A 144,179-nucleotide genomic window follows, 5' to 3' on the forward strand; every position below is an offset into this window, starting at 1 on the left:
ATTTTAGCACAAATGTCAAAGGACAGCACCCACCTGTCCTTTTGTGCAGCCTGGATGTTCCACCCAATGCCTGTTCTTGGAGGCTGTTGGTCCTCATTCAGGTCTCTGTCCAGCCTCACCCTTGGACTAAGGTAGGATGTTCTCTGGGCACATCACTCACCACTCTCTGACACATCCTTGGTGATTCATTCAATCATTGCCCATCTCCTCACAAGATGACAGCAGGGAAGATGTCTGCAGTGCTCACTGCTGCACCCCCATGCCTGAAATAGTGACCAGCACATAAAAATCATGGTTGTATGAACAGCTCTGAAGGTATAGATTTTTCTCTTTATATTATAACTGAAATTAGAATTAGCAGGATGAAGGAAGGCACTGTGCTCCCTGTATCTTTCCAGAATCCAGACTCAGGGGTCTTATGGCAACATTTCCTAAAACTCGAAGCAGTGTACACAGTTCCCCTGGGTATCTATTTAGACAGAGTTCTGAGTCTATGTTTCCACATGGGGGTTTCTGTATTTACTTGCAAACTCTCAGGTGATACGGTGGGATGGCAGTTTGAGGACCACACTTTCGGCAGCCTAGCCTTAGAACTGCCCGATGCAAACCTTTCTCTCTTCCCCAGTTTTATAATGAGCATTATTATGTGTCAGGCTTTGCTGTCATCTGTACAGTCTTACCTAATTTGCTGGGGAGCTGGAGCAAGTTGCTTCACCTCTCTGAATCTCCAGCTCTTCTTCTGTAAAACTTGGCTCATGCACTTGATCTTCCAAGGCTGCTGGAAGATTACATCAATAACAACGGCAACAACAAAGAGTGACTCGCATTTACTGACCCCTTCCTCTGTCTTATGTGTTCTACAAGCATTGTCTCTTTTAGTGATCCCTTCCATTTTCCATGAGAGGTGATGCTAATGAAATGCCCATTTACACAGAGGGAAGAAGGAGAGCTTCGTGGTTCAGGCTACCCAGCGTGAGGCCTGGGTCACAGCCTGTTTCCATCACATGTGTGACTTTGGGTGAGTCACTCACATAGTTTTCAGTGTCGAATGAAAGCAAACAAAAAAGTTCACACATGAGAAGGCTTCAGACAGCTTCAGTGGCCCCTGTTGGCAAATGCTGGGTGGTGGGTGCCATTTCTGCTCTAGGCTTCCTGCTTATTCCTGGCCCATAGTTGGTCTGCAGTGAATTGAACCCCTCTAGGCACTGGGGCTCCTTCTATGTGTATGATGTCATTGCATGGTGGCCTTGCCACTTTAACCCTGATGTGAATGGACCTGCCAGGAGGCAGAGTCTACCTCTGTGGAGCAGAAGGTCATTCTTGGGGGAAGATGCACCCCACACCCCTGAGAACATTAGGATCCTCCACCTGAATCCCCCAGCTAGTGCTGAGGGGAAGGATGTTTGGAGTCTCCCTAGCATTCCACCAGTTTCAGGACAGTCCTTCTTCCCACTCTCCTGCTCAGTTTCTTTGCCAGGAGCCCCATCCTTCAAGTTCTCTGTCATCTGAGACCACACCACAGGACAATTCTGGACTGGATCAAGGAAGGACCAGGAGGGGACACCAGATCCACTGGGTGGTTCATCCTGGATGTGGGAAGATGATCCACGTGATGATACAAGGACCTCAAGATATCTCCCCACTGGGCCACTGAAGCTGTCTGAAGCGTTCTCGTGTGTGAACTTTTTTGTTTGCTTTCATTCGACACTGAAAACTATGTGAGTGACTCACCCAAAGTCACACATGTGATGGAAACAGCCTGTGACCCAGGCCTCACGCTGGGTAGCCTGAACCACGAAGCTCTCCTTCTTCCCTCTGTGTAAATGGGCATTTCATTAGCATCACCTCTCATGGAAAATGGGAGGGATCACTAAAAGAGACAATGCTTGTAGAACACATAAGACAGAGGAAGGGGTCAGTAAATGCGAGTCACTCTTTGTTGTTGTCGTTGTTATTGATGTAATTGGCTGGGAATCCACCATTATAAATGCCCCCAGATTAGTAGGGTGTCATCCCTTATGAATGGGAGTGGAACAATATAGCAGAGGAGAAGGGCTTAGGCTTGGTGGTATGACAGACCTGGCTTCTTTCGAGCTCTGCAAGTTAGGTTAGAGCTTTACCTCTATGAACTTCAGTTACTCGTTTGTTAAATAGGTATCTTCCCCTCTGCCATCACTTGGGCCCCTCTGCCTGACCTCAGGGTGCTGGCCCAGAGCCCTGAGGGGAAGGTGATGTATTATCTTGCTGTAAGAACATCCCGCACACAGTGGGACCACTATATGTAGCGCACTGGACATACAGTAGGCATTCTATACAGAGTACTCAGCACACAATAGCTGTGTTTTACATAGATTATCAAACACACAGTAGGTTTTCTTTACATACCACACCTAACACATAGTAGGTGTGCCTTGTGTAGGGACTCAGCACTTAGTAGGCATGCCTTGTGGAGAATCTTCAGTACACCGTAGGCATGTAGAACACCCGGCATACAGTAGACAGGATTTATGCAGAGTCCTTGGCACACAGTAGGTGCTCTTTCAATAGCTCATCTAGAACATAACAGGCACGCTTTAGGTAGAGCTCCTGACACACTGTAGGCATGCTTTTTGAAGGACCCAGCACACAGTACACACTCCTCATATACCGTTGTCGCACAGAGTTGTTTCCTTTATGCAAGCCTTATCTCAGGGTCTCATCCAACATCCCATTTCCCAGATAGGAAGGTTGAGACCAGAGAGGGTCTTCAAAGCCCACAGTATGAATGAGGGTGGGTCAGAACTCCACTCTGAGCTCTGCCTCTTCTGTGTGCATACTGGTCTCTCTAGGTCCCTTGCAGCCTTACCCTTCATGTCTCAAGATGCTGTCTTCCGACTGAGTCCTTTATCCCCTTGTAATTCTCAGCTGGGTATGTTTCTCTGCTCCTGCTCCCAGCTGTCATGTCTCAACCTGGGCCCTGGGGTGCTGAGAGGCAGGACTTGAATTCTTGCCAGGCTGTATCACCAGGAGGTCAGAGAGTTCAGGTCTCCGAGCTCCCTGTTTCTGTCCCAAGAAGTGTTATATGACACCCTCCTGGCCCAGGTGTGGAAAGGAGCCCTGGAAATGACTTCAGACAAGGCTGAGCTAGGCCCTTCTTGTGTGATACCTGAATGTTCATGCTTTTATCTGCTACACTGTGCTTAGAGCCGCAGGTGTGGCTGCACACCTGGGAGCCCAGAGTCATCTTTACATGCCCCACAGTTTTCCCATTCGGGATGTGATGAGTCCTGAGCATCCAGTGTACAAACTATGACCCTGAACTTGTTCACAGGCCTCACCCTTTATTTGGACAGCCTCCAGGTGAGGAGGTAAGCAGGCAGCAAGGATTGGCTGGCTTAGTGTGGACACTGGCAGGTTTTTTCCTGGGTCAAGGTCAGAACAAGCCTTCCCAGGAGGAGCAGGGGAGTTGTGCAGGACAAGCTGCTCTTGGCAGAAGGTGACAGGCTGGGGGTAATGGGGCTGGGCGGCCTGGCCTGGGGTGGGAAAGGTCACTGTTCTAGGCAGGGTGGCTCCAGGGAACAAGCTGGTCTGGGAGATGAGTGGATGTCAGTAGGTAACTAACACGCAAACATTCTGTGTCATACAGAATGTCCTTCTGTCTCTCTCTGCCTATGATTCCCTCTTAGAGCCCATGTCTGCCCATTTCTGAGCCTGTCTTGCCCCGTCCCCAGCTCTCACCCTGCCCTTCACGCCATTGCTCCTCTCACTCTATTCATCTCTGCCTCACAGCTCACCATCACTGCCTCTTCTTTCATGCTCAGGAGCTCATCCTTCACCCTGTTTACCTCATAGGATGCTGGAGCTGAGCCTATCCAGGCTGGGACTCGGGCCTGTGGCAGCCTCCCCGTGGCTGCTGCTGCTGTTGGTTGGGGCCTCCTGGATCCTGGCCCGCGTCCTGGCCTGGACCTACACCCTCTACAACAACTCTCGCCGCCTCCGATGTTTCCTGCAGCCCCCAAAACACAACTGGTTCTTGGGTCACATGGACCTGGTGAGTGTGGGCAGTAGGATGGGTCTGGGGGATCAGGGTGGATGGACTTCCTGCGGTCAGGAATGGGGCTCAGGTTGGGGGTCGGGTCTAGGACAGCAAAGAAGCAAGGGAAGCCAGGGAGCCCCGTCTTCCTCACTCACTCATTCTTCTGCTCTGCCATCGAGACCTTCCCCACATCCAGTCCTTCCAGCCCTAGTCTGTTTTGAGGTCCATTTCCTGCCTGACTTCCACACATTAGTGCATCTCTGAGGTCCGGCTTCACAGAGCCTGGTCTCCTGACCTCTCTAGTCTCCATGGTGACCTTGAGGTCTCCTCAAGGGTGCTGTCCAGGGTCTGGTCTGGTTGTGATCCATTTCCTGTGTCTTTTCATTCTGGGTTACAGCTGTCCCACAAGAATTGGCTATCCACTCCCCACCCCGACCTACAGGACCACAGCTTCCCATACCCTCTCTCTCCCAGGATCCCTTCTTCTAATCTTACCTTCTCTCCTCCCAAGATATCCCAATGGGCTCATTGCCCAACCGGGATAAAGTTCACTTCTTCTTTAAGAAGCCCTCTTAGACCTCCCCATCCTCTGTGCTTGCCAACTTTGTGCCCCAGACTTTGATCTTTGAATTGGTTCTGCTTACGATTGATTACACTGTCAACTGTCCAATTATATATTAATCACCTTCCAGTCTGATACTAGTTCTAGGGAGCAGACACTAGAGTGCATACTCCAGGGCTGGCATACTGTAACCATGCAAAATAAATGTTTGGTTATCTAGGTGACAAACTTGCCATTACCCTCTTCTGTCAAGGTCAAAGGAATGAGTACCCAGCTATCCCCATCTAACAGCCTGGCTGAGAGATGAGAACATTTTTTCCTTCCTGTCTGGGATGAGAACTACAACTTGAGGGAGGACTTGACTGCAGTTTTCCTGTTTATTATGGCAAAGTTCAGAAGCCCAGAATAGGGGGCACTCCAAAGCTTGCTGTGTAGATTTCCTGAGAGTCTGGGTCTAGAAATGGTCTCTGCAAGCCCTGGAGGTAACAGGAATGTTATAAAATTATTGCAGTTCTGCTCTTCCCTCCAAGGGCTTGGCTGTGTGGTCTGGTCTTAATCACTTTTCTTTCCTGCGGCCCCTCTTGCTGTGTGACCCTGGCCGAGTCACTCTCTCTCTCTGGACGAGTTCTCACCAAGTGCACTGAACCCTCACTTGAGGTCCTTGGGGAGAGGGGAACAAAGCCCCAAAGTAAAAGTGACTTATGTTCACCTGCCTAGAGCACCCGGAGCACCTTTGTCAAGCTTGAATGGAGCATCCTGATGGAGGTGACGCTTCTCTAGGAGCATCATCCTCTTCCCGTTGGGTTGCATATGGTGTCAGTTTCTTCATCTATAAGTGGCACGATTGAAAGTTGTATCCCGAGGTCACAGAGGAAAAGACAGACAGGATGCACTCTGCACAGAGCCTAGCCAATAGAGAAGGTTTGTAGGTCTGAGTTGCTTTCTTGATTAATGTCTGTCCCTTGGGATCTGCCAGGGCTGGAAGGTCCCAGGTCTGCAGACCCTTTACCATGTAAGGAACTGGAGGCCACTTGGATCATCCAGATTATGAAAGGATGTGGGACCCAAACCTAGGGAGAAGTCCTGAGGCCACCCTGCATCCACAAACCTCCCCCATAGGTATCTCCTCCTGTAGGCACTCCTGGAACTGGGACCACTCCCAGGACATGAAAAATCTGACTTCTCAAGTCAAGGTCAACCTCCCTATGGGTGGAGAGCCTGTCTTTTGCCTGTGTCCTGTGGTACATCCTTGGGACTTGGAGATGCTCCATGTCCCTTCTGCTCCCAGAGAAGGAGGAAGCAGAGGTTCTCTCCATCTGTACAGAATCTGACACACTGTCCACTGCGTGGCTCCATCTGGGAAGTGATTGCTCTTCCCTTGCTTGCAGGTGCCCCCCACGGAGCAGGGCCTGATCTACTTCAGTCAGATGGCGGCCAGCTACCCCCGTGGATATTTGATCTGGTTTGGCCCCATTGTCCCAATGGTCATCTTCTGCCACCCTGACATGCTCCGGAGCATCACCAACGCCTCAGGTACCCAGGCAGAGCTTGTGGTGGTGGATGTTATGACACATTTGAGGGATTCCAACCCCTCCTTGCCTGCATTTGATGTGGCCCCTACAGAACCATGGCCCCTTTTTCCCTCTCTGGCTCAGCCATTTCCTCCTTTCTTTCATATGTTCATCAGCCCCCATTTCACTGTCTCCTTCCTCACTCTGTTAACTATACGCCACTCTGGTGCCCTGCTGAAAGATGTCCAAATCTCAGGACTCAGATCTGGAACAGGATATCCCTGACCTGGTGTGGTTGGTCAGGAATTGGCTGGAGGGAGATGGGCTGTGGCAACCCAAGAAGAAGCAAGGTCCTCTGTTAGGGCATGCTGGAAGGCTTTCTGGAAGAGGAGGTGCTGGAACTGGGTCTGGAACAATGAACAGATATATTTGAAAACAGAGCGTAGAGTGATGCAGTGGGCTTCCATAGCATCCCAGGCCCCCTGGCATGTCTGCTCTCAGTCTCACTCATCCCCAGATCCCCAGCAATGAAAGTTTATGTCTGGTGCATGATCTGAGCTGTATTTTTGTGACATCCACCTCTCCAATGGGTCGGTTTCTTGACCGTATCCTGTGGCTCAGCCACTTCTTATTCGGGGCCTTCCTTCTCCAGTGCCCAGGAATCTCCCTGAGGAGACTCTATCTCATCCCACCCTGGCTCCCTAACTTTGTCCCCTGCCCCTCCCATCCACAGACAGACCACGCAAACAGGGGAATGGGCAGCTTCTGACAGAGACCTGGTTTCTGACACCAGAACACTGAGTGACTCTGGGCAGGGCCCTAGCTCTCTGGCTGCTGCAGTTTCTTTCAGCTGTAGTGCTGGAAACTCAACCTTGTATGATCTATACAAAGAAAGAGTATCAGTTGACTGTAAACTCCAAGGAAGATGTCTTCAGGACAGCTGGATCTGGATCTTAAAATGTCATCAGAAATCTGTTTCCATCGTTTAGTTCTGTGTTCATCTGTGATGGCTTCCCTCTTATCCTGGTAAGATTGAATCCTCCAAGCTCAACCCCCATAGAAAAGTGAACTCATTAAAAACAGTTTCAGAAAAAGTTGAAGGTTCCCTTTAATTTGCGTGTCTTGGGTCATAGGACCAATTCTCATGTTCCTGAGAGTCTGATTGCGTGTCTTGGCAGGCACAGGGTTACCTGAGCTATTGTTTTAAGGGCTTAGAGCAGTTCAGTGGTTAAGAACTCAGACCCTGGATTCAGACACACCTGGCTTCATGTGTCAAGCATGATATCTGCGCGACTGTGGGCAAGTCATTTCAATATTCAGAGCCTCAGTTTCCTTATCTGGAATATGGGGGTGGAAGAGAAGTGAGTTGAACATGGTGTTTGGGATCCACACAGGGAAAGACCCTTCCTATCCCTGCACCTGAAGGGGCATCCAACTGTCCTTTACGGAGGGTGTGGGGAAGGAGCCTGAGAAAGCGTGAGGACAGAGGAGCAGCTGCTGAAATTGATGCATAGCTTCAGGTGTGGCTCTCTGCCCTGCAGATCCTTCCCTCTGGCAGCCTAGAAGAGCTTGAATTAGGTCCTATTTGTTTCTCTCCAGATTCAGAGCTGGGAGGAAGGCCTCCTGTGCACACAGGGCCTGGCTGGCACCTATGGGGATGCAGCCTGCTGGTGGGTGGGGCCCTGGCATGCAATCATCTACATCTTCCACCCCACCTGTATCAAGCCTGTGCTCTTGGCTCCAGGTAGATCCTTGGCCACAGCTTGTCCCCTGTCATGGTCTGTGTTGCCTCTAATTGGGCGGCTGACCGTGATGCAGACAGTGGGGGTGTGTGGCCAGGGTACCACTGTCTCTCACTGCAGACTCCCACCTGCCTGACCTCCAGTCATGTCTGTGCAGTGTCTGCTGCATGGCCACATCTGGTCACATTTATGTATCCACGTGGATTCTGGTTACAACTGGTGTGTTATACCTGGTGCCACCTAGTATATTTTATGCCTGAGCTAAAAGATGTTCTCAGTCATGTCTGGAGCTCACCTGTGGCCAAGGACACTTGAGGCATCTAGGAGTCTCTCTGGTTCTTATCTGAAATGTCTTAAGGTATGCCTGGCTCACACTTGGTTCATGTCTGTGAGATCACTGTATTCAAGTCCTGTCTGGAGCCTTCCTGGGGCACCCTGGGAACAGGTCAGGTGGTCTTCAGGTCCATGGCAGAGCTGTGCATCATTTCAGGTTGTGTCATGCATGTTGGGGCCATGTCAGGGCATGGTAACACATGGGGCCATGTCAGATGTCTCAGGAGAGGTCCTCGTGCTGGGGCAGGTGTGGTGTCCTTGGTCCCTGTAAAGGTGTTTCGTAGAGGGCTGGGTTTTGCTTCCATGTCAGAATGTATTGGACTCTGTAGGCTATGTTGAGGAATGCTGGGGCATGTTGTGTCATTCTGGGGTGTGTCTAAGCACACTGAGTTGTGTCTATGGGTTCTGCCTTTGCTCTTCTCTGTGCTGCGGCCTGGCCTGGTCCCTTCTCCCCTCCCAGCTTCCTGTGCTCTTAGTCTCATTCTGCTATGTTGGGCTTGGAGAGGGAATGCAGATTCCTGGCTGGAAGCCTCCACCCCTCATCAGAAGTCCTTCTCCTCTCCATCTACCGGGCCCCTGATTGTGTTTATTCATTTCAGCTGCCATTGCACCCAAGGACATGCTATTCTATGGCACTCTAAAACCCTGGCTTGGTGAGTAACTGTGAGTGAAGGGGATTGGGGATGACTTTGGGGACCCAGGGGAAGGTCTTCCTTTGCTCACTCCCTGTGGCTGTCTCTGCTAGGGGATGGGCTCCTGGTGAGTGCTGGTGACAAGTGGAGCAGCCACCGTCGCATGCTGACACCCGCCTTCCACTTCAACATCCTGAAGCCCTATATGAAGATTTTCACTAAAAGCGCAGAGATCATGCACGTGAGTCTCTTGAACCCAGCATTCCAGCTGGAATCTTGAGGATAACGGGGACTCAGGAACATCTCGTCTGGAATTCTGGATCTTCCAGTTGACTTTGAGGCCATTGTTCTCTCTTCTGAACCTTAGTTTCCTTGGCTGATAAATAAGTATAACATGAGCCTTGTTTTGCAAAGTGGTCAACATAATGTAATGGAGCCATGTTCCTGGCACATAGTAAGTGCTCAGAATGTGTTAGTTTCTCTTTTTCTTCACAGAAGCCTTGGAATCTTGAGACATATTTTAGGGAAATAATGAATGTTGTTTAGTAGTCATTCTGGAGTAACAAATCACTTACAAACAATAACACAAAAGTGAAAGTCACTCAGTTGCGTCTGACTCTTTGTGACTCCGTGGACTATAAAGTCCATGGAGTTCTCCAGGCTCGAATACTGGAGTAGGTAGCCTTTCCCTTCTCCAGGGGATCTTCCCAACCCAGGGATTGAACCCAGGTCTCCCACATTGCAGGCGGATTCTTTACCAGCTGAGCCACCAGGGAAGCCCAAGAATACTGGAGTGGGTAGCCTATCCCTTCTTAGCTGATCTCGGATCATTTCACCCAGGTCAAATGGATTTCCTTTTATGTGATTCTCTCCCTTGAAGACATTTCATGTTTGTTCACTGGCAGAAGCAATGTTCCAACAGACTGAGAAGAAACTGCAATGCCCTTTTATTTTTATTTTAGTTTTTAATTGGCGTTTAATTGCCTTACACAGTTGTGTCAGTTTCTGCCATACAGCAATGCTAATCAGTCATATATAGCAGCTTCCCCCTAGCTATCTATTTTACACATAACAGTAATATATACATCAATGCTACTTTCTCAATTTGTTCCACCCCCTCTTCTCCCTGCTGTGTTCCAGAGTCTGTTCTCTATATCTGAATCTTCATTCTTGCCCTGCAATTAGGTTCATCAGTACCATTTTTCTAGATCCCATGAAAAGTGAAAGTGTTAGTCTCTCAGTTGTGTCCAATTCTTTATGACCCCATGGACTGTAGCCCACAGGGTCCTCTGTCCATGGAACTCTCCAGGCAAGAACACTGGAGTGGGTTGCCATTCCCTTCTCCAGGGGTCTCCCTGATCCAGGGATTGAACCTGGGTCTCCTTGCATTGCAAGCAGATTCTTTAATGTTTGAGCCACCAGAGAAGCAAATTATATATATATATATATATATATATATATATATATATATATATATATAAAATTGTTTTTCTCTTGGCCAATATAAGGCTTACTTCACTTGGTATAACAGGCTCTAGATTTATCCACCTCAGTACAACTGATTCACATTTGTTCCTTTTGATGACTAAGTGCATTGTACCTATGTACCACAACTTCTTTATCCATTCATCTGTCAATGGGCATCTAGGTCGTTTCCATATCCTGGCTACCGTAAATAGTGCAGCAATGAACAGTATATGTGACTTTTTGAACTATGATTTTCTCAAGATATTTGCTTAGTATTCCTGGTTTTCCTTTTGATGACTAAGTGCATTGTACCTGTGTACCACAACTTCTTTATCCATTCATCTGTCAATGGGCATCTAGATTGTTTCCATATCCTGGCTATTGTAAATAGTGCAGCAATGAACATTAGGGTATATGTGACTTTTTGAACTATGATTTTCTCAAGATATTTGCTTAGTATTCCTGGTTTTTATTTATTTATTTATTTTTGTTTTCATTTTCTTTATTTTCAGTTTTCTTTTTTTTTTAATTTTAAAATCTTTAATTGTTACATGCGTTCCCAAACATGAACCCCCCTCCCACCTCCCTCCCCATAACATCTCTCTGGGTCATCCCCATGCACCTGCCCCAAGCATGCTGAATCCTGCGTCAGACATAGACTGGCGATTCGATTCTTACATGATAGTATACATGTTAGAATGCCATTCTCCCAAATCATCCCACCCTCTCCCTCTCCCTCTGAGTCCAAAAGTCCGTTATACACATCTGTGTCTTTTTTGCTGTCTTGCATACAGGGTCGTCATTGCCATCTTTCTAAATTCCATATATATGTGTTAGTATACTGTATTGGTGTTTTTCTTTCTGGCTTACTTCACTCTGTATAATCAGCTCCAGTTTCATCCATCTCATCAGAACTGATTCAAATGAATTCTTTTTAATGGCTGAGTAATACTCCATCGTGTATATGTACCACAGCTTTCTTATCCATTCATCTGCTGATGGACATCTAGGTTGTTTCCATGTCCTGGCTATTATAAACAGTGCTGCGATGAACATTGGGGTACATGTGTCTCTTTCAATTCTGGTTTCCTCGGTGTGTATGCCCAGAAGTGGGATTCCTGGGTCACAAGGTAGTTCTATTTGCAATTTTTTTTAAGGAATCTCCACACTGTTCTCCATAGTGGCTGTACTAGTTTGCATTCCCACCAACAGTGTAGGAGGGTTCCCTTTTCTCCACACCCTCTCCAGCATTTATTGCTTGCAGATTTTTGGATCGCAGCCATTCTGACTGGTGTGAAGTGGTACCTCACTGTGGTTTTGATTTGCATTTCTCTAATAATGAGTGATGTTGAGCATCTTTTCATGTTTTTGTTAGCCATCCGTATGTCTTCTTTGGAGAAATGTCTATTTAGTTCTTTGGCCCATTTTTTGATTGGGTTGTTTATTTTTCTGGAATTGAGCTAGATAAGTTGCTTGTATATTTTTGAGATTAGTTGTTTGTCAGTTGCTTCATTTGCTATTATTTTCTCCCATTCAGAAGGCTGTCTTTTCACCTTGCTTATAGTTTCCTTTGTTGTGCAGAAGCTTTCAATTTTAATTAGATCCCATTTGTTTATTTTTACTTTTATTTCCAGAATTGTGGGAGGTGGATCATAGAGGATCCTGCTGTGATTTATGTGGGAGAGTGTTTTGCCTATGTTCTCCTCTAGGAGTTTTATAGTTTCTAGTCTTACATTTAGATCTTTAATCCATTTTGAGTTTATTTTTCTGTGCGGTGTTAGAAAGTGATCTAGTTTCATTCTTTTACAAGTGGTTAACCAGTTTTCCCAGCACCACTTGTTAAAGAGATTGTCTTTACTCCATTGTATATTCTTGCCTCCTTTGTCAAAGATAAGGTGTCCGTATGTGTGTGGATTTATCTCTGGGCTTTCTATTTTGTTCCATTGATCTATATGTCTGTCTTTGTGCCAGTACCATACTGTCTTGATGACTGTGGCTTTGTAGTAGAGCCTGAAGTCAGGCAAGTTGATTCCTCCAGTTCCATTCTTCTTTCTCAAGACTGCTTTGGCTATTCGAGGTTTTTTGTATTTCCATACAAATCTTGAAATTATTTGTTCTAGTTCTGTGAAAAATATTGCTGGTAGCTTGATAGGGATTGCATTGAATTTGTAAATTGCTTTGGGTAGTATACTCATTTTCACTATATTGATTCTTCCGATCCATGAACATGGTATATTTCCCCATTTATTAGTGTCCTCTTTGATTTCTTTCATCAGTGTTTTATAGTTTTCTATATATAGGCCTTTAGTTTCTTTAGGTAGATATATTCCTAAGTATTTTATTCTTTTCGTTGCAATGGTGAATGGAATTGTTTCCTTAATTTCTTTTTCTGCTTTCTCATATTAGTGTATAGGAATACAAGGGATTTCTGTGTGTTGATTTTATATCCTGCAACTTTACTATATTCATTGATTAGCTCTTGTAATTTTCTGGTGGAGTCTTTAGGGTTTTCTATGTAGAGGATCATGTCATCTGCAAACAGTGAAAGTTTTACTTCTTCTTTTCCAATTTGGATTCCTTTTATTTCTTTTTCTGCTCTGATTGCTGTGGCCAAAACTTCCAGAACTATGTTGAATAGTAGCGGTAAAAGTGGGCACCCTTGTCTTGTTCCTGACTTTAGGGGAAATGCTTTCAATTTTTCACCATTGAGGATAATGTTTGCTGTGGGTTTGTCATATATAGCTTTGATTATGTTGAGGTATGTTCCTTCTATTCCTGCTTTCTGGAGAGTTTTTATCATAAATGGATGTTGAATTTTGTCAAAGGTCTTCTCTGCATCTATTGAGATAATCATATGGTTTTTATTTTTCAATTTGTTAATGTGGTGAATTACATTGATTGATTTGCGGATACTGAAGAATCCTTGCATCTCTGGGATAAAGCCCACTTGGTCATGGTGTATGATCTTTTTAACGTGTTGTTGGATTCTGATTGCTAGAATTTTGTTGAGGATTTTTGCATCTATGTTCATCAGTGATATTGGCCTGTAGTTTTCTTTTTTTGTGACATCTTTGTCAGGTTTTGGTATTAGGGTGATGGTGGCCTCATAGAATGAGTTTGGAAGTTTACCTTCCTCTGCAATTTTCTGGAAGAGTTTGAGGAGGATAGGTGTTAGCTCGTCTCGAAATTTTTGGTAGAATTTAGCTGTGAAGCCGTCTGGACCTGGGCTTTTGTTTGCTGGAAGATTTCTGATTACAGTTTCAATTTCCGTGCTTGTGATGAGTCTGTTAAGATTTTCTGTTTCTTCCTGGTTAAGTTTTGGAAAATTGTACTTTTCTAAGAATTGGTTCATTTCTTCCACGTTGTCCATTTTATTGGCATACAACTGCTGATAGTAGTCTCTTATGATCCTTTGTATTTCTGTGTTGTCTGTTGTGATCTCTCCATTTTCATTTCTAATTTTATTGATTTGATTTTTCTCTCTTTGCTTCTTGATGAGTCTGGCTAATGGTTTGTCAATTTTATTTATCCTTTCAAAGAACCAGCTTTTGGCTTTGTTGATTTTTGCTATGGTCTCTTTTGTTTCTTTTGCATTTATTTCTGCCGTAATTTTTAAGATTTCTTTCCTTCTACTAATTCTGGGGTTCTCCAATTCTTCCTTTTCTAGTTGCTTTAGTTGTAGAGTTAGATTATTTATTTGACTTTTTTCTTGTTTCTTGAGGTATGGCTGTATTGCTATGAACTTTCCTCTTAGCACTGCTTTTATAGTGTCCCACAGGTTTTGGGTTGTTGTGTTTTCATTTTCATTCATTTCTATGCATATTTTGATTTCTTTTTTGATTTCTTCTGTGATTTGTTGGTTATTCAGAAGTGTGTTGTTCAACCTCCATATGTTGGAATTTTTAATAGTTTTTCTCCTGTAATTGAGATCTAATCTTAATGCATTATGGTCAGAAAAGATGCTTGGAATGATTTCGATTTTTTTGAATTTATCAAGTTTAGATTTATGACCCAGGATGTGATCTATCCTGGAGAAGGTTCCATGAGCACTTGAAAAAAAGGTGAAATTCATTGTTTTGGGGTGAAATGTCCTATAGATGTCAATTAGGTCTAACTGATCTAATGTATCATTTAAAGTTTGTGTTTCTTTGTTAATTTTCTGTTTAGTTGATCTGTCCATAGTTGTGAGTGGGGTATTAAAGTCTCCCACTATTATTGTGTTATTGTTGATTTCCCCTTTCATACTTGTTAGCATTTGTCTTACACATTGCGGTGCTCCTATATTGGGTGCATATATATTTATAATTGTTATATCTTCTTCTTGGATTGATCCTTTGATCATTATGTAGTGGCCTTCTTTGTCTCTTTTCACAGCCTTTGTTTTAAAGTCTATTTTATCGGATATGAGTATTGCCACTCCTGCTTTCTTTTGGTCTATATTTGCGTGGTATATCTTTTTCCAGCCCTTCACTTTCAGTCTGTATGTGTCCCTTGTTTTGAGGTGGGTCTCTTGTAAGCAGCATATAGAGGGGTCTTGTTTTTGTATCCATTTGGCCAGTCTTTGCCTTTTGGTTGGGGTGTACAACCCATTTATGTTTAAGGTAATTATTGATAAGTATGATCCTGTTACCATTTACTTTATTGTTTTGGGTTCGGGTTTATACACCCTTTTTGTGTTTCCTGTCTAGAGAATATCCTTTAGAATTTGTTGGAGAGCTGGTTTAGTGGTGCTGAATTCTCTCAGCTTTTGCTTGTCTGTAAAGCTTTTGATTTCTCCTTCATATTTCAATGAGATCCTTGCTGGGTACAGTAATCTGGGCTGTAGGTTATTGTCTTTCATCACTTTAAGTATGTCTTGCCATTTCCTCCTGGCCTGAAGAGTTTCTATTGAAAGATCAGCTGTTATCCTTATGGGAATCCCCTTGTGTGTTATTTGTTGTTTTTCCCTTGCTGCTTTTAATATTTGTTCTTCGTGTTTGATATTTGTTAATTTGATTAATATGTGTCTTGGGGTGTTTCGCCTTGGGTTTATCCTATTTGGAACTCTCTGTGTTTCTTGGACTTGGGTGATTATTTCCTTCCCCATTTTAGGGAACTTTTCAACTATTATCTCCTCAAGGATTTTCTCATGATCTTTCTTTCTGTCTTCTTCTTCTGGGACTCCTATAATTCGAATGTTGGAGCGTTTCATATTGTCCTGGAGGTCTCTGAGATTGTCCTCCTTTCTTTTAATTCGTTTTTCTTGTTTCCTCTCTGATTCATTTATTTCTACCATTCTATCTTCTATTTCACTAATCCTATCTTCTGCCTCCGTTATTCTACTATTTGTTGCCTCCAGAGTGTTTCTGATCTCATTTATTGCATTATTCATTATATATTGACTGTCTTTTATTTCTTCTAGGTCCTTGTTAAACCTTTCTTGCATCTTCTCAATCCTTGTCTCTAGGCTGTTTATCTGTGATTCCATTTTGATTTCAAGATTTTGGATCATTTTCACTATCAATATTCAGAATTCCTTCTCAGGTAGATTCCCGACTTCTTCCTCTTTTGTTTGGTGTCGTGGGCAACTCTCCTGTTCCTTTACCTGCTGAGTATTCCTCTGTCTCTTCATCTTGGTTATATTGCTGCGCTTGGGGTGGCCTTTTTATATTCTGGTAATTTGTGGAGTTCTCTTTATTATGGAGCTTCCTCACTGTGGGTGGGGGTCTATCAGTGGCTTGTCAAGGTTTCCTGGTTAGGGAGGCTTGTGTTGGAGTTCTGGTGGGTGGAGCTGGGTTTCTTCTCTCTGCAGTGCAGTGGAGTGACCAGTAATGGGTTATGAGACATCAAAGGTTTTGGAATAATTTTGAGCTGCCTGTATATTGAAGCTCAAGGGAGTGTTCCTGTGTTGGTGGAGAATTTGCGTGGTATGTCTTGTTTTGGAACTTGTTGGCCCTTGGGTGGAGCTTGGTTTCGGTGTAGGTATGAAGGCATTTGATGAGCTCCTATTGCTTAATGTTCCCTGAATTCAAGAGTTCTCTAGTGTTTTCAGGCTTTGGATTTAAGCCTCCTGCTTCTGGTTTTCAGTTTTATTTTTACAGTAGCTTCTAGACTTCTCCATCTACAGCACCAATGATAAAACATCTAGGTTAAAGATGAAAAGTTTCTCCACATTGAGGGACACTCAGAGAGGTTCACTGAGTTACAAGGAGAAGAGAAGATGGAGGGGGTAGTTAGAGGTAACTGGAATGAGATGTGGTGAGATCAAAAGAGGAGAGAGCAAGCTAGCCAGTAGTCACTTCCTTATGTGCGCTCTATAGTCTGGACCACTCAGAGGTATTTACAGAGTTATACGGGGAAGAGGAGAGGGAGGAAGTAGACAGAGGTGACCAGGAGGATAAGAGAGAGGAATGAGAAGGAGAGAGACAAATCCTGCCAGTAACCAGTTCCTATGTGTTCTCCACCGTCTGGAACACACAAAGATTCACAGAGCTGGATAGAGAAGAGATGGGGGAGAAAAGAGACAGAAGCCACCTGGTGGAGAAAAAGGAGAGTCCAAAGGAGGAGAGAGTGCTCAAGCCAGTAATCTCGCTCTCAGGTAAACTTGGGTTTTTAAATGTACAAAATTGACACCAAAAACCTAAGAGCAAAGATTAAAAATCTAGAGTAGAGTTTGGATTTTCAAAAATACAATATTAAAGAAAAGAAGCAGAAGGAAAAAGGAAGAAAGAAATAAAAAAAGAGAAAAAAAAACAACAACAAGAATTATTAAAAAATAAAAAACCACCAACAACCATCTAAAGACTATATATGGTGTTTGCCTTAAAAAAAAAGTTTTTTTTTTAAAATAGTAATAGTAGGTTATAGAAATAAAAATTAGAGGAGAAATAGAAGACTTAACAATTAAAAAAAAGTTAGGAAAAAAAAAGAAAAAAAAAGGAATGATTTTAAAAATAGAAAAAATATATCTAGCCCTTCTCTGATGTTGTGGGCTGTGTGGGATCACTTCCAAGGTGGTTCCCTCTGTTTAACTTCTTCTGTTTGCTGGTTTTTTAGGCTCACTAGTTCAGTCGCGCTGTGGGGAGGGGGGATGCTGCAAACAAATAGCACTGTCGTGCGCACACAGTGTCTCAGCCCTGCTTGACCTGTCCCTTCTCGTGGTGCACAAACCGCTCCGGCTCTAGGATGCTCAGCTGGGAACCGTCTGGGGCCAGCCCTAGGCTGCGTGCACTTCCCCGGTCCAAGCCACTCAGGTTCGGCGCTCAGGCAGCCCTCAGAGGCACAGATTCGGCTGGGACTGCGCTTTGTGCCCTTCCCAGGTCCGAGTAGCCCAGGAGTTTGGCGAGCGCAATCGCCACGACTTGTCACCTTTTCTGCCGCTGCTGCTCAGCTTTCTGGGTGGATCACTGGCGCCCCCAGTGAGGCAGATGGTGACTGTCCAGCACCCCCAGAAGTCTTAGCAAAGAAGCCTGCTTGGAGTTAGGTAAGTAAATTCTCTCCGGGTCTGCAATTGCCCCTTTCCAGTCTTTACGGCTCTGGCTGCCTGTCCCTGGCGGGGGATGGTCTGCAGCCGGCTTATTCCGTTCTCTCCTTTGTTCTGTGCTCGGTCCTGGCGGTGTCTTATGTTCGAGCTTTTCGCGTGGTAGCTATCCCACAGTCTGGTTTGCTAGCCCAAGTTAGGTCGTTCTGGTTGCGCATGGGGCGTTCCTGCCCGATTCTTACAAAGCACTGCAGCCCGCGCCTCCCGCGCGTCCCTGCCCTGCCCCCACTTCCCAATGGCGGATGCAGGCGTCTGTGCTGCTTTTCCGCTGGGGGAGTTACTGTTGGGCTTGTAATCTCTTGGTTTGAATTATTTATTTATTTTTCCCTTCCTGTTATGTTGCCCTCTGTGTTTCCAAGGCTCGCCACAGACTCAGCAGGGAGAGTGTTTCCTGGTGTTTGGAAACCTCTCTTCTTAAAATTCCCTTCCCGGGACGGGCTTCCCTTCCCGGGACGGAGCTCCCTCCCCACCTCCTTTGTCTCCTTTTTCATCTTTTATATTTTTTCCTACCTGTTTTTGAAGACAATGGTCTGCTTTTCTGGTTGCCTGATGTCCTCTGCCAGCCTACAGAAGTTGTTTTGTGGAGTTTGCTCAGCGTTGAAATGTTCTTTTGAGGAATTTGTGAGGGAGAAAGTGGTCTTCCTGTCCTATTCCTCCGCCATCTTTACAGTTCTATTCCTGGTTTTTAAAGAAACCTCTATACTGCTCTCCACAGTGGCTTGTATCAATTTATAGTCACACCAATAGCGCAAGAGGGTTTCCTTTTCTCCATATCCTCTCCAGCATTTATTGCTTGAGAATTTTTGATGATGGAAGTTCTAACTAGGGTGAGGTGATACTTCATTTTAGTTTTGATTTGCATTTCCCTAACAATGAGCAAGACTGATCACCTTCTTCATGTGTTGATCGGCCACCTGTATGTCTTTGGAGAAATTTCTTTTGAGGGTCTCTGCCCATTTTATGATTGTGTTGTTTGTTTTTCTGATATTGAGCTGCATGGGCTGCTTGTATATTTTGGAGATTAATCCTCTGTCAGTTTCTTTATTTGCAATTATTTTCTGCCATTCTGAGGGTTGTGTTTTCACATTATACCAAATGGACCTAATTGATATCTACAGGAAAACCCTTCCAAAAGCAACAGAATACATTTTTTTTTCCCTCAAGTGCACATGTGGCCCAGGATAGATCACATCTTGGGTCACAAATCAAGCCTTGGTAATTTAAGAAAATTAAAATTGTATCAAGCATTTTTTCTGACCCTTATGCTATGTGGTTAGATATCAATTATAGGAAAAAACCATAAAAAAACACAAACACAATAAAAAAAAAAACACCTAGAAACCAATGACACTGAAAACACAACTCAAAATCTATGGGATGCAGGAAGAACAGTTCTAAGAACTGCTTTTCAAGTCTACCTCAAGAAACAAGAAAAATATCAAATAAACAACCTAACATCACATCTAAAGCAAATAGAAAGGAAGAACAACAAACCCCCAAGTTAGTGGAAGGAAAGAAGTCAGAGAGATTGGAGCTGAAATAAAAAATAAATGAAGAAGAAAGTACCACAGAGCAACAAAACTAAAGGTGTTTCTTTGAGAAGATAAATAAAATTGATAAACCCTGATAGACTTCTCAGGAAAGAAGAGGGAAGACTCAAATTGATAAAATTAGAATAAAAAAAGAAGTTACAACAGACAATGCAGAAATGCGATGCCTTTTGGGGTCTTGGTTTGGGGTACCCTGAAAGTGAAAGTCACTCAGTTGTGCCCAACTCTTTGTGACCCCATGGACTATACCGTCCGTGGAATTCTCTAGGCCAGAATACTGGAGTAGGTAGCCTTTTCCTTCTCCAGGGGATCTTCCTAACCTGGGTCTCCCACACTTCAGGCAGATTCTTTACCAGCTGAGCCACAAGGACAGCCCAAGAATACAGGAGTTTGTAGCCTATCCCTTGTCCAGTTGATTTTCCTGACCCAGGAATCGAACCAGGGTCTCCTGCATTGCAGGTGGATTCTTTACCAAGTGAACTATCAGGGAAGCCTATGAGGCACCCTAGTCATCATTTTTCTCAGGTTACTGGCCAAAGCAGGTCCAAGGCCAACTCAGAATCAAAGGATGGTGAAATAAGCCCCATGCCCTATTATAATCTACTTAAAAATCACATTGCAAAGGGTATGTGTATATATATATATATATATATATATATATATATATATATATATATATATATGGAATTGAAGAACTAAAGGAAGGTATTTTGTGAAGTGCTTGGGACTTTTCTATACTTGCAAATGGACAAGTAAGCTTGTTACTGTTTCATGGATTCTGCCATTAGACACAAGAGTCCTGAGTCACAGACAAAGGATAATTTATTACTCTTGGCTCAGTAAATGCTATGTGCTTCCTGTTGGTTTGTATTCTTCCTCCAAGTAATCAAATTCCATGAGGATGACACAGGTGGGCTTCAGCTGGTGCCTGCTCATGTAGTATGTTGTATTACAGTGGGGAGAACTACTAGGTTTAGGGACTCTATGACTTTTAGAACTAGAAGCAAGCCTGATATTTTTCCAGGAGGACACATTACCTCACTTCTCAAGGTTTTTTACTACAAACACAACTCTGAGAAATGGCCCAGGTAAAGAACATCAGGGTCTTCCAATTTTTTTAGTATACCAAGTAAGAATATGCTTGGTATACTAAAGGGGTACTTGGGATACTTGGGATACTCACGGCCCATGGAAGAACTTGGCCTTTCTCAACATAGGGGACAGTTTCCTAATCAGCTTTTAACAATGAAGATGATGAAAGCAAGGTTTATTGAGCATTGGATTCATGTCATAAATTGATCAAGAATATATAGAGAGCAGGAGGCTGAGTGAGGATTTAAATTCAGGTCTCTTGACTTCCAGCAATGAGAACTTCACGTTCTATAAGTAACAGTTTGCACTTCCACTCAAGCCTGATGCTCCCTGGGGATGGTCCTGGAACCAAGAGCCAGGGTCTTAGGGTAGTCCACCCAGGTGGTTGTGAAGGGGCCCCAGCTCTGTCTCCTTCTCTGACTAGGCCAAGTGGGAGCGCCTGGTCACAGAGGGCCACACCCATCTGGACATGTTTGAACACATCAGCCTTCTGACCCTGGACAGTCTGCAGAAATGTGTCTTCAGTTTTGACAGCAATTGCCAAGAGTGAGTTTCATTGCTGGGCCTGGGAATATGAGTCATAGACTCAAGGTAGTAGATGGGGAGGGAGGACTGACCAGGGCAATTGGAAGGGCCTTCCTGGAGGAGGTGGCTCAGAGCTGGACAACCCAGGACAGGAAATGGAAAGAGAAGGAGCTCTCCTTCCAGGTAGGTAGAACCCTTTAATAAAGGCCAGGAGGGTAGGATGAGAAAAGTATGTGCAACAGTGAGGAGACACCATGAAAAAAAAAAGGTTGGAGGAATGAGAAGGTAATATCTTAAGGGAATTCTGAAGTCAGTCTAAGAAGATATGAACTTTATCTGAGGTTTCCTGGGAGCTATGGAAGGTGTTTGAGCACTTGAAGGTCTCAGTTAAAGTTGAGCTTAGACATCTGACTCAAGAGAATCCAATAGTCATGTAGACCCTGGATGGTATTGACACTGGATGTAAGGAGACTAAGGAAGGGGCTGGGCCATTGACCAGCTGGGAAAGGATAAGGGCTGAGACAAGTGGACAGTATGGGGAAGAAGAAGGGGCAGATACTGAGAAAGAGAGAAAGGAGAAAGGCATGGTATCTAAGATGTGCTCTGGGTGCCTGGGGCATGGAGGCAGCTCACTGAGATAGGATGTGGGTTGAGAAGAGTCTGAAGAGTCACATCTTCTGGCTCATCCCACACTGTATCTGTGGGTTATTTGTTCTAGGAGCCTCAGTTCCTGAAGGGAGGTAGACCCTGGCTTCTGGGCTTCAGGTTTTAAGTTGTTGCCTCCCTTATGCTCTCTTCCTCAGGAAGCCCAGCGAATATATCGCCGCCATCTTGGAGCTTAGTGCACTTGTGTCAAAAAGAAACCAACAGATCTCCCTGTACATGGACTTCCTGTACTACCTCACCTCAGACGGGCAGCGCTTCCGCAAGGCCTGCCGCCTAGTGCACGACTTCACAGATGCTGTCATTCAGGAGCGGCGCCGCACTCTCCCCAAGGAGAATGTTGATGACTTCCTCAAGGCCAAGGCAAAGACCAAGACTTTGGACTTCATTGATGTGCTTCTGCTGACCAAGGTGGGTTCCTCTGGGATCTGAGTTCAAGAGGTAGAAGGGACTTTGATCTGATCAAGGAATTTGAATGGGATGCAGAGGGTCCTGGGGAGCCGTGGAAGGTGCTTGTAGAAGGGAGGGATGGGTCAGGGATGTTTTAGAGATGATCATGTGCAGTATAGCCTGTAGGGGACTGCTAAGTCTGAAACTGTGAAGGGCCTGTGATTTGACTCTAATGCAAACTGATAAGTCAGTCTACCACCGAGGAAGGCTCTACATGTATGTACAGAATCTACATATATATACGGAAGCCTGGAGCAAAGCAGCACATTTATTTCTCATGGCCATACTAGTAGCTTGAGTAGAATTGTAGCTCTGGCTCCCGATTCCCAAATGCTTATGAGGGCACCATGCTTGGATCACAGTACAAGTACCTCTAGATTTTGACATTTGGAACTTATACAGGGCAATTGATACATCAGCCCCTTTATCCCTATGGAGAGAGGCAGAGGGACTGGAAGAAAGATTATTCTGGAGCTTAAACAAATACTCTGGTGAGAAGGCAAATTCTACAGGTTCTATAGTTTTATAACCCAGGTTGTAACCCAGGTTGCCAGAAACTTTTGCAGAAATCCCCTGTCATGTATAAACATGAAAATATTTTCAGATTACTGATTCCTTTCACCAGGGACAACACAGTAGAGAAAGATATTAAGGAGGAGGCCTATGGAATATGGCCTCTAGTTACAGGCTGAGCAAAGGATTTCTAGGGCTTCAGGTTGGGATTGGGTTCCTATATACAGTTTAAGAGACTGTTTCACATTAGACTGAGGGGTCCTCAGAACTAATGAGATTCTGGGGATCTTGCTTTCTCTCTAGGATGAAGATGGGAAGGGATTGTCAGATGAAGATATCCGGGCTGAAGCTGACACTTTCATGTTTGAGGGTGAGGGTCCCAGTTTGGGGCTAGAGAAAGGGAGGGAACTTGCTGAATTGACCCTGGACTACCCCATCCCTCCCCATCCTCCCCATAGGCCTTAGTGCAAGAGAGCTGTCTACTGGGGTCCAGCCCCAGTTGGATCCAGGGTATCCAAAGAGTGGATGGCGAGGAGAGGGAGATATGTAGATTTAGAGAGAGATAAGGAAAGAATCTGCAGTTAAGGGAATAGAGGAAAAAAAGAGGCTTATATTCCTTGGTTTACACAGAAAGTCAATAAAAGTCTCGAGACAAGAGACTTGTACAGTTTACGTAGGCCGCAGGTGCCCTCTCAGTCTCCCGAGGGAGTGAAGACGCAGGGTGCCTTCCCATTCAGGTCTTAGAAGCCCAGGCAAATAATAAGTAAACATGGCTGACCTCTGTGGTCCAGATGGGAATTAGCCTGAAAAGGAGAGTAAGAAAGAAAAGACGACACGGGGAAACCAGGCTTTTGTGGAACTGGTCCTGGTCCGTCTCTTTATTTTTCAGGGAAGCTTTTATACTTTAAGTTGTACATAGAGATAAATGTAAGAAGCAGAGTCATGCAGGGTCAGCTGCTCTGACCCTTATCTAAAGACAGAGTGTTCTTTGCATATCTTTGTTCTTTGTCTTACATTTGTTTACAATATCTTCTGGTCTGGAGACCAATTAACATTTTATGGCCCCATCTTTCTTTCTATTGATAAAGGTTAGTCAATCAGAAAACTTGTCTTCCCTTAAGATCTACTTAGTCTTAAGATAGTGATAAAGTTACATTCTTACATAGCAAGGATACAACGATTTATAACAAAGAAAGGGAAGTACAGTGATTTATAACAAAGAGAAAATTCATTAACTCAAAAGTCTAGTATTGTTAACATCAAAACTACTATATTTCTTTTTCTACATTCCAATTACTTTGATTAACATACTCCCAGGTGCCTAAGGATATGGAGGCCTGGTGGCAATCATTAACTCAGCAATGAAACCCTTCACCAACATGATTTTTATCTTTAGAAAAACCCTATGCTAACTAAGACTTTCAAAATACTCCAAACTCTCTGTGCTGTTTATGGTTGAGAGGTTGTAAACAATCATGTGCATAGTAGCAGGAGTGTGGATAAACCTGTCACACAAGCTAGACTGCCAGCAGAGAGGTTTGAGCTGAGACACTTCTTTTATATGCGGGAGACTATTAACTGGAGCTCTAAGTTAATTTTCCAGAGAAAGGTGGTTGGGGATAGCCCCTGTTAATGTCAGAAGAGTGTAGTATAACAGACAGATTTTGGTTTCAGGGGTAGATGCTCGAGCAGATCTAGGGGACCCCTTGAGTCTTGATCTGCCTTGCCCGTCAGGCCTCTTCCGCATAACCTTGTCATGGGTGGGGTCGGGGAGTCCCTCGAGTCCTGACCTGCCTTTGCCCATCAGGCCTCTTCCTCATGACCTTTGCCATGGGTGGGATCTCCCGTGCTGGCTCCCAGCAGCTGTCCATGCTCTAGTACTGAAGTAACCCAGAGACTCAAGCAGTTCTGGATGCCCCTCAGGCCATGATGCCACAGCCAGTGGCCTCTCCTGAGTCCTACACAATCTTGCAAAACACTCAGAATACAAGGAAAGGGCAGAGTCTCTCTATCCCAGGGACTTGGTGTGTGGACCCTGGGCTACCTCATCCCTACCAATTTCCCCATGGTCCTTACTGTGAGGGTGCTGTTCACTTTTGGTGCTGAAGTATCCCAGAGATGAAGTCTTTCTGGATGCTATTCAGGCCATGACACCACAGCCAGTGGTCTCTCCTGGATCCTGTACAACCTTGCAAAGCACCCAGAATACCAGGAGCGCTGCCGGCAAGAAGTGCAAGACCTTCTGAGGGACCGTGAGTCTAAAGAGATTGAATGGTGAGTTCAAGACCTCATGGCCTTTTTTTGAACCCCTCTCCTTGTCTCTGCTCCCTGGTTGGGGAAGAGACAAAATCTTTTTGTTGATTCTTTCACTTAGTGGGAATAGGAACAGAGCCAGAGGCAAGATCTAGTACTCAGCATGTATAGCAGGGCAAACTGGCTCTTGGGACAAACATTTGGAATCTGAGATAATTTGCAACAATGTGTGAGGACAGATGATGACACTTGGCACAAATTCAGTAAGTGAACTTCCCCTCCACTCCCTTAATTTTCTCTCTGAAATCACATGTTTTCAAACATCTTTCCTCTGTGTTTCCTCATCTCCTTCCCCCTCTAGTTCCTCATATTATTTAGTCCAGGATTCAGAAGGATCATCAAGGGAATAAAGTATTCAACTCTTGTCCAGGGACACCTGCATCTTTCTCCACCCAGTCCCCATTTAGTAAACACTGCCACCCTGTTTCCCTATCCCCAGTTCTATGCCATCTCCAGTTCTTTCCAGCTTCTTTGTTGTCCTGGAGATTCAGGAAGGTCCCAGAAGCCCCCCAGTCTTTGCCTTCCAGGAGCGCCTAGCCTGGTGGAGACAAGTTTCAAGTCAGGACACTTCCAGTGTACATGGGCAGGCCTGGAGTTTAGACTAAGAGGGACAAAATCGAGGGTGGGAAAAGTGCCTCAGCTGAGACCCTGAATATTGGTGAGTAGATATTTGGGTGCATTTGAGATATAATTAGGTCAGGAAGACAGCAGGGAGTAAATTAAGAACTAGGAGGAAGGGAGAAGAGAGAGAGAAAGGAAGGATGGAGAGAGGTGGTTGTTGTGAATATACAATTGACCTGTGGGAAGCATAATATTAATACACAGTATCCCAGAGCATGAAGCGGATATCCATTTTTGGAAATCCAAGTAATCTCCAGGCTTTTAATGGAGCCTACAATTTTAGTATAAAGATAATACTCACATGTTGTTAAATTAACCCTTAGATACCCTTGTTGTTATGGTAAACCATATGCCTATCTGGATTGAAAAATATTTATGTTTATTTGGATAAAACACATTCACATTTCTTGATAAGTTGAATTCAGATGCTTTATATCATGGAGATGGGAATGGCAACCCACTTCAATATTCTTGCCCGAGAATTCCATGGACAGAGGAAGCTGGCAAACTGCAGTCCATGGAGTCTCACAGTCGGACACAACCGAGATACCAACACACACACACTTTGTATCATCATCATCTTTTCTTTTATTATCTCTTCTGACTGCTATTTCCAATAGAAAAACTAATAATTTATGGATAAAGCTTTCTTGTCCATAGCAAACAACAGCAAATGCTAAATATTTAGTCTCTTATCATTAGGAAAAATAAAGGTTGTTTAATAAAACCTCTGGGTCAACTAGGGATGTATATGGAGAAAAGTTAATTCATCCTGCTTCTTGGGCCTTATAAGAAAATAACATCCACAAAAATCAAAGATTTAAATGAAAAATAAAGAAGTCTTAAAGTCTGTAGGATAAACCATGAAAAATTATTTTCTAGCTCCAGAGTGTGGAAGGCCCTGTTTTTGACACAAATTCCAAGAGATGTATAAGACATTCGTTTACATTACTTGAAATGAACAGTAGTGTGTATGGTATTCAGTATGCTACTATATAATTTATTTTTTAATGCAAAAAGTTACCTCTGAAAGGATACATAAAAAATAATCACTAGGAAAACTGTGGAGGGAAGTGAGTGCTGTTGGACCATATGGAGTTTGTCTTGAAGTTTTCCAGTTTTAAGCTAGTTAATTGTATCAGCTATGAAGAATTTAAATAACCACACAGAAAGGGGGAGATTAAAAAAAAAAGAATTTAGCCCCCACTTACCGGATCTTGTCTTCAATGTTTATAAAAGTTTTCCAGTGAATTCACTTGTTTTCTAAATATAAAATCACTATCTGCAAAAAATGACACATTTACCCCACATTTCAAATGGCATTACTCTCCTCTCCCACCTCATAAGTGTATTAGCTAGAATCTCTTGTCCTGTAGTTACATGAGTAAACATTGAATCTTTTTCTTACTCATTTGTCTTCTGATTTTGTGGTCTTGCCATAAAAATGTTTTATATTTACAAAAATGTAAAAGTTTTAATGATTGTCTTTTAGGTGAATTGTTCAGAAAATCTAAAAATATCTGGCTAAGTTTCTTCTAGTACTTTTTTGATCCTGCATTTCTTCCTTCCTTCCTTCTTTCTTTCTTAAAACTTATACTGAGTCATGATGGTCAAAGGAAGAGCTGTCTATATTTATGTATATGACTTAATCAATTTGGAGATAGTTTATCCACCTGTGATTTTGTTTTAGGAAGAAGGATCTTAAGGAACAGTCAAAGGGCTGAGGAGTGTCTGTTTTTGTTCCTTGGATAATTGTCATGAGGTTTCCATAGGGATGACCTGGCCCAGTTGCCCTTCCTGACCATGTGCATCAAGGAGAGTCTGCGGTTGCACCCCCCGGTTACCAGCATCTCCCGCCGCTGTACCCAGGACATTGTGCTCCCAGATGGCCGGGTCGTCCCCAAAGGTGCCCACAATGACTAGGGGAGGAGGTTCCTGGTCAGAAAGGGGGCCAGTAAGGCAGGGAGGAACTAGTCCTGACTGGTCCCTCCTGTTCCACAGGTGTTGTCTGCCTCATTGATATTTTCGGGACCCACCACAACCCATCTGTGTGGCCAGACCCTGAGGTGATGCCTCCCCCACACCCTACCTCCATCATCTTTGTTCATTCCCCTTTGGAGACCCAAGGAGGGCACAGGGTTCTGGCAAATCAGACATCACTCCCTCCCCATTATAAACACATCTGCCTTTCCAAGGATGGACGTCCTGGGAGATACCACCCAGCAACCCTGTCTTGTCTTGCCCCCAGGTCTATGACCCCTTCCGCTTCGACCCAGAAAACATCAAAGGGAGGTCACCTCTGGCTTTTATTCCCTTCTCAGCAGGTCCCAGGTGAGGACATTGGGCATTTGAGGTGGGAATGCGGTGGTGGGGGTGGCAGCATCTGGGACTGAGATTCCAGGCATGACTGTCAGGCAGTGGGGTGGGAAAAATAAAGATAGTCAGAGTTCTGGCTTTCCTTCCCTCCCCTGCCCTGGAGGTGACAGATAAACGTTTGGGGAATGGAGGTGGGCCCAAGGAGGGGCCTGAAGTGTGCTGAGAGCCCTTTCCTTCCTGCGTCTGCGTTCAGAACTGGAATCTGGACCAGGCCCAGGGGATATGCAAACCCATGTCAGGGGTCCCAGGCATTGTTCGACTTCTCTGTCTCTACAGATGGGGATGGGGGTTGTGGGACAGATTTCCGGCTTGATGAGGCTGGGATGAAGGTCCAGGGAGTAGTCAGAGCCATCACTCCTGCCTGCAGGAACTGCATTGGGCAGACCTTCGCCATGACTGAGATGAAAGTGATCTTGGCGCTCACCTTGCTGCGCTTCCGCGTTCTGCCGGATAAGGAGCCGTGCCGGAAGCCAGAGCTTATCCTGCGCACTGAGGGCGGACTCTGGCTGCGGGTGGAGCCGCTGAGCGCAGGCCAGCAATGACCCAGCACCTTCTCTCCTGGGATCCTCCCTGACGCTAGACACCTCAAGTGGCAGATTGGAAATCAAAATTCGTGGTCACCTCTGTCCTAGTCTCATCAAGAAGACAGCAAGGAGCACATAGGGTCTGCTAAGTTCCAGGCAGGTGGGGGTTGCTGTAAACCTGTTGGCCTTTAGCAGGGCGGCCCAGAGGGGAACTTGGATCCCAAGTATAAGACTACTCATTAAGGAAGTCCAACTGCTTGATGCAGAGAGGGTCAGATGACCTTGGACTTGCTCCCTGCCATAGTAATGTAAAGGTCACCGTCCCAGTCTGCCATTTACTAGTTGTTTGGCTTAAGAAAATTGTTTACCTCTCAGTTCCTTTATTACATAATTGTAGCCACTTTACTGGGCTGTTGGGGAGACTGAATAAACAAGCATATGCAAAATGACTGACTCAGTATGTAGTAAGCATTAGTAATCAATAAGGGCTCATTTCCTCACTTCTTTCTGCATCGCTTTCATAAATTTGAAACATGTATCAGTTCAGTTCAGTTCAGTGGCTCAGTCGTGTCCGACTCTTTGTGACCTCATGAATGGCAGCATGCCAGGCCTCCCTGTCCATCACCATCTCCCGGAGTTCACTGAGACTCATGTTCATCGAGTCCGTGATGGCATCCAGCAATCTCATCCTCTGTCATCCCCTTCTCCTCCTGCCCCCAATCCTTCCCAGCACCAGAGTCTTTTCCAATGAGTCAACTCTTCGCATGAGGTGGCCAAAGAACTGGAGTTTCAGCTTTAGCATCATTCCTTCCAAAGAAATCCCAGGGCTGATCTCCTTCAGAACGGACTGGTTGGATCTCCTTGCAGTCCAAGGGACTCTTAAGAGTCTTCTCCAACACCACAGTTCAAACGCATCAATTCTTCGGTGCTCAGCCTTCTTCACAGTCTAACTCTCACATCCATACATGACCGCAGGAAAAACCATAGTATACTATCATGTAAGAAACGAATTGCCAGACTAGATTCAATACAGGATACAGGATGCTTGGGGCTGGTGCACTGAGATGACCCAGAGAGATGATATGGGGAAGGAGGTGGGAGGGGGGTTCAGGATTGGGAACTCATGTACACCCGTGGTGGATTCATGTCAATGTATAGCAAAACCAATACAGTATTATAAAGTAAAATAAAAAAAATTTAATTAAAAAAAGCCTTAAAAAATAAAATATTTTAAAGTCATCATAGGTATACTTAAATTTGGGGACATGTGGAAACCTGCTGCTTCAGAAGACTGTCATTAGAAGGTTCAGCAACTTCAAAATTCCCATAGTTACATCTATTGCAATTTCAAAGGGCCTTGCTATGACATTGACCTGAAGTTGGGAACTGAAAAAAAAATTTTTTCCTATCACAGAGTCATGACCCAGGACTTCATTTTATCTGGGTGTTTTAGGGAGTGGAGGCCAAGTAGGTGAAGTGGATGGGGCAGGAGTGGGGCCACTTCCTTCAGCACTCAGGACAGTAGCTGCCCCAGGACTAACCCCACTCAGGTTGCAGGGATAGAGTCTTAGTCTCAGACTATTTCAGGAGCCAGAGGACTTAATGGTTGCAAAATAAGAAAGAAACCCTATATTGCAAAATGAATAAATGTTTAACATATTCTAAGCTGGAATTAAGATTGCCAGGAGAAATATCAATAACCTCATATATGCAGATGACACCACCCTTATGGCAGAAAGCGAAGAACTAAAGAGCCTCTTGATGAAAGTGAAAGAGGAGAGTGAAAAAGTTGGCTTAAAACTCAACATTCAGAAAACTAAGATCGTGGCATTGGTCCCATCACTTCATGACAAATAGATGGGGAAACAGTGGAAACAGTGGCTGACTTTATTTTTGGGGGGCTCCAAAATCCCTGCAGATGGTGACTGCAGCCATGAAATTAAAAGACACTTACTCCTTGGAAGGAAAGTTATGACCAACCTAGACAGCATATTAAAAGGCAGAGACATTAATTTACCAACAAAGGTCCATCTTGTCAAGGCTATGGTTTTTCCAGTAGTCATGTATGGATGTGAGAGTTGGACTATAAAGAAAGCTGAGTGCAGAAGAATTGATGCTTTTGAACTGTGGTGTTGGAGAAGACCCTTGAGAGTCCCTTGGACTGCAGGGAGATCCAACCAGTCCATCCTAAAGGAGATCAGTCCTGAATATTCATTGGGAGGACTGATGTTGAAGCTGAAATTTCAGTATTTTTGCCACCTGATGCAAAGAACTGACTCATTTGAAAAGACCCTGATGCTGGGAAAGATTGAAGGCAGGAGGAGAAGGGGACAACTGAGGATGAGATGGTTGGATGGCATCACTGACTCAGTGGAGATGAGTTTGAGTAGACTCTGGGAGTTGATGATGGACAGAGAGGCCTGGTGTGCTGCAGTCCATGGGGTTGCAAAGAGTTGGACACAACTGAGCAACTGAACCGAAGCTGAAAATCACAGTTGTTTTTCTTTCCCTTCAGAGTTGTTATTGAAGATGCCTATCTTTTACCTTAAATGATACCTTGTCATAGAAGCAAATACAAATAAGAAAAAAAGAAATAAAAGTAATATCGTTAATCCAAACATGTTAAAGTAATCACCATTCATATTCTCTCACACATACTGCCAAGTTTTCATTATACTGATATTTGAAATTATACCAGTAAAAATTTGACTTTTCATGTGAATGTATTACATTTACATCATGTAATCTCTTTTTAAAAAAGTGTTGTTTCACTGACTACCAAGCACATTGAAGCTGAAACTCCAATACTTTGGCCACCTGATGCAAAGAATGACTCATTTGAAAAGACCCTGATGCTGGGAAAGATTGAAGGCGGGAGGAGAAGGGGACAACAGAGGATGAGATGGTTGGATGACATCACCAACTCAATGGATATGAGTTTGAGTAAACTGCAGGAGTTGGTGATGGACAGGGAGGCCTGACGTGCTGCAGTCCATGGGGTTGCAAACAGTCCGACACGACTGAGCGACTGAACTGAACTGAACCAAACACGTGGAAAGATGCTCTACACCATTAGTCATTAGGGAAATACAAGTCAATGCCACCATGTGATACGACTTCACACTCACCAGGATGGCAAGAATATAAAACAGTGGAAAATAGCAAGTGTTGGTGAAGATGCAGGATAGTTGGAACAATTGTTGTATAATCCTATTGTATAATAGTTGCATAATTCTCAAACATTGCTGTTGGGAATATAAAATAGTGCAACCATTGTAGAAAATAATCTGATATTTTTCAGTAAAAAACCCTAGAATTATTACATGATCCAGCCGTTCCATGCCTAGGTATCTACCCAAAAGAATTGGAAACAGGTGCTTGTATGTAACTCTTTGTAGAGGCACTATCCACAATTGCCAGAAGTTAGATATTTGGGAAACAATCCAGGTATCCATTAATAGATGAATGGATACATAAAATGAGATATATCCATAATAAAGAATATTATTGGGTCATAGAAAGGAATGAAGCACCGATACATGCTGCAACATGAATGAACTTTGAAAACATCATGCTAAGTGAAAGGAGCAAGACAAAAAAAGGTCATATATTGTATGATTTCATTTATATGCAATGTCCAAAATAGGCAAATCCATAGAGATAGATCCAGTAGCTGGAGGGTAGAGGAGGAAATAGACAGTGACTGCTAGTGGTACAGATCTTCTTTCAAGTGATGAAAATATCTTGAAACCAGAGGAGAGGTGGTGGTTTCACAAAACTGTGAATGTACTAGATGCATGAAGTTGAACATGAACACTTCATAATGGTCAAATGGTGAATTTTATCTTATGTGAATTTTGCCTCAAGAAAAAAATTCTTTTACCATACATGTTTTCCTTGTTCATCTGAGTTTTTCATATAATAATATATGTTGTGAACATCCTTCCACAGCATACAATCAACATCTTATGGATCTTTAAAATCTTTTGTGTCAACTATTCAAGTCACTTTATTTTTGTGAATGGCATTATGCTAGGAAATAATTTAGCTTGGCTCACTTTGTAAGAATTCTCTTTATGCACTTTGATAGCTTGAGATATCACAACAAATTTCAAACTGAGTTACTCTTAATCACATTCTCTGGATGTAGAAAATTCATTTCTGTAGCAATAGATACCTTCCCCTTGGTATATCTTAAACTCTTAGAGATGGGAGTACCAGACCATATTACCTGTCTCCCAAGAAACCTGTATGCCAATGAAGAAGCAACATAACCGTTGCTTCTAAGGAATCTTTTATGGAACAACTGACTGGTTCAGGATTGAGAAAAGAGTATGACAAGGATGTTTATTGTCACCTTGTTTATTTAACTTATATGTAGAGCACATCATGAGAAATGCTGTGCTAGATGAGTTACAAGCTGGAATCAATTTTGCCAGCAGAAATATCAACGGCCTCAGATATGAGGATGATACCACTCTAATGGCAGAAAGCAAAGAGGAACTAAAGAACCTCTTGATGAAGGTGAAAGAGGAGAGTGAAAAATATGGCTTAAAACTAAATATTAAAAAAGCTAAGATCATGGCACCCAGCCCCATCACTTCCTGGTAAATAGATGGGGAAAATGTGGGAGCAGTGACACATCTCCTCTTCTTGGGTTCTTAAATCCCTGTGGATGGTGACTGCAGGCATGATATTGCAACATGATTGCTTCTTGGCAGGAAAGCTATGACAAACCTAGACAGCATGTTGAGTTGAAAAGCAAAGACATTACTCTGCTGACAAAGGTATGTATAGTCAAGGATATGGTCTTTCCAGTAGTCATGTACAGTTGTGATAATTGGACGATAACGAAGGCAAAGTGCTGAAGAATTGATGCTTTCCAACTGTGCTGCTGGAGAAGACTCTTGAGAGTCTCTCATACAGCAAGGAGATCAAACTAGTCAATCCTAAAGGAAATAACCCTAAATACTCACTGAAAGGATTCATGCTGAAGCTGAAGCTCCAATACTTTAACTATCTGAGGCAAAGAGCTGATTCATTGGAAAAGACACTGATGCTGGGGATGATTGAATGAGAAAAGGGCAACAGAGAATGAGATGACTGGATGGCATCACTGATGCAATGGATATGAACTTTGGCAAACTCAGGGAGATGATGAGGGGCAGGGAAGTCTGGCATGCTTGTAGTCCATGGGGTTGCAAAGAATTGGACACAGCTTGTGACTAAACAACAGCAAACAATAGATACACATGCATTCATGTAAGATGTGGGTGTAGTTAGACGCTTTTTATACAGCATAAGGCTTGGTGACTCCACAGACACTGATGCTTTTGGTCCTATTAACAGAGGTAGACCACTGGAAGCAAGAAGATGATGACACTTCAGCTCCCCAAGGTAAAGATCAATTTCATCCTCACACCAGTTCTTATGGATTGGGAAGATTAACTCCCCTGCTCAAGGTCACTCAGTTGATGAGTGGTTGGAGTGGGGATAAATTTGCTCAGCTTGTCTTCAAAAGTCATGCTGCGTCTTCCAAGGGATTGATTTTTTCAAGGTCTGTCTCAGCCCCAGCTGAGATCACCTGGAGAATCCTTGCAGGCTTACTAGTTGAGAATCTTTGATGAGTGATGCCTAAATCTTTAAATGTAATATTTTGACATGAAATACATCCACTCATGTTAAAAAATGTACAGGGAAAAAATTGGTTCTCCATATGTCCTTGGTTTTCCTAGTTTTTTCATCTTTTAAAATATTTTTTATTTATCACTTCATAGTATATTTATGCAAATAATATATATGCTTAGCTACCCTCTGCTTCATCTTAAAATGGTATGTAAACTTATAAAATACAAATAGCAAAGTTTTCTGTACTTGGTGTACAGCCTTGAGTTTTGACAAATGCCTAGAGTAGTGTAACAATCACTGCTGTTGGTAAACAAAAGCCTTTCACCTCACCCCCTGAGAAACACTGATCTATTCTCTATCCCTAGAGTCTGGCTTCTTTCACTTAGCAATGTATTTATGATTCACCTATGTGCCTGGAAATTCCCATGGACGGAGGACCCTGGTAGGCTGCAGTCCATGCGGTCGCTAGGAGTCGGACAGGACTTCACTTTCACTTTTCACTTTCATGCATTGGAGAAGGAAATGGCAACCCACTCCAGTGTTCTTGCCAGGAGAATCCCAGGGACAGGGGAGCCTGGTGGGCTGCCGTCTATGGGGTCACGCAGAGTCAGACACGACTGAAGTGACTTAGCAGCAGCAGCAGCATGTGGCATGTATCAATGCTTTATTTCTTTTTATTGCAAGGTAACATTCCCTCGTAAGGATGGGCCATGTTTTCTTCACCAGTTGGAGGACATGTGCATTGTTTTCAGCTTTCTGCTGTTATGAATAAAGCTATTATGAGCATTTTCATACAAGTGTTCATTGGACTTGGAGTGGGATACTAGGTCTTAACATATGTGCATGTGTAACATTAGAAGAAACAATGAAACTATTTACAAAGTGTGCCATTTACAATTTTTAAATAAATAAAAAATTCTCAGGACTTCCCTGGTTAAGTCCTGTGGTTAACTGGTTAAGACTTCATGTTCTAATGCAGGAGATGTGGGTTCGATCCCAGGTTGGGTAGAAAAGACCCCACATGCCTTACAGCCAAAAAACCAAAACATTAAAAGTAAAAAGAAAATTGTAAGAAATTCAATAAAGGCTTTAAAATAAATAAGATCCCCAGCTTTATTGAGATATGATTAACACATAATACCACATCAGTTTGAGGTATACAACATAGTTGACTTGATACACTCATAACTTAGGAAACCATGATCACTATAGTATTAGGTTACCACCCCCACCTCATCTCATAGTTGCCATTTCTTTTTCTATGGTGAGAACATTTAAGATCTACTCTCTAGGCAGCATTCAAGTGTGTGATACAGTACTGTTAGCTCTAATCACCATACTGTATATTAGATCCTCAACTTGTTAATTTTATAACTACCATTTGACCAACATCTCCCATGTCTCCCACTGTTATATCTCATGATAACCACCACTCTGTTACTTTTCCTTTGATTTTGTCATTTTTTATCACATATCCACATATAAGTGATATCATACAGTAGAGTTTTCATCAATGTCTCTGTAAGGCATTGGTTCTAGGACTCCCTACAGACACCAAAATCTTGAGATGCTCAAATCCCTCATTGAAAATGGTGTCCTATTTGCATGTAACCTATTCATCTTCTCCTGTTTGCTTTAAATCATCTCTAAATTACTATAAAGCAGTATAATGTAAATGCTACATAAATAGTTGCTGGTGAGCAGCAAACTTAAGATTTGTTTCTTCGATTTTTCTGTTGTGAGTATTTTTTATTACAATTGATTGAATTTGAGGATACAGAACCCAGAAACAGGGCGACCTATATATTTCTTTCTCTAACTAATTTCACTTAGCATAATGCCTTCAAGGTCCATGCTCCTTTTCACAAATGGGCAGGTTTTTCTTCTGAATAATGCTCCATTGTATATATACACACATCTTCTTTATCTACTGGTAGACAGTTAGATTGTCTCCATATCTTAGCAATTGCAAATAATGCTACAGTGAACATGAGAGTGTAGATCAGATTTCAATTTTGCTGGAGCGTATGTCAGTTTTAGGGTTTCCTGAGTGGTTCAGGGGTAAAGATTCTGCCTGCAATGCAGGAGACCTGGGTTCAATGCCTGGGTCAGGAAGATACCCTAGAGGAAGGCATGGCAATGCAGTCTAGTACTAGACTGAATAATTCCATGGACAGAAGAGCCTGGAAGGTTGCAGCCAATAGGGTTACACAGAACTGGACACTACTGACACAACTAAGCAGCAGCAGCAGCATGTTAGTTTTAAAAATTTGAGAACTTTCCATACTGTTTTCCATAGATGTCCATATCATTTAAAATTTCTGTCTTTGATGGGGGGAGCAGTCCTAAGATGGCAGAGGAATAGGACAGGGAGACCACTTTCTCCCACACAAATTCATTGAAAGAACATTTGAGCACAGAGCAAATTCTACAAAACAACTTCTGAATGCTGGCAGAGGATATCAGGCACCCAGAAAGGCAGCCCATTGTCTTCGAAAGGAGATGGAGAAGTCTTGAGGCTACTTTAAGAATAAGACTGAAAACCAGAGGCAGGAGGCTTAAGTCCAGAAACCTGAGAACATCAGAGAACTCCTGACTCCAGGGAACATTAATCAATAACAGATCATCAAAAGCCTCCATACCTACACTGAAACCAAGCACAACCCAAGAGCCAACAAGTTCCAAAGCAAGACATACCACACAAACTCTCTAGCAACACAGGAAAAAGGCCCTGAGCTTCAATATACTGGCTGCCCAAAGTCACACCAAACCCACTGACATCTCAAAACTCACTACTGGACACTTCATTGCACTCCAGAGAGAAGCAATTCAGCTCCACCCACCAGAACACCAACACAAGCTTCCCTAACGAGGAAATCTTGACAAGCCATCCGTCCAACCCTACCCACACACAGCGAGGAACCTCCACAATAAAGAGGAACCACATACTGCCAGAATACAGAAAGGCCACCCCAAACAGAGCAATCTAAACAAGATGAAAAGGCAGAGAAATGCTCAGCAGGTAAAGGAACAGGATAAATGCCCACCAAACCAAACAAAAGAGGAAGAGATAGGGAATCTACCTGGTAAAGAATTCAGAATAATGATAGTGAAAATGATTCAAAATCTTGAAAATAAAATGTAGTTACAAATAAATAGCCTGGAGAAAAGGATTGAAGAGATGCAAGAAATGTTTAACAAGGATCTAGGAGAAAAAAAAGGTCAATATATAATGAATAATGCAATAAATGAGATAAAAAACACTCTGGAGGAAACCAACAGTAAAATAATGGAGCCAAAATGTAGGATAAGTGAGGTAGAAGATAGAACGGTAGAAATAAATGAAGCAGAGAGGAAAAAACAATTTAAAGAAATGAGGACAACCTCAGAGACCTCTGGGACAATGTTAAAAGCCCCAACATTCGAATCATAGGAGTCCCAGAAGAGGAAGACAAAAAGAAAGACCATGAGAAAATACTTGACTAGATAATAGTTGAAAACTTCCTTAAAGTGGGGAAGGAAATAGTTACCCAAGTCCAAGAAACCCAGGGAGTCCCAGACAGGATAAACCCAAGGCAAAACACCCCAAGACACATATTAATCAAATTAACAAAAATCAAACACAAAGAACAAATATTAAAAGCAGCAAGGGAAAAGCAACGAATAACACACAAGGGGATTCCCATAAGGATAACAGCTGATCTTTCAATAGAAACTCTTCAGGACAGAAGGGAATGGCAGGGCATACTTAAAGTGACGAAAGAGAAAAATGTACAACCCAGATTACTGCACCCAGCAAGGATCTCATTCAAATATGAAGGAGAAATCAAAAGCTTTACAGGCAAGCAAAAGCTGAGAGAATTCAGCACCACCAAACCAGCTCCCCAACAAATGCTAAAGAATCTTCTCTAGACAGGAAACACAAAAAAGGTGTATAAACTCAAACCCAAAACAATAAAGTAAATGGCAACGGGATCATACTTATCAATAATTACCTTAAATGTAAATGGGTTGAATGCCCCAACCAAAAGACAAAGCCTGGCAGAATGGATACAAAAACAAGACCCCTATATATGTTGTCTACAAGAGACCCACCTCAAAACAAGGGACACATGCAGACTGAAAGTGAAGGGCTGGAAAAAGATATCCCACGCAAAGAGAGACCAAAACAAAGCAGGAGTAGCAATATTCATATCAGATAAAAAAGACTTTAAAATAAAGGCTGTGAAAAGAGACAAAGAAGGCCACTCCATAATGATCAAAGGATCAATCCAAGAAGAAGATATCACAATTATAAATATATATGCACCCAACATAGGAAAGTGAAGTGAAAGTGAAAGTGAAGTCGCTCAGTCATGTCCGACTCTTTGTGACCCTGTGGACTGTAGCCCACCAGGTTCCTCCATCCATGGGATTCTCCAGGCAAGAATACTGGAGTGGGTTGCCAGGAGCACTGCAGTAGGTAAGGAAAATGCTAACAAGTATGAAAGGGTAAATTAACAATAACACAATTATACTGGGAGACTCTAATACTCATTCACACCTATAGATAGATCAACTAAACAAAAAATTAACAAGGCAACACAAACTTTAAGTGATACAATGGGCCAGTTAGACCTAATTGATACCTATAGGACATTTCACCCCAAAACAATGAAGTTCACCTTTTTCTCAAGTGTACAAGGAACCTTCTCCAGGATAGGTCACAGCCTGGTCCATAAATCTAACCTTGGTAAATTCAAAAAAATTGAAATCATTCCAAGCATCTTTTCTGACCACAATGCAGTAAGATTAGATGTCAATTACATGAGAAAAACTATTAAAAATTCCAGCATATGGTGGCTGAAAAACACACTGCTGAATAACCAACAAATCGCAGAAGAAATCAAAAAAGAAATCAAAATATGCATAGAAATGAATGAAAATGAAACCACAACAACCCCAAACCTATGGGACACTGTAAAAGCAGTGCTAAGGGGAAAGTTCATAGGAATACAGGATTACCTCAAGAAGCAAGAAAAAAGTCAAATAAATAAACTAACTCTACACCTAAAGCAACTAGAAAAAGAAGAAATGAAGAACCCCTGGGTTAGTAGAAGGAAAGAAATCTTAAAAATTAGGGCAGAAATAAATGAAAAAGAAACAAAAGAGACCATAGCAAAAATCAACAAAGCTAAAAGCTGGGTCTTTGAAAAGATAAATAAAATTGACAAACCATTAGCCAGACTCATCAAGAAAGAAAGGGAGAAGAATCAAATCAACAATATTAGAAATGAAAATGGAGAAATCACAACAGATGACACAGAAATACAAAGAACTATCAAAGACTACTATAAGCAACTATATGCCAATAAAATGGACAAATTTGGAAGAAATGAACGAATTCTTAGAACAGTACAACTTTCCAAAACTGAACCAGGAAGAAATAGAAAATCTTAACAGACCCATCACAAGCACAGAAATTGAAACTGTAATCAGAAATCTTCCAGCAAACAAAAGCCCAGGACCAGACGGCTTCACAGCTGAATTCTACCAAAAATTTAGAGGAGAGCTAACACCTATCCTACTCAAACTCTTCCAGAAAATTTCAGAGGAAGGTGGGCTGCCAAACTCATTCTATGAGGCCACCATCACCCTAATACCAAAACCACACAAAGATGCCACAAAAAAAGAGAAAACTACAGGCCAGTATTACTGATGAACATATATGTAAAAATCTTTAACCAACTTCTAGCAAACAGAATCCAACAACAGATTAAAAAGATCATACATCATGACCAAATGAGCTTTATCCAAGAGGTTCAAGGATTCTTCAATATCTGCAAATCAATCAATGTGATACGCCACATTAACAAATTGAAAGATAAAAAGGCAAAACCAATGCAATATTGTAAAGTAATTAACCTCCAATTAAAATAAATACATTTATATTTAAAAATATGATTATCTCAATAGATGCAGAGAAAGCCTTTGACAAACTTCAATGTCCATTTATGATAAAAACCCTCCAGAAAGCAGGAATAGAATGAACATACCTCAACATAATAAAAGCTATATATGACAAACCCACAGCAAACATTATCCTCAATGGTGACAAATTGAAAGCATTTCCCCTAAAGTCAGGAACACAACAAGGGTGCCCACTCTCACCACTACTATTCAACCTAGTTTTGGAAGTTTTGGCCACAGCAATCAGAGCAGAAAAAGAAATGAAAGGATCCAGATTGGAAAAAAACTAAAACTCTCACTGTTTGCAGATAACATGATCCTCTTCATAGAAAACCCTATAGACTCCACCAGAAAATTACTAGAGCTAATCAATGAATAGTAAAGTTGCAGGATATAAAATTAACACAGAGAAATTCCTTGCATTCCTATACATCAACAATGAGAAAACAGAAAGAGAAATTAAGGAAACAATTCCATTCACCATTGCAATGAAAAGAATAAAGTACTTGAAATAAATCTACCTAAAACTATGGTTTTCCTGTGGTCATGTATGGATGTGAGAGTTGGACTGTGAAGAAGGCTGAGCGCTGAAGAATTGATCCTTTTGAACTGTGGTGTTGGAGAAGACTCTTAAGAGTCCCTTGGAATGCAAGGAGATCCAATGAGTCCATTCTGAAGATCAGCCCTGGGATTTCTTTGGAAGGAATGATGCTAAAGCTGAAACTCCAGTATTTTGGCCACCTCATGTGAAGAGTTGGCTCATTGGAAAAGACTCTGATGCTGGAAGGGATTGGGAACAGGAGGAGAAGGGGACGACAGAGGATGAGATGGCTGGATGGCATCACTGACTTGATGGATGTGAGTCTGAGTGAACTCCAGGAGTGATGGATAGGGAGGCCTAGCGTGCTGCGATTCATGGGGTCACAGAGTCAGACACGACTGAGCAACTGAACTGAACTGAACTGAAAGAAAGACCTATATATAGAAAACTATATAACACTGATGAAATCAAAGATGACACAGTAGATGGAGAAATATACCATGTTCATGGATTGGAAGAATCAATATAGTGAAAACGAGTATACTACCCAAAGCAATCTATAGATTCAATGCAATCCCTATCAAGCTACCAACGATATTTTTCACAGAACTAGAACAAATAATTTCACCATTTGTATGGAAATACAAAAAACCTCAAATAGCCAAAGCAATCTTGAGAAAGAAGAATGGAACTGGAGAAATCAACCTGCCTGACTTCAGGCTCTACTACAAAGCCACAGTCATCAAGACAGTATGGCACTGACACAAAGACAGAAATATACATCAATGGAACAAAATAGAAAGCCCAGAGATAAATCCACACACCTATGGACACCTTATCTTCAACAAAGGGGGCAAGAATATACAAAGGAGAAAAGACAATCTCTTTAACAAGTGGTGCTGTGAAAAGTGGCCAACCCCTTGTAAAAGAATGAAACTAGAACATTTTCTAACACCATATACAAAAATAAACTCAAAATGGATTAAAGATCTAAACATAAGACCAGAAACTATAAAACTCCTTTAGGAAAACATAAGCAAAACACTCTCCGACATAAATCACAGAAGGACCTTCTATGACTCACCTCCCAGAGTATTGGAAATAAAAGCAAAAATAAACAAGTGGAACCTAACTAAACTTAAAAGCTTTTGCACAATAAAAGAGACTATAAGTAAGGTGAAAAGACAGCCTTCTGAATGAGAGAAAATAATAGCAAATGAAGCAACTGACAAAGAATTAATCTCAAAAATATACAAGCAACTCCTACAGCTCAATTCCAGAAAAATAAACGACCCAATCAAAAAATGGGTCAAAGAACTAAACAGACATTTCTCCAAAGAAGACATATAGATGGGTAACAAACACATGAAAAGATGCTCAACATCACTCTTTATCAGAGAAATGCAAATCAAAACCACAATGAGGTACCATTTCACGCCAGTCAGAATGGCTGCTATTAAAAGTCTACAAGCAATAAATGCTGGAGAGGGTGTGGAGGAAATGGAACCCTCTTACACTGTTGGTGGGAATGCAAACTAGTACAGCCACTATGGAGAACAGGGTGGAGATTCCTTAGAAAACTGGAAATAGGACTGCCTTATGACCCAGCAATCCCACTGCTGGGCATACACACTGAGGAAACCAGAATTGAAAGAGACACGTGTACCCCAGTGTTCATCGAAGCATTATTTATAATAGCCAGGACATGGAAGCAACCTAGATGTCCATCAACAGACAAATGGATAAGAAAGCTGTGGTACATATACACAATGGAATATTACTCAGCTATTAAAAAGAATACATTTGAATCAGTTCTAATGAGGTGGATGAAAATGGAGCCTATTATACAGAGTGAAGTAATCCAGAAAGAAAAACACCAATACAGTATACTAATGCATATATATAGAATTTAGAAAGATGGTAATGTGGAAAATTCTGAAAGAGATGGGAATACCAGACCACCTGACCTGCCTCTTGAGAAATCTGTATGCAGGTCAGGAAGCAACAGTTAGAGCTGGACATGGAACAACAGACTGGTTCCAAATAGGAAAAGGAGTACGTCGAGGCTGTATATTGTCACCCTGCTTATTTAAATTCTATGCAGAGTACATCATGAGAAACGCTGGACTGGAAGAAGCACAAACTGGAATCAAGATTGCCGGGAGAAATATCAAAAACCTCAGATATGCAGATGACACCACCCTTATGGCAGAAAGTGAAGAGGAACTAAAAAGCCTCTTGATGAAAGTGAAAGAGGAGAGTGAAAGAGTTGGCTTAAAGCTCAACATTCAGAAAATGAAGATCATGGCATCCGGTCCCATCACTTCATGGGAAATAGATTGGGGTAACAGTGGAAACAGTGTCAGACTTTATTTTTTTGGGTTCCAAAATCCCTGCAGATGGTGACTGCAGGCATGAAATTAAAAGATGCTTACTCCTTGGAAGAAAAGTTATGACCAAGCTAGATAGCATATTGAAAAGCAGAGACATTACTTTGCCAACAAAGGTCCCTCTAGTCAAAGCTATGGTTTTTCCAGGAGTCATGTATAGATGTGAAAGTTGGACTGTGAAGAAAGCTGAGCACTGAAGAATTGATGCTTTTGAACTGTGGTGTTGGAGAAGACTCCTGAGAATCCCTTGGACTGCAAGATTCAATCAGTCCATTCTAAAGGAGATCAGCCCTGGGATTTCTTTGGAAGGAATGATACTGAAGCTGAAACTCCAGTACTTGGCCACCTCATGTGAAGAGTTGACTCATTGGAAAAGACTGTGATGCTGGGAGGGATTGGGGGCCAGAGGAAAAGGGGACGAGTGCCAGGGTCCAGTCCCAGTGGATCATGGGTGATTCGATGGTGGGGACGGAGTCGGTGTCTTTGGAAATAACTTATTTAATTACAGATAGAGAGGGATTAGAAAATTAGCAGAGAAAAAGAGGCTGAATAACTTGGTTTTCGTGGAATACCAATCACCACCTACAAAGGCCACAGGCATCTTTCTGTTTTCCCGAAGGAGAGGAGGCACTGAGGCCTCCCCAAACCGATCTTAGAAGCCCAGGCAAAATTAGCACGCTTGGTGGGTACGCACATTCCAGATGGGAATTCAGCCAGAAAAACGGGGAGCAAGAAAGAAATGACACGGGGGAATCAGTCTTTCCAGAAACTGATCCCATTTCTTTATTTTTTAGGTTTGCTTATATACCTTTTGTTACATATAGGGATGAATACAGAGTCACGCGGGGGTCAGCAGTCCTGACCTTGATCAAAATCAGATGCTTTACATAAGAAAAAGTTCTTAGGGGTTTTACATCATCTGGCCATGAGGCCGGCTGACATTTACAACCCTTTCTTTCTGATAACCAAAAAACTTATTTTTTCCAAGGGTGTTTTTCTTAAACCAGGCACCACCCTCCAAATAAAGTTGCATTCCTATAGGGTGAGGGTGTAGTGAGTTACAACCCAAGGTTAACATGATGAGTCTTAAAAGTTAATACTTATTTCTCCTAATGCTAGTTATATTCATTATAAGGGCAGGGAATATGGAGATTTAGCAGCAAGCATCAGCCCAACAAATGAAAACCCTTCACCAATGTTCCCCTTAAGATCTATTTAGTCTTAAGATAGTGATAAAGTTACATTTTTACATAGCAAGGACACAGTGATTTATAACAAAGTACAGTGATCTATAACAAAAGAGAAAATTCGTTAACTCAAAAAGTCTAGTATTGCTAACCTTAAAAACTACTATATTTCCTTTTCTATAGTCCAAATACATTGATTAATATATTCCCAGGTGCCTAAGGATATGGAGGCCTGGTGGCAATAATTGACTCAACAATGAGAAAAGCCCTATGCTAATTAAGACTCTCAAAATACTCCAAACTCTCTGTGCTGTTTATGGTTGAGAGGTTGTCACACAAGCTAGTCTGTCAGCAGAGAGGTTTGACCTGAGACACCCTTGTCACACCCAGGGCAGGGAATTAGCAGCAATTATTGGCACAACAAATTAAAAAACCCTTCACCAATATAATTCCTAACCAACCCACTATACTATTAATTTCTAACTTCCCCAAAGAATTTGCCTTTAGTAAATCTAAAACATCTTGTGCCTCTCATGGTTGGGAGGCTGTAAACAATCACATGTGGCCAGACGAGCCTGTACAGGCAGGCTAGCTAACCTTCAGAGGAGTTCGTAAGTTGAAACACTCTTGTCACGCCCAGGAATTTTTATTGCCTTGGAGCTGCACTATTACTCCTTCTCCGAGAGAAATGGTGATGGGGGAGAATCCCCTGTAAAGTCAGAGGTGTAGGTGAGAGCATAAAACAGACTCTGGTTTTGAGGGTAGATCCTCGGCAACAGGGGGGTTCCTGAGGCTTGATCACGCCTTTGCGTATGCCAAGCCTCCTTCCTCATGACCTTTGCCATGGGCGGAGTTCCTCACGCTGGCTCCCGGCAGATGACAGAGGATGAGATGGCTTGATGGCATCACTGACTCGATGGACGTAAGTTTGAGTAAACTCCGGGAGTTGGTGATGGATAGGGAGGCCTGGTGTGCTGTGATTCATGAGGTCGCAGAGTTGGACACGACTGAGTGACTAAACTGAACTGAGAACCCTAAACGAATGAGAACCCTACGTGCAAGACAGGAAAAGAGACACAGAGGTACAGAACAGTCTTTTGGGCTCTGTGAGAGGGGGCGAGGGTGGGATGATTTGGGAGAATGGCATTGAAACGTGTATTATCATATGTGAAACGGATCACCTGTCAGGTTTGATGAATGAGACAGGGTGCTTGGGGCTGGTGCACTAGGATGATCCAGAGGGGTGGGTTGGGAGGTGAGAGGGGGGTTCAGCATGGGGAACACATGTACACCCGTGGTGGATTCATGTCAATGTATGGCAAAACCACTACCATATTGTAAAGTAATTAGCTTCCAATTAAAATAAATAAATTTCTATTAAAAAAAATTCTGTCTTTGAAGTATAAGATATCTAATTGCTCCCATACTCATTGAAACCACTTGGCAGTGTCAGTTTTTTGTAGTCATTCCAATGGGTGTGCAATGATAGATACCTGTGATTTTTGTTTGCATTTCCTAATGACTAATGATGTTGAACATTTTTTATGTGCCTATTTTCTATTCATACGTCATCTTTTGTAAATCACCTGTTCAAATCTTTTGCCCATTAATTTTTCTTGGATTATATACTTCCTGATTGTTGAATTTTTGCATATAAGTCATTTGTCCGATATGTGATTTGCAAGTCTTTTTCCCTAGTGTGTGTTTTGTCTTTATGTTATCCTAAATTTCTTTCACAGGGGAAAAAAAAATTTAAGTCCAGTTTATCAATTTTTTCTTTTTATGATTATGCTTATGTTGTTATGTGTAAGAACTCTACCTAAACTAAGATCACAGAGATTCTCTTCTATTTTTTCCTCTAAAAGTTTCACGGTTTATATTTGTTCTATGATTCATATTGTTAAATCTTGTATAAGGTATGATATGGGTTGAACATATTTTTACACATGGATGTCCTGTTTTTCAAGTACCACTTTTCAAAAACACTATCCTTTGTTTATTGACTTGCCTGGCATGTCTTTTTTTAAATTTTTTCTGTTCTGGATTCTATTCTGGTCCTTTGATTTATGTGTCTATTCTTTGGCTAATATCACACTGTCACGATTATCCTTGTTTTATTGTATATCATGAAAATGGTATTATAAACCTTTCAACTATTTTTTTTTTCTTTCCAGAAAATTTTGACTCTGATAAATACTCTACATTTTATGATTAGCTTATCTATTTCAACAAAAGTCCTCCTAGGTTTCTGATTGCTTAGAATTTGTAGACCAACTAGAAGTAGCTGAGCATTTTAACAATACTGGGTCTTCTACTCCATTAACATTGTTTATCTCTTCATTAATTTCAGTCTTCTTTCATTTCTTCATCAATGTCTTGAAGTTTTCATCCTAGAAATCATACACATACTTTATTAGATTTTTACCTGAGTATTTCACTTTTTCCCCTTCATGGATCACTGCCTGTCATGGCAGAGGGGCCTGCATAACTCAGTGAAGCTAGGAGCCATGCTGTGCAGGGCCACCCAAGATGAAGAGGTCATAGCAGAGAGTGCTGAGAAATTTTGATCCATTCTAGCAGGGAATGGCAAACCAACCCAGTAAATTGCTGTGAGAACATCATGAACTGTATAAAAAACACACACAAAAAATGACACCAAAAGATGAGTACCCCAGGCCTAAAGTTATTTAATATGCTACTGGGGAAGAGGGGAGGAAAATTACCAAGAGTCCTAAAATGAATGAAGTGGCTGGGCCAAAGGGGATACAACGCTCAGTTGTGGATGTGTCTGATGATCAAAGTAAAATCCAATGTGGCAAAAAATGGTATTGTATTGGAACCTGGCACGTTAGGTCCATGAATCAAGGAAAATTGAACATGGTCAAGCAGGAGACGGTAAGAATAAATATGGACATCCTAAGAATCAGCGAAATGAAATGGATGGGAATGGGTGAATTTAATTCAGATGACCATTCTATCTACTACTGTGGGCAAGAATCCCATAGAAGCAATGGAGGAGCCCTCAAAATCAACAAAAGGGTCTGAAATACAGTACTTGGGTGCAACCTCAAAAACAACAGAATGATCTTGGTTCATTTGTTTCCAAGGCAAGCCATTCAGTGTCACAGTAATCCAAGTCTATGCCACTACCACTGATGCTGAAGAAGCTGAAGTTGATAAGCTCTAAGAAAATCGAGGGGCGGTCCTAAGATGGCAGAGGAATAGGATGGGGAGACCACTTTCTCCCCAACAAATTCACCAAAAGATCATTTGAATGCTGAGCAACTTCCACAAAATAACTTCTGAACGCTGGCAGAGGACACCAGGCACCCAGAAAGGCAGCCCATTCTCTTTGAAAGGAGGTAGGACAAAATATAAGACAAAAAGAGAGGCAAAAGAATTTGGGACAGAGACCTGTTGCGGGGAGGGAGTCATGAAGGAGAAGAACTTTCCAAACACCAGGAAATGCTCTCACCAGCAGGTCTGTGGGGAGTTTTGGAATCTCAGAGGGCAACATAACTGGGAGGGGGAAAACAAAACAAAACCCCACAGAATACATGCCTTAACCACAACTCCCAGAGGAGAAATAGCCCAGATGCTCACATCTGCCAACAGCAAGCAGGGGAGGCAAGGGTTGCATGGTTAGGGTAAGGACCGGACCTGAATGCCCTGAGGACAATCTGAAGGAGTTAACTTGAGCTTGCAACCCAAACTGTGGGGTAGCCAGAGAGAGAGAGAAGAAAAGAGAGAGAGAGAGAGAGAGAGAGAGAGAGAGAGAGAGAGAGAGAGAGAGAGAGAGAGAGAGAACTTTCCCCTGAAAAGCTCTAACCTAAGGCATAGCCTGGCCGGCGGCTCACAAAACAAAGGACTGAGCAAACACCAGAGGAGAGCTAGCCAACTGTGTACCGGCCCATCTCCTGCTGGAGGCAGAGAGGCAGATGGGCGAGAGCCAGAGCCAGAAGCTGAGAGGCAATCTCGGCCTCAGAGATGGCATCCTCCACCAAACAGTGAGCAGGCTCCTGGTTGCTAACCAAGTCTTCCTGTGATCCTGGACAGTTGCCATCTGCCAGGAGGGTCACAGCCTGAGATCAGCCCCCCAGAGGAGACACACAGCACACCTGAGATGGCACTTTTGTGGCACACCTAGGATACCGAGTGGCTGGGACCAGGGAGGTGATAAGACGCACCGCGCACCTGGGATAGTGCACTCGCCAAGCACCTGGTCGCCTGAGCTCCTCGGACCTGGGAAAGGCACAAAATGCAGGCCCAACAGAGTCTGTGTCTTTGTGGAGTACCCAAGAACCTGAACCTGAGCAGCTTAGATCTGGGAAATGCACTCAATCCAGGGCTCACTTAGGACAGTTCCTCTTCAGAGCAACCTGGACCCTGAGCAGTGTAGACCGGGAAGGCACAGGGGCTGTGAGCTGGGGCAAACCTAGTGTGGTCTATACACTGCAAGCACTCCCCACACACGCCAGTGATACTTGTTTGCAGTGTTCCTCCCTCCCCACAGCACAACAGAACAAGTGAGCTTAAGTAGGTGACCACCTTCATCCCCTTGCGTCAAGGCAAAAATTAGATACTGAAGAGATTTGCAAACAGAGGAAGCCAAAAGAAACAAACAAGAGAGAGCTGATCTGGAAGTGATAGGTGCAACAGATTAAAACCCTGTAGTTAGCATTGACTAAGCATTGGAAGGGGCCTATAGACCTTGAGAATTATAAGCTGGAACAAGGAACTATCTGAAACTGAACTGGCCCCACACTGCCTCAACAGCTCCAGAGAAATTCCTAGATATATCTTACTATTATCATTAAAAAAAATTATGTTCTTTATTACTATTTTAATTTTCATTTGTATAACCTACTATCATCTTGCAAGAAAGACCCTATTTTTAAAGCAAATTTCACATATATATTTTTTATAATTTTTGTGGTTGATTTCGTTTTGTATTTTTAATATTGTATTTTTGAGAGTCTAACCTCTACTCAAGATTTTTAATCTTTGCTTTTTGGTATTTGTTATAAATTTTTTTACCTTTAAGAATCTAATCTTCAGCACCCACTTTTACTCAGGGGTGTGATTACTGGCTTGATTGCTCTCTCCCCTTTTGACTGTCCCTTTTCTCCCCCAGGTCACATATATCTCCTCCCTCCCCCTTTTCTTCTCTACTTAACTCTGTGAATCTCTCTGGGCGTTCGAAACACTTAAGGAACTGATTACTGGCCATACTGGTCTCTCCCCTTTTGACTGCCTCTCTTCTCCTCCTGGCCACTTCTATTTCCCTTCTCCCTTTTCTCTTCTCTATGTAATTCCATGAATCTCTCTGGGTGTCCCAGACTGTGGAGAGCACATGGGAAACTGATCACTGGCTAGATTGCTCTCTCCCCTTTTGGTTCCCCCTTCTTCTCCTCCTGGTCACCTCTCTCTCCCTCCTCCCTCTTCTCTTTCTATATAACTCTGTGAACCACTCTGGGTGTCCCTCATTGTGGAGAATCTTTTCTCCATTAACCTAGATGTTTTATCATTGGTGCTGTATGGATGGAGAAGCCTTGAGGCTACTGTAAGAATAAAACTGAAAGCCAAAGGCAGGAGGCTTAAGTCCAGAACTTGAGAACACCAGAGAACTCCTGACTCCAGGGAACATTAATCAATAAGAGCTCATTCAAAAGACTCCATACCTGCCCTGAAACCAAGCTCCATCCAAGAGCCAGAAAGTTCCAGAGCAAGACATACTACAGTAATTCTCCAGCAATGCAGGAACTTAGCCCTGAGCATTAAAATACAGACTACCCAAAGTCACACCAAGCCCAGAGACACCTCAAAACTCACTACTGGACACTTCATTGCACGCCAGAGAGGAGATCCAGATCCACCCACCAGAACACCGACGTAAGCTCCCCTAACCAAGAAACCTTGACAAGCCACTAGTCAAACTCACAGAAACCTCCACAATAAAGAGGAACCACAAACTTCCAGCATACAGAAAGGCCACCCCAAACACAGCAATCTAAACAAAATGAAAGGGCAGAGAAATATTCAACAAGTAAAGGAACATGACAAATGCCCACCAAACCAAACCAAAGAGGAGGAGATATGGAGTCTACCTGAAAAAGAATTCAGAATAATGATAGTAAAAATGACCCCAAATCTTGAAAACAAAATGGAGTTACAGATAAATAGACCAGAGACAAGGATTGAGAAGATGCAAGAAATGTTTAACAAGGACCTAGAAGAAATTAAAAACAGTCAATCAATAATGAATAATGCAATGCAATGCTGCTGCTAAGTCACTTCAGTCATGTCTGACTCTGTGCGACCCCATAGACGGCAGCCCAGCAGGCTCCGCTGTCCCTGGGATTCTCCAGGCAAGAACACTGGAGCGGGTTGCCATTCCCTTCTCCAATGCATGAAAGTGAAAAGTGAAAGTGAAGTCGCTCAGTCATGTCCAACTCGTCAAGACCCCGTGGACTGCAGCCTACCAGGCTCCTCTGCCCATGGGATTTTCCAGGCAAGTGTACTGGAGTGGGGTGCCATTGCCTTCTCCCGAATAATGCAATAACTGAGATCAAAAACACTCTGGAGGGAACCAACAGTAGAATAACTGAGGCAGAAGACAGGATAAGTGAAGTGGAAGATAGTATGGTGGAAATAAATGAAACAGAGAAGAAAAAACAATTTAAAGAAATGAGGACAACCTCAGAGACCTCTGGGACAATGCCAAATGCCCCAACATTCGAATCATAGGAGTCCCAGAAGATGAAGATGAAAAGAAAGGCCATGAAAAAATACTTGACTAGATAATAGTTGAAAACTTCCCTAAAATGGGGAAGGAAATAGTCACCCAAGTCCAAGAATCCCAGAGAGTCCCAAACAGGATAAACCCAAAGCAAAACACCCCAAGACACATATTAATCAAATTAACAAAGATCAAACACAAAGAACAATTATTAAAAGCAGCAAGGGAAAAGCAACAAATAACACACAAGGGGATTCCCATAAGGATAACAGCTGATCTTTCAATAGAAACTCTTCAGGCCAGAAGGGAATGGCAGGGCATACTTAAAGTGACAAAAGAGAAAGACCTACAACCCAGATTACTGCACCCAGCAAGGATCTCATTCAAATATGAAGGAGAAATCAAAAGCTTTACAGGCAAGCAAAAGCTGAGAGAATTCAGCACCACCAAACCAGCTCTCCAACAAATGCTAAAAGATCTTCTCTAGACAGGAGACACAGAAAGGGTGTATAAACTCGAGCCCAAAACAACAAAGTAAATGGCAACGGGATCATACTTATCAATAATTACCTTAAATGTAAATGGGTTGAATGCCCCAACCAAAAGACAAAGCCTGGCAGAATGAATATGAAAACAAGACCCCTATATATGTTGTCTACAAGAGACCCACCTCAAAACAAGGGACACATGCAGACTGAAAGGGAAGGGCTAGAAAAAGATGTTTCATGCAAATGGAGAACAAAAGAAAGCAGGAGTAGCAATACTCATTTCAGATAGAATAGACATTTAAATAAAGGCTGTGAAAAGAGACAAAGAAGGACACTACACAATGATCAAAGGATCAATTCAAGAAGAAGATATAACAATTATAAATATATATGCACCAAACATAAGAGCACTGCAATATGTAAGGTAAATGATAACAAGTATGAAAGGGGAAATTAACAGTAACACAATAATAGTGGGAGACTTTAATACTCATTCACACCTATGGATAGATCAACTAAACAGAAAATTAGCAAGGAAACACAAACTTTAAATGATACAATAGACCAGTTAGACCTAATTGATATTTAAGAGCATTTCACCCCAAAACAATGAATTTCACCTTTTTCTCAAGTGTACATGGAAACGTCTTTAGGATAGATCCCATTCTGACCTATAAAACTAGCCTTGGCAAATTCAAAAAATTGAAATCATTTCAAGCATCTTTTCTGATCACAATGTGGTAAGATTACATATCAACTGCAGGGAAAAAAAAGCTATTAAAAATAAAACATATGGAGGCTAAATATCACGCTCTGGATAACCAACAAATCACAGAAGAAATAAAAAAGGAAATCAAAAGATGCATAGAAATGAATGAAAATGAAAACACAATGCCCCCAAACCTATGAGATTCAGTAAAAGCAGTGCTAAGGGGAAAGTTCATAGCAATACAAGCTTACCTCAAGAAACATGAGAAAATCAAATATATAACCTAACTTTACATCTAAAGCAACTGGAAAAAGAAGAATGAAAACCCCAGGGTATATACAAGGAAAGAAATCATAAAAATTAGGGCAGAAATGAATGAAAAAGAGACAAAGGAGACTATAGCAAAAATCAACAAAACTAAAAGCTGGTTCTTTGAGAAGATAAATAAAATTGACAAACCATTAACCAGACTCATCAAGAAACAAAGGGAGAAGAATCAAATCAACAAAATTAGAAATGAAAATGGAGAAATCACAACAGATGACACAGAAATACAAAGGATAATAAGAGACTACTATTAGCAACTATATGCCAATAAAATGGACAACTTGGAAATTCTTAAAAAAGTATAACTTTCCAAACTGAACCAGGGAGAAATAGAAAATCTTAACAGACCCATCACAAGCATGGAAATCGAAACTGTAATCAGAAATCTTCCAACAAACAAAAGTCCAGGACCAGATGGCTTCACAGGTGAATTCTATCAAAAATTTAGAGAAAAGCTAACACCTACCCTACTCAAACTCTTCTAGAAAATTGCAGAGGAAGGTGGGCTGCCAAACTCATTCTATGAGGCCATCACCACCCTAATACCAAAGGCAGATAAAGATGCCCCCTGAAAAAGAAATCTACAGGCCAATATCACTGGTGAACATAGATGCAAATATCCTTAACAAAATCCTAGCAAACAGAATCCAACAACATATTGAAAAAATTATACATCATGACCAAGTGGGGTTTATCCAAGGGATGCAAACATTCTTTAATACTCACAAATCAATCAATGTAATACACCACATTAACAAATTGAGATAAAAACCACATGATTATAGATGCAGAGAAAGTCTTTGACAAAATTCAACATCCATTTATGATAAAAAACCCTCCAGAAAGCAGGCATAAAAGGAATATACCTCAATGTAATAAAAGCCATATATGATAAACCCACAGCAAACATTATCCTCAATGGTGAAAAATTGAAAGCATTTCCCCTAAAGTCAGGAACAAGACAAGGGTTCCCACTCTTACCAGTCCTATTCAACATAGTTTTGGAAGTTTTGCCACGGAAATCAGGAAGGAAAAAGAAATAAAAAGAATCCAGATTGGAAAAGAAGTAAAACTCTCACTGTTTGCAGATGACATGATCCTCTTTATAGAAAACCCTAAAGACACCACCAGAAAATTGCTAGAGCTAATCAATGAATATAGTAAAGTTGCAGGATATAAAATTAGCACACAGAAATCCCTTGCATTCCTATACATTAACAAAGAGAAAACAAAAAGAAATTAAGGAAACAATTCCATTCACCATTGCAACAAAAAGAATAAAATGTCAGACTTTATCTTTTTGGGGCTCCAAAATTACTGCAGTTGGTGACTGCAGCCATGAAATTAAAAGACGCTTACTCCTTGGAAGAAAAGTTATGACCAACCTAGATAGTATATTTAAAAGCAGAGACATTACTTTGCCGACTAAGGTCCGTCTAGTCAAGGCTATGGTTTTTCCTATGGTCATGTATGGATGTGAGAGTTGGACTGTGAAGAAGGCTGAGCGCCGAAGAATTGATGCTTTTGAATTGTGGTGTTGGAGAAGACTCTTGAGAGTCCCTTGGACTGCAAGGAGATCCAACCTGTCCATTCTGAAGGAGATCAACCCTAGGATTTCTTTGGAAGGAATGATGGTAAAGCTGAAGCTCCAGTACTTTGGCCACCTCATGCGAACAGTTGACTCATTGGAAAAGACTCTGATACTGGAAGGGATTGGGGGCAGGAGGAGAAGGGGACGACCGAGGATGAGATGGCTGGATGGCATCACGGACTCGATGGACATGAGTCTGAGTGAACTCCGGGAGATGGTGATGGACAGGGAGGCCTGGTGTGCTGCAATTCATGGGGTTGAAAAGAGTCGGACACGACTGAGTGACTGAACTGAACTGAACTTAGGAATAAATCTACCTAAAGAAATAAAAGACCTATATATAGAAAACTATAAAACACTGATGAAAGAAATCAAAAAGGACAAAAATAAATAGAGAAATATAATATGTTCATGGATAAGAAGAATCAATTTAGTGAAACTGAGTATACTACCCAAAGCAATCTATAGATTCAATGCAATCCCTATCAAGATACCAATGGTATTTTTCACAGAACTAGAACAAATAATTTCACCAATACAAAAAACCTCTAATAGCCAAAGCAATCTTGAGAAAGAAGAATGGAACTGGAGGAATCAACCTGCCTGACATCAGGCTCTACTACAAAGCCACAGTCATCAAGACAGTATGGTACTGGCACAAAGACAGAAATATAGATCAATGGAACAAAATAGAAAGCCCAGAGATAAATCCACGCACCTATGGACACCTTGTCTTTGACAAAGGAGGCAAGAATTACAATGGAGAAAAGACAATCTCTAACAAGTGGTGCTGGGAAAAATGGTCAACCCCTTGTAAAAGAATGAAACTAGAGCACTTTCTAACACCACATACAAAAATAAACTCAAAATGCATTAAATATCTAAATGTAAGACCAGAAACTATAAAACTTCTAGAGGAAAACATAGGCAAAATACTCTCCGACATAAATCGCAGCAGGATCCTCTATGACCCACCTCCCAGAGTAATGGAAATAAAAGCAAACAAAACAAAACAAAACAAATCAAATGAGACCTAATTAAACTTAAAAGCTTTTGCCCAATGAAAAAGGTTAAAAAAAGATGAAAAGATAGCCTTCAGAATGGGAGAAAATAATAGCAAATGAAGCAACTGACAAAGAATTAATCTCAAAAATATACAAGCAACTCCTACAGCTCAATTCCAGAAACATAAACGACCCAATTAAAAAAACGGGCCAAAGAACTAAACAGACATTTCTCCAAGGAAGACATACAGATGGCTAACAGACACATGAAAAGATGCTCAACGTCACTCATTATCAGAGAAATGAAAATTAAAACCGCAATGACATACTGTCTCATGCCAGTCAGAATGGCTGCCATCAAAGAGTCTACAAACATTAAATGCTGGACAGGGTTTGGAGAAAAGGGAACCCTCTTACACTGTTGGTGGGAATGCAAACTAGTACAGCCACTAAGGAGACCAGCGTGGAGATTCCTTAAAAAATCTGGAAATAGAAAGGCCATAACCCAGCAATCCCACTGCTGGGCATACACACCGAGGAAACCAGAAATGAAAGAGACACGTGTACCCCAATGTTCATTGCAGCTGTTTACAATAGGTAGGACACAGAAGCAACCTAGATGTCCATTGGCAGATGAATGGATAAGAAAGCTGTGGTACATATACACAATGGAATATTACTCAGCTATTAAAAAGAATACATTTGAATCAGTTCTAATGAGGTGGATGAAACTGGAGCCTATTATACAGAGTGAAGTAAGTCAGAAATAAAAACATAAATACAGTATATTAACACATATATATGGAATTTAGAAAGATGGTAATGATAACCCTATATGTGAGACAGCAAAAGAGACACAGATGTAAAGAACAGACTTTGGACTCTGTGGGAGCAGGTGAGGATGGGATGGTTTGAGAGAATTGCATTAAAACATGTATATACCATATGTGAAATAGATTGCCAGTCCAGATTCGATGCATGAGACAGGGTGCTCAAGGCTGGTGCACTGGGATGACCCTGAGGGATGGGATGGGGACGGAGGGGTGGAGGGGTTCAGGATGGGGGACACATGTACACCCATGACTGATTCGTGTCAATGTATGGTAAAAACTACTACAATATTGTAAAGTAATTCATTTCAGTTCAGCTGCTCAGTTATGTCTGACTCTTTGCAACCCCATGAACTGCAGCACACCAGGCCTCCCTGTCTGTCACCAACTGCCAGAGTTTACCCAAACCCATATCCATTGAATCAGTGATGCCATCCAACCATCTCATCCTCTGTTGTCCCCTTTCCCTACTACCCTCAATCTTTCCCAGCATCAGGGTCTTTTCAAATGAGTCAGCTCTTCACAGCAGGTGGCCAAAGTATTGGAGTTTCAGCTTCAACATCAGTCCTTCCAATGGACATTCAGGACTGATTTCCTTTAGGATGGACTGGTTGGATCTCCCTGCAGTCCAAGGGACTCTCAAGAGTGTTCTCCAACACCACAGTTCAAAAGCATCAATTCTTCTGCACTCAGCTTTCTTTATAGTCCATCTCTTACATCCATACATGACTACTGGAAAAACCATAGCCTTGATGAGATGGACCTTTGTTGGTAAATTAATGTCTCTGCCTTTTAATATGCTGTCTAAGTTGGTCATAATTTTCCTTCCAAGGAGTAAGTATCTTTTAATTTCATGGCTGCAATCACCATCTGCAGTGATTTTGGAGCCCCCAAAAATAAAGTCAGCCATTGTTTCCCCATCTATTTGTCATGAAGTGATGGGACCAGATGCCATGATCTTTGTTTTCTGAATGTTGAGTTTTAAGCCAACTTTTTTCACTCTCCTCTTTCACTTTCATCAAGAGGCTCTTTAGTTCTTCTTCACTTTCTGCCATAAGGGTTGTGTCATCTGCTATCTGAGGCTACTGATATTTCTCCCAGCAATCTTGATTCCAGCTTGTGCTTCATCCAGCCCAGCATTTCTCATGCTTATATACTCTGCATATAAGTTAAATAAGCAGGGTGACAATATACAGCCTTGACGTACTCCTTTCCCTATTTGGAACTAGTCTGTTGTTCCATGTCCAGTTCTATCTGTTACTTCCTTATCTGCATACAGGTTTCTCAAGAGGCAGGTCACGTGGTCTAGTATTCCCATATCTTAAAGAATTTTCCGCAGTTTATTGTGATCCACACAGTCAAAGGCTTTGGCATAGTCAATATAGTAGAAATAGATATTTTTCTTTTTTGATGATCCAACAGATGTCGGCAATTTGATCTCTGGTTCCTCTGCCTCAGCATCCAATTAAAATAAATAAATTAATTAAAAAAAAGAAAACCTAGAAGACCTCCTAGTAGTAAGACCTATAAAAGATGTTCTATTCACATTGAGAATTGGAATGCAAAAGCAGAAAGTCAAGATATACCTGTAGTAACAGGCAAGTTTGGCTTTGGAGAACAAAATGAAGCAGGGCAAAGATTAACTGAATTCTACTAGGAAAATCCATGTGTCATAGCAAATAACCCTTTTCAACAACACAAAAGATGACTTTACACATGGATATCACCAAAATTGTCAATATTGAAATTAAATTGATTGCTTTCTTTGTAGCTGAAGATGGAGAAGCTTTTTACAGTCAGTGAAAACAAAACCTGGAGCTGACCGTGGCTAAGATCATCAGCTTCTCATGGCAAAATTCAAGTTTAAACTAAAGAAAATCAGGAAAAACACTAGGCCAGCCAAGTATGACTCAAATTAAATTCCATATGAATTTGTGGTAGAAGTAATGAATAGATTCAAGGGACTAGATCTAGCTAACAGTGTGCCTGAAGAATGATGGACAGAGGTTCATAATGTTGTATAAGAGGTGGCAAACAAAACCATCCCAAAGAAACAGCAAAGCAAGAAGGTAAAGTGGTCATTGAAGAAGGCTTTACAAATAGCAGAACGAACAGAATTGAAAAGCAAGGGATGAAAGGGTATGTCCAATAAAACGCAGAGTTTCAAAGAATAGCTAGGAGAGACAAGAAGGCCTTCTTCAATGAATCATGCTTAATAATAGAAGAAAAGTACAAAAGGAGAAAGACTAGAGATCTGGTCAGGAAAATTGGAAACATCAAGAAAGTGTTCTGCCCAAAGATAAGCACAATAAAGGATAAAAATGGTAGCGACCTAGTAGACACTGAATAGATCAAGAAGAGATAGAAAGAATACATGGAAGAGCTGTATAAAAAAGATCTTAATGATCTGGATTACCACGATGGTGTGGTTAGTTACCCAGTGCCAGACATTTTGGAGTGTGAAGTCAAGTGGGTCTTGAGAAGCACTGCTGTTAATAAAGCTAATGGATGTGATGAAATTCCAGCAGAAAGATTCAAATCCCTAAAGAATGATGACATCAATGTTTTGCATTCAGTATGTCAGCAAATCTGGAAGATCCCACAGTGGCCACAGAACTGGAAAAGGTCAATTCTCATCACAGTTTCCAAGAAGGGTGGTTTCAAAGAATGTGCTAACCATTGGACAACTTCACTCATCTCTCATGCTAGTAAGGTCATGCTTAAAATCTTGCATGCTAGGCTTCAGCATTATGTGAACCAAGAACTACCAGATGTCCAAGCTGGGTTTAGGAAAGGAAGAGGAACTACAGAAAAAGTTGCCAACATCTGCTAGATTATAGAGAAAGCAAGGGAATTCAGAAAAACACCTATCTGTTTCATCGACTATGCTAAGCCTTTGACTGTGTGGATCATGACAAACTGTGGAAAGCTCTTAGAGAGATGGGAATACAAGAGCACCTTACCTGTCTCCTGAGAAACCTGCATGCAGGTCAAGAAGCAACAGTTCGAACCCCGAATGGACCAACTGATTGGTTCAAGATTGAGAAAGGAGTGCAACGGGGCTGTCTGCTGTCACCCTGTTTGTTTAACCTATACACTGAGCACGTCATGAGAAATGCTGGGTTGGATGAGTTACAAGCTGGAATCAAGATAGGCAGGAGAAAAATCAACAACCTCAGATATGCAGATGATACCACTCTAACGACAGAAACTGAAGAGGAACTAAAGAGCCTCTTGATGAGGGTGAATGAGGAGAGTGAAAAAGCAGGCTTAGAATTGATGCCTTCAAACTGTGCTGCTGGAAAAGACTTCTGAAAGTCCCTTGGCCAGCAAGGAGATCAAACAAGTTGATCCTAAAGGAAATCAACATTGAATAATCACTGGAAGGACTGATGCTGAAACTGAAGCTCCAGTATTTTGGTCATCTGATGCGAACAGATGATTCATTAGAAAACTTCCTGAGGCTGGGAAAGATTGAGGGCAGAAGGAGAAGAGAACCTCAGAGGCTGAGATGACTGGAAGGCATCACTGATGCAATGAACATGAACTTGGGCAAACTTTGGGAGATGGTAAGGGACAGGGAGGCCTGGTGTGCTGCAGTCCACGGGGTCACAAAGAGTTGGACACTGCTGGGTGACTGAACAACAACAAATTCCACTTTTTATGATGCATGATAGTTGAAAATGGCATTTGAAGACATTTTCCAATTGTTTATTACTAGTGTACAGCAGGGTTGGCATACCTTTTCTATAAAGACTCATGTAGTAAATATTTTAGGCTTTAATACAGTCCATATTTAAAAATTTCTCCTCTTCCCCTCCACTCCTCTACAATCCTTTTAAAATATAAAACAACTTTTTTGCATATTTATCTTAGAAAGATAGGCCATAGCACATATTTGGTCCATAGACTATGGTTTGCTGACACGTAGAATATAGAAATAGTGAAAGTGAAAGTCACTCAGTCATGTCCGACTCTTTGTGATTCCATGGGCTGTACAGTCCATGGAATTCTCTAGGCCAGAATACTGGAGTGGGTAGCCTTTCCCTTCTCCAGGGGATCTTTCCAACCCAGGGATTGAACCCAGGTCTCCCATATTACAGGCAGATTGTTTACTAGCTGAGCCACAAGGGAAACCCAAGAATATTGGAGTGGGTAGCCTATCCCTTCTTCAGCGAATCTTCCTGACCCAGTAATCTAACCAGGGTCTCCTGCATTGCAGGCAGATTCTTTACCAACTGAGCTATCAAGGAAGCCTAAGAAATAGACTTATTTTTTTTTGGTACACAGACTATGAATCATTCCAAGGATATTCCAGATATATTGACAATGGCTCATTCCTGTTGGAATGCAAATAATGTTGCTATTACCTAAACTTTAAAGAAAAAAATCCCTTTCCTTGATGCAGTTTTCCCACCAGTTAATGCATTATTTCTTTCCACCACCATGGAGCTAACCCCTTCAAAGAGTTATCTATACTTGAGGGGTCAAATGTTTCCTTCCCACTTAAAAGCTCTTTTCACTAAGGGCTGTATGAATGAATGAGAGGAGAAGGAGAGAGGTCTGGAGGCCACAGAGTTGCAGATGGTGCTGCACCTGTGAGTTTAATTGTTCATACACTTCCAGCCCTGGTCCAGCCACTGGCTGCTGTGGGAGTGGGGGGAAGTATCCTTTCTTCTTCTGAGTGTGTTGGAGGCTCCCTCTGCTGGTGGATATGGAAATAACAAGTTCTAAGACATCTGGTCTTCATTCATTGAACGTGTGTGAGTGGCTGTGTGACTCTGTATGTAACTGTGAGTAAGTGCATGTGTGGCTCTGCGCACACATATGTTATGGTATGTGTATATGAGTGTATGCATTTAATTGTCTTCATGGGTAGATGCATATGTCTATGTGTACATATGAACATGTGTGTTGTTGCACATAGCTTTTTGGTGTGCCTAAGACTGTGTATGCAACTGTAAGGGCACGTGGGTGTATGTAGCCCTGGTTTTGTGTGTCTTTGTGCACACAATGTGTATGCATATGTGACTGTGTATGCAATTGTGTTGCAAGTGTGGGTGTACATGTGTGTAAAAGTGTGAATGTATGTATCTTGAAGTAACTGAACTATGTGTAACTATGTGTGCACCAACCAGGCTATATTCCTGACATCAACTGCTGTGGGCGGCCTCTTCCTCTGTCCCCAGACCTCAGCTATGCGGTGTATGCAGGATATCTGGAAAAATAATGCTTTTGAAGGAAGGAGCCCTGTCTAAGAACTGGTGGGTGCATGTTCTCTGCTGTCCTCCAGAGGAACTGAGCCCCATGTGCCCAGAGAGTGTGAGCTTCTTGATGAAGCAGGCTTTTCCTTCTGCCTTCCCTTCCCAGGCTCACTTCTACAGTGCCTTACTGGCCTTTCCTGGCATCACTTTTCAAAGAAACAACTCACATTAACCCTTCCCTAGGGTCATTAGCAAATAAAGTAGTTGCATTTCAATCCTTGAATCAAGGTCTGCTTTCAAAGGTTGCAAACTAAGAAACACGCAGACTTACTTCTCCAATTGCCAAGGCTCTGTTGAAAAGTGAAAGTATTAGTCATTCAGTCATGTCTGACTCTTTGAAACTCCATGGACTGTAGCCCACCAGGCTCCTCTGTACATGGAATTCTCCAGGCAAGAATACTGGAATGGATAACTATTCCCTTCTCCAGGGAATCTTCCAGACCCAAGGATTGAATCTGGGTATTCTGCATTGCAGGCAGATTCTTCACCTTCTGAGTCAACAGGGAAGCCCCAAGGGCTTGTTATTACTCCTTTTTTAATGAGGAGGAGTGTGAAGTTCAGAGGGTACAGCAGTTGCCCAAGGTCGTATAGCTGGAAAATGGCAAACCTAGCTTTGATCTAGAGCCCTCTGACTCCAATTCCAGTGCTTGCTGTTCTCCTAGGAGCTTCTACCCTGCTAAGGTCAGAGGGAATGAACCGGGGATATTCATAGTCTGCAAGATAACTGATGTCTGTACAAGGGGGACCCATGGCTCATGGCTGGTGCCAAAATCCTCATTCTGTTGTGAAGTCAGGAAACAGTAGCAGTTTTTCAAGTTTGGTGCTGACTGTGAGTCTGGGAGTGTTGTTATAAGCACTTAACTCTTTTAAAGTGATTTGATTTTCACAACTAACTTGAAAATAACCTGTTTTCAGACAAGAAAATTGAGACACAGAAAGGTAAAGAGAGCTACCCAGATTAACTTAGCTGGTCCTGATTTGAACCTTGGCCCTTGGAGTCCTTTTTCTGAACTGGGTTACTTTCTGGCTTTTCACAGTTGCTATATATTAAGTCCTGCTGCATGCCAGGCTTGGCACTGAGCATTTACTCAGTATGGTACTATGCATGATGTCAAGCTTTTTCCTTTTAAAAATATAATTTTTGTAATTACATGGATTAGTAATTGCGGTGAAAAGTGCTTTGCAGGTTTCATCTAAGGAAAGAAAACAGTTGGTTAAGTGTAGACATTTAACAGAACCAAGGAGATCAAACCAGTCAATCCTAAAGGAAATCAGTCCTGAATATTCACTGGAAGGACTGATGCTGAAGCTGAAGCTTCGATACTTTGGCCATCTGATGCAAAGAGCCGACTCATTAGAAAAGACCCTGATGCTGGGAAGGATTGAGGGCAGGAGAAGGGAATGACAGAGGGTGAGAGGGTTGGCTGGCATCACGGACTCAATGGACATGAATTTGAGCAGCTCTGGGAGATAGTGAAGGACAGGGAAGTCTGGTGTGCCACAGTTCATGGGGTCACAGAGAGTCAGACACCACTTAGTGACTGAACGACAACAACAGAAATATTGTTCCTTCTACTTCACCCTCCCGTTCCAGGATGTGGGTATAATACTTCATTTTGTGTGTGTGTGCCTACACAAACAGGGACACTCATATAACTGGTTTGCGGAGATGTCTGAGGGACCCCATCCCTTTGGGAAATGTAGCAGTTGGGTCCTTCCAGGGACCTCAGATGAACTACATGAGAGTGGGTTTACGTAGGGGCCATTTACAATGTAAAGACTGCGTAAACACGGAATGTTACTCACCATCTGGTTCTGCAAGGTAAAATCATTAGCCGCTGCAGTTGCCAGCTCAGGACAGAGTAGCGGGTGAGGCACTGTGTACATGGAAAAAGAGGTAAAATTGCCTTTAGATAGTTTCAGGTAAAATTTGCATGAACCCGAATTTTTGTATCTTGCTATATTTAGAACAGTACTAAAATTGTTAACTAAGAAATCTGTTCCTCATGACCTTCTCCCATGATGCGTACTGGATTGCATATTCCCTACGCCAAAGTCATATATATGCTGACATCCCTCCTTAGCTCCTCAGAGCTATGCGAGAAACTGAATCCTGGGCTAGAGTCCTCGGTAGGGTCTCTGAATCAAACTGAAACTCACTGCTCTTACGTCGTGTAGTTTTTATTTCAGTTGACAACAGGACAAGAGGAAGCATCAGGTGTGGCACTCTGGGAGCTGGCAGCTGAGCGCTGGCACCACCCCCAGGCCAGGGCGCAGCTGATCCGGAAACCCAGAGAGAAGCTCTGAAGCTGGAAGCAGCAGTGGCCATTGGAGAGGATGGATGGCAATCCTCTAACCTCTCTGATTGCCTGCAGGGCCTCCCACTGACCAAATGTCATCTCCTTTCTCTACCCAGAGAGGCTGCAAGTAGGTGGCTAAAAACTCCTGTTGTAACAAGGAAGAACAAATGTGACTTCACCCTGGACCTATTCCTGTAACATTTGTGCTAGGTTGGTGTGCTTAGTCATGCTGGCTCTGCATCTTTGTCAAATATGTTGCCTAGAGTCTGAAATATATGGACTTCCCAGGTGGTGAAGAACCCACCTGCCAATGCAGGAGATGTGGGCTTAATCCCTGGGTTGGGAAAATTCCCTGGTGAAGGAAATGGCAACCCAGTCCACTATTTCTTGCCTGGGAAATCCTATGGACAGAGAAGCCTTGCAGTCTACGGTCCACGGGGTGGCAAAAGAATCGGACACAACTTAGCGACTAAACAACAAATAGCCTGAAATATGCATGATAGCACTTTCTCAAGACTCTACCTCCAAGCTTGACTTTTAAAGTCATAACACTTTTCATTCATATAGCAATGAAAAGTTGCAGAACAGAAAATAACACCACACTGGGGGCTTTAGGATCCTCCACCTGAATCTCCCAGCCAGTGTTGAGAAGGAGGTTGGGGTCTCCCCAGCAGCCTACCAGTGTCAGGACACTACCCCCACTCTCCTGCTCAGAAATTCTGCCAGGAGCCCCATCCCTCAAGTTCTCTTACACCTTAGAACACCCCCACAAGGCAATTCTGGACAGGATCAAGTAAGGGCCAGGAGGGAAGCACCAGATCCACTGGGTGGTTTATCCTGGATGTAGTAAGATGATCCACCTGATGTTGAAAGGACCTCCAGGTGTCTCTCCACTGGTGTCATCATATTGCCTGAAATTCCACCTGTATAAATGGATTAATAGGACATCGTCCCTTATGAGTCGGGGTGGAACAGCATGGGAGAAGGAGAAGACTTAGGCTTGGTGGTTTGCTACACCCGAGTGCCTTTCAGATGGGCAACTTAGGCTAGAGGCTTGTTCTCTTTGAACCTCAGTTGGTTCTTCTCCTAAATAGGTAACTTCCTTCCTGCCATCACGTGGGTCCCTCTGCCTGATCCCAGTGTGCTGGCCCAGAGCCCTGAGGGGAAGGTGATGCAATTATATTGCTGGCAGAATATCCTGCACACAGGGATCACTTTATGTAGAGCACCTGACTCACAGTAGGTGTGTTTTATGTAGGACACCTGACGCACACTAGGCATATATACATAGAGCACTCAGCATACAGAAGCAGTGCTTTACATAGAGTGTCCAACACACAGCATGTGTCCTTTGCGCAGAGTACCACATGCATAGTAGGTGTGCCTTATGTAGAGACCGTGGCATGTCATAGGCATGACTTGTGGAGAGTCCCCAGCACATAGTAGGTGTGCTTTATGTACAACCCCTGGCATACAGTAGGCAGGATTTATGCAGAGTCCTTGGCACGCACTAAATGCACTTTCTGTAGCCCACCTGGAATGTAGCAGGCACGCTTTATGCAGTTTCTGACACACTGTAGGCTGCTTCTTCAGGTACCAGCGCGTAGAAGGCACTCTTCAAATATAGCTTTGTCTGCACCAAGTAGGCTTGCTCTAGGTGGACTACTGGCACACACTAACACAAGCACTAGTAGCCATCACTTTGCTTTCATTCCATCTTTTTTGAGGACTCAAGATTTTTCCCATTTTCCTGTGAGATCCTCTTTGGCCCCCCATCTCAAGGTCTCATTCAACATCCCACTGAGGACGGTCTGCACAGCCCACAGTCAGAGCAAGGGCAGGGCAGACCTCCACTCCCAGTTCTGTCCCCCTACCCCCTTGTGTGGACCCCGTTCTCTCTCAGCCCACCCCAGCCTGGCCCCTCATGCCTCCATGTGCCCTCTTCCAATTGGCTCCTTTATCCCTGGACTCAGTCCAGTTCAGCCGTTCAGTTGTGCCCGACTCTTTGTGACCTCATGGACTGCAGGACACCAGGCCTCCCTGTCCATCACCACCTCCCAGACTCAGATAATGGTAATTTCCACGCAGACTGGTTTCTTTGCTCCTGTTCCTGGAAGCTGTGCTTCAACACAGGCCTTGGGCTGTGTGGAGGTGGAAGTTGAACCGCTGCCAGGCTTGTGCCCTGGAGGCCAGGGGCCTCGGGGCTCTGAGTTTCCAGGGTCTCTGCCGAGAAATGGTCCATGATGTCTCCCTGGTCCACCTCGGGAAGGGAGCCCTGGAGATGACCTGGGACAAGGCTGACCTTCTGTCTGTCCTGAGGATCCAGTGTCTGTTACACTGAACTGGTTCCCAGGCCTCACTTCATGTTTGGACAGCGTCCAGGTGGGGAGGAAGTAAGCATGCTGGGCGAATCGGCTGGCTTAGTCTGGAGCCTGGCAGTATTTTCTAGGGGAGGGGCTGGGTAAAGGCTTTGTACAAAAAGGGGAGAGGAAGTTGTGTGAGAGACAACCCGCTCTAGAAAGAAGGTACCAGGCTGAGGGTCAAGGGGCTCGGGGTTTTGACCTGGTGTGGGGAAGGCCACTGCCCATGGCATGGTGGCTGTAGGGAATGAGCTGGCTTGGGAGAGGAGTGGATACCAGTGGGTAACACACACACACACACACACACACACACACACAAACTGTCCGTGTGTGTCTGTCTCTTTGTCTCTATCATTCCCTCTTCCTTTGAATTTCTCTGGTCTCCATTCCCTCTCCCAGCTTGTGTCTGTCTGTCTCTGAGCCCTTCTCACCCTGTCCCCAGCACTCACCCTGCCGCTCACTCCCTTGCTCCTCTCCCTCTATCCATCTCTGCCTCACAGCTCACCATCACTGCCTCTTCCTTTATCCTCAGGATTCACCCTGCACCCCATCTCACCACAGGATGCTGGAGCTGAGCGTGTCCCGGCTGGGATTCGGGCTGGTGGCAACCTCCTCATGGCTGCTGCTGCTGGTGGTCGGGGCCTCCTGGCTTCTGGCTCGCATCCTGGCCTGGACCTACACCTTCTACAACAACTGTCGCCTCCTCCAGTGTTTTCCGCAGCCCCCAACACTGAACTGGTTCTTCGCTCACCTGTACCTGGTGAGTTTCCTGGGAGATCCTGGGAGATCAGGAATGGGGCTCAGGGTTTGGGCTGGGGTCTAGAACAGCAGAGAAGCCAGGGAGGCCTGGAAGGCCCCTCTTCCCTCCCTCACTCATTCCTCTGCTTTGCCATCGAGACCTTCCCCACATCCTGCCTTTCCAGCCCTAGCCTGCTTTGGGGTCCATTTCCTGCCTGCCTTGCACACATTAGGGCACCTCTGAGGCCGGGCTGCACAGAATCTGGTACCCTGGCCTCTCCAGTCTCCATGGTGGCCTTGAGGTCCTCTCAAGGGTGCTGTCCTGGGTCTGCTCTGCATGTGGTCCTTCTCCTTGTGACTTTTCACTCTGGGCTACAGCTTCCCCATCCCCATGCCTCCTCCTTCCAGGATCCTTCCTCTTTTCTAACTCCCCTCCCTCTACCAAGATGTCCCAAGGTGCTCACAGCCCAACCTGGATAAAGTTGGCCAATCACCACCCATTCTAAGAAGCCTTCTTAGACCTCTCCCTCTTCCACGCCTCCCCACTTTGTGCCTCAGACCTTGACTCTGGCTTGGCCCTGCTCCTGATTAATTAAACAGCTCAACTGTCAAATTGCTTAATAAGCACCTCCCAGTTTGATGATGGTTCTGGGAAGCAGACTACAGTCCATGGCTGGCTAATATTAGGATGCAAAATAAAGGTGTGATGACCTAAGTGACGAGCATGCCATCACTTCCCTCTGTCAGGGTCAAAGGGATGGGTATCCAGCTCCTCCCATCTAACAGCCTAGCTGAGAGAGGTGTCCATCTTTTCTTTCCTGTCTTGGACAAGAGCTACCACTTGGTGGAGGATTTACTGAAATTGTACTGTTTATTGTGGCAAAGTTCAGAAGGCAGGGGCATTACAAATCTTCATGTGAAGATTTCCTGAGATTCTGGGTCTTGGAAGCATCACAGCGAGTCTTCCCAGGTGGTGCTAGTGGTCAAGAACCCTGCCTGCCAATGCAGGTTAGATGGAAGAAAGGGGGGTTTGATCCCTGGGTTGGGAAGATGCCCTAGAGGAGGGCACAGAAACCCACTTCAGTATTCTTGCCTGGAGAACCCCATGGGCAGAGGAGCCGGGCTGCAGTCCATGGGGTCGCCAAGTCGGACACGACTGAAGTGACCTAGCGCACAAGGCACAGTGAGTCTTGGAGGCAGCAGGAACGTTACAAAGTTACTGCATTTCTTCCCTCCCCTCTAAGGGCTTGGTCATGGAGTATGGTCTTGGTCATTTTTCCTTCCTGTGGTCCCTCATGCTGTGTGACCTCAGCTGAGTCACTCTCCCTCTCTGGACCAGTCTCACCAAGTGCTTTGCATCCTCAATTTGGTACTTGAGGGAAGGGAGTGAAAGGTTGTTGCTGAACTACGAAAAGACGCTGGGATTCTTGGCCTCCGGAGGAGAAGAATTCAGTCCGGGGCCGCAGAAGAGGGTTGATTGCTCAGAGCTTTTGTGTAATAAAGTTTTATTAAAGTATAAAGGAGATAGAGAAACCTTCTGACATAGGCATCAGAAGGGGGCAGAAAGAGTACCCCCTGCTAGTCTTCAGCTGGATGTTACATAGTCACTAGCAGTCTGTTAATGAAAGAAAGGAATGTCTTAAAACTCATAATGGCACCAGGCCCCTCACCCATAAGATGTAGTTTGGGATAATCTCTGGCACCAGACAATTCATCCTGGGCCATACAACGACTGACCTGAATCTTGTAGAAGGGCAGATTACCATACAAATAGTTTTGTTTACATAGATTAGGGGAACAATATCTGTGTATAACATACTGGTTTGTCAAGTCAGTTCTGAGCCATTAGGTAGAGCTGACTTGAAGACACAGTTTGGGGTAAATGCATAGTACATTAACATAGCTTAAGACAAACATTTCCATAAAAAAATGCATTGGTTAACTCAAGGTTTGAGAATAGTTAACTTCAGGTGGAACCAGGTGTCATTATGGCAACACAGTATTTTAAGAGAAACCTTTTAAAATTTGTATAGAGAAGAAAAAAAAATATATCACTAGTTTGTTTCCTCCTGCCGCTTAAGAGAGATAAAAAATGTCTGACACTTGAGCCTATTTCCTCCATTTGGAGACCCCTGGCCTTCCTGCCTGTTTCCCTCTCAGGAGCAGGTCACAAAGGTGAATGTGACTTATGTTCACCTGCCAAGAGCCCCTGGGGGTATTTGTCAGGTTTGAATGAGGCGTCCTGAGGGAGAGGATACTTTACCAGCAGGCAACCCACCCTTCTTTTCTTTTGGGTGCAAAAGGTGTCAGCTTCTTCATTTATAGATGGCATAATTGAAAGTCATGTCCTTAGGTTGCAGAGAAATAGGCAGGATGTACTCTGCATGGAGCCAGTTGGGGGAGGGGGATTCATGGGTCAGAGCTGCTGTCATGAGTGAGGGACAAAATTCACATCTGTCCTTTGGGATCGGCCAGGGATGGAAGGCCCCAGGTGTGCAGATGATTTTCTGCAAGGAACTGCAGGCTGTATGGACCAGCCAGAATAGGAGAGGATGTGGGACCAAAACCCAGGGACAAGCACTGAGGCCACCTTGCTGCCTACAAACCTCGCCAGTGGGGATCTCTTTCTGTGGCCACCCCAGGCGCTGAGACCATTCCCAGGACAAGAAAAAGTTTGGCTTCTCAAGATAAAGTCACCCTACCTGTGGGCAAAGAGCCAGTCTTCTCCCTGCACTCTGGGGTATCTCCTTGGGACTTGGAGGTGCTTCAGGACCACTCCTTCACACGAGGGAAGGAGCAGGAGGAAGCAGAGATTCCCTCCATCTGGGCAGGATCTGACACCCTGTCCACTGCAGCGGTTTCTTCTCAGGAATGATGTCCTTACATGCTTTCAGGTCCCCCCGACAGAGCAGGGCTTGAGAAAATCAACCCAGCTGGCAGCTAACTACTCCCATGGATATCTGATCTGGTTTGGCCCCATCACTCCCATGATCGTTTTCTGCCACCCTGACATGCTCCGGAGCATTGCCAATGCCTCAGGTACCCATGCAGAGCTTGTGGTGGTGGGTGTCATGACACATTTGATGGATTTTAGCCCCTCCCTGCCAACTTTTTATGTGGCCCCTACAGGACCCTGCTCCCCCTTCCTCTCTTCTCTCTCAGCCACTTCCTCTTTGCTTCATGCATTTATCAAGCTCCATCTCACTGACTCCTGTTTCTTCCCATGGCCATTTGGGCTCCAACCTTGTACCCTTCTGAAGTTTATCCCCAATCTCAAGGTCTCATATCTGGACAGAGAGATCCTTGACCTGGTACGGTTGGTCAGGAACTGGCCAACAGAAGATGTGGCAATCCGGAGAAGAAACAAAATTCTCTGCTGGGGTGTTCTGGAAGGCTTCCTGGAAGAAGAGGTGCTGGAACTAGGTCTGGAGCAATGAGAAGAAAATATTCCAAAGCAGAGGGTAGAGTGACTCAGTGGGCATCCATAGTATCCCAGACCCCCTGCCAGGCCAGCCCTCAGTCTCACTCATCTGCAGATCCAGAGCAATGAAGGCTTCTGGCTGGTGCAGGATTGGGGGCTGCTCTTCCTGTGACATCTACCTCTCTGGTGGGCCCATCGCATTTATCCTATCCTGTGGCTCAGCCACTCTAGTTCAGTGCTCTCCTTCTCCAGTCCCCAGGAATCTCCCTAAGGAGACTCCACCCCACCCTGTCTCCCTTCCCTTGCCCTCTGCCCCTCCCATCTGAGACAGATCAGGGGAACGGGCAGCTTCTGATGGAGACCTGGGTTCAGACACCAGAATGCTGAGTGACTCTGGGAAGGGTCCTGGCTCCTTCTGGTTGCTGAAGTCTCTTTCAGCTGTTAGTGGTGGAAATGCCACCCTGTATGGTCTAAGCAAAGAAAGGAAATCAACTGACCAGCTGGATCCAGGTCTTAAACAATGTTATCAGAAATCTGTTTTCATCATTTAGTGTTCATCTGTGATGGCTTTACTCTCATCCTGGTAAAACTGAATCTCAGATGCTCAAACTCCATGGGAAAGGGAGTTCATTTTCAACTCCCTTCTAGGAGTTCAGTTCTAGGAAAAGTTGAGGATTCCTTTTAATTTATCTGATTTGGGTCATAGGACCAATTCCTACAAACCTAAGATTCTGAGCATCCAGTCTTGGCACCATAGGGTCCACTGAGCTATTGTTTTGGGGCTCAGAGCAGTTGGATAATTAAGAATTCAGGCCATGGATTAAAGAGTCTTGGGCTGGTGTCTCAGGTTTACTGTCCGGGAGAATGTGTGCAAGGGACTCCATCATTGAGAGCCTCAGTTTCCTCATCTGCAATATGGGGACGAAAGAGAAGTCAGGTGAACATGGTGTTTGGGATCCAAACAGGGAAAGAACCTCTCTATCCCTGTACCAGAGGGACCACAAAGATTGTATATGACCAATGTGGGGAGGGAACCCAGGGGAAAACTCAGGACAGACAAGCAGCTGCCGGAGGTGACTCATGGGCTCAGGTGTGGATCTCTGCCCTGCAAATCCTTGCCTCTTGCTGCCGAGAAGAGTGTGAATTGGGTCCTTTCTGTTCCTCTCCAGATTCAGAGCTGGGAGGAAGGTCTCCTGTACACACAGGGCCTGGCCAGCACCTATGGGGATGTGTGCTGCTTGTGGGGCGCGGGAGGCTGGCATGTGGTCACCTGCATCTTCCACCCCACTGCTCCAGGTAGACGTACTCTTGGCCATGGCTTGCCTGCTGCCACATCCTCCGTGCTGGGTGCAGACACAGGGGGCTGTGGTAGAGATGCCGCTGCCTCTTTCTTACCTGGACTCTCACCTGCCTACTTCTCATCACGTCTACTCACACCTAGGGCATATCTGTGTGCTGTCTGCTGTAGGCTATGTCTGGTCAGCTTTATGTTTCTACCTGGTTTCTGATTACAGCTGGTACATGTTTTACCTGGTGACACGTGGTATATGATTAAACCTGGGCTCAAATAGACATGGTCTCAGTCACATCTGGAGTTGCTTTAGCTGTGGCCGAGGACATCTGAGGCATTTTGGGGTTTGTCTTTTTCTTACCTGAGATGCTGTTAGTGATTATCTGGTTCTCCTGCTTGTCACGTCTGGGTCACATTTCAGGTTTGTTTGAGGTCTGAGACTCAGGGTCATTTTCAGACATGCTAGTGACCTTATGTGATCTTGTTTGATGCCTGTCTTAGGGTTTGTCTGAGTCATGTCTGGGGCCCAACGGGGACACACCTGGTTCAGGTCTGTGACATCAGTGTATGTAAGCCCTGTGTGAGACTCATGCTGGGCAAATTCAGGCCAAGTTAGACTGTCTTCAGGTCCATGTGTCATACCAGGCTGTGTCATCCATGTTGGGGCCATGTCAGGACATGTTAACACATGGGGCCATGTCACATATCTCAGGAGAGGTCAGAGTGCAGGGGCAGACGTGGTGTTCTAGGTCCCCATAAAGATGTTTTGTAGAGTGCTGGGCTATGCCTGTGTCTTCATAACATGTTGGACTATGTAGGAGCCATGTCAGGGAATGCTGGGGCATGTTGTATCTTGTTGGAGTGTTTCTGAGCACCTAAGAGTTGTGTCTATGGGCTCTGCCTTTGCTCTCCTCTGTCCTGCAGCCTGGTCTGGTCCCCCCACCCCCCACCCGTCACCTCTCCACCTGGCTTATGGCTTCCAGTTCTCTTGGCCCCATTCCTGCTATGCAGGGCTCAGAGCAGGAATGCAGATTCCTGGCTGGGATCCTCTATTTCACACAAAATTTCCTCCTTTCCCCATCTCCCTGGCCCCTGATGGTCCTCCTTCATGTCAGCTGCTGTCGCACCCAAGAACATGGATTTCTACAAATTTTTGAAGCCCTGGCTGGGTGAGTAACTGTGAGCGAAGGGGATTGGGGACAACCCTGGGGACCCAGAGGAAAGTTCTGCCTTTTGCCCACTCCCCGTGGCTATCTCTGCTAGGGGATGGGCTCCTGCTTAGTGCTGGTGACAAGTGGAGCAGGCACCGTTGCATGCTGACACCCGCCTTCCACTTCAACATCCTGAAGCCCTATATGAAGATTTTCACCAAGAGCACAGACATCATGCATGTGAGTCTCTTGAACCCAGGGTCCCATCTGGAGTATTCGGGATAACAGGGACTCAGAGACACCTTGTCTGGAACCTGGCTCTTGTGGGTGGCTTTAAGGCCATGGGCTCTTCCTTTCTGAACCGTGGTTTCCGCAGTTGAATAATAAAGATTATGTGATCCCTGCTTTGTAGGGTGGCCAAGATGACCTAATAGAATCACGTCTCTGGCACATAAGAGAGGCTCAGAAGGTGTTAGTTTCTACATTTTCCTCAAAGAGGCCTTGGAATCTTGAGATTTGGTAACAATGATGAATATTTTGTAGTAGTTATTCTAGAGTAACAAGTCACTTAAAAACAGTAAGTGCTTGGTATTGAGAAGTCTGTGAGTCACCTGGCTGGTTCTTCTGGATGTAGATTGGGCCACTAGTGTATCTGTGATCAGATAGGGAGTGTTGCTGATCTAGACTCATTCTTCTCACATATTTTGGGCTTGGATGGTTGCAGGCTGATCTCAAATGGCCTTACTCCAGACAAAGGACTTCCTTTCATGTGATTCTCTCCCTTTAGAATGCATCTCAGGTTTGTTCACATGGCAGAAGCAGGGTTCCAACAGCCTGACAGGAAGCTGCAATGCTGCTTGGGAGCTTGGTTTAGGACCATCTACTCACCATTTCCACCAGAGTCTATTGGGCAAAGCAGAGCTTCCCCTGGTGGTTCAGTGGTAAAGAATTTGCCAGCAATGTAGGAGACATGGGTTTGATCCCTGTGTTGGGAACATCCCCTGGAGGAGGGAATGGAAACCCATTCCAGTATTCTTGCTGGGAGAATCCCATGGACAGAGGAGTCTAGCGGGCTGTGATCCATGAGTTCTCTAAGAGCTGGACAGGACTGACCAACTAAGCATAGCACACATTGGCAAAAGTAGATTCAAGGCCAGCTCAGAATCAAAGCAGGCTCCACCTACTAATAGAAGTTACTGAAAAAGCACATTGCAAAGGGTTTGGATATATATACACGGGGAAGGTCAGGAGTTTGTGACTTGGCTATGTCTTTTCCATACTTGCAAGCTGACAAGGGAGCTTGTTACTGTTTTGTGGATTCTGTCAGAAGACATGAGAGTCCTGGGTCACTGACAAAGGATAGTTTTTTACTTTTGGCATAGCAAATGGCACCTTCTTCTTGCTGGTTTGCATTCTTCCTCCAAGTCAACAAATCCCATGTGGATGGCAAATGTGGACTTTGACTGATACCTACTCAAGTAGTATGTTTTATTATAGGGTGGAAGAATACTAGATTTAGAGTGTCTGTGACTTTTAGAACTAGAAGCATGCCTGATATTTTCCCAGGAGGAGACTTTACCTCACTCTTAAAGGTTGTTTGCTGCAAACACAGCTCTGAGAAATAGTCCAGGTAAAGAACATCACGGACTACCAATTTTTTGGCATACCCAGCAAGATTATGCAAAAGTATTCAGGGCCCATGGAGAACTACCTCTCTAAACATAGGGACAGTTTATTCATCAGTTTCCATCAGTGAAGGTGATGAAAGCTAAAATTTGCTTAGCACTTAACTTTATGCAGTAAGTTGACCAAGGATACAGAGAGCAGGAGGGTGAGCCAAGATTTAAAACCAGGTCTCCTGACTCCCAGTCATGAGAACTTCATGTCCTAGCAGTAACAGCTTCCACTCCTACTCATGCCTGATACACTCTGGAGATGGTTTCCTGGGGCCAAGAGGCAGGGCCTGGGGGAGTCCACTCAGGTGGTTGGGAATGGGCCCTAACACTGTCTCCTTCTCTGTCCAGACCAAATGGGAGCGCCTGATCACCCAAGGCCACAGCCGTCTGGACATGTTTGAACACCTCAGCCTCCTGACCCTGGACAGTCTGCAGAAATGTGTCTTCAGTTTTGATAGCAATTGCCAGGAGTGAGTCTCAGCTAAGAGCCTGGGAACATGAGTCATAGACCCAAGGTAGTAGACAGAGGAGGGAGGACTGACCAGAGCAATAAGGAGGGCCTTCCTGAAGGAGGTGGCCCAGAGCAGGACAACCCAGGACAGGAAATGGAAAGAGAAGGAGCTATCCTTTCAGGTCGGTAGACCTGTTTGATAAAGAACAGAAGGCTAGAATGAGAAAAGTATGTGCAATAGTGAGGAGAGACATTGGAAATAAGGTTGAAGAAGTGGGCAGGTAATATCTTAAGGACATTCTGAAGCCAGGCAAAGCGAATCTGACTCAAAAGAATCCAACTGTCATATAGACATTGGATATAAGAAGACTAGGGAAGGGGCTGGGCCACTGACTAGCTGGGAGAGGATAAGGTATGAGCTGGGTGGACGGTTCTGGAAAGGAGACGGGAGCAGTCAGACAGGAGAGAAACACGATATCTAAGCTGTGCTCCAGGTGCCTGGGGCATGGAGTCAGCTCATGGAGATGGGAGGTGGGTTGAGACGAGTCTGAAGAGTCACATCTTCTGGCTCATCCCCACACTGTATCTGTGAGCCATTTGTTCTTGAAGCCTCAGTTCCTGAAGGGAGGTAGCCCCTGGCTTCTGGGCTTCAGGTGTTTTAAGTTGTTTCCTCCCTTCAGGCTCTCTTCCTGTAGGAAGCCCAGTAAATATATCACCGCCATCTTGGAGCTCAGTGAGCTTGTGGCAAAGCGGAACAGGCAGATCTTCCTGCACACGGACTTCCTATACTTCCTCACCCTGGATGGGCGGCGCTTCCGCAGGGCTTGCCGCCTGGTGCACGACTTCACCGATGCCGTCATCCAGGAGCGGCGCCGCACTCTCCCCGAGGATGTTGATGACTTCCTTAAGGCCAAGGCGAAGACCAAGACTTTGGACTTCATTGATGTGCTTCTGCTGACCAAGGTGGGTTCCTCTGGGACCTGAGTTCAAGAGGTAGAATGGACTTTGATCTGATCAAAGAATTTGAATGGGATGTAGAGGATCCTGGGAAGCCATGGAAGGGGCTTGTGGAACGGAGGGATGGGTCAGGGATAAGTTTTAGAGATGACCAAGTGGAATATTGCCTGTGGGAGACTACTAAGTCTGAAACTGTGAGGGGCCTGAGATTTTACTCAAATGGGAAACTAATAAGTCAGTCTACCACAGAGATAGACTGTGTACATATATATGTGTATGTACAGTATACATACAGAATCCTGGATCAGAGCAGCCCATTTATTACTCATGGCAAAAACAGTAACCAGAGTAGAACTGTAGCTCTGCTACCCCATTCCTAAATTCCTTTGATGGCTCAAGTATGCTATTACCTGTACATGGCAATCATATTTGCATCACAGTAAAAGTACATACCTCCAGATTTTTAAATTTGGAACTTATACAAGACAGCTGATACATTTTCCCCTTTCTCCCTATGGGGAGAGGGAGAGAGAGAGACACAGGGAGAGAGATTATTCTGGAACTTAAATTATTTTTGGTAAGAAAGCAAAGTCTAAAGTTTTTATATTTTTATAACCCAGGTTGTAACCCAGGTTGCCAGGAACTTTTTTTTTTTTTCAGAAATCCCTCATTATTTTGAAATATAAAAATAATTATGGGTGACTGATTATTTTTTCACCAGGGACAACATAAGAGACAAAGAGGTCAAGGAGGAGGTCTCTGGGGTGGGGCCTCTGGTGACAGAGTGCACAAGTGGTTTAAAATCTCAGGGTGGGCTTGGGTCTCTGGATGGATAATGGGGCTTCAGAGATTGTCTCAGTTTAGCCTCAGAAACCCTCTGAGCTAGAGCAATTCTAGGGATCTTGCTTTCTCTCCAGGACGAAGATGGGAAGAGACTGTCAGACGAAGACATCCGGGCTGAAGCTGACACCTTTATGTTTGAGGGTGAGGCACCAGTGTGAGAAAATGTAGGGATAGGGTGTCTCTAAACCCAGGAACTAGCCCAGTAGACCCTGGACCACCCCATCCCTCTCCATCCTCCTCATGGGCTTTACCATGGGGGTGTTGTCCACCCTGTGGTGCTGAAGCAGTCCAGAGACACAAGTCTTTCTGGATGCCCCCAGGCCATGATACTACAGCCAGTGGCCTCTCCTGGATTCTGTACAACCTTGCAAAGCACCCAGAATATCAGGAGCGCTGCCGGCAGGAGGTGCAAGAGCTCCTGAGGGACCGTGAGTCTAAAGAGATTGAATGGTGAGTGCAAGTCTTCATGGCCTTTTTCTGAGCCCTTTTCATTGCCTCTGCTCCCTGGCTGGGGAAGAGAGAAATTTTTTGTGTGCATTCTGTCACTTACTGGAAATAGGAACAGAACACAGAGGCAGGATCTCATACCCAGCATGTGTGTGTGTGTGTGTGTGTGTGTGTGTGTGTGTGTGCACGTGTGCACGCACACGCTAAGTTGCTTCAGTTGTGTCCGACTCTGTGTGACCATATGGACTACAGCCCCGCCAGGCTCCTCTGTCCATAGGATTCTCCAGGCAAGAATACTGGCGTGGATTGCCATGCTCTCCTTCAGGGGATCTTCCTAACCCAGGGAATGAATCTGCATCTCTTACATCTCCTGCACTGGCAGGCAGGATCTTTACCACTAGTGCCACCTGGGAAGCCCACTCAGCATGGATAGGAGGACAAAATTTGCTGGCTTTTGGCAGAGAAACCTGGATTTCTGAGATAATTAACAACAATATGTGAGGACAGATGATGCCACTTAGCACAGTCAGTGAACTTCACCTCCACTCCCTGACTGTTTTCTCTGAAATTACATGTTTTCAAACATCTTCACGTCCTGAGTATTTGCTAATCTCCTGCCCCTTAATTCCTCATATTGTTGAGTCTAGGGTTCACTAGGATCACCTGCGTATTAAAGACATCCAACTCCTTTCTTGGAACATCTGCAGCTTCATCCATCTAATCCCTACTTAGGAAACACTGCCATACTGCCTCTCTGTCCCCAATTCTGTGCCATCTCCAATTCTTCCCAGCCCCATTCCATATGCTGGAGACTCAGGAAGGACCAGACCCAGTCTTTGCTTTTAAGGAGCTCCTAACCTGCTGTAGAAATAGTCCCAGGTCAGGACACTATCAGTGTACATGGGGAGGGCTGGGATTTGCAACAAGAGGGGCCAAGTTGAGGGTGGAAAGAAGTGCCTCGGCAGAGACTCTGAGATATAATCAGTAGATTTTTGGGTGCATTTGAGGTATATTTAGGTCAAGAAGACAGCTGGGAGGAAATGAAGAAGTTGGGGAAAGGGATGAGAAAGAGGGAGAGTGAGAGAGAGAAAGGAAGGAGGGAGGGAGGAATTTGACTTGAATATATAATTGACCTGTGGAAAGAGATTACCTCATAATATTAATACACAGTATCCCAGAGTGTGAAGTGGATATCCATTTTTGGATATTCAGGGAATCTTTAGGCTTTTAATCGAGTCTAAAATTTTAGCAAAAAGATTGTATTCACATGTTGTTAACTTAACCTTAGATACTCTTGTTGCTATGGTAAACCATATATTCTATCTGGATTGAGAAATATTAGAAGTTTAATTGAAAAATATGCATTCACATTTCTTGGTAAGTTTAATTCAGGTATTTTATATCATCACCATCATTTTTTCTTTTATTATTTTTCTAACTGTTATTTCTAGTAGAAAAACTGATAATTTATGAATATAAATTTCTTGCCCAGTGAACATAGGAAATGCTAAATATTGAGTCTCATATACATAAGAAAAATAAAGATTGTTTCCTAAAATCCCAGGAACAACTGGGAAGCTACGTGTAAAAAAGTTAATTCATCCTGCTTCTCATGTCTTATAAGAAAGTAACATCCACATGAATCAAAAGATTTAAAAAATGATGACGTCTTAAAGGCTCTAGAAGAAACCATAGGAGGTTATAGCTCCAGAGTAGGGAAGACTCTATTTTTGAGACTAATCCTAAGAGACATACAAGAAAAGATTGATATACTATTTCATGAAATAGATAAAGAGCGGTGTGTATGGTATTCAGTATGCTAGTACATAATTTTTTAATGTGAAAAATACCTTTGGAAGGATACATAATCACTAGACAAACTATAAGAAAGGGAGAGGAGTGCTATTGGTCCATAGATTTGGTGTTTTGTAGTTTTCCAATTTTGAGCTAGTTAACTGTATTTCAGTTCAGTTCAGTTCAGTTCAGTCACTCAGTCATATCCGACTCTTTGTGACCCCATGGACTGCAGCACACCAGGCTTCCATGTCCATCACCAACTCCTGGAGTTTACTGAAACTCATGTCCATTGAGTCAGTGATGCCATCCAAACATCTCATCCTCTGTCGTCCCCTTTTCCTCCTGCCTTCAATCTTTCCCAGCATCAGGGTCTTTTCAAATAAGTCAGTTCTTCGCATCAGATGGCCAAAGTATTGGAGTTTCAGCTTTAGCATCAGTCCTTCCAATGAATATTCAGGACTGATTTCCTTTAGGATGGACTGGTTGGATCTCCCTGCAGTCCAAGGGACTCTCAAGAGTCTTCTCCAACACCACAGTTCAAAAGCATCAATTCTTCGGTGCTCAGCTTTCTTTGTGGTCCAGCTCTCACATCCATACATAACTACTGGAAAAAAACAGCTTTGACTAGATGGACCTTTTTGGCAAAGTAATGTCTCTGCTTTTTAATATAGTGTCTAGATTGGTCATAGTTTTTCTTCCAAGGAGTAAGAGTCTTTTAATTTCATGGCTGCGGTCACCATCTGCAGTGATTTTGGAGCCCAAGAAAATAAAGTCTCACTGGTTGCCCTATCTATTTGCCATGAAGTGGTGGGACCGAATACCTTAGTTTTCTGAATATTGAGTTTTAAGCCAACTTTTTCACTTTCCTCTTTCACTTTCATCAAGAGACTCTTTAGTTCTTTGCCTTGGCTTCCCTGGTGGCTCAGAGGGTAACTGTATTTAATTATTTTTAATTGGAGGATAATTGCTTTACAATATTGAGTTGGTTTCTGCCATACAGCAACACAAACTGGTCATAACTACAGACACACACACACACACACACACACACACACACATACACGCACACACCCTCCCTCTTGAGCCTGCTTCCTATCAGCTCCTTATCCCACCACTCTAGGTCATCACAGAGTGCTAGGCTGGGCTCCTCATGTTATATAGTAGATTGCCTCTAGCTACTCTGTGGATCACAATAAACTGTGGAAAATTCTGAAAGAGATGGGAATACCAGACCACCTAACCTGCCTCTTGAGATATCTGTATGCAGGTCAGGAAGCAACAGTTAGAACTGGACATGGATCAACAGACTGGTTCCAAATAGGAAAAGGAGTACGTCAAGGCTGTATATTGTCACCCTGCTTATTTAACTTCTATGCAGAGTACATCATGAGAAACGCTGGACTGGAAAAAACACAAGCTGGAATCAAGACTGCCGGGAGAAATATCAATCACCTCAGATATGCAGATGACACCACCCTTATGGCAGAAAGTGAAGAGGAGCTAAAAAGCCTCTTGATGGAAGTGAAAGAGGAGAGTGAAAAAATTGGCTTAAAGCTCAACATTCAGAAAATGAAGATCATGGCATCTGGTCCCATCATTTCATGGGAAATAGATGGGGAAACAGTAGAAACAGTGTCAGACTTTATTTTTTGGGGCTCCAAAATCACTGCAGATGGTGACTGCAGCCATGAAATTAAAAAACGCTTACTCCTTGGAAGGAAAGTTATGACCAACCTAGATAGTATATTCAAAAGCAGAGACATTACTTTGCTGACTAAGGTCCGTCTAGTCAAGGCTATGTTTTTTCCTGTGGTCATGTATGGATGTGAAAGTTGGACTGTGAAGAAGGCTGAGCGCTGAAGAATTGATGCTTTTGAACTGTGGTGTTGGAGAAGACTCTTGAGAGTCCCTTGGACTGCAAGGAGATCCAACCAGTCCATTCTGAAGGAGATCAACCCTGGGATTTCTTTGGAAGGAATGATGCTAAAGCTGAAGCTCCAGTACTTTGGACACCTCATGCGAAGAGTTGACTCATTGGAAAAGACTCTGATACTGGGAGAGATTGGGGACAGGAGGAGAAGGGGACGACCCAGGATGAGATGGCTGGATGGCATCATGGACTTGATGCACGTGAGTCTGAGTGAACTCCGGGAGATGGTGATGGACAGGGAGGCCTGGCGTGCTGCGATTCATGGGGTCGCAAAGAGTCAGACACGACTGAGCGACTGAACTGAACTGAAGTGTATATTTGTCAATGCTACTTTCTAAATTCTACTGGATATTATCTGCAATGCTTATAAAAACTTTTCCAGTGAATTCTCTTTCACTGTCTGCCAAAATGATGCATTTACTCCACATTTCAAATGACATTACCCTCCTTTTTTTCTCCTGTTTAATTGCATTAGCTAGTATCTCTAGTCCTGTAATAAATAAGATAAACATTCAATCTGTTTCTTGCTCATTTACCTTTTGATTTTGCAATCTTGCCATAAAGAATGTTCCACATTCATACAAATTTGTAAATATTTCTATGGTTCACTTTTTGTTGATTTCAGAAAAGCTTCTAAAAATATCTGACTAAATTTTGTCTAGTACTTCTGTGATGTTGCTTTTCTTTCTTTCTTTTTAAAAACCATTTTATTGAGGTATGATGATCAAAGGAAAAGCTGTATGTATTTATGTATATGACTTCATGAGTTTGGAGATACTTGATCTGTCTGTGATTTTGTTCTAGGCAGAGAGGATCTTATAGAGCACCAGGAGGGCTGGGGGTGGTGTCTCTCTTTTTTCACCACAGATAATTGTCATGGGGTTTCCTTAGGGACGACCTGGCCCAGTTGCCCTTCCTGACCATGTGCATCAAGGAGAGTCTGCGGTTGCACCCCCCAGTCACGATCATCTCTCGCTGCTGTACCCAGGACATTGTTCTCCCAAATGGCCGGGTCATCCCCAAAGGTGACCATAATGATTAGGGGAGGAGGTTCCTGATAGGAAGAGGGGCCCATCAGGCAGGTTGGAGCTAGTTCTGATTGGTCCCTCCTCTTCCACAGGTGTTATCTGCGTCATTGATATTTTCGGGACCCACCACAACCCATCTGTGTGGCCAGACCCTGAGGTGATGCCTCTGCCACGCCATACTTCCATCATTCCTGTCCATTCCCTTTGGGGGACCCAAAGGCGACTGCAGAATTCTGATTGGCAAATCAAACATCACCTCCTTCCCATTATACACATATCTGCCTCTCCAAGGATGGACGTCCTGGGAGATACCACCCAGTAACCCTGTCTTGTCTTGCCCCCAGGTCTATGACCCCTTCCGCTTTGACCAAGAAAACATCAAAGGGAGGTCACCTCTGGCTTTTATTCCCTTCTCAGCAGGTCCCAGGTAAGGGCATTGGGCATTTGAGGTGAGGATGGAGTAGTGGGGGCGGGGTTCTGGGGCTGAGATTCCAAGCGTGACTGTGGGGGCAGGAAAGGGGCAAAACTGAAGATGGTCAGAGTTCTGGCACTCTTTCTCTCCCATCCTGGGAGTGGTAGTGGGTGCAAAGCGGGGTCTGCAGTATGCTGAGAGCAGGGTTCCTTTGTCTGCTGGTCTGCATTCTAGACTGAGGTCTGTGCTAGGCTCAGGGGATATGCAAGTCCACGAGGGGGATCCCAGGCATGGTTAGCTTTCTCTAACTCTGCCAGTCAGATTTCAGGCGCTGTGGGTCCGAGATGAGGGTTCCGTGTAGTCAGAGCCCCGACTCCTTCCACAGGAACTGCATTGGACAGACGTTTGCCATGACTGAGATGAAGGTGGTCCTCGCTCTCACCCTGCTGCACTTCCGTTTTCTGCCAGACAAGGAGGAGCCACGCAGGAAGCGGGAGCTGATTCTGCGCGCGGAGGGTGGACTTTGGCTGCAGGTGGAGCCGCTGAGCGCTAGCCCTCAGTGACTGAATGAGCCACTACCACCCTGCCTGGGACTCTCTATCGTCAAAAGGGCCCAGAGCTCCCCCTGCTGGCTCTCGGTGAGACTCATGCAAACGTGACGACAGCATTTTATTCCTGGGAGTCTGCGACGGCCTCACCCCAGTTCCGTTCACGTGTTCACGTTTGCCTGAGTCTCACCGAGAACCAACAGGGGGCGCTCTGGGCGCTTTTGAAGGTACAGCGAGTGGGCGTGGTTGATTGGAAGCGGGACCAGTTGCCATGCGCCCAATATTACCGCTTTAGCTGAATCCCAGGGACGCGGGAGCCTGGTGGGCTGCCGTCTATGGGATCGCACAGAGTCGGACACGACTGAAGCGACTTAGCAGCAGCAGCAGCTGACTACCAGACTGGCACTGTGGTAGAGAATCTACCTGCCAATGCTGGAGATGCAAGAGATGCGGGTTGGATCCCTGGGTCGGGGGTATCCCCTGGAGAAGGAAACGGCAACCCACTCCAGTATTCTGGACTGTGAAATTTCATGGACAGAGGAACCTGGCAGGTTACAGTTCATGGGGTCACCCTGAGCACACATGGATATATGCACGGCTGACTACAGGACCCTATGCTGATGACTTGATTTTCCCAGAACCCAAACATGGGCAATAGGAAGCCACATGATGTGTCTGAGCAGAAGAGGGACCAGGGTTAAGGGTGGACTTAAGAGGTGGCGAGTGTTCTTCAGTATGTTGGAGTCTGGGAGGAATCCAATATATATGAGTACATCAAATCTGTGGTTACTCCAGATCTCCAATGAACACGGAAGAAATAAAACAAAGACATGCGTGCTAAAATTCTAGGCTCCCCAGGTAGTCTTTCTAAATTAAATAGCTGGGAAGTGGTTTTCAGACTTCCTGTCAGCACTCCGACTCATGTACCACCACTCCCGCCTCCCCCCCGCCCCCGCCCCGCATCTTCCATGTTCAGAGCCTTCAGCATTATGCATCAGAGTGGTGCATTTATAACAAATGATTAACTTACATTGACACAACATTAATCACCCAAAGTCCATAGTTTGCATTAGAGTTCACTTTTGGTGTCCATTCTATGGATTTTGGCAAACAGATAATGGCATGTATCCATTATTATAGTACCACACAGAATATTTCATTGCCTTCGAATCCTCCCAGTACTCGGCCGATTTCATCTATACCTCCCCCCAACTCCTGGCAACCAGAAATCTTTTTACTGTCTCCATAGTTTTGCCTTTTCCAGAATGTCAAATAGTTGAAATCACATGATATGTAACCTTTTCAGGTTAGCTTCTAGCATTTAGTAATACGCATTTAAATTTCCTCTATGTGTTTTCACGGCTTGATAGCTCATTTCTTTTTGGTGCTGAATAATATTCCATTGTCTGGATGTACCATGGGTTATCTATCTATTCATCTACTCCAATTTCTTTTTAATCAGGTTCATATATTACTAAACACAAATAAATATTTAAATGAAACAATATCAAATACAAAAAAATGAGGAAAAGGAAACCAAATAAAAACAAACCCTAAGAACACCCAGAAAGTTAGTAAATCTAAATTATTTCCTCGTGAAACAGAAACTTATGTGTAACTAACAGAGTGTAATAGTAGAATGTCTAGCATTTCCGCCATTCTTTGGGACAGAGAGAAGTGGGATGTTGATTCATCCAATAAAAGCCTGGTCAATAGGAAAAATAGCCCTTCTTTCAATGATCATCTTTATTTGGAAGTCTGATAGCTGTCTCAGACTTGTTATGTTCAAACTAGATTCTTGAATTTTCACCCCCAGACCTCTGGGGAATCCTTTAATGATTCCAAAAGTGGTTTTGTTGACTTTGTTTCCAGACATGTGTATTTTAAAGCTATTGTTTTGTGTGATTCAATTTTAGTGCAATTCAGTGAAACACATAGACAATAGATGGCTCTGGGATTCATTAAATGGTTTGGGGGCTAAATACATGATTAATTTCTTGTAAATATTCCATGTGTGCTGGAGAGTGAGTTGCTTTTCTCTTGGGTATACATTTCTCTCTCTACTTACTAGCTCAAACTTTTAAGCTGTGTTTAGATAATTTATTCTTTAGTCTAAGTCTTGTTTTCTTGATTTGTCCAATTTTAAGAGGATTGGGATAAAAGCTCCAAGTACTGGTGTTGACGTAGTTATGGATTTTCATTTACTGATTTATCTGTGTTGGGTTTGCATCTATTCACAATCTGTTTGGACCCTTTAAAAATGTATAACTTTATTTGCAACATAAGATGATTTTCCTTTAATTTTTATCAGACGTAAATATTGAGATTGCTACCCTGAGGTTACTTTTTAAATATTTGTTGGCTATATCTTTTCCCTAAAAAATGAAGTGACATTCACATAAGTTAACAATTTTAAAGTAAATAATTCTGTGGCATTTCGTACGTTTGCAATTTTGAAGAGCTGTCACCTCTATCTACTTCCAGAACGTTTTCATCACTCTGGAGGGAAATCCTGTGCCTAATAAGCAGTTACTCCCCGGTTCCCTCTTTTCTAAAACTTTCTGTATTTTTATACTTTAAGTGAGTGTTTTGTATACATCATCCTGTGAGACATTTCTTTCTTATTTATTCAAATCCATGAACTCTTTCTTTTAAATAATGACTTTAACCCAATTGCATTCTCTCATGTATGAGTAGTTAGTTTTACATGAGGAGTTTAATTGCTGTCTACTTTTCATTTGCAAATATTTTCACCCATTCAGTAGGTTGTCTTTTTATTTTGCTGGTAGATTTCTTTTGCTGTGCAAAATTTTAAGTTCAATATTTTTTACCTATTGTGATTAAAATTTTAAATTTATCCCATTCACATATTTTTCTTGGGTAGATCACAGGGGATCTGGGTTCCATTGGACAGCCTTGGGGGGCACTTCATGTGATCTATCAGCTGAAGCCAGAGCAGGAACTGACAGGCATGACATTTTCTCTAAACAAGCAACCAGGTGTGAACAGGATCAGAACGCTGGGATATTCTGGAGGCAGGGTAGCAGGGTGGTGAGAACTCAGACTCTGAGGTCAGGCAGAGCTGGTTCAGATCCTGGCTCTGTTCCTTACAAGATGAATATCCTTCACTGAGACTCAGCTCCATCATTTGTACAAAGGGAGTTTTAATTGCATTTATTTTGAAGCAGTTAATGAGATGACCCAAGGACATGTTGAGTTCAGGGACTGGTAAATAGTAAATTATTAGTGAATAGCAACGACATTCTTATTCATATTTGCATGGTCACCTCCAGGAGGAGGGGCATCAGGTGTATGGGTTTTGGGCTTGGGGAAGTGGCTGAAAGGGGTGATGAGAGAGGATGAGAGGAGGAAAGGAGAACTTCTAGAAACAGAGGAAGCAAGTATTGTTACAAGAGCCACCCACAGAGCTGAATCCAGCCCAGGCACTGGCTAAAGTGCCTTCCTGCTTCCTCTGAGGCTGGCCTGACACCCTCCTCCCTTTCACCCCATGTTAGCCACTGTCAGTGCAGCCGAGTTCACTGAAGGAGCTCCTGGCATCCTGAGAAGGGGACCGTAGGGCCAGATGATAAGGTTTGAAAGAGTTGGTCCTAGGGGAAGGAGTGGTAGGGGCTGGGCAGATTTCCCAGTCTTTGGGGATCATATATATATAGGCTGGAAGGAAGGGGCAGACCATGGACCTGAGTGGAGGTCCTAGGTTCAGAGCATCCTGGAGCTGGGCTGGGGGCTGAGGATTGTGCATTTGGTCCCTCTTTCCTCATCTCCCTTCGCTTTCTAGTCTCCAAGATGCTGACATAATACAGAATGAGCTGAACAACAAAAGTGAACAAAAGGAGTCAGTGGGCACATTCTCAGGGCTCTGAGGCCACCCCTGTGGGGCCCTGAAAGTACTTCCCTTGGGTCTCCTGGTGACCCAGGGTCTGGCCTATGTGAGCACAACTTAGGCTTCATTATGAACCAGGTGTTCTGGGAAGTGGAGACTTGGTGTGATTCCAAAAGAGTCATCTGTGTGGGTAAGCAGTAACAGGGGCCCTCAAGAACCAGCGAAGGTATTGAGCTGGACTCCCGGGTGGATTCTGGAGGAAGAGTTCAACTCTTTCTGGGGTTGGGAGCTGGGCAGTCCATGAAGTCCAGCCTCTCTGCATCCCTGACAGTGTTTGCCCCCATACCTCCCTCGCCCCCGCATGACTGATTCCTTTCCAGAGCAGTATCAGAAGGTAGTTCTGTTGCTCTTTATTCTCAGTGAGATGGGTAGGCCATTGGGGATGGGTGATCAGAAGGAAACAGGCCCATAGTCTATAGTCTACAGACATGGGTCTAGTGTAGAGAAGTAGTCAGGATGGATGGGTTGCTTCCTGGCCAGTAGGATTTTAGAAGGAAACTGTCTTTCCCCTCTCATCCTGGAGGATTTTTAGGGTGGGGGGAAGAACCAAGAAGGGGTCCAAAGATCTGGAGCATATCACTTTGCTGCCCCCGATCTTGCTGTTCATAGACTGTGTATACCAGATGCAGGATAAACTGAAGCAACTGGACATCAAATGGGAGTGCTGATAGGGGTGATAACATTTCTCCCCAACATATCAACCTTTCCTGGTTCTTGACCAACTTTTCTTCATGCATCTGTTAGTCTTAGAAGAACTGACAGGTGCTGAAGGCAAATGAGACATCGTCTGAGGAGAAACCTTTCAACAAATGGAGTATGTGTGGGCAGGCAACAGTAAGGAGGCAGGGCACAGGGCTGGATAATGGTGAATAAAGGCTGAATTTTTTCTCAGCACACTTAATCATACCAGTTCCTGTAGCATGTTAGTTCATGATGGTCATTTTCACTAACACCTTTGTTATAGACACAAAATTTGAGGCACATTGCATTGCATTATGCTACCTTCTGATAATGTCCATCTCTGGAATGGATAGATGGAAAGCTAGTATGCTCCCTGTTGCAAAATGTCAAGGATGCAGGAGGTGGGTTATATTCACATCGGTTGCTTGGTTGAAGGCTCAAATCAGTGGCCAGTACAGCCGCCAGTTCCAGCAGAGCTGAGCTATTTCCTATCCTCAAGGATCCTCCTGAGAGTCCTGTCCCAAGGACTTGCTTGAGTATGGTGTCTTCTGATATAACTTTTCTATAGGCAAAGACTTCTGGGTCAAAGCTGAGGGTCACTGTGCTGGTCACTATCTGTCCATTATCAACAACCAAGCAGAATAGGTAGGAAGAGTGGGAGAAGGAATTTGGGAATCTTTCCAAATCATGGCAATGTCATATCCTTGTCCCCTGCGTAATCCAGTGCAAATCTTTTATTCATAATACACACTCACTGTATTGAAATGAAGGGTTGGTCACAGTTCACTCCTGCTCTGTTTCGGGGCAATCATTCATTATGGCTCCTCTGTCTGGAATGCTCTTTCTTCTTTATCTACATGGAGGACTCCTATGCCTACTTCACAACCCAGAACAGACACCCTCAATGTTCTTCCCCAACTCTGTTTCCATCACATTGCACAAATCTGGAAAATGTTGCCATATTATGGGGGCATCACCCTACAAGTGAGGGCTATTCTAGGATAAGAGCTGAATCTAATGCACTTTTCAGTCCATGGTTCCTGGAAGCTGACTGGACACACAGAAGGTCTCCATATTTGTCAGGAGATTCCAAGTGAGTACCAAAATCATGTCGACTGGGTAGAATCTGACCTTCTCACCCCATCATCAGTACCCTTTAGTTACTGTTAACTAAAGAGTATACTAACAGTATTACTCATCAGTACTCTTAGTTACCACTTATCTGGTGCTCAGCTAAGCACCACAGTGTGCTCTTATTCTTTCATTGAATCTGAGAGGCAGCTGCCTTTGTTGTCTCTGTTTTATAGATGAGTGGCCTGTGCATTATAGGTGACCGTAATTTGGCTGACCACACAGGCCATACTATAGGATATGGAAGTATATTGAGACCTTTTTGCCTGCTTACTGACATTCTATCTTGCACAGTGTCACCTGTCTTTGGGACCCCCTTTGTCTTACTTTGGAGAAGGCAATGGCACCCCACTCCAGTACTCTTGCCTGGAAAATCCCATGGATGGAGGAGCCTGGTGGGCTACAGTCCATGGGGTCGCTAAGGGTTGGACACGACTGAGCAGCTTCACTTCACTTTGTCTTACTTACTTAGTTGAGCCACCTATGGCTCAATGGGCCCACTTCCACCTATGGTCCCACATACTTTTTGACTGACTCTGCCTTCTCCATAGGCAGAATTTTTTCAATCCAAATAAAAGATGAGTAATATTGGATTGGTCTCAAGAAAACAGTACTCAAAATGCATCTACAAGTGATGAGATGAATCAGCCCTCATCTTCACATTAGTCTCTATTTGTGGATTCCAAGCTCCTCTACCCCAGGTAGCACCCACCTCTGGAACTTGGGACAGCCTTTCCAATATATACTTTCTCAAATACCTCAAGGATCTGACTTTGGCATCAACCAAACTGTCCCCTTATCTCCTGTTGTCTTGCGAGTCACAAATGTATGTTTGTATCTAAGTTATGGATTGTCATTGTTGTTCAGTCCTGTCTGACTCTCCGCGACCCCATGAACTCATGGATTAACTAACAAGAAAGAAATGAAAAAAAATTAATCACAGGAAGCCATAGTACCTTGAATATATTAAAGAGAATTGTGCTCATTCTGAAGAGAAATAGACAATGTGTCATTTGCCAAGCTTAGTAAGTTTCAGTGAAGTGAAAGTCACTCAGTCATGTCTGACTCTTTTGCGACCCCATGTACTATACAATACATGGAATTCTCCAGGCCAAAATACTGGAGTGGGTAGCCATTCCCTTTTTCAGGGGGTCTTCCCAACCCAGGGATCAAACCCAGGTCTCCCACATTGCAGGCAGATTCTTTACCAGCTGAGCTACCGGGGAATCTGGAAATATCTGGAGGCTTTAGCATCCCACAGACAACGCTGGAAGGGCTATGACTGGAGGATTCCTTCCTACCTCCTCATCATGTCTTTCAACAACCTTCAGATCCAGGTCCTCACCTATCTCTGAACATTCCTGGTTTCCACTCACTTTACCAAAACTTTGCTTTAATTTACATTTCTGTCACTGACAACTGAAACAGTTCCCACTAAATCAGGAAGGAAGGGGACTTTCCTGGCAGTCCAGTGGTTAAGACTTTGCCTTCTGATGCAGGGGTGTGGGTTTAATCCCTGGTCAGGGAGCTAAAATCCCACATGCCTCATGGCCAAAATGCCAAAACCATAAAACAATATTGTAGACTTCCCTGGTGGCTCAGCAGTAAAGAATCCACCTGCCAGTACAGGAGACACGGATTTGATCCCTGGTCTGCGAAGATCCCACATACTGCAGAGCAACTAAGCCAGTGAGCCACAACTACTGAACCTGTGCTCTAAAACCCAGGAGCTGAAACTACTGAGCCCACACCTTGCGCTACTGAAGCCCATGGGCCTAGAGCCCATGCTCTGCAACAAGACAAGTCACCACAGTGCAAACCCCTGAACCGCAACTAGAGAGTAGTCCCTACTCTCCGCAACTAGAGAAAACCCACACAGCAACGAAGACCTAGCGCAGTCAAAAATAACTAATTAAATAAAATTTAAAAAATCTTACAAAACATTGCAACGAATTTAATATTGTAATATACCATACCATAACAAATTCAATAAAGATTTAATGAATGTCCATATCAAAAAAAAATCTTTTTCAAAAATCAGAAAGGAATTTGAGAGTGTCATACTTCTACATCCAATGTGGATGTCTTCTCACTCATATGGTGCGCCCAGTCTCTGCTGAAGCCTCTCTGCCTTCCTAGGTGGGGCATTTCCCCTTTGGATGCCTTTAGTCAGGAGAAAATCCATCTTATGGAGCATTTGCGTCTCCGATAGTCACTTATACAGGTGTGTAGTGCAGCAATCTCATAATCATAGGAGGTGTTCAGTTCAATGTCTAGAATGCACTATTTTAAAATCACAGCATGCTCTTTATTTCCTTTAAGACATTAATAGGGCTTCCCTGGTGGCTCAGACGGTAAAGCGTCTGCCTACAGTGCAGGAGACCTGGGTTCAATCCCTGGGTGGGGAAGATCCCCTGGAGGAGGAAATGGCAACCCACTCCAGTACTCTTGCCTGGAAAATTCCACGGACTGAAGAGCCTGGTAGGCTACAGTCCATGGGGTCACAAAGAGTCGGACACGACTGAGTGACTTCACTTCACTTCACTTCACTTCAAGACATTAATGGGCTTCCCTCATAGCTCAGTCGGTAAAGAATCTGCTTGCAATGCAGGAGACCTGGGTCTGATCCCTGGGTCAGGAAGATCCCTTGGAGAAGGGAATGGCTCTCTACTCCAGTATTCTTGCCTGGGAAGTCCCATGGACAGAGGGGCCCGGTGGGCTACAGTCCAGGGGGTCACAAGAGTGGGACATGACTTAGTGACTAAACCCACTAGGATAATATGAATGTATCACTGTTTGACTCATTTACTCATATTCTTGTGAAATATTTTCTCTCTACTGTGAGATGAACACCCAGAGATCAGGGGACTTCATCTGGCTTGCTCTGTCCTTGAATTCCCAGAAGCTGGGACTTGCCCAGAGGTGGCTTTCTATAGTGGTCAAAATATTGGGAGAGTGGGGCTGACGTATATACAGTATTGATGATACGTATAAATCAGATAACTGAGGAGAGCCTGTTATATAGCTCAGGGAGCTCTACTCAATGCTCCGTGGTGACCTAAATGGGAAGGAAATCCCAAAAGAGGGGATATACGTATGCGTGTATGCTAAGTCGCTTCAGTTGTTTCTGACTCTTTGCGACCATATGGACTGTGGCCCACCAAGATCCTCTATCCATGGGATTCTCAGGCAAGAATGCTAGAGTGGGTTGCCATGCCCTCCTCCAGGGGATCTTCTTGACCCAGGGACCGAACCCGGGTCTCCTGCATTGCAGGCAGATTCTTTACCACTAGCGCCACCTGGGAAGCCCGAATATATGTATAGCTGATTCACTTTGGTGTACATAGTAACTAACGCAACATTGTCAGGCAACTCTAGACTCCAACATTTCAAGAATGTTGGTTGAATAAATGAATAGATATGTCCTTAAGGCATGGGGTAAGGTAAATGAAGTAGTTGATTGGTTCAGACACCTACAGGACTGCCCAGAGCGATGAAACAATGCTACCTAGCATTTATTGAACATTTCCCAAGTGCCAGCAGGTTACATGCAGCACACCATGAGGCAGGTGCTATTACTAATTAGTTTCCTCATTTGCAGACAGAGACTTAGAGATGCCAAGTTATGTCACCACATTTGCACAGACAGTAAGGGATAGCATCTGGATGTGAACCCACATCTAACGGACATGAGTTTGAGTAGGCTCTGGGAGTTGGTAATGGACAGGGAAGCCTGGGGTGTTGCGATCCAGGGGTTTCTCAAAGAGTCGGACACAACTGAGTGACTGAACTGAACAGAACTGAACTAAACCACCTGCTGTGAGTCAGTGCTATGCATGCTACTACATATCTTCCGAGCAGGAAGCTATCCTTGCTGCTACATATCTCCTCTTGCCTATTAATCTATGTTTTAGACACTGAAGAGAAGCGAACAATTCACACTGGTGGCCAGCTGGTCTCTGTTTAATAGACGAAAGCCTTACATCAAAAAAATAAAAATAAAACAAGTCCCCAGAGAACTGATGTTACAGGATCTTCTTAGCACACAATTAATAGACTTTACCAGAACCTGTCACCTCCAGCCCCACCCCAATCCTCTCTGTGCCCATCAGTTAAGACCCCTGGGAAATCGTCCTTGAGAACACAATAGTTCAGAAATATTATAGACCTGACTGGTGTTTAAGAGCCCAATGGGACATGCACCTGGCACAGTCTGCCAGACTCCACTGGCACGGTAACCGCTAGAAGCCAATTTCAAGTTTTCTGAGTGAACAGGTCATGGGATTTTTCAGTGACACCTGGGGCTCATTAAAAGTTGACTTGCAGTTCCCTCCCTCCACTTCATTTGTGTGAATGAAAGAGTCCCTAAGGATCAGCGCTGCAGGCAGATGAGGTATGATGAATACCTCAGGGATAAGATGCAGAAAGAGCCACAGTTTCACCCTACTCTGGAGGAATGGTCTCAGATAATGTTCCCACTAAGCTCAAGCCCAAACTTGGGCATTTGATTAGCATCAAGAGACTTAAGTGGGAGTTGGAGGTGGCATTCTCTTCCTTTGAGCCATGAAAGCCCCAGAGCTCCGAACAGCCAAATGCTACAGCATTCCCTATGGTGCTCTGGTCAGAGGAACTGAAAGCATGCTAAGCCCCTGGTGCTCACGTGGTCACTGTGAGCACTCCAGGCTGCTGGGTTTGCACAGAAGTGAAGGTGTCCAGAGCTTTGAGGGCAGCTGATGCTTCTGCTTCCATTGTAGTGCTCACTGTGCTCTGTTGTGTAAATTACTGATCAACACCTCCCCACCTCCCCCACTAGACTGGCAGCCCTGAGAGGGTAGCACCACTCTGAACTTGCTCACCAGTATGTTCCCACAGGTTGGCGCCTAATAAGGGCTCATTAAACACTTGCTGAGAAAACAAACAACTTTATGTGAAAGTTTGTGAACTGCAAAATCCTTCTGAAATGTGATTGGCTATTCCTTTATTTATCTGAAATTCACTTTTCAGGTGCAGTGGACATCACCAGAATCCACTTCCCCTTGTGTCTGTAAGCATGGCCAGAATTCTGTGTGTAAATGAGTGTCATCTCATGCCTGTTGAGATTATGGGATAACGTTCTTTGTAACGGGCTTCCAGTGGCTCAGATGGTAAAGAATTCACCTGTCAATGCAGAAGTCGCGGGGGATGTGGGTTCAATCCCTGGGTTGGGAAGATCCCCTGGAGGAGGACATGGCAACCCACTCCAGTATTCTTGCCTGGAGAATCCCACGGACAGAAACGCCTGGCAGGCTACAGCCCATTAGCGTCACAAAGAGTCAGACACAACTGAAGTGACTTAGCAAGCATGTTTTTGGCAATTTCATCCATGTCATTTTGGGCCACTTTGATCTCTCCATGCCCTTCCTTGCTGCCCAGGTGCCCTGTCATACTGACTTTCTTCTGTTCCTTGGATGGGCCATCGTTCTTCCTCTTTAGGTCCTTTCTATATGTTGCCCCTTCTACCTGCTGCAACCTCTCCTCTCTCTCTGCCCCTGGAGTGGATCGCCTCAGCTGAAATGCCAACTTCTCTGTGAACCACCCCTCCAAACTACCCCCAGCCTGCCTTACTCTCTATGGATTATCCTTTTTTTTTCAAGATTTTTTTTTTATGTGGATCATTTTTAAAGCATTGAATTTGTGACCGTATTGTTTTTGCTTTATGTTTTGGCTTTTTGGCCCCAAGGCATGTGGGATCTTAGCCCCCTGACCAGAGATCAAACCCACATTCCCTGCATTGGAAGGTGAAGTCTTAGCTATTGGAACACCAGAGAAGTCCCTCTACTATGAATTATCTTGTTGGGCTCTCATAGATAATAATTGCCTTATCATCCTAAAACACTTCACTCTCTTGTCTAATTTCAGTTATTTATCATCTGCCTCTTCTGTTCCACTGTAATTTCCATGAGAGCGGGTATTGTGTTAGCTATACTCACGGCGTTCTCCCCAGAGATGGGCTCATATGTTCCATACATATCATTTGAACACATGGTTGTTGAGGCTGAACTTCCTCTGCGCAGGAGCTAAGAGTTATTTCATGCACAGCCTTTAAATACCAAGGCTGGTCATGCTTATCAAACTAACCAGTGACTGTGGTGAGTTCTGACTTTTCCCACTTGTCAGAGAACAGTTCGAGCATGAGATTTCCTTCCTCTATTTTGACCAGTCACTTGCCCCAGAAAAAAAGGGGCCCCTTGAGCAAAATGTTGACCAAGACCTTGAAGAACTCTTTCCTATGCAATCCTTAGTTGGAATTTTATTTTATTAATATTTAACAGTCTACATCAGTTCAGTTCAGTTGCTCAGTCATGTCTGACTCTTTGTAACCCCATGGACTGCAGCGCGCCAGGCTTCCCTGTCCATCACCAACTCCCAGAGCTTGCTCAAACTCATGTCCATCGAGTCAGTGATGCCATCCAATCATCTCATTTTCTGTTGTCCCCTTCTCCTACAGAGATAAAGATAGTTTGTGCTAGAGATGAAAGATGACAGGGAGCCAAATTTCCCTTCTAAAAGGCAAGAACATTAGTCATTCAGATACTGGAGATAAATGCAATGAAAATGTGGCAGACCAGCTCCTTTAACTTCCCTGAAACCCATCAAGGTGGAGATCCAAAAAGGAAATCCTTTGACAATTAACCACAAACACTAGAGATTATCTACCAAGTTCATGTATCTGAGATCAGATTGAAGATCCATAGGACACTGTCCCATGCTTCCTAAGTCAAAGGCATTGAGGAAAGTAGATAGAGGACATTTTTCTTTTGGTTAAATTTTTTAAAAATTGGAATATAATTGCTTTATAATGTTGTGTTAGTTTCTTCTATACAACAAAATGAATCAGCTATATTTATATGAGTATCTTGTCCCTCTTGAACTTCCCTCTCCATTGCCATCCCACCCATCTAGGTCATCACAGAGCCCCGAGCTGAACTCCTTGTGCTACGCAGCAACCTCCTACTAGCTATCTATTTTATACCTGGTAGTATATATATGCTACTCTCCCAATTCACCTCACTCTCTCCTTCCCCCACTGTGTCAACATGTCTGTTCGAGAGTATTTTTCTTAAGGGTGAGATGAGGGTCTGACCCATCTTTTCATCTGTAGATGTGAGCATAGATTCTGGCAGGGGCTTATGAATGTCTGGGAAATGAAATGACTTGAACCAATGGAGAGATCTAGAAATGCATGGGTCCCGCCTAGTTGAGCAAAGCTACAAGGTTGTGGTCCCAAGAGACTTAAGTTATTCAACACAGTTTCTTCAGTGGCCACACACTGCTCAGCACGTAGTAGGTGCTCAACAAATATCTATGAGACAAGTGTAAGAATAGCACCTATAGTGCATGAAAAAATTTGAAGTGGGAGTAGAAGCGGGGGGCTCACCTTCACCAAGCACCAACTCTGTGCCAGTCTCCTTACATGCATTGTGTCTCTTATCTGTATAATTCAGCCCCATTTTACAGAGAAAGAAAATGAAGCTCAGAGAGGTCAAGTCACTCATCCAAAGTCACAGATCCCCCACAAGGCAAGGTTGCAAGATGAAGCTGGACTCTGACCTTGATCTCCTCTACTGTGTCCCCAGTCTTAGTATTGACTCCTTTTGGTGACCCTACCCATATTTCCTGACCTCCCTGAGCATTTAGGAACAGAAAGAAAACACCTTTCTCCTTGGTCTTGGATTCACTCCTTGGTTGATCATCTGTTCCTCTGATGTCCTTTCCCATTCTGAATTGTGCCAAGAAAAATTCACCAAGATTTCCCCCCACACTCTGAGTCTTCTGCTGTTTCAGTGGCAAAGAGCTTGGTGGAAAGTGTTGGCTGGCCCCCTGGTCCAAGCTGGCATCTGCCAGTGCCAAGTTGGCTGTCCCTTCCTGTTCTTTGCTTCCAGCTAATCATTTCCCTTGGCCTTAGAGTGATGGTTCTAAGGTGCTTTCACGCCCCTTCACAGTTTGGTCCTGGTCTGAACTCCTAGTCTCCCCTAACCCTGTTCTGGGCATTTCTCTACATCTTCCCTCATCCTGGTTCCTCCACCTGGAATGCCCTGCCTACACTGTGTGCTCAAGGACTCTTGTTCATCCTTTAAAGTCCAGTTCAGATGACATCTCCTCATTCTCCATCCTGTCCCATAGGGTCTTATGGCGCCATGTATGTCCTTCATTAATTATTTTCTTCAACATATATATTTATTAAATATTTTATGCATGTACATGCTCAGTTGCTTCAGTCTTGTCTGACTCTTTTGTAACCCCACAGACTGTAGCCTGCCAGGCTCCTCTGTCCATGGGATTCTCCAGGCAAGAATACTGGAGTGGGGTGCCATGTCCTCCCCCAGGGGATCTTCTCAGTGCAGGGACCAAAGCTGCCTCTCCTGCTTTGCAGGCAGACTCTACTGCTGAATCACCAAGGAAGCCCTTTCAATATTCACTGTTCTATTTAGTATTTATCATTTTAGATGCTGGGAACACATGCAGCTAGCGAGATGCCCTCTCTGCACCAAGGAAGGCTGTAGGAGTCTAGTAAGATACACAGACACATAACTGGGTGATGGCAACACTGTGTTATGGGGAGTTTCAGGGGAAGCTGGGAAGCAGAGAGGCACCTCATCCAGTCAGGGGTGTGGGGGGCAAGACTGGCTTCCTGGAAGAGGTGACATGTGACCTGAGACTGGTTGATTGAGGCAGATAGGAATGAGGAGTTGGGCATGTAGTGGCACCTGGGTTAAGAGAGAGGCTGGCACATTCAAGAAACTGAAAATATCCCTGTCTCATTTTAGCTTTGAGACATCAAAGTGGGAGCAGGTATCGGAACTGGAGGAAACATACTCAACTCCCCCCACCCCCACCCCCACGGAGGAGCCCGCCACTTCCCCTAGAATCCACCTATGAGTCCAGCTTGATGCCTGGCAGGGGTTTGAGGGCTCCTGTCACTACGTCTCCACAGATGACTCGTCTGGAATCAGGCCAGGAGGAGGCTCACCTAAGTCACTATCAACAGCCACACAGCACAGGTGAGGGCAGGCAGGATGCTTAGAGTTCTTCTCCAAGACAATGTGTGATCATGTCCCTGTCCTTGCAGGATCCTTCCCAAACCCCATAGCCCAGGGGCCCCCAACCTCCGGAATCGAATGCCTGATGATCTGAGACGGAGCTGATGTAATAAAAATAGAAATAAAGTGCAAGTAAATGCAAACCAGCCCCCTTTCCTGGCTTGTAGAAAAATTGTCTTCCATGAAACTGATCCCTGGTGCCAAAACGGTTGGGGACTGCTACCATAGCCCAGCGTATGGAAATGATCCAATGGTGCATCTTCTTATACTATAGTTGTATTGATTTCAGTCGCTGTGGCATGAATTCCTTTTCCCCTGCCATCAGCCAAGAAAATGCCTGTGTGTGTCCTTGCGTTCAGCTGTGTCTGACTCTTTGTGACCCCTTGGACTGTAGCTCGCCAGGCTCCTCTGTCCAAGGGATTTCCCAGGCAAAAATACTGGCGTGGGTTGTCATTCCCTTCTCCAGGGAATCTTTCTACACCAGGGACTGAACCCACATCTCCTGCATTGGCAGGCGAATTCTTTACTATTGAGTCACCTGAGAAGCCTTCAGTTCAGTTCAGTCGCTCAGTTGTGTCTGACTCTTTCTGACCCCATGGACTGCAGCCTGCCAGGCCTCCCTGTCCATCACCAACTCCAAGAGATTACTCAAACTCATGTCCATTGAGTTGGTGATGCCATCCAACCATCTCATCCTCTGTCATCCCCTTCTCCTCCTGCCCTCAATCTTTCCCAACATCAGGATCTTTTCCAGTGAGTCAGCTCTTCATATCAGGTGGCCAGAATATTGGAATTTCAGCTTCAGCATCAGTCCTTCCAATGAACATTCAGGACTGATTTCCTTTAGGATGGACTGATTGGATCTCCTTGCATTCCAAGGGACTCTCAAGAGTCTTCTCCAGCACCACAGTTCAAAAGCATCAATTCTTCAGCGCTTAGGTTTCCTTATAGTCCAGCTTTCACATCCAAAAATGACTACTGGAAAAACCATACCCTTGACTAGACGGACCTTTGTTGGCAAAGTAATGTCTCTGCCTTTGAATATGCTATCTAGGTTGGTCATAGCTTTCCTTCCAAAGTAAGCGTCTTTTTATTTCATGGCTGCACTCACCATCTGCACTGATTTTGGAGCCCCCCAAAATAAAGTCAGTCACTGTTTCTACTGTTTCCCCATCTATTTCCCATGAAGTGATAGGACTGGATGCCATGATCTTTGTTTTCTGAATGCTGAGGTTTAAGCCAACTTATTCACTCTCCTCTTTCACTTTCATCAAGAGGCTTTTTAGTTCTTCTTCACTTTCTGCCATAAGGGTGGTGTCATCTGCATATTTGAGGTTATTTATATTTCTCCCAGCAATCTTGATTCCAGCTTGTGCTTCCTCCAGCCCAGCATTTCTCATGATGTACTCTGCATAGAAGTTAAATAAGCAGGGTGACAATATACAGCCTTGACATTCTCCTTTTCCTATTTGGAACCAGTCTGTTGTTCGATGTCTAGTTCTAACTGTTGCTTCCTGATCTGCATACAGGTTTCTCAAGAGGCAGGTTAGGTGGTCTGATATCTCTTTCAGAATTTTCCAATTTATTGTGATCCACACAGTCAAAGGCTTTGGCATTGTCAATAAAGCAGAAATAGATGTTTTTTTCTGAAACGCTCTTACTTTTTCAATGATCCAGCGGATGTTGGCAATTTGATCTCTAGTTCCTCTGCCTTTTCTAAAACCAGCTTGGACATCTGGAAGTTCACGGTTCACGTATTGTTGAAGCCTGGCTTGGAGAATTTTGAGCATTACTTTACTAGCATGTGAGATGAGTGCAATCGTGCAGTAGTTTGAGCATTCTTTGGCATTGCCTTTCTTTGGGATTGGAATGAAAACTGACCTTTTCCAGTCCTGTGGCCACTGCTGAGTTCTCCAAATTGGCTGGCATATTGAGTGCAGCACTTTCACAGCATCATCTTTCAGGATTTGAAATAGCTCAACTGGAATGCCATCACCTCCACTAGCTTTGTTCATAGCGATGCTTCCTAAGGCCCACTTGACTTCACATTCCAGGATGTCTGGCTCTAGGTGAGTGATCACACCATCATGATTATCTGGGTCATGAAGATCTTTTTTGTACAGTTCTTCTGTGTATTCTTGCCTCCTCTTCTTAGTATCTTCTGCTTCTGTTAGGTCCATACTATTTCTGTCCTTTATCGAGCCTGTCTTTGCATGAAACGTTCCCTTGGTCCTTTAAGTCCCAGAGAAACATTCCTTTCTCCACTTTTTCCCATAGTGAGCAGCAGGAGTCTCCCTCACAGCTCCATACATTGTGCTGTGACACTTGGGGTGATGAGTGTGAGACTAGACGTCATGCACTTCGGTTATAGGTTTCCAGGATGTATAGCAGTGCTGGCACACAGTAGAAATATTGTTATTGTGTGCCTCTTGTACAAAGTTCAATGACAGAGCCACTCCTGCTCCCCAGACCCCAAACTCTCAAGCCTGGAGTTAAAGGTCCTGTAATAAAACTTACAGATGCAATATTTTCATGGCCATAGTGAGTATACATGTTTAAATGGACATGACTAATCATTAAATCTACTCTGGCAAGAAAGTGCTGTTATTACTCCCAGTCTGCAGATGTGGAGGCTGAGGTTCAGAGGTTTATGCTAATTTCTTTGAAGTCAAAAGACTTATTAGTGATGAAGCTGGGGATCAAACTCAGGACTCTCAAGAGGGCATCAATTGGAAGGGACTGATGGCATTATTGGAGAAGGCAATGGAACCCCACTCCAGTATTCCTGCCTGGAAAATCCCATGGATGGAGGAGCCTGGTAGGCTGCAGTCCATGAGGTTGCTAAGAGTTGGACACGACTGAGTGACTTCATTTTCACTTTTCACTTTCATGCATTGGAGAGGGAAATGGCAACCCACTCCAGTATTCTTGTCTGGAGAATCCCAGGGATGGGGGAGCCTGGTGGGCTGCTGTCTAGGGGGTCGCACAGAATCGGACATGACTGAAGTGACTTAGCAGCAGCAGCAGATGGCATTATAGAGTAACAGTTTCAAATACATTGGGAGGAGAGAGGCTTATCCATCCTTGGTGGATGGCTGGAGATGTGGTGTAGAGCCTGTGGCTGACCTGTGGGAGACCATATGGAGGTGGGGTGGGGCGGGGTTAGCATCTGAGAATGAACAGAGGAAAGGACTCCTGTCACCATCCCTGCCTGCTTTGAAAAATGTAGACCAGAGATAGCATCCAGAGAATGAACACAGAAGCAGATGCACAGGACCGTGGGCAACTCAGGCTCCAGGGCTGGTGTTGACCCATCTGTAGACTAGACGTCTAAACTCATCCTAGGTCCATGGTGCCTGTCCTCCATAACCAGTGTGTTATCACTATCAGACTGCCACCATACCTAGGAAAGAAATATGGTACTAACAGGTGTAAGTACAAATCTCAGAGCAGCTTCAGGCTTCTGGTCAACCCCACGTGTGGGCCTGTGGGTTGAGTGCCCTTTAAAAAGAGAGAAATGGTGATGTGTTGTCCTTGCAGATGACAAGTACTGGAGGAGAGTGATACTTTTGATACAGTTCTTTCCTGTGACTGGGACTCACTCAAACCCAGCATGATCTTGAGGACTTTGAGTGCTTCTTCTAGAAGGCGTTGACAGTTTTGTCTGGTCTCAGAGAGCAGAGAAGTACTGCCTCAGGAAGATACTTGAAACTTAGGATCCCCAGATATTCAGGATGCAGGTAGGTGTCCTGCTTGGTCAATTCTAAGAGTATAATTGTACTTTAAAAAAGATCTATAGAGGTGCTTATCAGGGGCTTGTGAACCACAAGATTGTTGTTGTTCTTTAGTTGCTAAGTCGTGTCCAACTCTTTTGTGACCCCATGGACTGTAGCCTGCCATTCTCCTCGGTCCACAGGATTTCCCAGGCAAGAATACTGGAGTGGGTTACCATTTCCATCTCCAGGGGATCTTCCCAGTCCAGGGATTGAACCCACATCTCCTGCATCTCCTGCATTGGCAGGTGGATTCTTTACCACTGAGCCACCTGGGAAGCCTGAACCACCAAATACCATGTTCTGAATGTAGATTGGCAGATATTCTAGCTATTTCCATTTTACAAATAAGAAAACAGTTTGAGAGTTTAGGTGGCATATCTCAGATTATAGTGAATAAATAAGAGATATGGAAAAAAAGAGATATAAGGGCTCAGAATTCTGAGACTTTTATAAAAATTATGAAAGAAAATCAAAAGACAGATTGAAGGAACTCAGAGAATCCCAAGCTGGGTAGATTCCAAAACTAATGTGCGCAGACACCCACATGCATAGACACACAGCCATACAGACAAATACATCCTGCTCCAACTGCTGAAAACCAAAAAACAAAGAGAGAAAAATCATAATGACATCCAGAGAAAAATACATATTAAACGACATGGTGGACTTCTCTGGTGGTATAATGGATTGGAATTCACCTGCCGATGCAGGGGACATGGGTTCATTCTCTGGTCCAAGAAGATTCCACATGCTGCAGAGGAGCTAAACCCGTGTGACAGGACTACTAAACCCGCATGTTGCAGCTACTGAAGCCCGTGAGCCTAGAGCCTTGTGTTGCACCACAAGAGAAATTAGTGCACTGCAACAAAGGGTAGCCCCCACTCACCACAACCAGAGAAAGCCTGCGCCGCAACAAAGACCCAGAACAACCAAAAATAAATAAATAACCAATTACAAAAGACTTCCTCTAAAAAAAAAATGACACGATATGAAAATTCCCTAACAATGGGTTTGACAAACAGAAGCCTCTCCGTCAACATTCGCTTGCTTCTCTTCCTTTTTGCACCACGTTCTCCATTAAAATGTAAAGTTATAAAACATCAATGTCTGGGGAATGATCAGCCACGTGCTCTGAGAGAAGAGTCATAAAAATAACACCAATGCTGAAATTAACACAATTTTATCGCTGAGAAAATGCAAGGTCTTTTGAAACAAGTGTGACCTGAAGCCTTAAGACTCAAATGCACCAGAGCCCTCGAGGCAGATTTCTGGGGCAGCAGAAATGAAAGCTATAGAGAATATACTGGGAGCAGAATACCTTCTCCAAGGTGCCAGTATCATTTCCCCATGATATGAGTGATGATAAACCATCTAGAGAACTCAGGGGCTTTGCTGAACCAGATAGGAAATATCTGATGGTTTACATGGGGGTGGCATTTCCCCACATAGGAAGGGTGTGTCTTCAGTTAAACGAGAAGGACTGTGGGTGGCTAGAGCAGAAGGAGCTGCAGCTACAGCTGGACATAGGCGCAGAGAGCAGCAGCCTGCAGGACCGCACACCAGTGGGGGGAAAATCTCTGCCCCGTCCCAGGGACCCAGGTGAGGCAAGAGTAGACACCTTCCGCAATACCAGTGATCACTCACCACTTCCTACTCCAGTGAGTGATTCAGTCTCAGCCCTCCACAGTCCTTGCACTATATCAGCACTTTTCCTGACTCTGAGTGTTGTACTCAGTCGCTTCAGTCGTGTCCGACTCTTTGTGACCCCATAAACTGTAGCCCCGCCAGGCTCCTCTGTCCATGGGATTTCCCAAAGAAGAACACTGGAGTGGGTTGCTATTTCTTCCTCCAGGGGATCTTCCTGACCCAGGGATCTAACCTGTGTCTCTTATGTCTCCTACTTTGGCAGGCAAGTTCTTTATCACTAGCGCCACCTGGGAAGCCCTTTCCCTCACTGTGTGGGGGTTATCCCACTGATTCACTCTTGCTCCAGTCTCTACAACACAGCAGGATCAAAAGCGTCCCCAGGAGGATCCCTGGAAGTTTTTCTGCCTGGTAGTGACCCAGATGCTTCTTCTGTTGGTTCTGATCTTTGGTGCCGTTCCAGCTGAAGGTAAGTTGGCAGGACCAGTGGGAAAAGTGATCCGATAGAACTGGGACCTCAAATCTAGTCTTGAGAGGAGGGTTTTATGGGGCTGTGAGGAAGATGGAGCAGTAAGGTGTGGCTGGACTGTGTTCCTGAACCTATGACTTCAGTGAGAAACTGCCCTCCCCATCTCAGTCTGGAGAATATGGGGGATGGTGAAAAAACTGTGTCTAAAGCTCTAGAGTATATCACTTTTATCTCCTTAGTCTTACAGTTCATAAACCAGATGCAGGAAGAACTGAAGCAACTGGACATCAAATGTGAGTGCTGATCAGAATGGTGGGCTTCTTTGGAAACCATGTGTACCACTAGGTTTCAATCAGCCTTTCTCTATGGGTCTTTAGTTCTACAGGGTCTGGCAGATGCTGGACACAAACAGGACATTATTTGGGGAGAAATCTTCCAGCAAATGGAGGCTGTGAGGGCAGGCAGTGGTAAGGAGATGGGGTGGTTTGAGTGGTGAAGATCAGAGTTTGGAGAGGGAGGTTGTTCTTTCCAGCACTGTTGATGGTAGCAGTTCTTGTAGCATAGGAGTGTGTCATGTGGGTTATTTCAATCAAACCCCTGTCACGGTTGGTGTTAACACAAAGTCTGAGGCAACCCTGCTTTGCATTCTACCTCTGATAATGTCCATCCCTTCAGTGGACAGCTAGGAAGCTAGTGTGTTTCGCTTTTGCAAAGCGTCAAGGATGCACAGGTGGGTCAAATTCAAGTCATTTCATTGTTGTCTCCATTCAGTGACCAGAGCAGCTACCAGCCCCAGCCGACCTGACCTCTTTCCCCTTTCCCAGAATCCTCCTGTGAGTCCTGTGCAAACACCTAGAAGGCATTCCAGGGATCCTGCTACAATTTTTCCACTGATGAACCCCCCTGGCTCAAAGCCGTGGTGTCAGGAGCTGTGTTAGCCATTACTGACAAAATGGAGGCACAGCCCTAAACCCCCTCCCTTTGTTCCGTAGGCATGGAGCCGGAATGAAGGAGTTAGGCTTTGTTATTTTGACTTGTTTTTTCCTTTCCTCAGCTAAGTTGACTGAAGAGAATATTAAGGTGCTTATTGTTTTTGAGAGGAGCATGAGAAGGCATAAAGCCTTCTGCAGCTGTGCTCAAAGAATAATTCATAAAGTTAATCACTGACATTTGTTCAAGGACTTTTACAAGAAAGTGTTCCAGGATGAGCACACAGGCCGCAGCTTGAGGCCATGGGAGGGATTGCTATCTGAAGACTATTTGTGAGAAAAGTGTTTATGGCAAAGGAGTTTGCTGAATTTAGAGCTTAGGAATAATTAAAACAGTTAGAAGCTAAAGATTTAAGGATTTCTGTAATGTTAGCATATTCTACTATAGCTTATGGAAATTAGGGACTTTAGAGATATTATTAGCTAGAAGCCCTTTCTAAGAAATAGTGAGCTTAGAATACTAGGGGCAAACAGGACTTAGAAAGATAAGAAATAAACTGAGGAATGTGGTATGCAGCCCAGACATTAGCATGAGTTACAGTGTATTTACAAGGACACATGAGAAAAAGTAGATAAGAGAATCGCTGAGGAAGGAACTCCCTTTTAGGGGCAACAGTGATTTTTGGAGAAAAATAAATCTGGGTCAATGGGAACTAAAAATATCAAACCTCTGACCTAATGCTTTTGTAAAAGTATAAAAGAGAATCATAAGCTTGAAATAAACAGGCAGTCCAAAAAGGCTGAGAGGCTGCCTCAGTTTCTTGCCAACACTGCTCATCCCTTCAGGTTGAATCCCTGGCTGCTGGAGCTGGACTCTGGCACTATGGGTCACTGTGCTGAGGAGGGTGCTCATCTGGTCATCATCAACAGCCAAGCAGAGTAGGTGAGAAGGAGGAAGGGGTGCTTTGGGGGTCCTTGGGGCCAATGCAAACTGATGTCCTTGTCCCCTGTAGAATCTCATACAGATCTTCATTCTGTGCTTCATATTACATATCCACTGTCTTGGCAAGTAGAGTTGGCCAGCCTTCTTTTGTGATCTGCTTCTAACCAATTCTACCTCCTGGCCCTTCAGTCTGAAATGCCTTCCCTCCCTTAGTCTGTGTGGATAATTCCTACTCCTTCTTCACCATCAGACCTAACATTGTTCCTCAGCATTCTTCCCACTCTCTGTTCTTCAGCACTTGGCTGTACTGCCAGGTCATGGGTCCATCTCCCCACATGTGCTGCTGCCCCCAGAAAAAGGAGGTTGATCTGACTCACCCTTGAGTCCCTAGTGCTTGGAACCAGGTTGGACACACAGCAGAACTTAGCGTTGGTCAGTGGAATCCAACTGATGGCCAGAACCATTTCCATGGGGTAGTGTCCAAACTCCTCATTCTGTCCATGGCTGCATGCCCTTAAGTAACACTCCCAAGTAGTTCTTACCCAATGCTCAATGAGGAAACACACTAAGCTCTTATTCCCTCATTGGACCTTCCAGAAAAGTCCTAGAGGGCACCTGCCATTGTTATGTCTGGTTTATAGATGAGGAGCCTAAGGATCACAAGTGTTGGTAATGTGCTCACCACATCAGCTGTAATAATGGTGGACGTGGAGGTCAACTCAGAGCTCTCGGTTAGCGTGTTCAGCTGTGACATGGGGTGACATCCCTATCCATGGAGTCTTATAGGTTAGCCCAGTTCTTGGAATGCATCTACTGCCATCCCCACCTTTGGCTGTAATATTGCTTGACTTAAACTGCCCTCTCCCCATACAGACATTCTTGAGTCTACAAGGAAATTTCCCATACTGGATTGGCCTCAGGAAACAGTACTCAAAAGGTATTTACAAGTGGCAAGATGGCTCAGTGCCTGCCTTCATGTGAGTGTCTCTGTTGCAGTCTGTCCCATGGCTCAGCCCCTATCTTCATGTGAGTGCCCCTGTTGTAGTCTCTCTCATTGAAAAATGGATCGTGGAACCATCTTCCCATAGATCCTCAAGGATCTAATTTTGACCTAAACCAAACTGCCAGTCATATATCTGATTGTCATGCTTAATGTTACTTTGTTAGTGTCATTTCTTTGTGTGCAGACCATAATTAAACATCATTAAACAAGTGTACATATATCCTATCTAATGTTGTTTGATTATGGTTTGCATGCACACACACACACTTGACACTAACAAAATACCATTACGCATGACAATAGAAAATGAGACAGGCAGTTTGGTTCAGGCCAACAGTATCTATCAAGATTTAAAATGTACTTATTATTCCTAGAACTTTCACTTCTTGGTATCTATTCCAGAGAAACATCTGCATATGTGTATAAGGATGTGCAGTTTAACATTGTCGGCAGGGGTCACAGATTATTGATTGCTTAAATGTCTCTTGAGGAGTGACAAAACAAATGTGGCATATTCACACTAAGTAACTCAAAAAATTAAGTTAGATCCATATGTTTGAACAATAAATATGTTACACAGTGAAAAAAGCAAGTTTTGGGAAATATGTATCAAAATGTGTATCAATTTGCTTTCCCTCAAAATCACATTTTTAGTAAAAAAATATATGCATATATTTACATAGAAATTTCCAGAAATATAGCACCAAACTGGAAACGACCATTGTTCTGGAAGGGGACTGGAATGAGTTTGGAATAGGGATGGGTGGTTGGTAAAAATGGATTTTTACTTTCATCTATATTACATGGATTGTTTTATAATAAAATGTATTTGTGTTATAAAAAGTGAAAGTGAAAGTCACTCAGTTGTGTCCGACTCTTTGCGACCCCATGGACTATACAGTCCATGAAATTCTCCAGGCCAGAATACTGGAGTGGGTAGCCTTTCCTTTCTCCAGAGGATCTTTCCAACTCAGGGATTGAACCCATGTCTCCAGCATTGCAGGCGGATTCTTTACCAGCTGAGCCACAAGGGAAGTGTATATAAAAAGGAAACACTAAACAGGAAGTTCCTTATTGTAGGACTTCTGCTACATTAAAAGGAATTGAGCACTTTAAGAAGAGGAATAGGCAATGTGTGATGTGCCAAGCTTATTAAGAGCTCATCTGGACATTTCTAGAGTCTCTAGGGACTTCTCTGGTGGCTCAGGTGGTAAAGAATCTGCCTGCAATGCAGGAGCTACAGGAGACACAAATTTGATCCCTGGGTCAGGAAGGTCCCCTGGAGAAGGAAATGGCAACCCACTCCAGTATTCTTGCCTGGAAAATCCCATGCAAAGAGGAACCTGTCCAGCTACAGTCCATAGGGTTTTAAAGAGTTGGACAAGACTGAGCAACTAACACTTTCACTTTCAGAGTCTCTAGTGTCCTACAGAACAGAATTTAGGAGAGGCAAGAAAGGAGAGTGACTATCCAGGGAATCTAGTCCTAACTCCTTAGCCAATAATTCAGTGACCTCATGCTCTGATCATCATCTGTCTTTGAACTTTCCTTCACTTCCAAACATCTTCCCAGAACTGCACCCCAAGCCTCCTGGACCACCTTGTGTACATTTGTTTTCTTATATCCCTTCTGCTTCTGCCTCAGCGCAGGTCTCAAGACAATTATTATATTTCCTATATGTAGTCTTACCTTCAGCAAATCATGCCGTAGTCAAGTCCAGGGTGCCAGCTTTCTAAAATATGTCTTTGATATAGTTTTAGAAAACATTCAACTCCTCAGTTGCACACTCATAGTCCAGAATCTTTATGATGGCACCTTTCCATGCCCACACATTGGATGCCACTTATCTTCACCATCTCATTTCCTGTACTCCTAAGTGCTCTCCAATTCCTTGCCACAGCTACGTGCCTAATAACTCAATTCATGGACCTCATCTTGCAATTAAAGTTTTTATTTATTTTTAATTGGAGGATAATTGCTTTGCAATATCATGTTGGTCTCTGCTGTACATCAACATGAATCAGCCATTGGTATGCATATGCCCCCTCCCTCTTGAAGCACCCCCACCACCTCCCACCCCATCCCACCCCTCTAGGTTCTCACAGAGCCCTGGTTTGGGGTTCCCTGAGTTGTACAGCAAACTCCCACTGGCTATCTGTTTTACATATGGTAATGTATATGTTTCCACACTACTCTCTCAATTCGTCCCACCCTCTCCATCCCCCAATATTTTCACAAGTCTGTTCTCTATGTCTGTATCTCCATTCATGCATGCTAAGTCGCTTCAGTTGTGTCTGACTCTTTGTGACCTTATGGACTGTAGCCCACCAGGCTCTTCTGTCCATGGGATTCTCCAGGCAAGAATACTAGAGTGGGTTGTAAGCCCACCTCCAGGGGATCTTCCCTACCCCAGGATTGGACTTGCATTTCATGCAACTCCTGCATTGCAGGTGGATTCTTTACCACTGAGCCACCAGGGAAGCCCCCCTCTAGATTCTATGTATATGTGTTTATATATGAAATTTGTTTCTCTCTTTCTGATTTAGCTTCATTCTATTATAGGCTGCAGGGTCATCCACATCATTAGGATTGACTCAAATATGTTCTTTTTATGGCTGAGTACAATCCCAAAGAAAGGCGATGCCAAAGAATGCTCAGACTACCACACAATTGCACTCATCTCACATGCTAGTAAAGTAATGCTCAAAATTCTCCAAGCCAGGCTTCAGCAATACGTGAACCGTGAACTCCCTGATGTTCAAGCTGGTTTTAGAAAAGGCAGAGGAACCAGAGATCAAATTGCCAACATCCTCTGGATCATGGAAAAAGCAAGAGAGTTCCAGAAAACATCTATTTCTGCTTTATTGACTATGCCAAAGCCTTTAACTGTGTGGATCACAATAAACTGTGGAAAATTCTGAAAGAGATGGGAATACCAGGCCACCTGACCTGCCTCTTGAGAAATCTGTATGCAGGTCAGGAAGCAACAGTTAGAACTGGACATGGAACAACAGACTGATTCCAAATAGGAAAAGGAGTACGTCAAGGCTGTATATTCTCACCCTGCTTATTTAACTTATATGCAGAATACATCATGAGAAATGCTGGATTGGAAGAAACACAAGCAGGAATCAAGATTGCTGGGAGGAATATCAATAACCTCAGATATGCAGATGACACCGCCCTTATGGCAGAAAGTGAAGGAGAACTAAAGAGCCTCTTGATGAAAGTGAAAGAGGAGAGCAAAAAAGTTGGCTTAAAGCTCAGCATTCAGAAAACGAAGATCATGGCATCTGGTCCCATCACTTCATGGGAAATAGATGGGGAAACAGTGGAAACAGTGTCAGACTTTATTTTTTGGGGTTCCAAAATCACTGCAGATGGTGACTGCAGCCATGAAATTAAAAAACGCTTACTCCTTGGAAGAAAAGTTATAACCAACCTAGATAGTATATTCAAAAGCAGAGACATTACTTTGCCAACAAAGGTCCATCTAGTCAAGGCTATGGTTTTTCCAGTAGTCATGTATGGATGTGAGATTTGGACTGTGAAGAAGGCTGAGTGCCGAAGAATTGATGCTTTTGAACTGTGGAGTTGGAGAAGACTCTTGACAGTCCCTTGGACTGCAGAGAGATCCAACCAGTCCATTCTGAAGGAGATCAGCCCTGGGATTTCTTTGGAAGGAATGATGCTAAAGCTGAAACTCCAGTACCTTGGACACCTCATGAGAAGAGTTGACTCATTGGAAAAGACTCTGACACTGGGATGGATTGTGGATAGGAGGAGAAGGGGACGACAGAGGATGAGATGGCTTGATGGCATCACGGACTCAATGGACATTAGTCTGAGTGAACTCTGGGAGTTGGTGATGGACAGGGAGGCCTGGTGTGCTGCGATTCATGGGGTCACAAAGAGTCAGACACGACTGAGCAACTGAACTGAACTGAACTGAATATTCCATTATGTATATGTACCACAGCTTCTTTACCTGTCAGTCTGTCAATGGACTTCTAGATTGTTTCCATGTCCTAGCTATTGTAATAGTGCTGCAATGAACATTGGGGTATATGCATCTCTCTCAGTTTTTGTTTTCTCTAGGTATATGCCTAGTAGTGAGATTATTGGGTCATAGGATAGTTCTATTCCTACTTTTTAAAGGACTGTCTTGCATATTTATGCATCTTTATCCTTCTACTATTTCTCCTGCTGTGTCATTTGACTATAACACATCCTGTTGATTTGGTGAATTGCATTATGCCTGTTGAGCCCTGTGCTCAACAGGGCTCCATACAGATACTGTGCCCCATACAGCTATCTATCCCATCCCCAGCATGAATTAATTCAACTCCCTTAATATCCCAGCCACACACTATGGAGAGTTTTGTGCCTGTTTTTAATATGATTTTCCTTTCCTTGTACACATATAATCCATCAGGTGAGCTGCTTCTTTAGAGTAAGTAGGCAGGCATCCCACACATCTATGTGACCCCAATATCTCGTACAAGTCTTGGTACACAGCAGGTGCACAACAAACAGTTTTGGAGTGAATGAATGAGGGTTGCAAACATTTTAAGAAACATTTAGAATGGAGGATATGGATCATTTGGCAGATAAAATACCTATTATATGCCAGACACTCAAATGCATCATGCTGTCAAACTTAATCTCCTTGATCTAGAGATTTTAAGTCACCTGCCCACCTGAGCCTCATTTATTTTATTTATAATGTAAGATCTTACATCAGATGATTGTGATGTTCCCCTCACCCCCAACTAGATATTTGGCACTGTCTGGGATGATGGAGAGTGGCTGCTACTGGCACCTAGTGGGCAGGGACCACAGATGCTGCTCAGTACCCTATAATGTACAGGATAATCCCTCACAGCAGGTAATGATATGTCCTCAATGCCAGTAGTTCTCTACTGTATGAGGTATGGCTTGTTATAAGATATGGCTAGGATTTATTATTTCTTAGATTTCGTCTATCTTTAGTGATAGAGTCTCACCTGGTGGCTTGATCCTCTTCTGGGACTTTGTTGGTAAGAATTCCAGCTGGGTGTGGCTAGAGTGCCTTGCCCCAACACTGAGGTTAAGGGACACAGCTGATGCTTGTGTGTGTTTTCACAGCAACTGGCTTTCTAATGAATCTCTTTGCCATGACTGTGTCTACATGAAGAAGTCTGAGTTCTGGTCTCTGATGAATGTAATACATATTGGTACAGTTATTCCTGGATCTGCAAGAAGCCACAGGTCTGCTGAGCCTGTTGCCTTTCCTCTATCTCCAGGCTTGGGAGAGATTGTTATTAGGCATAACCTCAGAACAATTTCCTAACTTCTCTGCAGAAAAGGGAGTCTTCTTGCAAGCCCCAGTTCTCTTGGTAACATCTTTCTCCTCTCATTTCTCTGTCTAAATTATGTTGGGGTTCATGTAAAATTAAATCAAGATGGAACAATGAGAAAAATGTATCATGCAGGACATGATTCTAACATGTTTCATATAGAACATGATATGTGATAGGTATCATGCAGGACTTTCTACAGGGCAAAGAATCTGATTTTTATGCCCAAAATAATACAAATAAAGGAAAAAGTAGGATTGTTAGAAAGTAAAAGAACCTTAAAGACATAGCTAAATAAACATGTTTGGATTTTTATTTCAAACAGTCATTTTTGAAGAAATCACAGTATTTGAAAATCATTTGTATCAGGAAATATGAGGGTTTTTTTTTTGCTTGTTAGATGTGCTAATGGCATGATAGGTAGGTAAATAGATAGAGTAGGAATACATAATAAGTAATTACAGGTAAATTTATGTATAGTGTGGGATTTTCTTTAAAATAATATATCAAATAATTGAGAACTTTGGCCACGTGTTGTAATTATTAAAACTGAGACACAGGAGCTAGTTATATATTTCTTCTAATTTATGTCTATAGGAATAATCTACATAAAATTTTAAATTAATCAATGCAATTTAAAATAACTCATATAAGGTAAACACGATTCAAAAAGAAACTCAGAGACTTCCCTGGCGGTCCAGTGGTTATGAATCTGCCTTTCAGTGCAGGAGATACAGGTTTAATCCCTGCTCAGAAAATTAAGATCCCACAAGCCATGGGGCAAGTAAACTCATGAGACCACACACTGCAATGAAAGATCCCACATGCCACAACTAAGACCCAACAGCCAAATAAATATTAAAAAGAAACTCAGCAAACTGGTAGTAGAAGGGAAACACTTTAACCAAAATGGTGTTTACACAAAACTGGCCTGTAAGTATCACATTTAACAATATGGTGTTGAGAACATTGCATTTTAGCTCAGGAACAATATATGGTCTTGTTAGATGTGCTAATGGCATGAGTTTTCTTCCACATTCTAATGGTTGTCCTGGATGAAGCAGTTAGGCACAACAAAACAAAAACCAAGAAATGAATAAGGAAGTCATGGTACATACATACAATGGAATATTACTCAGCCATAATAAGGAACACATTTGGGTCAGTTCAAATGAGGTGGATGAACCTAGAGCCTATTATACAGAGTGAAGTAAGTCAGGGAGAGAAAAACAAATATCATACATTACTGCATAGATATGAAATCTAGAAAGATAGTACTGATGAATCTATTTGCAGGGCAGCAATTGAGATGCAGACATAGAGAACAGTCTTGTGGACACAGTGGGGGAAGGAGAGGGTGGGACAAATCAAATGAGTAGCACTGAAGTATATCCATTACCATATTCAGAATAGAAGGCCAGTGGGAATTTGCTCTATGATGCAGGGAGGTCAAACCAAGTGCTCTGTGACAATGTAGAGGGGTGGACTGGGGTGGGAGGTGAGAGGGAGGCTCAAGAGGGAGGGCATATATGTATATCTATGGCTGATGTAAAAAAATGCTCAAACTGCTACACAATTGCCCTCATCTCACATGCTAGTAAAGTAATGCTCAAAATTCTCCAAGCCAGGCTTCAGCAATACATGAACCGTGAACTCCCTGATGTTCAAGCTGGTTTTAGAAAAAGAGGAACCAGAGATCAAATTGCCAACATCTGCTGGATCATGGAAAAAGCAAGAGAGTTCCAGAAAAACATCTATTTCTGCTTTATTGACTATGCCAAAGCCTTTGACTGTGTGGATCACAATAAACTGTGGAAAATCCTGAAAGAGATGGGAATACCAGACCACCTGACCTGCCTCTTGAGAAATCTGTATGCAGGTCAGGAAGCAACAGTTAGAACTGGACATGGAACAACAGACTGGTTCCAAATAGGAAAAGGAGTACATCAAGGCTGTATATTGTCATCCTGCTTATTTAACTTATATGCAGAATACATCATGAGAAATGCTGGACTGGAAGAAACACAAGCAGGAATCAAGATGGCCAGGAGAAATATCAATAACGTCATGTATGCAGATGACACCACCCTTATGGCAGAAAGTGAAGAGAAACTAAAAAGCCTCTTGATGAAACTGAAAGAGGAGAGTGAAAAAGTTGGCTTAAAGCTCAACATTCAGAAAACGAAGATCATGGCATCTGGTCCCATCACTTCATGGGAAATAGATGGGAAAACAGTGGAAACAGTGTCAGACTTTATTTTTTGGGGTTCCAAAATCCCTGCAGATGGTGACTGCAGCCATGAAATTAAAAGACGCTTACTCCTTGGTAGAAAAGTTATGATCAACCTAGATAGCATATTCAAAACCAGAGACATTACTTTGCCGACTAAGGTCCATCTAGTGAAGGCTATGTTTTTTCCTGTGGTCATGTATGGATGTGAGAGTTGGACTGTGAAGAAGGCTGAGCACCGAAGAACTGATGCTTTTGAACTGTGGAGTTGGAGAAGACTCTTGAGAGTCCCTTGGACTGCAAGGAGATCCAACCAGTCCATTCTGAAGGAGATCAGCCCTGGGATTTCTTTGGAAGGAATGATGCTAAAACTGAAGCTCCTGTACTTTTGCCACCTCATGCAAAGAGTTGACTCATTGGAAAAGACTCTGATGCTGGGAAGGATTAGGGGCAGGAGGAGAAGGGGACAACAGAGGATGAGATGGCTGGATGGCATCACTGACTCGATGGACGTGAGTCTGAGTGAACTCCTGGAGATGGTGACGGACAGGCAGGCCTGGCGTGCTGCGATTCATGGGGTCGCAAAGAGTCAGACACGACTGAGTGACTGAACTGAACTGAACTGACTGATGGCTGATGTATGGCAGAAACCAAATGATTTGACAGAATCACACTGAAATATATACATTATCACATGTCAAATAGAGAGCCATTGGGAGTTTAATGCATGCTCTTGGGCAACCAAAGCCAATCCTCTGTGACAACTTGGATGGATGGGGTGGGGAGGGAGGTGGGGGGGCATAGAATGGAGGGGGCAAATATATGCCCATGGTTGATTCATATTGATGTATGGAGAAAAACTGTAAAAAAATTAAAGTAATTATCTTCCAATTAAAATAGATACATTTAATAAAATAAAACATAAATTAATTAAAAGAAAACAAAGCATTATTAATAAAACCAAGAAACAAAAGTATGAAAATTTGGAAAGGAAAATACAAAACCATAAATTTTCGCAGGTATATCACTTGTATATACAGAGACATGAATCTACCTTCACCTTTAGTGTTTATTACCATGTACCAAGTTTTCTGCATTCAGAGTCAATAGAGTGATTAGTTGCATTTTTATAAACCAAGAACAAACTGAGAGACACAGAAATATTTAGAAAAGATCACATTTACTATTGCACCCAAATATTGTGACTTTAATAATTACAGGTATTTCAGTGTCTTTAAGTGAAACATTTTAAAGCCTTATGTGAAGATATCTAAGTACAGATTGGGTTGTCTTGAAGGCACCTTCTTCCTTTTCTCATATTCTGCACTTTTTTCTAAATTCAGTTATTCTCTCCCTTTTCCCCTTCACTACATGTCTCATCAAGGCAGATATCATGTCTGTTCTGGTCAATGTAGTCTTCCCAATGATGGGCTCAGATATTTCACACACACACATCTGTCGAATGCATAGTGGTTGGGGCTTGACTTTTTCTGAGCTGGAGATAAGTGCTAGCTCAAAGCTGGTCATGCTTACAAACCAGCTAGCTAGTGTGGCTGTTCTGACTCCTCCAAGTTATCAAAGAGCAGATCAAACATGGTTCCCTTCCTCTAATGACTGGCAACCATTTGTCTCAGAAACAGGATGCCTCTTCAGCAAGATGCTGATGAACAAAGCAAAGAGCACTTCAACTCAACTTACCCTTCCATTCCTTGGCTGGAAATTTATCCTAGAAACAAGTATGGCACTCCTTCTGTGTGCTAGAGAGGAAAGATGACTGAAACCCAATTCTTCTTCTAAGAGGTTTTAAATAAGAGAGGGAAACAGATCAGAGCACAAGTCATTCAGCTGCTGGGAGATAAATGCAGTTAAGATGTGACAGACTCCTGGGAGGGTTACTGTCCCTTTCCATTTCCTGAAACCTGTTGAGGTAAAAAGACTGAAAAAGGAAATCCACCTATAATTGTTGTTGTTTAGTCACCAAGTCATGTCTGGCTTTTTTGCAACCCCATGGACTGTACCTGCAAAGTCTCTGTCCATGGGATTTCCCAGGCAAGAATACTGGAGTGTGTTGTCGTTTCCTTCTCCAGGGGATCTTCCCAACCCAGGGATCCAACCTGCCTCTCTTATGTCTCCTGCATTGACAGGTGGGTTCTTTACCACTAGCGCTGCCCACATTTGGTATCAAATTAAAAAGAAGGAAAACTGCCACACACTCCCTGACTCAAGGGCATGGTACAGTGGAAGGAGGAGGTAGAGAACAATATTCTTGAGGGAAGTATGAAGATGACCCATCTCCTTGTCTGAAGCTGTGGGCAGCAGCCTGGCACTCAGCAGGGGATGGATAAATGTTTAGGAGAATGAAACAACATGAACTAATAATCACTGATTATCGCCCGTGTTAAGCCTAGTGGAGGAATCCAGAAACACACATGTTGTACCTGTGAGAAAAGCTTTGCAAAGCTGCAAGGCTGTAGTTTAAAGAGACTTTGGTTATTTGTTATTGTTTCTCCAGTGATCACACAGTGCTCAACACATAGTCAGTGCCTCCTTAGCTGACTGTATTCAGGTTTTCCTGGTGGCTCAGCTGGTAAAAAATCTGCTTTCAATGCAGGAGACCTGGGTTCTGTCCCTGAGCCTGGCAGATCCCCTGAAAAAGGAATGGCTACCCACTCCAGTATTCTTGCCTGGAGAATACCATGGACAGAAGAGTCTGGTGTGCTACTGTCCATGGGGTCACAAAGAGTTGGACACAGCTGAGCAACTTACCTGACTGTATTACAGACACATCTGAATTGATGCTCAAGGTAGTCCTGGGATGAGCAAAAAAGTTGAGCTGGGTGCAGGACCTACCACGACTTGCATGGAAACAACCCTCTTTTCTTTTTTAAAAACTTTTTTAAAAAAAAATATTATTTTTAATTGGAGGATGTGAATCAACCATAAGTATACATATATCCTCTCCCTCTTGAACTTCTCTCTCACCTCCCCCCCAACCCACTCCTCTAGGTAGTTAAAGAGCACCAGGATGAGATCCTTGTGTCATACAGCCACTTCCTTCTAGCTATCTATTTTACACATGGTAATGTATATGTTTCAAACTATGTTTGTTTTTGTTTTTTTCCAGTTCAGTTTAGTTCAGTTGCTCAGTCGTGTCTGACTCTTTGGAACCCCATGAATTGCAGCATGCCAGGCGTCCCTGTCCAAAACCAACTCCCGGAATTTACCCAAACTCATGTCTCTTGAGTCGGTGATGCCATTCAACCATGTCATCCTCTGTTGTCCCCTTCTCTTCCTGCCCTCAATCTTTCCCAGCATCAGGGTCTTTTCAAATGAGTCAGCTCTTCACATCAGGTGGCCAAAGTATTGGAGTTTCAGCTTCAGCATCAGTCCTACAAATAAACACCCAGGACTGATCTTTAGGATGGACTGGTTTGATATCCTTACAGTCTGAGGGACTCTCAAGAGTCTTCTCCAACACCACAGTTCAAAAGCATCAATTCTTCTGTGCTCAGCTCTTTTTATAGTCCAACTCTCACATCCATACATGACTACCGGAAAAACCATAGCCTTGACTAGATGGACCTTTATTGACAAAAGTAATGTCTCTGCTTTTTAATATGCTGTCTAGGTTGGTCATAACTTTCCTTCCAAGGATTAAGTGCCTTTTAATTTCATGGCTGCAGTCACCATCTGCAGTGATTTTGGAGCCTCCCCAAATAAAGTCAGCCACTGTTTCCCATCTATTTGCCATGAAGTGATGGGACTGGATGCCATGATCTTCGTTTTCTGAATGTTGAGCTTTAAGCCAACTTTTTCACTCTCCTCTTTCACTTTCATCAAGAGGTTCTTTAGTTCTTCCTCACTTTCTGCCATAAGGGTGGTGTCATCTGCATATCTGAGGTTATTAATATTTCTCCTGGTAATCTTGATTTCAGCTTGTACTTCCTCCAGCCCAATATTTCTCATGATGTACTCTGCATAGAAGTTAAATAAGCAGGGTGACAGTATACAGCCTTGACGTACTCCTTTTCCTATTTGGAACCAGTCTGTTGTTCCATGTCCAGTTCTAATTCAGATGACCATTATATCTACTACTGTGGGCAGGTATCCCTTAGAAGAAATGGAGTAGCCATCATGGTCAACAAAAGAGTCTGAAATGCAGTACCTGGATGCAACCTCAAAAAATGACAGAATGTTCATTTCCGAGGCAAACCATTCAATATCATGGTAATCCAAGTCCCCCGACCGTAATGCTGAAGAAGGTGAAGTTGAACAGTTCTATGAAGACCTACAAGACCTTTTAGAACTAACACCAAAAAAAGATGTCCTTTTCATTATAGGGGACTGGAATGCAAAAGTAGGAAGTCAAGAAACACCTGGAGTAACAGGCAAATTTGGCCTTGGAGTACAGAATGAAGTAGGGCAATTGGCTAATAGGGTTCTGCAAAGAGAACATACTGGTCATAGCAAACACCCTCTTCCAACAAAACAAGAGAAGACTTTACACATGGACATCACCGGATGGCCAAGCCAAAATCAGATTGATTACATTCTTTGCAGCCAAAGATGGAGAAGCTCTATACAGTCAGCAAAAACAAGATGGGGAGCTGACTGTGGCTCAGATCATGAACTCCCTATCGCCAAATTCAGACTTAAATTGAAAAAAGTGGGGAAAACCACTAGACCATTCAGTTATGACCTAAATCAAATCCCTTATGATTATACAGTGGAAGTGAGAAATAGATTTAAGGGTCTAGATCTGATAGACAGAGTGCCTGATGAACTATGGACGGAGGTTGGTGACATTGTACAAGAGACAGGGATCAAGACCATCCCCCTAAAAACGAAATACAAAAAAGAAAAATGGCTGTCTGGGGAGGCCTTACAAACAGCTGTGAAAAGAAGAGAAGCAAAAAACAAAGGAGAAAAGGAAAGATATACCCATTTGAATGCAGAGTTCCAAAGAATAGCAAGAAGAGATAAGAAAGCCTTCTTCAGCGATCAATGCAAAGAAATAGAGGAAAACAATAGAATGAAATCGGAAAGTCTAGAGATCTCTTCAAGAAAATTAGAGATACCAAGGGAACATTTCATGCATAGATAGGCTCAATAAAGGACAGAAATGGTATGGACCTAACAGACGCAGAAGATATTAAGAAGAGGTGGCAAGAATACACAGAAGAACTGTACAAAAAAGAGCTTCATGACCCAGATAATCATGATGGTGTGATCCTTCACCTAGAGCCAAACATCCTGGAATGTGAAGTCAAATGGGCCTTAGGAAGTATCACTACAAACAAAGCTAGTGGAGGTGATCGAATTCCAGTGGAGCTATTTCAAATCCTGAAAGATGATGCTGTGAAAGTGCTACGCTCAATATGCCAGCAAATTTGGAAAACTCAGCAGTGGCCACAAGACTGGGAAAGGTCAGTTTTCATTCCAATCCCAAAGAAAGGCACTGTCAAAGAATGCTCAAACTACCACACAATTGCACTCATTTCACACAATAGTAAAGTAATGCTTAAAGTTCTCCAAACCAGGCTTCAGCAATACATGAACCGTGAACTTCCAGATGTTCAGGCTGAGTTTAGAAAAGGCAGAGGAACCAGAGATCGAATTGCCAACATCCACTGGATCATCAAAAAAGCAAGAAATTTCCATTAAAAAAAAACTATTTATGCTGTATTTTTTCCAGTAGTCATGTACAGATGTGAGAGTTGGACAATAATGAAGGCTGAGTGCTGAAGAATTGATGTTTTTGAACTGTGGTGCTGAAGAAGTTTCTTGAGAATCCCTTGGACAGCAAAGAGAGCAAACCAGTCAATTCTAAGGGAAATCAACCCTGAAACATTGAAAGAAATGTTGTTGAAACTGAAGCTCCAATACTTTGACCACCTGATGTGAAGAGCCGACTCATTAGAAAAGACCCTGATGCTGGGGAAAGACTGAAGGAAAAAGGAGAAGGGGATGGCAGAGGATGAGATGGTTAGATAGCATCACTGACTTGATGGACATGAGTTTGAGCAAACTCTGGGAGACAGTGAAAGACAGGGAAACCTGCTGTGCTGCAGCCCATGGGGTGTGTCGTGAGGAGTCGGACATGACCAAGCAATTGAACAACAAAAATGTATATGTTTCAATGCTTCTCTCTCAATTCATCCCACCCTCTCCTTTCCTGGCTGTGAGACACAACTCTCTTGACTTGTCCTGTTGTTGGGTTTGCCTGGGAAGATGCCCAGCAAGAGGGGACACTTATTTTAAAAATATTTACTTGCTCTAGGATATGTCAAGAGCTCTTATGATGCAACAAGAAGACCTAAAATCCAACTTAAAAAGTGGGCAAAGGCTTCAATGAACATTTCTCCACAGGAGGTATATTAATGGCCTAGAAGTGCATGAAGCGATGCTCAGCATCGTTAATCACTAGGGAAGTACAAATCAAAATCAAAATGACACATCATTTCACATACACCAAGATGGCTATAATTAAAAAAAAAAAAGAGGAGGGGAGCAGAAAGAGAACAAATGTTGGTGAGGATTAGAGAGAGATTCTCCTTGTACGTAGCTCGTGGGAATGTCAAATTGTTTAGTGATGTGGTTTGGTGGTTCCCCCAAAACTTAAGCATAGAGTTAGCGTATGACCCAGTAACCACTTCTAGATTATACTTCCAAGACTGAAATCAGAGATTCAAACAAATACATATACATGCATGTTCACAGCAACACTATTTTTAATAGCCAAAAGGCAGCATTTAGAAACAACCCATATAGATGAATGTTCAACAAGTCAAACTCCACCTATCAATTGCCCTCCCCAGAGGGTTGTAGCAACTTACACTCCCTCTAGCAGTACGTGAGCATGCTCACTTCCTCACATACTTGCCAACACTGAATGTTGTCCATACTGTGCATTTCTCCAGGCCAAAAGTTATATTTTGTTGTTTTTGTTGTAATTTCTTAAGCCATGATGGAAGCTGAACATCTTTCTTTTTGTACTGAGGTGAAATTCATAAAACATAATTGCTTTTCTCATTGGGCTTTTGTAAAAAGCATAGGATGTTGCATGTTTAGCACAACTCCAATCACATAAAAAAGAATACATTGTAATTATTTTTAGGAATAACATTTTAAAAACATTTTAAATTCCATTTAAAATTACTCTCTAATTCTTTTGTTGTTATTTATTTATTTTTGGCTGTACTGGATCTTTGTTGCTGCATGAGCTTCTCATTGTGGTGGCTTCTGTTGTGAGCATGGGCTTCAGTAGTCAGGACGCATGGGCTTAATTGCTCTTCGGCATATGGGGTCTTCCTGGACTAGGGGTAGAACCCATGTCTCCTTCACTGGCAGACAGATTTTTTACCACTGAGCACCAGGGAATAACATATTTAAGAGCTCCTTCATGGGAAATATTGAGTACCATGCTATCCCTCTGTTAACCAGGAAAGACAGGTCTGAAGAAAGGCAATGTTCTTTGGGATAAAAACTTTTCCCCACAAGATGCTAGATTCAAAAGCACCACTAAGGAAGATAAGCTAATTGTATTCGATCTAACAAGATTCTTGGGGGATCATGCCCAGAGGACAAAGAGCCAGTTATAAACCTGTTGGTGTGGTTCTGCTGAGTGCTCCCTGAGAAAGCATGCTCTTCCTTCACAGCTGCAAGACAAAGTTGAGGCTGCAGCAGCCCCAAATTCCTGGAAACACGACACCTGGGGGCTGAGAGGTCATGGGATCCGACAGAGGTACAGTAATCATTAGGGCTTTCCAGGCGGTACTAGCGGTAAAGAACCCACCTGCCAATACAGGAGACATAAGAGATGCGGGTTTGATTCCTGGGTTGGGAAGATCCCCTTGAAGAGGACATAGCAACGCACTCTAGTATTCTTGCCTGGAGAATGCCATGGACAGAGGAGCCTGGTGGGCTACAATCCACGGGGTTGCAAAGAGTCAGACATTACTGAAGCGACTTAGCACATAGAATAGTCATTGATTGTAAGTGAATCCAGAAGACAAGCTGCAGCATGGCTGGTTTCAGGGAAGGACTCCCCATTTGAAACTTCCCCTCAGAGGCTGGGAGGATTCTGATCAGTTTCATCCACAAGGATTTAGGGTGCTTGTCATCACAGCCCCATGGGTGGATAGTGTTATTGTGATGCAGAAGTTAGGTTTGGAGCCTCAGCTGCCTGCTTATGGTGTTGTTGAGGATTAAATAGAATGATGGGCTTCCCTGATGGCTTAGACAGTAGAGAATCTGCCTGCAAAGCAGGAGACACAGGCTGATCCCTGAATTGGGAAGATTCCCCAGAGAAGGAAATGGCAACCCACTCCAGTATTCTTGCCTGGAGAATTCTTTGGACAGAGGAGACAGGTGGGTTACAGTCCATGGGATCGTAAAGAGTTGGAGATGACTTAGTGACTAAGACAACACATGTGATAAGCAGCTAGTTCCAAAGTGGAGTGCCTGGAATAAATGTTAACTCTTTTGCTCAAGGTTAGTCTATTTGTGCAGGTGCTTTAGAGAGGAGATACTTCAGGTGTGTCTAACCTAAATCAGTAATCTTTAGCTGAGAGCAATTTCTACCCCTCCAAAGGGTCCTTGCTCTCAACCACTGAAAGATGTTAACTCTCAGAAAAATACATAAGGTTCAGCATTTTACATGTTAACTAATCACATTTTCACAACAATTCTGTGGAGCAGGTACTATTATTATCCTCATTTTACAGATGAGAAAATTAAGGCACAGAGGGGTTAAGTAGCTTGCCTAATATCACACAGCTAGCAAATGGTAGAACTGAGCTTTAAACCCAGTCTGTCTGGCTTCAGAGTTGATCCTGGATCACTTTTTATTACTTATTTTTATTTATAAAGTCAAATCCTTGAAATATTTAGACTATTTATTTTGCTTTTATTTCTTATTTGTCTATCCTTATTGAGGAATAACTGGCAGATAAAAAATGTGTTTAATTAAGGTATACAGCTTGATATTTTAATGTGTGTATACACTATGGAATAATAGTGACATTCAAGCTAACACATCACTGTTTTGAAAGCATCACTGTGAGTTCCCACTCATAAAATAGTTTACATGTTGTGTATGGATTTAAACTCCTAATATATATTCTTCTCATTTAATCCTTATAGTGATCCTAAGAGGTCAGAATTATCAATTCCATGTAACAGGTGAGGAAACAGAGGCTCAGAGAGGTTAAGTGAGAAGCATCTTGAAAGATGAGTGTGAAAAGGAAATGGAGTCATCCGTTTTCACTCCAGGAGCCCACCTACTGTTGACGCCCTGTTTCTGGCTTTAGAACTGCCTGGACATGGACAATCAGACCCAAGTCTCTGAATTCATCCTCCTCGGCCTCTCCCAGCAGCCCCTGCAGAGGCAGGTGCTCTTCAGCCTGTCCTTCATTCTGTATTTTAGTGGGTGCCTGGGGAATCTTCTCACCATCCTGGCCATCATCTTGGACCCTCACCTCCACAGCCCCATGTATTTCTTCCTCAGCAACTTGTCTCTTCTTGACATCTGCTTTACCTCCACCGTCATCCCCAAGATGCTGGTGAACCATCTGTGTGGGCTCACCACCATCTCCTTCTCAGCTTGCCTGGCCCAGATGTATTTCTTCATCGCCTTTGGGGCAGCCGACAGCATGCTTCTCTCAGACACGGCTTATGACCGCTACCTGGCCATCTGCCGCCCACTGCACTACATGACAATCATGAGTGTCCTTCGGTGTACTTTGCTGGTGGTGATACCCTGGATCTCAGCCAATCTCATCTCCATGGTCCACACTCTCCTGATGTCCCACTTGTCCTTTTGCACCAATAGGATCCCACACTTCTTCTGTGACCTCAATGCCTTGATCAAGCTCTCCTGCTCTGACACCCAAGTCAATGAGATGCTGGTGGTGGTCCTTTGGGGCCCAGTGGTTCTCATCCCTTTTGTGTGCATCATGGCCTCTTACACATCTATTACTGTGGCTGTGTGGAAGGTGCCCTCAGTCCAGGGTAAGTGGAAAGTGTTCTCCACCTTTGTGTTGTCTGTCTCTTCTATGGGACTATCACTGGGGTCTACTTCAACCCTGCATCCACACACAACACCCAGAGGGACATGGCAGCCACAGTGATGTACACCATGGTCACCTCCATGCTGAACCCCTTCATCTATGGCCTGAGGAACTGAGATCTGAAGGGGGCCCTCAGGAAACTTTTCATTGGGAACCTCTTTGCTAAGCCTCTATGAGGATGCTTTTTAGACTCAACTAATTTTGAAAAAAAACTAATGTCTCCCAGTGTTAGAACTCAGGGTGGTTATCTATTTTTTTTAAGGTAGAAGAAAAATTTTATTTTTCATATAAGTACTTTATTTTTTACACAGAAACAGAAATATAATGTTGCACACATGAAACTTATACAATGCTATAAACCCAGGTTAACTCAATAAACATAAATTAAAAAAAGAAAGGAGACATAAACATTATTTTAAAAACAGAAAAAATCCACTCCTTGCCTGATTACCTTGGTCAGGTTATTTAAACTTGTCTTGTCTCTGTTTCTTAAATTTGTGAAATAGGGATGTAGAAAGTACCTAGCTCATGCAGGTATTGTGAAAATTAACGACTCACACATATTCCTGTTTCTATAATCTTAGGAGACTACCAGGGGAAGTGTAAGTACTGACTAAGTCTTAAGCATTATTTGTTGTTGTTTAGTTGCTCGGTCATGTCCGACTCTTTGTGACTGCATGGACTGCAGCACACCAGGCTTCCCTGTCCTTCACTATCTCCTGGAGCTTGCTCAAACTCATGTCCATTGAGTCGGTGATGCCATCCAACCATCTTGTCATCTGTTGTCCCCTTCACTTCCTGCCCTCAATCTTTCCCAGCATCAGGGTCTTTTCTAATGAGTCGACTCTTCATATCAGGTGGCCAAAGTACAGGAGCTTCAGTTTCAGCATCCTTCCTTCCAAGAAATATTAATGATTGATTTCCTTTAGGATTGACTGGTTTGATCTCCTTGCAGTCCAAGGGACTCTCAAGAGTCTTCTCCAACACCACAGTTCAAAAGCATCAATTCTTCAGCACTCGGCCTTCTTTACCGTCCAACTCTTACATTCACACATGACTACTGGAAAAACCCTAGCTTTGACTATATGAGCCTTTGTTGGCAAAGTAATCTCTGCTTTTTAATATGTTACCTAGGTTGGTCATAGCTTTTCTTCCAAGAAGCAAGCATCTTTTAATTTCATGGCTGGCTGCAGTCACCATCTGCAGTGATTTTGGAGCCCAAGAAAATTAAGTTTCTCACTGTTTCTATTGTTTCCCTATCTATTTGCCATGAAGTGATGGGACCAGATGCCATGATCTTAGTTTTTTGAATGTTGAGTGTTAAGCCAGCTTTTTCACTTTCCTCTTTCATCAAGAGGCTCTTTAGTTTCCCTTTGCTTTCTGCCGTAAAGGTGGTGTCATCTGCATATCTGAAGTTACTGATATTTCTCCCAGCAATCTTGATTCCAGCTTATGCTCATCCAGCCTGGCATTTCACATGATGTACTCTATATATAAATTAAATAAGCAGGGTGACAATATACAGCCTTGACATACTCCTTTTGTAATTTGGAGCCAGTCCGTTGTTCCATGTCTTGTTCTAACTGTTGCTTCTTGACCTGCATGCGAATTTCTCAGGAGGCAGATAAGGTGGTCTGGTACTCCCATGTCTTTAAGAATTTTCCAGTTTGTTGTGGTCCACACAGTCAAAGGCTTTGACATAGTCAATGAAGCAGAAGTAGATTTTTTTTGAAATTCTCTCGCTTTTTCTATGATCCAGCAGATGTTGGCAAATTGATCTCTGATTCCTCTGCCTTTTTAAAATCCAGCCTGAACATCTGGGATTCCTCGGGTCACCTACTGTTGAAGCCTAGCTTGAAGAATTTTGAGAATTACCTTTCCAGCATGTGAAATGAATGGAATTGTGTGGTAGTCTGAGCATTCTTTGGCATTGCCTCACTTTGGGATTGGAATGAAAATTGACCTTTTCCAGTCATTTCCAAAACTGACCTTTTAGTCATTATAAACTACTTCTAATATAACTACTACTATTATAATGTAACATAAATAACATGCTCTAAATATTTTACTACCACTACCACTAATTTAGAAAACTAAAATAATTTTTATCTTTATTGGAGCATAGTTGCTTTACAATATTGTGGTAGTTTTTGCTGTACAGCAAGGTGAATCACCTATGTGCATACCTATATCCACTCCTTTTTGGAATTTCCTTCCGATCTAGGTCACCACAGAACATTGAGTAGAGTTCTTTGTGCTATACAGCAGGTTCTCATTAGTCATGTATTTTATTCATATGTTTTTAAGGACTCACTTTGGCTGCTGTGTGAAGCATGGATTGTAAGGAGGCAGTAGTAAAAGCAGGGTTGCCACTCAGGAAACAGCTGCAGTAGCCTGGGAGAGTATTAAGGATGGTTGCACGTTCCCTCTTTCTTCAGAACTCAAATCAGATTCTGGTGCCTGTGTCAGGGCTCTTCTAACTCACCCAAGCTGAGTCTAAGGCTCCCGTAACACCACTGCACGTGGCGACAGCTCTTTGCATACATGTCTGTCTTCTCCATCAGACTTTGAACTTTCCAAGTCTAGGGCCATGTTTTACTGATTTCTCTGTCCCTGTCATTTCCTGTGGTGCCCACTGCTTGGTTAAAAATGATGAGCACCATTAACTGTTCCATTATTTGTAACAGGCACTTTACTAACCAGGATCTCCAAGTCCCATCTGCAAAATTTCTCATAATCTTGTGAAATGTATAATATTAAAAACATTGCAAGTAGGGGGAAAAAGCCATGATTCAAACACTTCTAATGTATCCCTTTTAAGAAAATTTTATCTCTGAGGGTCCTAAATAAAATCTGATGGAGAAAGAAAAACATATTGGTCCTTTAGGATGCACGTCACTTAAATTGTCAGCAATATGCCCAACTCAATAGCCATGAGTCCCACTAAGAGTCTGGAACTCTTAGTCAACTATATTAGGTCAACAGGCTTTCAGCAGAATATTTTTCTAAAATAATTAAAAAAAAACACATTATATTGTACAGGAATAGAAATATAAAACAGTGGAACAGAGTAAGAGTCATGGAACAGACCCATGTATAAATAAACTTATTATAGCAAATCAGCAGGCTATCCATTAAATTGTATTGGTAGAACTAGTTAGCCCTTAAAAATAAATTTTATCACAATGTGTCTATTACAATGACTAAAATCAAGAATTGTGATGTTGGAGAAGACTCTTGAGAGTCTCTTGAACTGTAAAGAGATCAAACCAGTCAATCCTAAAGGAAATCAACCCTGAATATTCATTGGAAGGACTGATGTTGAAGCTGAAGGTCCAATAATTTGGCCACCTGAATCAAAGAGCTGACTCATTGGAAAGGACTCTGATGCTGGGAAAGATTGAAGGCAGGAGGAGACGGGGATGACAGAAGACAAGGTAGGTGGATGGCATCACTGACTCAATGGACATGAATTTGAGCAAGCTTCAGGAGATAGTGAAGGACAGGGAATCCTGGTGCACTGTAGTCCATGTGGTCACAAAGAGTCAGATACAATTGAGTGACTGAACAACAAAATACAGAATATTGACAAACCAGATGCTGGCAAGGATGTGGAACCACAGGAACTCTCATTCACTTCTGATAGTGCAAAATGGTATGGCCACCTTAGAGGACAGTTTGGCAGTGTATTACAAAACTAAACATACTCTTACTATATAATCTAGTAATCACAGTCAGTGAAGAGCCAACTCATGGGAAAAGGCCCTGATGCTGGGAAAGATTGAAAGCAAAAGGCAAAGAGGGCAGCAGAGGATGAGATGGTTAGCATCACTGACTCAATGGACATGAGTTTGAGCAAACTCCAGGAGATAGTGGAGGACAGAGGAGCCTAGCATGCTATAGTCCATAGGGTCATAAAGATTTGGACATGACTTAGCAACTGAACAACAAGAACAACAATCACACTCCTTGGCATTTTACCCAAGAGAGTTGAAAACAGGTTCACCCAAAAACCTGCAGATATTAATAGTAGCTTTATCCACAATTGCCAAGACCTGAAAGAACCAAGATGTCCTTGAATAGATAAGTGGATAAATAAAATGGGATACCTCCAGACAACAGTATATTATTCAGTGCCAAAAAAAAAAATTGAGTTATCAAGCCATGAAAAGGCATTGAGGAAACTTACATGCAAGTTATTAAGTGAAAGAAGAACATCTAAAGAGGCCACACAATGTATAATTCAAACCACATGACAGGGCTTCTCTGGTGGCCCAGTGGTTAAGAATCTGCCTTGCAGTGTAGGGGACACCAGTTCAATCCCTGGTCCTGGCTGACTGCACATGCCATGGGACAACTAAGCCTGTGTGCCGCAACTGCTGAGCCCATGCTCCAGGGCCCGTGAGCCACAACTACTGAAGCCCCAGCGCCTGTGCTCCATGACATGAGAAGCCATCGCAATGTGAAGCCATGTGCACCTCAACTAGAGAGTAGTCCCCACTCGCTGCAACTAGAGAAAGCTCACGTACAGCAACAAAGATCCAGCTCAGCAAAATATATAAAAATAAATAATAAGAAAACCCACATTGGATTTTGGAAAAGGCAAAACTATGGAGAGAGTAAAAAGATCAGTTGTTGCCAGGGAAGGACAGAATTTATCAGAGAGAGCAGGAGGTCAGAGCACCAATGCCTGGAAGCTCCAGTGAAGAAACACTTTTTTGAAGGCAACTTGGGATGAAAGTGTATTGTCTTTGGGGAGAGTCAGCAATGGGTTCAAGTCTTAACTCTGCTGCCATTTTGACAGCTTCACCTTGAACAAGATGCTTGGCTTCTCTGCACCACAATGTTATCAATGAGCATTCTCAAGTTACACAAAATGAGTTGATAAAAGCAGGACATCTCTCATTATACTGATGAGGGGATTAAATCATAGGAGGCACAGAGTAGGAAGACAACCAAATCTATATGTCATTTATCAGGAACACTGCTTGGGCAGGGCTAGGAATGATGAAAACTGATGACCTCCTTCCATCCAGTAGCTGACCTCTCTTTATCTCACCTCACTTCAGGCACAGCTTCCATGCAGGGAGCCAGTTTCTCATCAGTGACTGAATTCATCCTCACTGGCTTCTCAAATTTCCTTCAGCATCTCCTGCCCACCTCCTTCCTCCTGTACCTGCTGATGTACCTGTTCACACTGCTGGGGAACCTGCTGATCATGGCCACCATCTGGAGGGACCCCAGCCTCCACACCCTCATGTACCTCTTTCTGTGTGCCCTCTCCATTTCAGAGGTCCTCTACATCTTTGCCACCATCCCACGCATTTTGGCCGACCTGCTCTCCACCTCACCCTGGTGGTCGTGCACTACAGCTTTGCCTCTGTCATCTACCTCAAGCACAAGGGTCCCCAGTCTCTGGAAGGGGACACGCTGATGGGCATCACCTACGTGGTCTTCACTCTTCCTCAACCCCATCATCTTCAGTCTCAGGAACAAGGAGCTGAAGGAAGCCATGAAGAAGACCTTCCTTGACAAACTCTACCCAGAAAAAAAAAAAAAAGTGATTATGTGGGAGGAATCCCTCGGAAATAGCTAAGCTGGCTTATCAGATGCTAACAGTAGAAATGGTACCCTGCAAACATGTAATAGTACATGTTTGTCTAATGCTTTAAGACTTTTGAGAACCCTTGTAGGCAACATGCAAATGTATCCACAATGGTTAAACAGAATTAGGGTGGGAAGATGGATGAGATGATAGCACAGAGATAGTTGGCTTCACTGAGTCTTATCTGTTGCAAGACCCTTTGTCAGGGAGCATTAAACCTGGAATCTGAGGGATTTCCCTGGTGGTCCAGAGGTTAAGAATCCACCTTGCAATGCAGGGACATGAGTTCAATCCCTGGTCAGCGAACAAAGATTCCACATGCTTTGGAGCAACTAAACCTGCACCCCACACCTACTGAGCTCGTGTGCTCTGGAGACCATGTGCCACGGTACAGAGTCTGTGCACTGCAACAAAAGATCCTGCAGGATGCAGCAAAGATCACTTATGTCACAACTAAAACCCAATTCAGTTAAATAAATAAATATTAAACATTTGGAATCTGTTCACCTACCAGAAACCAGGGTAGTCTAATTACTCCCATCAACATAAACACATATGGTAAAAAGAAATGGAAAAGTTGAAGCCTCCACCCTCCTTTGGGCTGCTGCTGTTGCTGCTAAGTCGCTTCAGTCATGTCCAACTCTGTGCGACCCCATAGATGGCAGCCTACCAGGCTCCTCTGTCCATGAGATTTTCCAGGCAAGAGTACTGGAGTGGGGTGTCATTGCCTTCTCCAGCTACAAAGCTACAGTAATCAAAACAGCATGGTACCAGAACAAAACAGATATATGGATCAATGGAACAGAACAGAGAGCCCAGAAATAAAATCCACATACCTATAGTCAATCTTCAGCAAAGGAGGCAAGAACATGTAATGGAGAAAAGACAGTCTCTTCAGAGTTGGGAAAGCTGACGTCCACATGTAAATCAATGAAGTTAAGGACACACCCTCATACAAAAATACACTCAAAATGTAAGACATGACACCATAAAATTCCGTGGGCAAAACATTCTGTGACATAATTTGTACCATTCAGTCTCCCAAGACAATAGAAATAAAAGCAAAAGTAAACAAATGAGACCCAATCAAACTTATAAGCTATTGTACTGCAAAGAAACCATTAATAAAACAAAAAGATAGCCTATGGACTGGGAGAAGGAAATGGCAATCCACTCCAGCACTCTTGCCTGGAAAATCCCATGGATGGAGGAGCCTGATAGGCCACAGTCCATGGGGTCGCAAAGAGTCAGACACGACTGAGTGACTTCACTTCTTCACTTCACTTTGAAGTTATTACCCATTTGTGAATTAGATTATTAGCTTTTTGTCATTGAATTATGAGCTCTTTATACTGGGTCATATGGCAACTCCAGTTTTTTGAGGAACCTCCATACTGTCCTCCATAGTGGCTGTACCAGCTTACATTCCAACCAGCAATGTAGGAGGGTTCCCTTTTTTCCATTCCCTCTCCAGTAGTTATTATTTGTCGACTTTTTAATCAGGGCCAGTCTGAGCAGTGTAAGGTGGTACCTTATTGTAGTTTTGATTTGCTTTGCTGCTTTGGGCAGCAACAGGTATTTACAACCCAACTTTTGTGAGGCTACAGAAGACTAAGCCAGATCAAAGAGCCCTAAATTTCAGCTTTGTGCATATTGAAATAAGCAGACTCAGAAAAAAGTCAAGGAAATCTCCATATTTCAAGTGGGAATCTTGAGCAAGTGCAGAGAGACTGGGAAGTCTCTGTAGCTAATGCAAAGAAAGAAATCCCACCAGGACAGATCACCTGTTGTGTTAGATGTGACATGGCACATGGGCCAGAGAGCAACTCTTTGGAGGAGAACAGTAATGAGTGTAGAGCCCAGGCTGAAAATGTATCCCAAGGCCATGCTGGTTTAATGATCTCCCATGAACACGAGGGAGGATTTAAGATTGATCATACTTCACAGTTTCTAGCAAACAGGAGAGGAAAAAGTGGAAACAGTGACATATTTTATTTTCTTGGGCTCCACATCACTGAGGACAGTGTCTACAGCCATGAAATTAAAAGATGCTTGCTTCTTGGAATAAAAGCTATGACAAACCTAGACAGCATTTTAAAAAGCAAAGACATCACTTTGTCAACAAATGTCTGTATAGTCAACCTTTTGGTTTTTCCAATAGTCATGTATGGATGTGAGAGTTGGGCTGTAAAGAAGGCTGAGAGCTGAAGAACTGATGCTTTCGAACTGTGGTGCTGGAGAAGACTCTTGAGAGTCCCTTGAATAGCAAGGAGATCAAACCAGTCAATCCTAAAGGAAATCAAACCTGAATATTCATCGGAAGGACTGTTGCTTCAGGAGACAGTGGAGGACAGAGGAGGCTACAGTCCATGGGGTTGCAAAGAGTTGGACACAACTTAGTGACTGAACAACAACAGTAATACCTCACAGTACTTATAATTTGCTGAAAATATGTGCATTTAAGAGAATGACATATCATACTGTATGACATCCCTTACAAGAGGGATTGCAAAAAGGTATTCACAAAAATAGAGTTGAATGGTGGTTTTCAGGGGCTAAGGAGGGAAAGAATTTGGACAATGTTGTTTAGGGGCCCAAATTTGAAACCAGTCAATCAACCAGAAGATCAACAGGATCTGGGGGGCAAAATGCAGCATTGTGAGTATAGACAATAATCATGTATTATCAACTTCAAAGTTGCTAAGAAACTAGATCTTAATTGTTCCCACACCCCCAAAAACAATGTGATAATTATGTGACATGACAGAGCTTTTAGCTAACACTGCAGTGGTAATCATATTGCAGTATACAAATGTATGCCCAATGTACACTCTAAACTTACACATTATTATGTATCAACTTTATCTCAATTTAAAAAATGTCCCTTGACAAATTTATAGCATTTCAGAGTGTGAATTGATACATTAAAAATGGCAATTTATAGTATTTTAACAGACACTCATTTATGATGATACCGTTTTGTACAACAATAAATGCAATTAAAACATGTAAGTAACGGTCAAATTAGCCAATGTTTTAAGAAAGTAATTGCACATGAAAGTGAAAATGTAAATCACTATGTTCATGTATAAATTGAATACTACACCATACCTCATTTTCCTAAAGTTGAATTCAATCTTTCTCTATAACTTGAGCAGTAAGAACATCCTGTGTTACCATGCAGTGGGAAGATGTGGAGAAAATTTCAGTGTAACTGAGGATCTCAGAATGTCCTCTTTTGTATGATATATTGCATGCTTCATGTTACACCTCAAATACATTATCTCATTACCACCTTGCAATGAGGCATCAGGACAGATAAATTCCCAGCTACTTGACAGAGGGGAAAACTGAGCCTCAAAACTATTGCATGACTCACCAAGATCACACACATCAGTAGAGTCAGACTTCCAATGGAGGACTTTTCTATCCCCACGCCTCTCCACCCAATGCTTCACACACAAATTTCCTCCAGTGGGTTTTTTTGTTTCTCCATCCAAGGAGAACCAGGCCATTTTCAGATCAAATGTACCACTATCTTAAGAGCCTTTTAAACCACAGGTGGGCAATTGAAGCCAACCATACCCTGGAGTGGGCACCCTGGTGGCTCAGACGGGAAAGAATCTGCCTGCAGTGCAGGAGGCCTGGGTTCCCTCCCTGGGTTGGGATGATTCGCTGGAGAAGGGCATGGCAACCCACTCCAGTATTCTTGCCTGGAAAATTCCATGGACAGAGGAGCCTGGCAGGCTATAGTCTATGGGGTCACAAAGAGTCGGACACGACTGACTGACTGACACTTTCACTTTCACTTTTATACATTGGAGTGTGCATTGGGACACTGAGGGAATATTTCTACAGATTCAGCAGTTTAAAGGTCTGGTCTTGTAGAAATTCCTGAGTAACTCTTTTCACAGTGATGCTGATATGCTCCCCTCCCCTGGCACCTGGACAAGAATACAAGCCGCTGCTGCTGCTAAGTCGCTTCAGTCCTGTCTGACTCTGTGCAATCCCATAGGCGGCAGCCCACCAGGCTCCCCAGTCCCTGGGATTCTCCAGGCAAGAACACTGGAGTGGGTTGCCATTTCCTTCTCCAATGCATGAAAGTGAAAAGTGAAAGTGATTTTGCTCAGTCATGTCCGACCCTCAGCGACCCCATGGACTGCAGCCTACCAGGCTTCTCCGCCCATGGGATTTTCCAGGCAAGAGTACTGCAGTGGGGTGCCATTGCCTTCTCCGAGAATACAAGCTAGGCTCTTTCATTTTCTTCATTAAAGGCCAACTTGACCTCTAATCTAATTAATACTAACATCCAAATGGAAAGAAATGCTGGAATGTGATTGGGTACCCACACGGAGTCAGGCACCCAATGTCTGATGCAACTTATCACAATTCTTTAGGCTATCAGCTTCCTGAGGTCAGGAAGCTTGTGCATTTTGCTCACCATCATACCCAGCATCAGCATGGCACTTGGAAGATACAGTTAATTAACACATATTTCTTGATTGGACCAGTGCAACCCCCAGAACACTAAATAAAGCAGAATGTTGGCTTACAATTTTTACCATGTGAAACCTCATTGCCATCCAAAGCAGTGGGAAATAGTGTGTGTTAAGCTGTGTTTGAGATCTGGATGACCTGGCTTAAATCCTGCCTCTCATTTTCCCACCTAATTAATGGACATTTTATAGACATATTCCACATATGTGTACATAATAGGATGTTCAGAGCCATGACATGTATATGTCACATTAGGTATATCCATTAACAAAGAACTGCTAAACAAATCTTGATTCATTCATACATGGAACACAGGCAGCCATTAAGTTCATTTAATCCTTGGACTTCATTAGCATCCTCTGTCCCTGGGGATCCTCTCTGATATCACAGCTTTATGTACCTTGTGTACACAGATGATGCTCAATTTCTTACATTTATCCCTATCCGCTTGCCTACTCAACAACTTCAAGTGGCTATCTAGGAGGCATCTTGAACTTAACGTGTCCAAATTCTTCATGTTCTTGTTGCCTGGATCATCCTTCCTCTTTCTTTCTTCTCTGTCCCCCAGCCCAACCCCTTCCTTTCCATATCTTCTTTCTCTTGTCTTCCACGTCTCTTTTCCTCTCTCTCTCTTTTCCTCCCCTTTCCCCTTCTCCTCCCTATCCCACCCCTCCTTGTTTCTCTTCTTCTTCTCCTTCTCCCTTCATCCTCCTCTCCTTTTGGGGGATGATGAAAATGGTCTAGAACTAGATAGACATGGCGGTTGAATAATATTGTAAACATGTTAAAAGTCACCAAATTATTCACTTTAAAGTGGTTAAAGTTGTGTGAATTTCACCTCAAAAATAAAACAAAGCCCCTCCCCCCAACACAGTGAAATCCCACAATACTACTCTTACTTTATGGGTTTGTGTTTGTTCACATGCCCCATGCACACAGAGGTCTGTAAGGATGCCCATCAAATCTATCATCCTGATCACACAGCTAGCCACTGAATGACTTTTAGCCTTATCTGTAGCATCTCCATTACTTAGTAGAAGAATCACAGTTTTGTATTTATTTTAAAATTTTGAAGGACATTTGATTAGGCTAATGATACGAATGGGGAAGAAAAACAATAGAGAAGCACATGAAGCAGCTTCCTCAGCCCCAGTGAGCAATGGCAGGGCTGCTCTCTCGCCAGTGTCAGCAGCCAGAGCCCTAAATCCCAAATTTGAGAGCATTAAATTCTGCTCAAGGCCCTGAGATAATTGACTCAACCTGACCAGCAGGGAGACAGGAAAAGTGGGGACAGTCTCCCTGAGGTTGCCCGATGCTTCCTGGAGTCCCCAGGGGTCCCAGCATCCCTGTACCAGAGGACAGATGCAGAGTCAGTGGGATCACAGAGGGAGATGGTGGCAGGCAGGAGCAGACCAGCATAAATAATAGAGGTGAGGCTCAGTAAACTGCCCCCGCCTGGTTGGCATGATCAGGGTGGCAGGCTCCTTGCATTGTAGCCCTCACCTGTAAGGTCCTCATCTACAGGGAAACGCCAAACCAGGACCTTCAGTTGGAGTGAGGCAGAACCAGATAGAGAGCTTGGAGCCCAGGTGAGTCATCTTCCAACCCTTCCAGTTGACCAGGAGAGAACTGGGGAACCTGAAGCTGCTTGGAGGAACCACACTATTTATAAAACTCCTTGTCTAATTTGAATCCATGGGTAGATGTAGAGGTCAGGGCTCCACTTCTTGGCTTTGGAGTAACGCGGTGGTTACTTTGCCAGACAAGTGAGGAAACTGAGGTGCCAAGAGAAGAGCTACCTCTCTATCTTACCCAGAACAGCTGTCCAACTGTCTTCTCTCTGAATCAGCCAAAAACCAATGGTAAAATGATTGTGAGGAGGCAGGGAAGAGAAACAGGAAGATTTAGGATTGAGAGGCTGCAGTCATCCCCTGAAGGTATAAAGTATTAATATCAGGAAGGCACCAGGGTGGACAGATGCTGTGATGGTAAGGAGTCAAGGATGAAAATAAGGAGGATAAATGGAGGCAGTAGGTGGCTGAGATGGGAAGGAGGGGATGCAGAGAGGGGAACACAAACAGCTTCGTGAGCAGAGAGAGCCAGGATGGGGGGCAGACAGGTAAGGCAAGTTGGATGCAACACAGACCTAGCCTGTGGTTCTCCACCAGGGGCGGTTTTCCACCACAGGAGACACTGTGCAATACCTGGGATACCTCTGATTGTCATAGTTGGAGATGCTACTGGCATCTAGAGAGTGACAGGGATGCTGCTCAACATCTTCTAATGCCCAGGGCAGCCCCCAACCATGGAAAATGATCAGCCCCTAGTGTTTCTGATGCTAAGTTGGAAAACCCTGCTGCAGGGTGCCTGTGGAAAAGGTTTGTCCATAGGCGGGTTTGACCTCTGAGTTCTGGGTAGGGACTTGTCCCTCTGTGAGTTCTTTCAAGTGCCACATAGCCCAGTCACACTCCTTCTCTGGGGCTGTTCAGTTTAATTGCAGAGGAGCCCCTAAGTGTTCTCCTGGTGGATCAATAACAAGAGACGTCAGTCCGCCTCTCTGCCATCCTGAACTCACACCCATCTTGGTTCTAATACTTCTTTTTACTTTAAAAAATTAAGAGACTTTACTTCTTGGAGCAGTTTTAGGTTTACAGAACACTGAACAGATAGTGTAGAGGATTTCCACAAACCCTTTCTCTTCCTGCACACAGCTTTCCCTATTATTAACAAAAAATTCTTGGAAGATAATTGCTTTACAGTATTGTGCTAGTTTCTGCCATACATCAACATGAATCAGCCACAGCTACGCATATGTCCCCTCCCTCTTGAACCTTTCTCCCATCTCCCACCACATCCCACTCTCAAGGCAGCCGTGGAGATGCAGACAGAGAGAACAAGTTTTGTGGACATAGTGTGGGAGGGAGAGGATGGGACAGAGACAGTGCCATGGAAATATATACATTACCATATGTAAAACAGATAGCCAGTGGGGATTTGCTGTGTAGCACAGGAACTCAACTCTATTATTAATATCATGCATAAGCAAGGTACATGTGTTACAGTTGCTGAACCAACACTGGCACAGTATTATTAAGTAAAGCCCACAGTTTATGTTAGGATTCACTCTTGGTGCTGTATATCCTAAGAGTTTTGAGAAATGTACAATGTTATGTATCCACCACTATAGTATGATACGGAGTTGTTTCACCACCTTAAAAAAAGTTCCACCTATTCATCTCTCTCTCTCCTCCTGAGTACTGAAAACCAATCTTTTGACTGTCTCCATAGTTTTGCCTTTTCCCAGCATGAACAGAAACCAATCTCAGCTGAGTTCTGCATCCCCATCATCCCAAACTGTATATACGCAGCCCTGGACCACCTCCCCAGGACATAGTGAGCTCTTGTCTTCTTATAGTTCCTATGTATTTATTTCTGGCAGTGGACTCTTGTCATCTGAATTAATATAAGGAGGTAGCGTGTGGATGGTCTGGTATGGTGAACTAACAGTTCCCTTGTCTTGGAAGTGGCTTTGATATTCATTAACAGCCAGAAATAAGTGGTGAGTGTAATAGAGAAGTTAGAAGATAGACTTGGGGTCATTCAGATGTAGGTCAGATCCTGGCTCCCTTACTCAAGAGCCATGGTCCCTTTGACAAGTGATGTGTCCTCTGTGGAATGCAGCCACCACTTCCAGAAAACAGGGATCAATAGCTGGTGCCTCACAATACTGGGGTAAAGATTTCATAAGAAACACATGGGTACAGATGCCAACATCCAGTAAATGGTAGTTATTCTTATCAAGAACCCCAAACCCAGTGCCAGAGAGAGTTACATCTCCAAGGTAACACCTTATAACCACAGTCATAAAAAAGTTAGAAGCAAGGACTTGAGACCCATTCAGGAGTTGTTTCAGAAGCACACAGGAATGAATGACAAAATCTGTTTTGGGAATCGATGTCCAGGAAGGCTGTGTGGGGAAGATGACACTTAAACAGAGTCTTAAAAATGAACAGGTAGAGTAGCATTGACAAGTATACAGTACCATGTTTAAAACAGATAGCTAGTGGAAAGCTGCTGTATAGCACAGGGTGCTCAACTTGGTGCTCTGTGATGACCTAGAGGAGTGGGATGGGGGAGTTGGAGGGAGGTTCAGGATGGAAAGGATATATGTATACATATAGCTGATTTCCTGGTGGCTCAGATGATAAAGAATCTGCCCACAATGTGGGAGACACAGGTTCAATCTTTGGGTCAGGAAGGTCCCATGGAGAGGGGAATAGCTACCCACTCCAGCATTCTTGCCTGGAGAATTCCATAGACAGAAGAACCTGGTGGGCTATAGTCCATGGGGTCACAAAGAGTTGGACATGATTGAGCGACTAACACTTTCACTTTTTCTTTTCATAGCTGATTCATGCTACTGTACAGCAGAGCCTAACACAACTGTTGTAAAGCAATTAAAATTTAATTAAGCTTTTTATTTTGTGTTGGGATATAGTTGATTAGCAATATTGTGATAGTTTCAGGTGGACAGCAAAGGGACTCAGCCATACATATATATGTCTCCATTCTTCTCCAAATCCCTCTCCCATCCAGCCTGGCACATAACATTGAGCAGAGTTCCTTGTGCTATACAGTACGTCCTTGTTGGTTATTCATTTTAAATAAAGCAGTGTACATGCTGATTCCAGACTCCCTAACTATCCCTTCCCTTTATCCTAAAAATACACCCCCCCCAAACAAAAAATAAATGAATAGGTATTTGCCAGTTGGAAAAGGAGAGGAACCAACATCTGGGGAAAATGAGCAGCTTAGGGATTACAACTGTTCTCTGTATATCATTGGTTCTTAACTGGGGGTGACTTTGCCCCCCCCCCCACCTTGGGGACATTTGCAATGTCTGAAGACAGTTTTGGCTGTCACTACTGAGCAGGGGCTACTGGCATCTGGGTGGTGGAGAGAAGGGATGCTGCTAAGCACCTCACACTGCACAGGATGGCCACCACCCCCAACAGCAAAGAATGATCTTGCCCCAAATATTAAGAGCGCTTGCACTGGATGTTGGAGAGATAGAGAGAGGACAGCCTACAAGATCTTGGTCTCATCCATTCAGGCTCTTCTTGGAGGATCTTGTTCCCAAGTTGTTGGCTTTGACTTACCCCATCTAGGATCTCAGAGTATCAGGACTGAGTGGGACAATCCTGGGGATCTGTAAACAAATGCTTACCCAGAAGTGAGAAAAAGAAACAAGTGACTCCAAGGGAGGGAGGCTAAGAAACTCTGGAAACTGATGATATTTGGGGAATGCAGCCTTTAGTCACCAAAGTTTTGTTCTCAACCTGTTGAGACTTGATCTAAGATATGAGTCCATTTGACCAGGCATTCATTGCATTGTGGTATAATGAACAAAACAAAATTTACCATTTTCTCCATTTTATAATATACAATTAATTCAGTGGCAGTAAATATATTCATGATGTGGAACTTCCATCTGTATCTATTTCCAGAACTTTCTCAGCATCCACAAAGGAAACCCCATACCCGTTAGTAGTCACTCCCCTTTCTTCCCTTCCCCAGGCCCTGGTAACCACCAATATGTTTTAAATTCCTACATGAATTTTCATAGTAGCTCTACTCACATGAGTGCAAACACGGAAACAACCTGAAGGTTCATTAGGGAATTTGGGACGGACAGGTATACATTGTTATATTTAAAGTGGATCACCAACAAGGACCTACTGTATAGCTCAGGGAACTCTGCTCAGTGTTATGTGGAAGCCTGGATGACAGGAGAGTCTGGGGGAGAATGCATACATGTCTACGTACGACTGAATCCCTTTGCTGTCCACCTGAAGCTACAATATTGTTAATCAACTATAATCCAAACTAAAATTATATAGTTATAATCAGCTATAATGCAAAATAAAAGTTTAATTAAAAAAATACTCACCCCTATGGATAGATCAGCCAAACAGAAAATTAGCAAGGAAACACAAACTTTAAATGATACAGTGGACCAGTTAGACCTAACTGATATCTATAGGACATTTCACCACAAAATAATAAATTTCACCTTTCCTCAAGTGCACATAGAACATTCTCCAGGATAGATCACATCCTAGGCCATAAATCTAGCCTTAGTAAGTTAAAAAAAAAATTGAAATCATTTCAAGCATCTTTTCTGATTACAAAGCAGTAAGATTAGATGTCAAGTACAAGAAAAAAAAATTAAAACATATGGAGGCTAAACAACATGCTTCTGAATAACCGACAAATCACAGTAGAAATAAAAAAAGAACTCAAAATATGGATAGAAACAAATGAAAATGAAAAAAAGGACAATCCAAAACCTATGGGATTCAAAAAATCAGTGCTAAGGGGAAGGTTCATAGCAATAGAAGCTTACCTCAAGAAACAACAGAAAAATCAAATAAATAACCTAACTCTATACCTAAAGCAACTAGAAAAAGAAGAAATTAAGACCCAAGGGTCAGTACAAGGAAAGGTCATAAAAATTAGGGAAGAAATAAATGAAAAAGAAACAAAGGAGACCATAGCAAAAATCAACAAAAGTAAAAGCTGGTTCTTTGAGAAGATAAATAAAATAGACAAACCGTTAGCAAGACTCATCAAGAAAAAAAGGGAGAAGAGTCAACTCAACAAAATCAGAAATGAAAATGGAGAAATCAAAACAGATGACACAGAAATACAAAGGATCATAAGAGACTACTATCAGCAATTATATGCCAATAAAATGGACAACTAGTAAGAAATGGACAAATTCTTAGAAAAGTATAACCTTCCAAAACTGAACAAGGAAGAAATAGAAAATCTTAATGGACCCATCACAAGCACAGAAATCAAAACTATAATCAAAAATCTCCCAACAAACAAAAGCCCAGGACCAGATGGCTTCACAGGTGAATTCTACCAAAAATTTAGAGAAGAGCTAACACCTATCCTCCTCAAACTCTTCCAGAAAATTGCAGGGGAAGGTGGGCTGCCAAACTCATTCTATGAAAACAACATCACCCTAATACCAAAACCAGACAAAGATGCCACAAAAAAGAAAACTACAGGCCAATATTACTGATGAACATAGATGCAAAAATCCTCAACAAAATTCTAGCAAACAGAATCCAACAACATATTAAAATGATCACGACCAAGTGGGCTTTATCCCAGGGATGCAAGGATTCTTCAACTTTCACAAATCAATCAATGTGATACACCACATTAACAAATTGAAAGATAAAAACCATATAATTATCTCAGTAGATGTAGAGAAAGCCTTTGACAAAGTTCAACATCCATTTATGATAAAAATCTCTCCAGAAAGCAGGCATAGAAGGAACATACCGCAACATAATAAAAGCCATATATGATAAACCCACAGCAAACATTATCTTCAATGGTGAAAAACTGAAAGCATTTTCCTAAAGTCAGGAACAAGACAAGAGTGCCCACTCTCACCAGTACTATTCAACACAGTTTTGGAAGTTTTAGCCACAGCAATCAGAGAAAGAAAGGAAATAAAAGGAATCCAGATTGGAAAAGAAGTAAAACTCTCACTGTTTACAGATGACATGATCCTCTACATAGAAAACCCTAAAGACACCACAGAAAATTACTAGAGCTAATAAGTGAATATAGTAAAGTCACAGGATATAAAATTAACATATAGAAATCCCTTTCAATCCTATACACTAACAATGAGAAAACAGAGAAATTAAAGAAACAATTCCATTCACCATTGTGATGAAAAGAATAAAATACTTAAGAATAAATCTATCTAAAGAAACAAAAGATCTATATATAGAAAACTATAAAACACTTATAAAAGAAATCAAGGATGACACAAATAGATGGAGAAATATATTATGTCCGTGGATCAGAAGAATCAATATAGCAAAAATAAGTATACTACCCAAAGCAATCTATAGATTCAACGCAATCCTAATCAAGCTACCAATGGTATTTTTCAGAGAATTAGAACAAACGATTTCACAATTTGTATGGAAATACAAAAAAACCTTGAGTAGCCAAAGCAATCTTGAGAAAGAAGAATGGAACTGGAGGAATCAACCTGCCTGACTTCAGGCTCTACTACAAAGCCACAGTCATCAAGACAGTATGGTACTGGCACAAAGACAGACATATAGATCAATGGAACAAAATAGAAAGACCAGAGATAAATCCACACACCTATGGATACCTTATCTTTGACAAAGGAGGCAAGAATATACAATGGAAAAAAGACAATCTCTAACAAGTGGTGCTGGGAAAACTGGTCAACCACTTATAAAAGAATGAAACTAGAACACTTTCTAACACCGGACACAAAAATAAATTCAAAATGGATTAAAGATCTAAACACAAGACCAGAAACTATAAAACTCCTAGAGGAGAACATAGGCAAAACACTCTCTGACTTAAATCACAGCAGGATCCTCTATGACCCACCTCCCAGAATATTGGAAATAAAAGCAAAAATAAACAAATGGGACCTCATTAAAATGAAAAGCTTCTGCACAACGAAGGAAACTATAAGCAAGGTGAAAAGACAGCCTTCTGAATGGGAGAAAATAATAGCAAATGAAGCAACTGACAAAGAATTAATCTCAAAAATATACAAGGAACACCTGCAGCTCAATTCCAGAAAAATAAATGACCCAGTCAAAAAATGGGCCAAAGAACTAAACAGACATTTCTCCAAAGAAGACATACAGATGGGTAACAAACACATGAAAAGATGCTCAACATCACTCATAATTAGAGAAATGCAAATCAAAGCCACAATGAGGTACCATCTCACGCTGGTCAGAATGCTGCTATCCAAAAGTCTACAAGCAATAAATGCTGGAGAAGGTGTGGAGAAAAGGGAACTCTCTTACACTGTTGGTGGGAATGCAAACTAGTACAACCACTATGGAGAACAGTGTGGAGATTCCTTAAAAAACTGGAAATAGAACTGCCATATAACCCAGCAATCCCACTTCTAGGCATACACACCAAGGAAACCAGAATTGAAAGAGACACGTGTACCCCAATATTCATTGCAGCATTGTTCATAATAGCTAGGACATGGGGATAAGAAAGCTGTGGTACATATACACAATGGAATATTATTCAGCTATTAAAAAGAATGCATTTGAATCAGTTCTAATGAGGTGGATGAAACTAGAGCCTATTATACAGAGTGAAGTAAGTCAGAAAGAAAAACACCAATATAGTCTATTAATGCATATATATGGAATTTAGAAAGATGGTAACAATGACCCTATATGTGAGACAGCAAAAGAGACAGAGATATAAAGAACAGACTTTTGGACTCTGTGGGAGAAGGTGAGAGTAGGATGATTTGAGAATAGCATTGAAACATGTATATTACCTTATGTGAAATAGATCACCAGTCCAAGTTCGATGCATGAAACAGGGCACTCAAAGCCGGTGCACTGGGACAACCCTGAGGAATGGGATAGGGAGTGAGTTGGGAGGGGAGTTCAGGATGGGGAACACATGTACACTCGTGGCTGATTCATGTCAATGTATGGCAAAAACCACAATATTGCAAAGTATTAGCCTCCAATTAAAATTAATTAATTAATTTTAAAAAGCCTTTAAAATATTTTTAAGAAAAAAATAGGTGATTGGGTAAACAAAATTCGGTCTATCCATAAAGGGACATTATTTGGCTGTGAAAAAGTGTGAAGTTCTTCATATATGGATTCAAATGCATTCTTCAGTGTGGATGAACCTCAGAAACATTATGCCGAGTGAAAGAAGCCAGATCTCAAAAGCTACATAGTGTATGAGTCCATATTGCCCAGAGCAGGCCAAACAACAGAGGTGGAAAGTAGATTTGTATTTTCGTCCCTTTACAGTTGACAGTGCCTAATAAGAAATATCACATAAAAATTGGTACTTTATTTATAAAGAGATATTGAAATCTCATTAAACTGAAGTTACTGAGCACAGACAATATACATGTACTCATTTAGTGTATTGATTTAGTTTTCACAGATAGCACCTATTGTTTTCCAGGTCATAGTCCAAGAATAATTCATTAACTTCTCAAAAACCTCTCTGAGACAGGTATAGAGAAACAGAGGCACAGAGAGGTGAACAAATTGCTCAGTTTCACACAGTGTGGAGAGCAGGGATTTGAAGTCTGTCTGCTGACTCTCTCATCCCTTTGTCAGATGGCTGTGTGGCATTGCCTCAGAACACACAGATAGGCTCATGGGATCTGGAAAACAACCAGAACATTATTTTTACACTGTGTCTTGCCTCAGATTCCTTGCATGAATAACTCAGCTCCAGAAGAGAAATCTGATTGATGCATGTTAAGTTAGAGATGTGCACAGGTCCAAATGACTGTAGCCATGGAATAGGGATGTCTCATGGTATTTGACATCCAGGCAAATCCCAAACCAGTCCGTCCTGAAGGAAATCAATCCTAAATATTCATTGGAA

The 144,179-nt window shown here is 43.3% G+C and overlaps 3 protein-coding genes across 6 annotated transcripts; all 3 read left to right on the forward strand.

The window, feature by feature from the left end:
• On the forward strand, nt 3,395-28,857 carry LOC102181858 (docosahexaenoic acid omega-hydroxylase CYP4F3-like). Of its 4 annotated transcripts, none has more exons than XM_018051328.1 (13): nt 3,395-3,475; nt 3,832-4,030; nt 5,966-6,110; nt 8,763-8,816; nt 8,909-9,036; nt 20,848-20,969; nt 21,752-22,022; nt 22,878-22,944; nt 24,719-24,848; nt 27,281-27,414; nt 27,510-27,574; nt 27,757-27,839; nt 28,252-28,857. In XM_018051328.1, the coding sequence occupies exons 2-13, from the start codon at nt 3,833-3,835 to the stop codon at nt 28,424-28,426; spliced, it is 1,572 nt and encodes a 523-aa protein (XP_017906817.1). In that variant the 5' UTR covers nt 3,395-3,475; nt 3,832; the 3' UTR covers nt 28,427-28,857. The 4 variants fall into 4 exon arrangements, with proteins under 4 accessions (XP_017906817.1, XP_017906818.1, XP_017906816.1 ...); XM_018051329.1 differs by having other exon boundaries at nt 3,467-3,489; XM_018051327.1 differs by lacking the exon at nt 3,395-3,475 and adding an exon at nt 3,511-3,592.
• LOC102181586 (phylloquinone omega-hydroxylase CYP4F11-like) lies at nt 45,089-82,725 on the forward strand. The gene is made up of 14 exons (XM_005682151.3): nt 45,089-45,185; nt 63,472-63,565; nt 66,248-66,475; nt 69,348-69,492; nt 72,281-72,334; nt 72,429-72,556; nt 74,341-74,462; nt 75,124-75,406; nt 76,318-76,384; nt 76,564-76,693; nt 81,309-81,442; nt 81,538-81,602; nt 81,790-81,872; nt 82,243-82,725. The coding sequence occupies exons 3-14, from the start codon at nt 66,278-66,280 to the stop codon at nt 82,418-82,420; spliced, it is 1,587 nt and encodes a 528-aa protein (XP_005682208.1). The 5' UTR covers nt 45,089-45,185; nt 63,472-63,565; nt 66,248-66,277; the 3' UTR covers nt 82,421-82,725.
• On the forward strand, nt 122,855-129,133 carry LOC102182580 (olfactory receptor 1361-like). Its single transcript, XM_005682220.2, has 3 exons — nt 122,855-123,542; nt 128,671-128,860; nt 128,893-129,133. The coding sequence occupies exons 1-3, from the start codon at nt 122,855-122,857 to the stop codon at nt 129,131-129,133; spliced, it is 1,119 nt and encodes a 372-aa protein (XP_005682277.2).

Source organism: Capra hircus, chromosome 7 (assembly GCF_001704415.2).
Source record: "Capra hircus breed San Clemente chromosome 7, ASM170441v1, whole genome shotgun sequence".
In the NCBI taxonomy this organism is placed as follows: Eukaryota; Metazoa; Chordata; class Mammalia; order Artiodactyla; family Bovidae; genus Capra; species Capra hircus.

Coding starts and splice junctions, on each gene's coding strand:
- LOC102181858 (XM_018051328.1), top strand. CDS start 3,833: ATGCTGGAGCTGAGCCTATCCAGGCTGGGACTCGGGCCTGTGGCAGCC. Junction 6,111..8,762: donor GAGCATCACCAACGCCTCAG/GTACCCAGGCAG, acceptor TATTCATTTCAG/CTGCCATTGCACCCAAGGAC. Junction 8,817..8,908: donor CACTCTAAAACCCTGGCTTG/GTGAGTAACTGT, acceptor TGTCTCTGCTAG/GGGATGGGCTCCTGGTGAGT.
- LOC102181586 (XM_005682151.3), top strand. CDS start 66,278: ATGCTGGAGCTGAGCGTGTCCCGGCTGGGATTCGGGCTGGTGGCAACC. Junction 75,407..76,317: donor ATGTGCTTCTGCTGACCAAG/GTGGGTTCCTCT, acceptor CTTTCTCTCCAG/GACGAAGATGGGAAGAGACT. Junction 76,694..81,308: donor GAGTCTAAAGAGATTGAATG/GTGAGTGCAAGT, acceptor GGGTTTCCTTAG/GGACGACCTGGCCCAGTTGC.
- LOC102182580 (XM_005682220.2), top strand. CDS start 122,855: ATGGACAATCAGACCCAAGTCTCTGAATTCATCCTCCTCGGCCTCTCC. Junction 123,543..128,670: donor GAAGGTGCCCTCAGTCCAGG/GTAAGTGGAAAG, acceptor ACCTCACTTCAG/GCACAGCTTCCATGCAGGGA. Junction 128,861..128,892: donor CCCAGCCTCCACACCCTCAT/GTACCTCTTTCT, acceptor TCTCCATTTCAG/AGGTCCTCTACATCTTTGCC.